Here is a 118,342-nt window from a genome sequence, read left to right as displayed (position 1 = left end):
TTTATAGAGCATTTAAATAGGGAAGGATTGAGTTTCAATACTGAATTAGGTTGCTTTTTAATTTAAAATTAAATTTGTCAAATTGTATTTCTTGTTGTTAATTAAATCATTTAATGATAAAAAGCAAAAGAAGAAGTAGAGAAGAGGCGGATGGAGGGAGGGAGGGAGCGAGAAATGAAATGAAATATATTACATACACACATAAAGTATATTATGAACCGAACAGAGCAACAAACAAAAAAATAACGACTCTGCACGCTTTCTATTTCTTTTAGGCCGAAAAACTCAAGGGGGGAGAAGAGAATTATATAAGAAAGTATATATACATATGTATAAGAGAGGTACGAAAAGAAGAATCGTATATATATATACATAATACTACTCAAGGCCTTTCCACTAAAAAAATAGAGGCAGCCGGCCGTTAAAAGCGGCCTTTTTTTCCATCCATATTTTTTTTTATTCCTTCTTACAGATAGATACTACACAGTGTATAAAACAGCAATCACCACCAAGGATGGCCGAAAAATTCACCCTCACAAATATATTTGCTATTATTATTATTTGTTCGTCAACAACAACAACCACAACGACGACAACAGCAACAACAACTCCTCATAAATAAATGTATTTCATATTTTAGCAACAACAACACCAAAATAAAATAAAACCAAAACTGCTTTCAAAAAATACGAAACAAAAAACTCATCCTTATTGACAATTCCCAAATTTTCAAATAAATTATTTTGTTTTTTGTGAGTGCTCCTTCTTCTTTTTTCTTCTCCTCCTCTGGGTGATCCTTGTTTCTTAATATATCATTTATTAAGAAGTTTTATAGTAACTATTAGTGTGTGAAAATATAGGTGAATAGTGAGTGTTTTAATCTGTGTTAATCCGTGACTCTTTTACATATATATATAAATATGTATATATTCGGTAGGTGTGATTAAGGAAATTGTGTGCTGTTCTACGTATATAAATGGAGCCTTTTCATCACAATATCTCTTTTTTATTTTAGTTGAAAGAACAAATAAGTGAAATTATTGTAGTGACATCCCCGAATTTATATTTCAATCACATCTTTAATTATCAACTTGAACGGAAGATCGAAAAAGAAACATTTTGAAGGATTGTAAGTATATAGATGTTGTTGTTTTTTATTATCTCCTTTTCTCATTTTACATCCCCACAACCTCCACGGGGAGTCCTTGACTTTGTCCTTCCCTCACATTCTTCCGTCCTTTCTTCTTCCCTTCCTCCTGCATCCTCTCCGAAAATTGTTTACATGACGTATTATTCAACAAGTACCATATTTTGTGTTTTTTGTTCACTTATACATAAATGATTATGTTTGTGGGCTCCTGGTGAGCAATATCATAAGGATAGGATCTTTTCTCCCTTCTGATTTGATACAGTTTGCCTGAGCTCTATAGCAAAAATATAAGGGAAATTGATTAATTAGGTTTATTTATGAAAATTATCAGCAATCATTTATATCATATTCGATATACGTCTATTAGAGTGGTCCTTACATTTGAGTTTTTATTTTACCCCTAAATGTTGAGGACATCTCAGTAAAAAAAATAGTGGTTTTTTTTATTTAAAAAAATATAATTTTGAGTAATATTGATCAATGTGTAGTCGTCGTGAACACCGTTTTTAAAGTTGTACATTTCAAAATGATGTATAATTTTTTTTTCTTTTAAACGATTATTTTTTATAAGAAATTATAACCCAATTTTTTTTTTTTGTAATTAAAGCATGATTCAAAGCGTGGAAATAAATGATATTTTTGGACTTTGAATTTGAAAACCAAATTTAAGGACCACTCTAATGTGTATATATATGAAGTATAAACGTAATGTTATTGTTTGTTAATATTTTTATTTAGGTTGATGTAAAAAATAAAACAACGAAATAAACAGGAGAAATTGAGGCTCTGACTCACTAGGGAGTCTTTAATCAGAGTTATTTGTATGTAATGTTAATTTATTAACTTTTTTGTTTGTGTTTTACATCTCCTGATGTAATTTTTATTATGCAGAGGGTTACATTCAAACGTCTGCACACCTTTAATTATCTTTTCTATTTTTAAATGTATTTCAGGGACAGTATCACGGACGAAGAAAAAAAAGGACAGATGAATAGACGTGACGTTGTGTGTTGAGTTGTGAAAAAATATATTAGGAAAAGTGTTATTATATACCAGTGTTGCTGTTCCTTGTGTCTAAAATTGTGTGTTTTAAAGTCAAATCTATATTGATATAAGATTTGTGTTACTTGAGGATTGGGAGGAATAAAGAAATAGTTCATTTGATTTACTTCATCATATTGACCATCTACACTGAATTTCATTCATAAAGGATGAGTCCCGAGGGTTTGAAAAGGAAGAAAACAAGAACGACGATCAAAGAGGAGTTAAAATCAGCTGAGACGTGGATTTTCCTGAAGGAAAGATAGACCAAGGAAAAAAAGAAGAATAAAGAAAGGCTACAGTTCTGCCGTTGGCGATGCGGCTCATTAATCCAAGGAGGGTACCTTATATCAAGTGGATTCCATTCATAGAGGCCGCCGAATCTCTGGTTCGAGAGGAATCGTTATGGCAATCCTCAACGGGACCTCCTTATTTTTCGAACGGTCTTCTAAAGTAGATTTCATTCTCCCATACCGCACTCTGGGTCTTCTTTTCCTCCTGGTGCTCCTTCTCCCCTATTCATCCCAGAAGCTTTCGACCTCCTCTTCAAAATCTTACTCGTCATTATCCAGTGAAACAGAATACTTTACTCAACACAATAATATCTCTTCTCCTCTCGAGTTCCGTCATCATCACTCATTCATTACAGTTCCCAATGCCTCCTCTTCCGCCTCGTCGTATTCCACATCCTGGGAATGGACTCGATTGCAGCGACGTCACTATCGATCATCCTCGTTATCTTCATCGTCGAGGACACTCATTGACGACGGTCAGAGTGATGGGAGTGGGTCTGAAAGGAAGCCCAGTCGACATTCGCAGTGCCTTTACTCGAGGTTTCGTTCAAAGTCTCACTCTCCAGGATACACAACAACATTCATTCACAACAACAACGCATCCTTATCTACGTCCAAAAATCAGCTTTCCAAACTACAGCGCGTGACAAACTGGATCAATCGGTTATGTTCAACTCCAGATCCAAAGGATCGGCTGGAAAAGTTATTATCCAATAGTCCGTGCTCAGAATATAAGTTGGATATCTGCCAGGCTCTCACGCCAAAAGATATACTAGACATCGTTGGCTCAGATCATTTTGCGTGTTTTAAAACAGTGGAAAAATGGTGGAAAACATTTCATCATATTAGAAACCTTCTAGACGACTTTAACCTCTTTTTGCCCAGTTTCGATTCCTCGCCCTACTCCGTTGAGTTTGAACTCGATCAGTGCAAGGTAAGACAATGTAAATTTACTTGTGTGTTTTTTTTTTTTTTTCGATTTTCCTTCACATAATCATCAAGAAACTCAATGACGAACTCCATATTACGATGGAAGCAATCATTTAAAGAAGAATAAAATCATATTTCTTACTAACGACCCTCCAAATCAACAGAGTTTCGTATTCTGTCTTTAAACAATACAAAACTGTGTTGATCTGAAGGGTCTTGGACCTCTCAAGTCCTACAAGAAGAGCCTTTCTGATCCTCAAGATCATTTATATATTCAAGCTTCTTTCATTGAAAAGTCAAAAACATACAAGTCCTCTAAATAAACCTTCGCAATAGAAAAATTTAAATTAAAAAATCTTCAAAAAGGGACAATTAATGTCATCATCTCCTTTTTTGAATCACACCTCTTCTTCCTTCTCCTTTTTTCTTCTTTTTTCCCCCTCTCTTTCTCTCTTACCCATTTTTTATAAAGTTATTTATTTTTCTGTGATTTTCAACTAACGAAGTTAATTTAATTGAGGGAGGTTTATGGAGCCAAATCTTTCCTTCCTTTTGTATCACGATTACTTTTATTACATACTTACATATTATTCACGTTTTCTTTTTTTACTCCTGAAGAGAATCTCTTTTCTCTCCTTTTCATTGCTTAAATACATATTTTATTTTGGCAAAAAAATAAACACGTATTAACTGATCTCAAGTTTTCTTCTCTTTCTCTCCTTTTCTTCCCTTTCCGTTCCTTTTTTCCCTTCTTCCTCCTCTCACTCTCTTCTCTTCCCTCCCCCCTCTCCCTCCAAGTATTGATGAAAAAAAGGAAAAATATCCCAATTTCTTTACACATTTCATTATATATAAATATTAAAATAAGCTATATAATATTTTATTACAACCAAACTTTGTAGGTGTTTTTGGACAATTTGGAATTTGACAACATAATATATTTACATAATAATGTTCTTATGAATGTTTCTTTCTTTCATGCTATGCACTTATACCTATATTTTTGAGGATAGATTAATGTACCTATAATTAGTTACGATAATCATATTATATCGTTCATAATGAATAGTCAATTGGCTCAATTGTAACAGAGCACGAATTATATCTCACTTTTATTAATACTTGAGATATATGATACATTAGGGATTATCACGAAAATTTAAATGAATAAAAATAAGTAGTGGTAAAACGGAAAACACAGATATTTATTCTTATTGGTGAATTTTTTTCTTTAAAAATATTTATTTGATGAAAAAATTCTTAAGGAATCAAACGCATATTGAGTTTTTGGATAGAGGAGATTTGTTCTGGAGATATGTACTTAACTATATAAGATATACGTTTATCTTCCATCTGAAACCTTATGATTTCTGGACTAATGAATTTACCGCTCTTGTTTTTTTCTGGGTTTTTTTTTTTCAGTGAAATACTCTATGTGAAGATCCCAATAAATTTATAAGTCTCCACACTTTACAAAAAAATATATTTTTTAACATGTTATAGCAGTTTTAATTTGTCAGACTTATTTCCACATGAAAATACACGACATTAATTTGCCATTTACTTTAACCCTTTACTTTCTACATTTAAAAAAAAAAAAAAGAGCATACTGAAACAAAAGATAACAATATAGTCTGTTCAGGCAGACAATTAATTTTTTGACATAGTTTGTTTTTTTCTTATATTTCAATAATTTTGTTCTAAATAGGATTAATTTAAATTCCATATAGTTTAAAGTTTATCAAAAAATAATACACAATTCAATCCCAATCTAAAACTGTGTTACCTACAAACTCTAGAAAAGACTACTTTTTATCGTTCCCAAAAAAAAGACAAATGATTATTTAGAAAAAAAAACCTTTACCAGTTTATTCTTAATTACAATAGCAAAAACTACTAAATGTTCATTTTTTTAAAAGATGATCGTATGATGCTCTCGCGTGGCAAAGGCTTGATAAAAAAGACGTTAGCCCAATTATTAATATTCTAAAATATATTTCTTTAAAAATATAAATCTCCTTTATATTTCATTGTATTTCCAATCCCCCCCCCCCAAAAAAAAAAAAAATATATATATATAAAGGCCCAATATTAATTGGTAGTTATCCAATTCTCACAAATTAATTGATTATTTCTTATAAAATAATAGCAAAGAAATGTTCTCTATTAAACAAGACTTAATTTGAACTCAAGAAATCAAGGTTTATTACACTAATTAGGGGGTAGAGGTGGGTTTTTCTCATCCATCATGTGTGTATAATTTTGGAAAGTACCAATACACCAATTATTTTTAAGGACTTTTCATATTACACTCGTAATTCCTGATAAATTGAATTTTGAAAGTACAAAAATTACAATCAGGGTATTTTCTCCCCAATCAAGAACATTTTTAATTCAGACTTTTGGCTTTTTGTTTCACCATTACAAAATGTTACTGTGGCTCGCAACCTTTCAGTGAAAAAGAAGCAGAAAAGTAGTTATTAGATAATTTTTCCAAACTATGGGATTAATATTCAAGAATTGTAAGGAGTTCTTCACAGCTTAACAAGATACTATTCTAATTCCACCAATCAACGTTCAAAAACACTGATTAGAGGAAAAGAGGCAGAAACAACATTCATAGCTAACAATAAAAAGCAATGTAAATTTTTGTATAAGTGAGGCAACACCTTGTTGTAGACAAATATAGTCTTTTGTTTCTGCCTTTTCAGAAATTGACGTTTTCAAGTTGGATGACGTCATGTAAAAACGTTCACATATATATATCAAACATATTCACGTAGAACTTCTTCTCACTTTTCAAAAATCATTTGATTTATTTATCGGTTTTTTTACTTCAATTAAGTACTATAATGCATATTTTATTAAATCATATACAGATCTATTTATGCTGCTTCTCCATTCCTTTCCTTTTTCCCTTTTTTTTTTCATTTCCGTTATTTGATTACGTGCATACCAAAGAATTAAGTGGAAGAAAATTTGTCTGTGTAAATGATGAAAAATGAAGTTGATGAGTGCATTTGTATTAATAAGAAGTATTTATTGCACAGTTATAAGTAGTAATTTAAATCCTATCTACATTCTACCTGGTCCTTTTGTATGGAACTCGTAGTCTGAAGAATGAATTTTCATTTCATTAGCTGATGTTATTATAATTTAACTCCTGAGTATTGAGCTCTGACTACACTTAGTTATATTCAAAACCGGATTGAACATCAGTGTGTTCTCATATGTAAAAGATGGATAGTAATCTATAGGATTTTTTATGGAGTCATAATTGTAAGTCCTTGTTGACTCAGAGTAGAATTAAAGATCGGTATGAGAGTAATTATTCCTGTATTTTCGTTTTTGTTTTTTTCCTCTTCCCTTTTTATAGCTGATTTAATAAAACGTTATGAAAGCCAAGCTGTTCGCCTCCATAAAATTCTTCGAATTCATATTGATTTTCGTTTTTTTTACATGCCCGAAATACACATAATTTTCCTCACTAGTTATGTTATAAGTCCTACGGAGTAGGATTGAGGGTCGTCATGAGTCATTTCAGCTTACATATGTATATATATCCTTAACAGTTATGGAATGAAATTTGTATTTATTTCCTTCATATTGTAGGTGCTCGCAGTATGCACCAGTTAACAAATAAAGTGGAGTTAGACATTAAGAGAACTAGAAATGGCTAAATGCAGAGTTGTATAAATTATGACCGTAACCCGTAAAAGATGTATTTTTAGTAAGTGAAATGAAGTTATTCTGTACAAAAATGTTATTTAATTATGGAAGGGATGATACTCGACGGAGTGAAACAATAAGGGTATGTTCAGAAGTGAAAGGTGTAAATTATTTTTAGATTTAGAGTAAAATTAAGGACAAAGATCGAAGTAATTCCAGCCTAATGTCCTTGACATAAACGGAGTGATATTGGTGTTTATTTTCTTTCCCTTAAAGCTGCTTGTAGGCAATGTAATGAAGCGTTGTGATAGCTAAGCTTCTTTGCATCCAAACAGTCTTCAAATTGTGATGATTTCTATATCACATTCCTTTTCTTTTTAAATACCAGCAGTTTTTACAGCCCTAAATATAATTTTCACATATTGAATCATTCGGAACCATTTTAAGCAAAAACGGATATGAGTTGAACCCACCTTAACTATTGTTTGGCCACAGTATTTGTTCAAATTTGATGAGTGCACGATTTAAAAACTTTAAAAATCATTTGCCCACTGTACATTTGTAACTGTGTATGAACTGTATATGAAAGTGGTTTTTTTTTACTTATTCATTCTAATCTTGGATATTTTCTACTGCTTTTTATATCGTATTATTTTTTTACTTTTTTTTTTAAATATATAAAAAAGATATCTTATTATTATTTTTATTTACTTAAGAAATGCATCATTCATGTTTGTAAAACTATTATCGAAATGTAAAATTATCTGTATTGTAAATGGTAATTGTCTTTTTGTAATAATGTTATTTATTTTCCATGTTTTTTGGTATTTTAATCAATTTCAAAAGTATATTTATTACAAAATATATTAAATTTCCCGATATTTTTATTATTATAGCCCAGTGGTCCCTTCTGGACTATAAATAGGCAGTTAAAATATCGTTACATAGTTCTTCATATAATTATTAAAAAAATTATCAAGAAACTTAATCAACAATTGTGCATTTAGAAACCGGGGGTTACATTCTTATAAAATTTGGTTATTTAAATGTCAAAGATTGCCAACTTTCATAGTTATTTCATAATCTTTCAAAAATATTGTTTTCAATTTAAAATAAGTGGTGATTTTTTGTTTGTTTCTAATAAAACTATTTATAGGTCCCAAATTTAACAGCAAAGGTGGAAATAATAAAGATATCAAAATGATTTTTTTTTCATAAATATTATTTGTAGATATAGTAAAAAAAAGTTTATTTCCAAAATATTTGAATCCCTAATTTGCAGACGTGATGTATTCTTAACTAGTGTTGTATTTGTCAAGTCCAGTATTAAAATCGTCTTTTCGTCCAAAAAACTGTTTGTTCTTGGAATTTTTCATACAAAATATCGATGATTTATTGACCCGAATAAGATATATTAGATATATATTGAAGATCATTGCACATATTTTGCAAAAAATATTCATTTTTTCATTATAATGCAATAAACTAGGAACATATTATATTTTTACTTAGTTTGGACCGACAAAACACTGTTTGTAACCTTCAGTCCTAGATGTCACATCTGGCAGAGAATATAGAATTGTGGCTATAAATTATACTCTCTTTTATAATTTTTTATGGAATAAATATGATATTGAAATGTTGTCCGACATATGCTAGAATAACTTTATAATGATATAATCAAAAATATCCGTTGTAGCGTTTCTCTATAATTGACGACACACAGAAAGTAGGAACGCACAGTAGAGTCTTTGGATCTTTAGAATATATAATATACTCATAAATTTTAAACTTTCATAAAATACAATATACCAAATTTAGATACAATTTAAACGATCTTATATATATATAACATGCTGTAGATCAAGGGTGCATAGGTATTGCCTTTTACAATTATTTAACTTATTTTTCCATATTGACTCATTGTTTCAGGGAATTTTTATTTTATTTTAAATAATAATGATATATATTCAAAACCACTCATTAAATCCTATTCTTTATTTTTCTCCGTCATAAAAAAAGTGATTTATTATTGACTTTGTGTTCCATTTTTTGTGTGTTTGTGTGGCTCAAAAAATAATATATAGATATATAACGTGTGTTCATATTGGAACATCAAAGGAGTTATATTTGCGTAGCTATCTAACTATAAAATGGGTTTTTGTCTTCAAATATGGATTGAGCAACAAAATAAAAACTTTATGAGAATCTTTGTTTTTCAATATATATGTATAAGTTGAAAAAAATAGCTTTTTATAAAACCAAAGATTTATTTGTAAACAGGACCAAACATTCTTTTCTTCTTTTTCTTCTTCAAATAACCATCTTTCCTTTGATATTGTGCTGTTTGTAAGTAAAAGAAGATACGAGTATGAGAAAGCTGGTTTCTTGATTTTTGTATTTACTTTATTTTATATATATTCAGAAAAAAAGGTTTTCAATTCAATTGGAATCCCACTAATTTGGACGATTCCTTCGCATTAATTTTGACTTTTGAAAAATTTTAAATTATTTATTTTGATATAAATGTTAAATTTTTTAAGAGTTTAAAAGAAAAAATATTTTGATAAAATTCACACAACTTAGCATTTTGATATAAAGGTTTTTTGTCTTGGTTTTTCCCTTCTAACAAAACATATTTCTGAGGGTATAAAATACCTTGAATGATGATAATTTAGATATGCATAAGCCTTCAAAAGAATATTAATATATAAAAGTGTTGGAGAAAAGTAACTTCGTATTTTCCGCTTATTTTCAATGATTTATAAGAAGTGTTACAATCATCCAATTTAAGCCAAATATGTCTTATCCTGTTTTTTAACTTGTTGCCAAAAAGATTCCAACTTCATATGCCCTTTTTGTAGAAGCCCTTGTCCCTATTGGCAAAAAATGAAATAACCAATTTTCACATGCCTCTATTGAAGCCAAATTTGTAGCCCCAAGTGCGTTGATCATAGACAGGATTAGGTAGTAGGCACTTGGTTCCAAGTGCAGACTGCAGGGGAAGTTCATAACAACTCCCATCCGAGCTCTCAGAGCTTCTGGAGCTTCATCAAAGATGTTTGCTGTCTTGATCATGTCTTGTTGTCTCCTATTCACGACGAAATGCTACTTCTGTTCCATCTCCAGCTTCAAACAGTCGAGTATTTCATAGTAGATGGTAGAATTAAGTGGGGGGGGCGGGAAATCGATTGTACCTCTGTTGAGCAACACAAACCGAAGGATTATGGGCCCGGACACATCACTAACTTTCTTTCAGGTAGTAAAACCGTGAAATGGTGCAAATTTCTGCCTGTAAGACCTCCACACTTGACGCACGATAATTTATCACTGCACCGGTCAAGGGCAACACTATTCAAAAAGAGATTGTAGGACATACTCCCACCACTATGCACACGATATCGTGGTAATCCGATGTAACTAATAATGAACAAGATATACTTAGTTAACAAAAAGGGGGGGGGGATCAAAATTGCTTTTTCCGAAAATAAGACAAATTTTATTGTTTTTTTATATAAAAACTTTTTGTTTCTTATGGAAGGGGGTCTAGCTTAGAAATTGGGGAGTTATGTAATCGGGGTCTTAATATTTTTATATCATAACTCAGCTGCAAGTACCCCTTCTAATATCGATTTATCGACCACAATACATTTGATCCTCTTCCTTAACGACATCAAGGTGAAAAAAACAAAGTTTCCAGTACAAGTCATAGAAATTTCAATTTCGATTTTTTTTTTTAATTTCCTATGTTATCTAAATGATGGCTTAACCTGACGCGTGGATAGAAGTACAACAAAAACTATGTGATACTTTCTCAAATGACTTTTTTTCCTGAGATGTGCATTGTCTACTTTCAAAGATACTCTACGGAAAGAGAGATGAAATGGAGGTTAAGATAATAATAATTAATTAAAAAATATGTACTTTAATTGTATTTACTGCCCATTCACACACACACGATCAAAAAATGACTGAATTCCAGGGGATATTTATTTTACATTGCATTGTATGTCATCTATTTCCTTAGGGTTAGAGTCTCTTCAGCTACTGAAAGGAAGTCAGAACTAGAACAAAGAGTATAAATAAGCCCTCTTTCTTGGTAACACACATCTCCAGAAATGAAAGAGTGTTTTGACAATTTATTATTCGGATTAAGAAGATATTATACAATGAACAATTGAGGGGAGAAAAATACTGTCTAACATGTCTTGATTTTCAAAGAATTAAACTTATCAAGAATATGTATATTTTTTTAAATCATACATTGTTTTGTTTTTTTGAGTAATCTTCAATGCAAAAGCGAACAATGAGGATTTTTCTGATAAATGAGTCCAGATACAAACACTATTAGTACTCTTTAAATGACTCAATGAAGAAATTACGAGGAGGAAATTTATCATTTTTTGATAAAGGGATTAAATTTAAAACTGGCATCTATTTTTCTCTAATTTATCTTAATATTGTTGGAGTCATTATTAACCACTAACACAGTTTTAAAATTAAAGATATATTAATAAAACTTATGTAAAAGTGTTTAATGATTTCAAGGATATTCTTAGTTTTGTTTTTCAAATCTTAAACTTTTGGATTGTCTTAGAAGAGAAAAATGGTATGGGTATATCCAAATTCAAAATGTTAAAAAACGTGTACCCAATTATAGTCAAATACGCAAGTCAACTAAACTAAACATTTTCTATTTCTAATAGTACTTGATGCGCTTATTACGAGTCTGTTTTTAGTTTAAGTATGAAATCTCGTTTTCAAGAAATTTTTAGTTGGATTGTTTTAAGCATTTTTGTTTCTTTCTTATTAAAGATTTGAAATCAGATTAACATTGAGGGATATTGATTCTAACTCCTCTTCCTAATAATACCTACAGCTAAATAAATTTTGGGCAATTATATAAATTAATCATATTCCTAAAGTAAAAGAACATCTTAAACTACGAATTAATTCAATAATAACTACTAAGTTAGTGTTGAATATAATAAACTCAACAATCTGTGGTGGGGTGTGAAGTTTCTTGAACAGCGAAAACTTGAAAACATTTTTGAAGTGACAGAGCTCATTGCTGAGAAAACGATGCTCTAATGCGTCAAGTTGATTTTTTTAATACAATATTTTCATTCAATAAACTCCTTGAATTGGGAGTCCCAGAAAGCAAATTTGTTGTGATAATTAGTTTCCTGGCCATAGTTAGGGTTTCCTATATTTTTTTTTCTATTTTCTTCCAACAGCTGTTCTAGAAAAGGAGTCTCCACAACTTCATTTTTTTCTTTCTTTCTTTCTTTTTAGCAAGAGAAACTACTACAGAAATGAGTTATTTGATCTTACCTCCATATTTGGACCTCATACTGTCGAAGGAGTTACATAATCCACTACGGTTTCCAGATTATCTGCAAAATTACTCTATAAAAAATATAATATTAGATTAAATTAAATTAATGCTATATTAAATCTTTTTGACGCAAATACTCTTGGTTTGAATGAAAGAGCAATTATTTTCACTTCAAATGAATTCTTTAGACTTGAAATAAATAAAAAATGTACATGTTATTTCTTTTTTTAAATACTGTTTTTTACCTTTAAACTGCATTTCCTCATATTTTTTTTTCTTGGTAGTAGGCGTATCTATATTTCAAATTTTAAAATCGAAGCATTCAAAACAACAAAAATATAAATACTTAATAAGAGTTTGACAGCAAAATAAGTACAACTTTAACTAGAATCCCATAAACAGATATATACTAATAGTAGAATGTTAAAAGAAAAAGGAAATGTAGAAACATAACGTCATAAAAACCGTTTAACAAAAATATAGAAGCTATACACAGGTTAAAAATATCTCTAAGGAAAAATAACTGTTGAAATAAAAGTAGGTAAAAACAGTATATCCTTTTTAAAACTTTTATGTCTAGTTTCACAACAAATATTGCGCCAGAAAGGTGATTGCCCGAGGAGCTCCGCTTTGCGTATAAAATCTGGTGTACCTTTATGATAATGGCGCTTATAAATTTTTCTTCATTTCCACTCTAAAAGGCTACAAAATGGTTTTTCTTCAAATGAGAAAGTCGTAATTTTCGTGCACAGGATTTCCAAAGTCTTTGTACATAGGTATAAGTGTGGTACAATCAAATAAAAAATGGTCGCATGATTCATCACTGATTCGACATAAAGAACACTTTCGTTTTTCTCCGATAAAGAATTGACCTCTTACCTCAAGGATACCAGAAATAATCCGGTACTTCAGCCATTTCTCTGCTGGAGACAAAACCGAACTTTTAAGAACATTCAGTCCTTTGTTGACGGGGAGGTAAATTTTCATTCGATCTAAATAGCATATGGAAGGAGTCAATGTTCGTATCTGATTGTTTTTCCTCGGTGCTGAAGTAGCCGTAGAGGTTAGTTAAAAGCTATAAGGCACCGCAGGTTTTGGAACCTGTACAAACTTCCCGAAAATTACTCCGAAGCGTTTAAAAGACATTATGTTAATTAGGCTTCTTGAGCCATAAGTTTCGGCAGCAAAATCGACACCAATGGTCGCAACTCCAATGTCGTAAATGGAATCTCTGTTTGGAGATTCCATCTTCAGATACTTTTTATATTAAATGAGTATTTTGCAAACACTCTCTGAGAGTGCTCACCCAAATATCGATGCTTGAAAACCGTGATCATAGAGGAGTGGAACGACTTTTCCTTAGACTTCATCAACTCCAGCTGTGTTTCTGTTCGTCCCCGTATTGAAGTCATCATTCAGAATGTAGGGGGACATATTGAATAAAAAGCGTAGAAAATTGCTGAATTACAAACTTTTGTTTTAACAGTTTGCCATAGAAATGCTTCAAAATAAAAATATGTAGAATTGAAAACGGCTTTTAAAATTTTCTAATTTTTGAGTCCTCACCTTGCATATAATAGAACATAGACTTTAAGTTCAAAGTAAAAAAGTACGCTCAAGTGATTAGATGAAGATACTGTTGAAGAAATTTTTTAAAGTGTAAAGCTAAATTCATTTAATACTCTAATTAAGTGTCATATGTTGGTATGTGGCATTCGCTCCTATAGTCATATTTCTAGATATCTTAAATTTCCATAATTGAGCAAAATAATATGTCAACTAAATCTGTTGTCGGTTCGTACAAAAAAAAATATACATTTGCTTTGAATTTTTCCTTTTTTTCTAGATTTTGTTTAGAAAATATAGGTGTATTTGACACACTACAATTGTCTCTATGATCAATTAATTATTAAAAAACAAATAAAATAATTTATTAATAGCATGATATTTTTTATTATTGCTATTAAAAAACATATTACCTTTTGCAAGAAATAAAATAAAATAATAAAACTGGAAAAAGTTGATAACAAAATAAAATAAAAATTAATCCCTTTTGTCAAATATTATAGAGCTTTCCTTCTTTGAATCAAGAAGAAAAAAAAAATGTGTTCTTTTATATTTATTTATTTTTCTGAAAAGATCTCTCGAGACCTTCTATGAAGATGGAGAAATTTACGTGTTGTTGTCTATGTATTATTGTGAGAAGAACAACTAAACAACAAGAAAAAAAACGAAAACTGAAGGATGAAAAAGGGAGTAAGAAACTGTTTCTCCTTTGATGTTTTTTTATTTATTTCAACTTTTCATTCATTCATTTGTCTTCTTTTTTTTTTTTTTTTGGTCAAGAGGTTAAAAAAGTAAAAAAAAAAAAAAAAAAAAAACCTTCTAGATTAATATGATCATTGAAAAGACAGCTCCATAATAATAAAAATATTTGTTCTCTATAGGTTAATTCAGAATTAGAGTTCTTTAATCCTTTAAATTAAGAGTATTGTATGTTATTTGGAGATTTTGTTGCGCAAGTCAAAAATATTGGTTCAACATATTAAAAGACGTGCAAAATGAAGACACTTTTGATGATTCCCCTTTGAAACCTCTAGACTTTGAAATGTAGGTATAATTGAAGAGAGCCCAATGAAGTTTTCAGGCTCACAATGGACTCTTGATGGTAGCCGTGGAGACAAAAGTTCTAGGAGACGTTGTCCTTACTAGTGAAGAGTCCGTGATGAGACAAATCTACTAAGTTGTTCAAAACAAGTGTATTGGTCAATTTTGTTAGCTTTGCCAGATGGCAGTAGGATGGGGCTCCTAGTACACACTGAAAATGATGTACAAGAATGTTCCAAGGACAATTTTGTAGTAACATTCATCATCACCTGTTCTTAACCCCCTTAGCTTTTTAATGGGGGGGGGGGTATGCTCAAAGTAAGTGGGGCCCATGTAGTTTCCAAGCTTACTGAGAGCTCTTGATGACAGCCTCGGAAGCAAAAGTTCAGGTAGATGTTGATTTGACTTACTACAAGTCAATGATGTGGTGTCTCCAAGAAGTTGTTTAGAACTAGGGCAAGCATACTGAATGGGATATTGGTAGTGAATAGGAAATGAGTGCATTCCGTGTTTAAAAATTACTCCTCTTGATAACATCAAAAACGATATGGTAGCTTTGGGAGTCAGCTCATTTGTTAAAAACTTCAGGTTTTGAATGTAAGGACTTTTATACATATCCTTAGGTTTCTAGAAAGAAAAAAAAGGGAAACATGGCGACATCTTTATGGAGGAATATTTGATAATAACTACGCTGGGTGTCAAATTGCATGTGTTTTGAACCGAACGCTTAAAAATGCGCTTGTTTTCTACTTTCGATATTAGTCAATCGTAGGACAATATTACAACTGTAATATAGAGTATTTAATAAATACTTCAACACTCACGATTAACTGTGAATAATAATCTTCGGTATACCTGTATTATAGTGAACCCAGCTACTGATATATTAGAAATAGTATTATACTAATTTCCTATTGTAACCGGTAATATCAGCGCTATTAAAAAGATTTGCTTGTATTTGGCGTAACCTCCAAATTTCTGAGTAGCCCTCCTTCCACCATTAGTTTAGCTTCTATAGCTCAGAGAAAATTAACGAATTTGTAAGCTGGTGCCTATATTCAAGCAAGAATCCTTCAGATGCCCTCCTAAGTAAACGTAAACTGCCACGCATTTTTTGTTTTATGATATTAGTCGAAAAGGTACCAACTTTGGTATCGAAAATATTGATATCCTGACAACACTGTCTGTGAGTAATTAAATTTTTTGTGGTACTATAACTCCCTGTTTATATATGACTAATATTGACTCATGAAAGTGTTGAGGAGTTGGCTCCATCTATTGGTTAAAATTATATTCTACTCAATAGTAATAAAGAACTTAATATATGACTTGTGTGGAGTTAATTAATTCAAAGATGATAGATACAATATTTGGTAAGGTTATTAATATTGCAGGATATCTCAATTACTTATAAAAAAGTAGCAACATATAAGGTTTCACTTACTTCATAATCATTAATGTAATCCAATTGTTTTTCCAAGGTAGATGTCAAAATTAAATGAACTAATCAAATTAATCTTAAAATTATATTTTCACAAGTAATTCATGATATATGTATTTATCGATATGATACAATGAGTAATAAATATGGGTATGATGTACATTTTCCCAGTACGGCATATTTTCTCTTTTTATCACTAAATACCTATAATGTAAGTGGATAGTTGAAATTTAACGATATCAATCTTTTAGTAAAAAGGAAAAACTTTCCTAAGTGCAGCGAACGAGGGTTTCTTAGTCCACAAATTGAACCTACAACATCCCCCCCCCTCCCCCCTAGTACTCAAAAAGAGACAAACACCAACAACTTCCTACACAGAATGAAACATTCAATCTACTTAAGATACATTGCAACCAGGGGTGAGGGGCACATGGAGTATCAGAGACGATGTCACTCGGAATTTCTTATTATTTTATGTAGCTGAAAAAATAGAATTTTCCTTTAATTTGGCATTTAAAAAAATAAAATATATATATTTCCAAAACATAATTAAATACAAATATTTATTATAAATAAAATACATTATTCCAGCCATTTCCCCCCCCCCTTTTTTTCAATCTATATATTAGTTTAACAATATTTTTTCCAAAAAAAGAAAGTATTTTTTATCTCTTTGGAGAAGAAGAAAAAATGGCAAATTATTTCAAGATTAAAGTATTTGTTAAAGAAACTGTTTTTTTATCTATCGTTTCTTTCTACCTTTTTATGGACAAAAGAATCTCATTAAAGTCCAAAGAGCTCTTCGCTTTTGTAAATAAGTCATTCTTCCTCATGGATCTCTGGATATTCAAAAACATTTTTTAGACACATCGAAACATTATTTCTAGATAAATTACTATCCGTAAACAATCCTATAAATACGAAAATCAATACTTCCCTTGGGTGTTTAGCTACCAACAAGACAGTTTCTATAAATAAATAGAACAGGTACTCAGTAGAGTGCAGACCTCCGCCAATGATCATTTAACCTACATTGGATTTTTGAGTATAAAAAAGTATCTCTATCAAGCCTACATAGAGACACCAATTTGAGGTCTGTATTTATATATTTTTTAAATATTGATTAAATATATTTAACATTATGGGCTACCTTGATCTCATCAAATTTAACGGCTTTGTATCAAGTTAAATCAAAATCAGTCTGTAAAATTTACTGTAATCCTGGTGACAAAAAAAAACTACCTTCAAACAAACAGAGGCAAAATATTTATAATTACTTGAACTGGGATCGATAACAAAATTCAAGGGCTCTTTTAATATTTACAAAAACTTGTATTTATCAGCTACAACTGAGCATGAAATATTAGGACTTTTTCCCATCTCTACAAAAAAGTATCTAAATAAATTAATAATTTGCAAAGAAGATGGAATAAAAATATGATATATACAATATATTGCCATGATGTTTCAGTATCTGGGGTGGATAAATACGAAAATCAATACTTCCCTTGGGTGTTTAGCTACCAACAAAACATATTCTATACAGAAATAGACCAGGTACTCAGTAGAGTGCAAACCTCCGCCAATGATCATTTTACCCTCATTGGACTTTTGATTATAAAAAATCATTTTTATCAAGCCTACATAGATACACCAATTTGAGTAATCCAAGAAAGTAACTGTAGGATTTTTAGGAAGAAGGAATATTATTCTACCAAATTTACAACCCTACAAACAATAGAAATCTCCTTTCTGTAATAATAATAATTAATAATATTCGTTTACAATCTTTGTATATGTCATATCAATGAGGTTGATTATATTAGGCTATGATTGTCGTCATAAAAAATCATGGGTCTTCAGTCATATAATTTTATAGTCCAATAAACATTTTCTCAATCCTTTTTTCCTCTTTTTCTCTTTCTTCCTCTCTCAATATATTTTTCATATCCCTTCGCTCTCTTTCTAAACCTTATACTTTCTTAAAGAAGTGTACATCATTTTTTATATTATATTTAATAAGTAAAAACCCCATATCTCATTATTAGACGACATCAAAGATTAAATCTTGATTTTTTTATATACATATATGAAAAGACTGATTTTGAGTTCATATTCTGTCAGATTAATAATGTTTTTTAGAAGAAAAAAACATAAATCAATTTGCTTCCATTTAGAGTACGCAAACTCCACGGTACGTGGAAGTGTAACTAGGGTGTGGCTGTCAGTTAGAGAAGACAAACAGTCCTTGACTAAAACGTCAGAAGTAGTGATATATTTTCAAAAATTTGTCAAAAAATAACTTTCCTAAAAAAAATTGTCATAAAGAATATTTCATATGTCAGCACAAAAAAAAACTAGAAAGTTAATGAAAATTATTTTGTATACCTAATTATTCAGTGGTACTGCAAATTACTCTTAACGATAAAAAAATACATTGTTACAATGAAAAAAATATAAATAGAACAATTTTGTATAAAAAAGCTGTATTGAGATCAAAATAAGTCCTCTAATTGAAATAAAGACTTTAAATTATAAGTAAATAATATTCTGAGGTGTTTCAACTTATCCCAAACATGTGAATACAAATCGTGTAATTGGCCGAAATATATATTTATGGAATATTTGGTTGTATGTGAATATGAGAAAAAAATTATTTTGAGAATTTTGCATTTTCTAGTCTATGTTCAAGATTATTTGTTTTAACGCACCACATTGTATGTCTAATATATATTAAAAAACATATTTGTTTCATTAAAAAAAATATTTGTATACTTTATAATATATAAGTTCATTAATTTATTTTACATCATTTACAGTTTTAAATAATGGTGGGTGTATGCAGATTTTTATATTTTTTCTCAGGTTGTACATTTTGTAAAAAGTTTGAGAACCACTTGAATAAATTCAACAAAACAACAAAATTAAAGGGTTTGACAACAAAACGTGGACTCTCGAGTCTCCTGACTTTCAAGACCTCTGTCAGAATGTGGTGTTGGGTCCTCATATTTGAGGAAGATCCCAAGTCACCCTTCACGGCCTTCCTGATGGTTAAAGCAGCCATGGAGAAGTCGTGGATGAGGCAATTCATTTATTTGGTGTATTCTTTCTTGATCTTCTTCTCCAAGCTCAACAAGAACTACGGATCCCTCTTTAAGTTGTGCTCTCCACTTCTTTCTTTCCGGGAGAGATATTTCCTATCATTCTTAATCTTGTTCACCTTGAAAACCAGGCTCCTAGAGCACTTTCCGATGTACATAATCCTCACTATCTCAACTTCAGCATCTAGGAGTTCTGAAATGACTTTTTGACTTCTTGCTAACTCATAATGTCGAGGTGACGAAATGTTTATGAAAGTTCGCATACGCATAAAGGATGGCGAAACTAGAATGTGAAAAAATAATATTAATCTAAATTAATTAAAAAATTAGCATTAATTTCAAAATGGTTCTATATTATGTAGAACGATTACTAATTATTTATTGAATTGGTAAATATTTTAAATTGGTTAAATTGTATTTAAATATATATATGTATAAGCTATGGATTTTTGTATAAATATATTTGCCACTCAAGTCATAGATACCAAAAGTGAGGCTGTGGGGAGGCAGAGTAGTGATATATTATGTCATCATAAAAAATTCCCAAAATAACTTCTGGAAACGTCATTTTTAATAATGAAAGAGCAACTAAATTGTGGTACATGAAATGATTTTTATTCTTGAATTGGTTTTTATGGTTATAATGGAATGGCTAATTTCTATTATGATGATGTCATGTAAAACATTGAATACTAAGACATTAATTTTAAATCTTGATAGTGTCAAACAATGATTTGGTAGTCTATTAACTGATGTGCACTGTCATTACTTAAACTACTAAATATTTTCACATATTCTGTACTTTATTTTAATTATTACAGTTGTCAACTCTATCCTTTGGATTAATTTAATAGATTCCTGATTGCGTTTACATCAAAAAACATAAAAATGATTAGATATCCAACCTGAAATTTCTGGTGGTGGGGGGGGCTTAGCCAAGTATTTTTTTTTTAAATATTTTTTTATTAAAATGATTTAATTTTATTCTTCGCAATAAAAGATAAAAAAAACAGTATTTAATACAGTTTGTAGGTACATTTTTCCTAATTCAAATATTAATGATTATTCTATCCTTTATTAAATCGGAGAAAATACCTTCTAAATACAAAAAAAGAAGACTACAATGAATCCTTTCTTTAAAATAATATCTTACACTTTTGTCAAAATATCCAAACTTACGATCTAATCATTATTGGTGTAGTCAATAAAATATAACCTGGAACGCGCGTGATATTTTAGTAGTTGGCAATCCATCTCTTCATGATGATTATATTTTCCATAAATTTTATCAAAACAGTTTAATTCCGGAAGAGATAACACAAAATAAAAAAATAATCATTAGTGCAAGTGCTCGTGAATGGCTGGGAATAACATTTCTTGTGGAGTTATAAATGTGATTCTTATTTATACTCAAATTTCAATTGAGAACAGATATTGGAGTAATTCATCCCTATTTTTCCAAAAATATATCTTTTTTTTAAACCTGATTAGTTACGGAAAAATTTAATTGCAGATTTTTAAAGAACCTATATGTTTTTTTAATTCTTTTATTCCGCGTTTTTAAGCATAAAAAGGCCCATAATGAGGACAAATGTAGTCCGTCAGCACAATTTAAAATGATTTTTTTTATTTAAATTGAATCTGGATCATAAATTTTGTCCTATCTGACAAATTGTTGCTAATTTCTATGAATAAATTATTCTTAATAACGCTTTGAACTGCCGCTAATTTCCGTTAAAGTAAAAAAAGTTCATCTTCACAATAAAAGAATTCAAACTATATAGAACATATGTGAAAAACCAGATCCGAGTTACCATTTTCTTTGAATACCTACGATTTACAACTCAGTGCATAATTAAGGAATTGTATTCAAATTAAACTCCACAAAAGTCTTTTAAATGATATGCTCTATTTATTTATTTTAATTTTTTTTTTTTCAATACAAAGAAGATAAAAGAACCCCACGTAAGAAGGGACTGAGGAATGAAGAAGACACAGCAAAAGTATCTAATTACTAAATGTGTACTTCTGTACATATTAGAGTGGTTTGTTTTTCAACTTTGTTAGAACTTCGATAACGGTTAAAAAGAAAAGTTTTCATTTAATAAAGCAATAAATTATGCAAAATTTCATTGCTCTACGTTGACATCTCATAATCAAAGTTTGAAAAGAAAAAATAAGATATTGTGTCAATATATTGATAGGAATAAAGCAAAGTTTGTCTGCCTTTCTGAATGTTGGTCAATGCCACACTTTTTAGTGTGTATTTATATTTTAGAATGGCATGACTATTTTATATAAGAATTAACAATATAGGGAGGAGGATGTTAGCTACAGCTCAGCTCGTCATAATAAAAAGGAAAAAAGTAGTAGATATCTTCATTTTTATATCAAAATTGTCCGTCATTTTGTATGTATATCGACGTCAATAACTCAGAGCAGTGCTGGGTACTCTAGCTAATATTTCAATAAACTATTGTTCGATAACCTTCTACAAAATCATTACATTACATTTTCAAAGAGAAAAGGTCCTAATCTTTGAGTGAAATTCCCTTTCATTACTTTCCCTTTTTGTTCAATAGGGTGACTTTTAAAAAAGATTTATAAATATGTTTTGTAGGTTAGAAAAATGCTCTGTTGACTATAATAAAACTAATAATTTCCGTCTTTTTTCAACCTTTGACCATCGTAGAACAATGTAATTTTACATATTTAATCAAAGTTCGAACAAATTGAGAAACAATCCACCCTAATTTATAAGTAAATATACATTAGAAGTGTAGAGTATCAATTTGATTATGTATGTACACATGTTTGTATCACTGAAGAAAAAGAACGTATAAAGTTATTTCTAGATGAAAAGAAGAAAAAGAAAGCATTCATTATTTTTTTGTTTTGGAGAAAGAGAGAAGTTGAGGGGAAAATCTTATTCAAATCCTTTTAAAAGCATAAAAATATAAGTCTTTTTATGTAGAAATAACATCTTGTAATGACGGCGAGTTATTAGTAGGGATGTAAATCTTAAGCATTTTGGGCGTGTAAAAAAATCAATATTGTAACTTTGACATTTGTATAGAAAGTTTTAGAAAAGAACAGCTGAGGTGTCATTAAGTTTCATTAAATTAGCTGCAATCACTATAAGAGCAGGGAAATAAACAAAAGTCCCACTGCATATCAATCAAAGACATCAATTCTACTCTGTATACAAAAGAGACTTACACTTATAATTCCGCAACAAATAACAATGTTACTCTATCCTTGAGGTCGCACACTTCATACTTAAATGTTTAACTTATATAGCAAAAGAGTAATTATAACTGATTTAGAAAATAAAAACACTTTCAAGTTTGCCAACAATAAACGCTAAAAGGATTCACAATTATAATGAATAATATCCTTTAATACTAAAAGAAAACAATCACTTAAAAGACTAATGAAAAGGTGTTTTTGTTTTTTGTATCTGAACGAAAATTCAGAAAAGAAAAACTGTTTATGTATTTATAACTTGGAGATTTTCAATGCCTTTGTGATTGTGTACTAAAAATTTATGTGAGGAGCGGAAATATCAACGTTTTTAGGTCAGCATCTCCTTAGAACAGATGTCCATGTTATTCTTGAGAAAATTCTTGACTATTTTTGCTGTGTGTGCAGAGCAAAAATATCTTCCTGCTATATCACCACATTTATTTCCATCTGGAAATGTTGTCTTCACCCGTGGAATAAACTTTTCCCCTAGAATATTCATGTAGTGAGGGGGTAGCTGTATTGCAATCAGAGGAGGGGAGCCATGACACTGTTAGATACTACAAAGCCAACCCACATTATGCTGGCTGCTTTGTTGTTGGTAATAAGAATCCCCCTCAATTATCCCTCTTCCTCTCTCTGCCACACTCATCCCCGAATAAAGGAGGGTTGATATCCTTATTATATTGTCTCTTTCCGTGCTCATCTTAAACTGAGAGAAAAATGGAAGTAGTGAAAATGGAAGCTGATTCATCAAAAAATTCTTTGCATTTTAGACATTTTGAAATAAATGTCAGAAAACACCCAAAGAAACACCTTATGTTTTTTGAAGATTGAAAAACCATACAATGTAACTATTCAATTCTATTTTCTTTGCGTTTAAATAATTTCATTTATATTCTTACTAATCTAAAATAATATTATCATTTTGTCATGGATCAATTTGGCCTTTTTTTATACCATTGTTACCTCGAATCCCAAAGGATAAAGGAAAAATTTGCAAAATAATATTCTAACTACTTTTCTGTATTTTTCTTATTGCTAACTGTGAATTATTATAAGAAGATTTATTATTTATATATTATCAAATATAATTAAAATATCACTTGAACTTGACTTATATAAATTAATATAAAAATACAAATCATATATAACAACCTTTTTGAGTTAATTATAGATTAAATTCAGCTACTTTAAATCTTACAAAAGTCAATTTATGAAAATAGTTGAAAGTGAAACTATGATGTATCTTTGTGCGCATTTCACAAAGTTGATTGAGGATAAAGATGAAACGCTACAGCTGATATAGGATTATTAAGAGCTCGCTATCAATTATTATCTTCTTAAATTTATATAGTACTTAATACTCCATCTTCTCTAAAATAAAACAAAATGGAATGCTTACTATATGGATCATTTTTAACGCAGATATGGAAAAGTAAAGGGTTCAGTTACTTATGCATCAAAAAGTTTACGTGAATACTGCTGCATTTCTCTAAATATTGTTCTTCTTATGCAATATTTTTATAGTTTACGAATCATTCAACTAGGACAAATAGAACATTTATATTAAAATTATGGAATTTCCAAGATTAATCTGAGTATGAAAAATTATGTAATACATTAATTTTAAGTGCATTATAGATTCTACAAAACAGCTTCCACTTATCTAAAATATAGTTACGTATCTAATATCAACTTTAGAAGATTGTAAAGATCTGGTTTAGTATAGGCTCATATTTTTTAAATCAAAGTTCATACTTTCAGCTATTCAATGAGGAGATACTTATTAACTTTTTCAATCTATTCGACATGAAGCTATGACCCTCTGAATATATAGTGCATATTTCCACTTTAAACAAAGATACCTTGGGTTATAAGTATGATGCAGACTTTTTAAAAACAGTTTGTAGATTTTTTTTATTTTTCAACTTTAAAATATATTCACATAATGTATCCTTATCTTCAACATTGAGGTCTTAAAACAGCTTTGTACCTTAAAAATAACAAAAAAATGTTTAGCATTTTTCTGAAAGACACTAGGTTTTGAGAGAAAAAATAATGCCATAATTAGAATCAGGGATTCAAACTCTATTAAATTGAACATATACTGTTTTTCTACCCTTTTTGGTCTTGGAAAGTGTAATTTAAAAAAGTGAGACAAAAAAAATATTTCTTGATTAATAAATAACTAGACTTTGTATGTCGTTAAGCTATGAAATTTTAATGTGTTATAGTTCATTGCCCGGAGTTTTCAGGGGTCGACAATAAGATAAAATAGTCTTTAATAATATAAATGATAACTCCCCAATAAATCCTCAGTGTAGCTCACGTTTACACGTATTTACTCAATCCTTAGATGTTCTCTCCTCAATAATAATCATAACAAATTGAGAAAGGGAGGAGGGGGAAGTTAATATGATTTGATGTACAACCAGAGAGTAACTTTAGGTCGTTGCAAACCTCACCTATAGTCACATTCATTTTTTTATTTGTATGAAGTAATTCTTTTATATATATATATATATGAGTTAACCGTAACGCCTTTGATAATTCATTCATTATAACATAAATGTTTATATACAATTCTATATAAACACTCTTTTTCCCCCTTTAATATGACCTGCACGCTCGATCCTATAGTTATTTTCTAGATCAGCTAGTAATTAACCAAATAAGTCAATCATACCAACTACTATTGATCTCTAAAGTACTCCCACGCTATTATTGTAATATTATTTACACCCAATTTTTTGAAATGAGTTATATACATTATATTTTATTATTGTTTAGTAATATTTTATTAAAAGCATGGCTATACATTTATTTTGCTATATTCCAGGCAAATTTTATTCATGGAAATAATAAGCTGACCAATATATATATTATATAAGCGACGAGGGATTAATAACAAGTTGTATTCTTGTTCTATTGGAAACGGAGCATAAATGTAGTATAATTTATAATTTCGATTATTTATCCAAATGAATCAATTATGAAATAGCCATGGCGGCTCAATTCAGACCAGGAAATTGACAGCTGACAACAAAATTTAATTGGTATTGTACTGTTAACGAGGTAATGACGTGTTATAGTCACTTCCTTCTCAGGACCAGGTTTGACTCTATATAATATAGCAACTATGCATGATTTGTTTGTTATTTTTTAACTACTTACCTCAACACTACACAGAAAGAGTGAAAGCATAATTTATTACCAGAAACAACAAACCGTTCTCTTTTTCCATGACCTTCATTCGGTGGGGTGAGAGGGGGGATATAAAGTATTGGAAACGATGTATTCTGCTTCAAATAAAAGTTTTTTTGTGTAAAAGTTTTATTTTTATTCTTACATATGTATAGAATATGTTTATTTTCTATTTAGATCCCGACCTTTATTATGTGGTCCATAGACAGGAGAAGAGCGAAGATATACCAATTTTAAAATTAAGAAAGCTATTATAGTCCTATATTAAAAAAATGAAAATGATATAAAATTCTATCTTTTTGATATTTCCCCTCTTTTTCAATCATTTTAGATTAATATTTAAATCATTTATTGTTCTCATGGGAACTCTACATCTGTGAGAAATAAGTTTTATTGATACCCATGATTTCTTACCAATTATATACATATACCGTTTTATTTCTTTCAAATGGATTTCCCATATTAAATGGCTCTTTCGAAGAATAAGTATATTCAGAGAGGTATTCTTTTAAAAGTATAAGTTGTTTGGTAAAGGAGACTGAAAAAAATGACAGCTTAGTGCAGTTAACCTCTTAACCCAGGCTTGACATAGTGGATAAAATAATACCATAAAAGATAAAATAAACGCCTGGGTAGTAATGCATTAAGATTCATTATTTGTTTTGTACTCAACAGTCTATCTAAGTTATAAAAAGTGACTTTTAAGAGCCAGTTCATCTATAAAAATATTTTGTGACTATGTTATCATTTGTGTAACTACTGGCTTTCTCATATAGCTATTTGTAGCTAATATAATGCATCGGCAAGAAAACTAAGCGGCATTCCTCCTCGCGCCCCAGAAGACCCATACTGAGATTGTCAATGAACTCAGGATGAGGCGTATGGCCGTGTATGAAATTAAATAGCAGTTTGAAATCCGCAGAATAGTTGGCAGAAAGTCTTTACAGTAAAGTGAATAGTGGGACCAAAGGCTATGGTTATGCTTGTGAAAACCCACCTTACTAGAAATACAATGAGGACGATATGCAGTATCGCCAAGAAGATGAATGTGAGCGAAGCTACGCTCCAGAGAATCATTAAAGGTGACTTTGGGAGCAAAATCCAGAGCAAGGAGGAAGACGCATCTCATTATGACGACCACAAAGAAGAAGAGGTAGTCAAGAGCCAAGTTTCTTTTGAGTGTGTCCAAGAAAATGTGGCCACCCATCTCCTCCGATCTTCTTTGGATTATTCCATTTAGGCAAAGATCGAGGGAGCTGCCTGCCAAAAGCCTTACAGGTATTTAAAATCTTTGGAGTCCGCCATCAATGCTGCATGGGCTGACTTGTCAGAAGAATACATGTAAAAATGTGTGGCCTTCATCAAGAGAGTGGAGGCCGTCATTGAAGCTAAGTAAGACCATATTGAATAAAAAAATCGATTTTAGTTATAACTCACTGCAAATTAACTTAATTTTTGCAGTCACTATCTTCACAAAGTATTTTTTAATAAAGATTGACAAACAATCTTCAGAGTAAACTTAAATATGGCACATGGGGTGAGTATCGTTTTTAATTGATCAGGATGATGTTGTATTATAGAAAATTTTATTTTATAATATTTTTTACAATAAAAATGCAGATTGATTATGAATCTGGCCACCCTCAACCTCAATCACAGCCTCCAACCGTCTCCAGAAAGAAGCTCAAAGATATTGTCCATGTTCAGAGATATCAAATGTCCATTAAATTTTTACGCATAAAAGTCTAAACTGAAATGTTCATGTTCAACAAAATTTGTAGAGGCTGTGACACAACTCTAATATTTTATTGATTTACTTTACTATATTCTTCAAATAATTATTTATCTTATAAATTATATAGGAAAAAGTTTTTTTTATTTAAATCTGACTTGACATGTAGCTCTCTCATTGGAAGCTTCTTTTTTTTTCTTTTTCCAAAAAGTTTCTGCTTTCTTTAAATCACATTAGTTTTTGAATAAATGGAAGAACCTCTTTGTCAGATTTAGTTACTTGTTCTACTAAAAATTTCAGTCCTTCCTCAGCATTAGTAAATCAATTAGAAAACCTCTCTTTCAAATTTATTTAATAGTTATGGGGAAAAAAATATGTACCTCCTCAGCTTTAGTAATAAAATGTCTTTAGAGCTCAAAGTTAGGATCAAAAGCTCATGAGCGCGCTCAAAATACGAAAACAAGTTTCAATGAAACGTGTTTTTTAACGGATAAAACAGATTTAGATTTAGTTGTAGCATTTGGCTCATTTTATTTGTGTTGAAAAAACATTTTCCATATTTTATTATGTCAAAAATAAATACAGATGGCAGCTTAAGTTGGAAAATGATCTTCCATTTACTCTGTTCAAAAGTAAACATAGAATAAACCTTAAATCTTTATTTTTGATTAATATACTCAAATGTTATATACTATTTGCTTCTGGGTTGAACTTTATAGGGTGGATATGGCCTTTAAGTTATATATTTGTAATGCAGTCCAAATTTTGTATTCATCTCTCAATAAAAGCTGTAGAGGTTACCAATTATCTAGTAACATATTTTATGGGTCCAACTTTAAAAAGTTTTGGCACCATTCCAATAAAGTAAAAATGAATTTAAAGATACATATCATAAGGGATATATAAAGAATCTTAGATGTATATATAAGTACTGATGTTGGATCGGTCCAAGGACTGATTACCATATCAGTCTTCTTCTTTTTTATTTATTGGTAAGATTTGTTTTACTATTCAATGGTCCTAAGGGCTGATACGTCCAACTTTCAGTCCTAAATATCTTTATAGCTATTCTTCCCTCATAGCCAAGATTGTATAATCTAAAGATGAAGAAAATAATAAATGATAGCTAGAACGTAAAATAATAAGTTATAGTCACACCCCTCCTACTTGAAACATTAGCTTTATTGTCTCTTGAAAGAGGTTATATTGAACCGCTGAAAGAACATAGTGAATAACTACGTCATTTCAGCTGTTGTAATTACCATAAAACCCTGATGAGGACCAATCCTAGTATTTGTAAATTGTAAAAAGAACGTACTGATGGGATTGCCGTCTTCTTAGTTTTTTAGACCGATCCAATACTAAAAAGTACTATAACTTTAAAAGTAAAATATAGAAATACGGAGTTATATTCAAATTGCAATCAATATAATGATTTAATATTATGTCAAATTCACCACAAAAGCAAATTACCTCTGCCAACGATGTTGTACGGGGATTACGCAATTGCCTACGTTTTTTTGTTTGTAAAACGGATTAAGGAAAAATTTAAAACCCAATTTCGATCAAATTTTGGAGGAAGATAAAATATCTAAACAGTAAAAGACCATTAAATTTTGAGAGGTCAAAGAAACACAAAACGTTAAAAATGCATAATAGACCATTCCCTTGGAAAATATAAAGATACATCACTCAAATTAGTCTCAATTTGTAAGTATAATAAAGGCGCTTGTTAGACAGCATAAGGTCAAGACCAAAGTTCAATTGTATGTAAATTTATTTGTTGTTCTTTTGATTTTTTTTTTTTTTTTTAATAAATCCCTAAAGTATTTATGTTTCATATTATGATACAACTTTGCTTCGTGTACCCGACCCCTTTCCATAAAAAGGTTCTTTAAGAGGTTATAGGTATAGAAGATTGCGACACTGAACGCTATAAATTTATAATGCTTGTTTTTTGGGTATGTCAAAAAACTAAAATGAAAATTAACATGGGGACCCTGACCATTGGAAGAATGTTTTGGAGGAGGGCAGCTTAGGGGGCATGACGTTACATTAGATTATCTATAAGCAACTATGGAAGGAAGAAAATAAACACATATCCTACTCTGTATCAAACAAAGATATATAGAGAAGTTACTCAATTTAACATCTTCCATTTTACTCTGAGTCCAACAAGGACTTGCCCTTATAACTCCCAAATAAATCCTTGTCGTTACTCTCTGTCATTCATGAGTACAAACACTAGTTATTATTTTTTATATTTTACATCCGCTTTAGAAAATATTAAAACACGGTTAAGATTTAGAACAACAACTAAACTTACAGGACCTCAAAAATCCTTATTCATTATAACCTTTATAATATCCATCTTATCATATCCTAATAATGGAATTTATTTTTCAACATTATGTAAAGTCTTATAATTATTTATACATCAAAAATATTATCTTGTCTATTTTTTTAAATTTATGATTCTAATTCTTTTTTTTTTTTAGCTATTTCAAACACACCTGTCTACGGGGACAGTTGCAGCAAAAGACAAATTGTATTCAAATGCAATTTTTAGAAAACTATATGTCACATAACCTTAAAAAATACCTAAATAAAACATATGTAAATGTGGATTACCACATCTATTGTGCGTGTAAACATCTAAGTGGATATATAAGTAACTGTATATATATGTCAAAATAAATGATATTTTTGTGCGAACAACTCTTCTCCAGATATCTTTTATATACACTTATATAAATATATTTATATATAAGTGTATATATTTATAATTAGACGTGTACACACACGATAGATGTAGAAACCCGCCTTAAGTATGTCGTATTAATATTCGGCGAGTCTGAATCAAACCAAATAAGAGAAATTGGGCCAAGCCCAAAAAGTGTCGTTGCAACTGCCCCTGCCCCTATATTTATGTATAATGTTCACTTTCCAAAATTACTATATATATGTAGCCTGTTGGACAAATTATAATTTCTTGCTCATTAGTGAGTTCTAATATATCCCTGTTCTTGATGGGTTTCCCTGTTTACGACATAAAGTTTCTAATGTTAATTACGAAGAGAACAACTTTCTCAAAAAAGATACAAGTCTCCTTTTCATATATACAATATACTGGGTTTAATAATGAAATTCTGTGCTTTGGATGTATATACATTAAATTGACATAAAATGGGCATTTGTATGATTGATACAAAAAAAAATGAGCAGCCGATACAACCAGTGAAAGTATACTTCACTCAATCTAGTGTCTGTTGACCTCAGTAACTACTCGATTCTGGCCCTGAACTGCACACCGGCCTTGGAAACTAAAGCACGATTTAAATTCTTGTATTATTATGCATATAAAAATAACTTTTTACTAGTTGTTTTTTTAAGAAGTATAACGTTCCAGGAAACTTTTGGTAGATGTTTTGCTTCATTGTGAAGTCGAAGATTGTACTCTTTCAAAGCTACAACACTTATGCTACATACTAAGCAACTAGATTTCTGGTCCTTTGTTTCCACAGAGAAATACTTTACTCCCCAATCTTCTTTGAAAACACTACACTGGGTGTCCATTTTTCATTTTTTATTGACCATAATGAAGAGTGAAGGAAACGGAATCTAAAAATGAAAGAAAGTTAAGATACATAATTGTGGGATACCCAAACGGAGATGGAGAAAATGAATGTACCTCCTGCTGGTGCTACATGTGCACTGAATATATATTCTTTGAAATGCATAGAGCAAGACAAAAATAATCTATAGTTATTTAAAAGATAATATGCATAAAATCAAAACATCAATAGGTACATAGCAATCAATATCTTTTATTTTTACCAACAACAGATTCAAATTTAAATTTTATCATCAAGTTTCGTGTGCCATACGTTTTATACAGCAAATTCAAGTAACGTCGGTGGGTCAGATGAACTGGCGTGAAGGGCTGGATCTTTCCCACCCGCAGGCCGTAGTTTGGTGACCCCTATTCTAGAGGAATGTTATTGTTTACTCTTTCTTATTCATTGCTCCTGTCACATCATTCCTCAACTAACAACAGATAAGACAACGAAAAAATATTTTTATAAAAAGCAAAGAGGGCTCTAAAGGACTCCCTGTTATGATTGTGAGTACTAAATAATACGCAATATCGATATGAAAAAAAAATTAAGCCATAAACATATATTTTATCTTTATTTTTATACTTGCCATCAGCACTAAGGATTTGAACCTCTTGAGAGAGGGATTAATGCAAATTGCCAACTAGAATTTGTATTATTATTTTACATGCACCGGAAAATTGTTTTTTACGTCTATTTATATGAATCCTCATCTTCTGTTGACTCGAATTGAGTTACAAAATTTCGACTGGACTTAAATTGTAAGTCCACTTTTAAATTTTAATGATCCTAAATCAACTTAATACTTTTGTGGTTGGTTCAATCTTTCAATCACTCCACTTCAACAAGTAATATGAGTCATAGTGCATCAGTAAAAGTTTAAGTCCTAATTTTTTTTATTCAAAATCTTATAGGATACACTTATTCGTATCTTTTATTGTTCCTTTAATATTAAGATCATCCATCAACCCTCACTTCTTTTGTTAAGATTGTTAACATTTTCGGATTTTTAATGCTCAACATGTTTAATGTAAAGTAAATCTTTGGAATCATAACCCAAGCGAATATAAATAAGTTTTATTGGCCATAGTTCATAAGTTACATTGAATATTGTCATTGTTTTCAAATTGGCTATGAGCATGTGTGGTTGCATGATATGGTCCTTTTCTAATTAATTCTCTAGAGTAAATCTTAAACAATTCAGCTCAACTAATCTAAATAACCAGAGGTGAGGACTTGGATTCGAGACTTGACTTAGACTCCAATGCTACGATTTGTGACTCTACTTGGATTTGAAAGTCATATCAATTTTTTCTCTGGATATAAAATGCAGTCAAACTTGGAATAAAGGGCACCTGTTTTAATCATATCATCACACTAAGCGGCCATATCTAGTTTTTTAATTTATAACTATTAAAAAATAGGAAACTTACACTAAGTTGTTGCTTTTGTAGTTTCCCTTTCCTAACTGCTTACGTCATGTTTGATTGCACTTTTTAAAGTATCATTAATTTTGGAGGACTCCAACTAGAATAGACTTTTGTACAAAGACTTGACTTGGACTTTCAGTAACAGGACTTTTTCTTACTTTGCTCTATAAATTACTTGTGATGAGACTCGGCACAAGAATGATTTTTTTTAAATCCTAAACAAGTTAAATCCCTATTGTGTTTTAGAATCAATCTCAGACCTTCTACACAAATTTAATCGTTCTCGAACCCTTTGGCGACAGAACAAGATTTACAAATAAACATAGCACATGAATATAAAAATAGATTAATTAATTATGAAGTATTATTGATGAAGATTATGGGTTCAAAATATACACTATAACGTCATTCAATTCACTTGTGAATCAAGAAATCCATCCTTAGAGAGGGGGAATAAATAATTACATGATATACATTGTTTCTACGAGGATGATCTGAAAAGTTTCCGACCCCAACGTAAAGATGGAAGAACTCGTAAATAAAAGCTTGTCACATCTATTTTGCATCTGTCGACAGTTACTCACCAAAGTTTCTGCCTTTTTGAACGCACAGTTGTTATTTAACAGTTGTTTAAGTGAGTCGAAGTGAGGGTTTTTGTGAAAATGGACTGAATCGAGTAGTGAGCTGTCATTCAATATTTTTTTTTGAAAGTGAAGCCTTAAAATAAATTAAAATAATACCCAAAACAAAAAGGTTTGTTGTGTTAGAATCTGACGAGTCTATTTCAATCCAAGTCGGAGTAATTGGACGAAAAACAAAAAGTGTCAATTTTATAGTGAACAATTATTTTACAAAGAAAAATACGGAGTACTATTTGTACGGGTTAAAGAGATTCGGGAATCACTGGGAGAAGTTTGTAGAGTTACAAGGAGACTATGTTAAAAAATAGATTTAAAAAATGTTTTCTATTTTTGTTAGTAAGAATCATTTCAGACTACCCTCGTATGTAGGTGTTAAAATCTGGAAACTACAACAACTATAATTGTCCATAATTAATACTAAAATCGACACTTTTAGTAAATATAAGTCCTTTAATATCCTACAACATATTTTATTAGTCTTACTATACATTTTTTAAGACTTATTGAGATAGGCTTAATGAGAACCAAGGAGGGGAGAATAGTAATGAAATGGAAGCTCTTACAAAAAATATATTGCAGATACAGCAAATCCTTGGATTACATACAACATTCATGTCAGATAATTAGGTTTATTAGGAAATACTACTTCCATTTTATAGTAACTTTCAACTATATATATTCCGGGTGTTCTATGACAGTTCTCTGTTGCACAATTTTAAGATATTTATTGACAACTTAAAAAGATATTTAAATACAGAATAGTAGAATTGATTGCTTTTTGTTTTTATATAATCAAATTGGTTGAAGTGGAGTGCATAGAGAGGACCTCTGATGATGACAAGAAATGTGTATTTTGTCAATAATCTGTATCCAGAGAACAAAAGTTTTATATCTGCAGCCATAAATTCTTGCAGCGTTTTCATGAATATATACTTATATTATATGAATAATATAAAAGCAACAAAATTATAAAGTTACTCTTAAAAAACGTCAATCTATGAAATATGCACAATTTTTTTTTTAAACCGTAAAAATGCCAGGCCCCACATTTATTTTCTAAAATAGTGAAGTTATGCATTAAAAAAAATGAACCAATGAAAAGTACTCGTCAATGTATCTTTGTACCAGGTACTGCTAATTCTAAAACTACCCCTGAGTGTGGGCCTCAACCCACACTGCAAGTGAAGTAATAACCAAGATAATTTTAAACACTTTTGAAACTTCCATCTTCACATGATTTTAAACACCTTTACTGCACTATTTATAATATGATCCAATGAAGGCCAATGCATTCTCCCGGCTCAACATGAGCTCCCTGATGGTAGCCACAAAAGCTGGATGGGCAGAAAATTTCGGATATCGTTGTGCGTACTAGCTACCACTCAGTAAGCAGATGTTTTCTTTCAATTTGTCCAGAACAAGGGCTAATTTTTTTACTCAAGTCAGATAGCAGCAGGATTGGACCATAGCTCATACTATAAATTAAGTGCAAGAATGGATCAATGATTATTTTGAGGAATCCGTCCTGACCTGATCTTAACCCATTTGACTTTGTAAAGTAAGCTATGATGTAAAATATGGTCAATGCATTTTCCAGGCTGATAAAATACTTCTTGATGACAGTTGTGATATTGTTGACGTTATACGTACTAGTCCAAGCCCCTGATGAGGAATTTCCCGCAAAGTTATTCAGAACAAGTGCAATCATGCACATTAAATGTGATATACATCAATTAAATGACAATATTAAATAATTATTTGTCCATATTCTAAAACTAAAAACCAAATCTATGTATGAGTAATTTAATCATCTTAAGCTAAACCACCCTAAACTGCACGTTTCTTTGGTATTTATATGTATAATAAAATTGAAAAATATTCACATATTAATTCTATATCTTTTAATTGTTTATTTTAGGTAAGCCTCGCGTTTTTATTTTTTGGTCAATGACATAGGAAAGGTAGAGTAATATCACATTTCAATTCTTTTGATTAATTATTATTTTATTATTGTTTGTGTAACATCCTTTCACCCTAAAAAAGGGTATACTACAAAAAAAAAATAAATATGTAGAGCATCAACACAAAAACAATATTGAGCAAGAATAAGAAACTTCCAGTTATTTTAAATGGTACTTTAATACGATCCATCAACCTATTTTAAAGTCAATTTTAGGGTATGTATTTATATTTTGTGGATGAGTTTAAGCAAATGTAACTCATAACAAGTCTTGCACATAAATACTAGAAAGATTCATCCAAATTCTGGGAGAACTCATGAACGTTACTATGATTTTTCTTTGCAGATTGACTAGATTGAGATAAAATTTGTAAAATATTTTTTTTTTTTTATAAAAGCACCAAATTTGAAATTATTAGTCCTCATCATATCGAAAATATAATTTAGTACATAGTTATGTTATTATTACAGCCCAGAGTAGTAGTCACAGGTCTGGAGAGGGGCACATTTAAAAAAGTAAACAGTTGTTATGGACAATAATTTAGAATTTAGTCACAATTCTGTAGAGTTAAATTTAAATTGTGGTCATTGTTATAATTCAGTTGGGGACACAAGCATCATTTTGGGGTTTTACTGCACCTAACTCCCCCGTAGTTACAGCAATTATTTTATATCAGCTTCAATTTAGGACTTTTGTTTGACTCTATTTGGATGCTAAACCTTAAAAAAGGAATAGATTCTTTATTTTTTCCTAATTATTATTATTTTTGGGTCATTAAAGTGTGATTTACGACTCCTACAAAGAATTTAAATATTAACATATCATTATGGAACGTAAGCTACGGAAGTTATATTAATTGGAAATCGACATACAAGCTTCGTCGCATCATTTAAAATGCAGTCTTAATACTCCTTTCATAAATTATTGTTCTTTTGTCATTTTATTTGACCATATGTTCATATGTTTAGAAAGGTCTCAAATATATACAAATGGCGTTATTCAGGGAAACGTTGTGTTAAAAATATACTATGTATGTGTATCAATCGAAATCACAATTTCCATTAATGATATAAAATATCTCTTTAATATAGAAATTAGAGTTTTTTTGTTTTTTTATAAATAAATAAAAACTCCTCCCATCAGTGACGATTTATTTGATAAGTAGAAAAGGCCTCATATACTTATATACGACTAAAACACCCCTTATCAATCTATGTAACAATATCACTGGAAAACATTTTGAAGCAACAATACTTGTTTATTCTTTCATTGATTTACAATAAAACATTGGTAAATATTTTGGTGGCTCAAGAGCTTTAGTAATTTACTTTCATTGATTATTATTCTATATCAATAAACATCAAATTCATTTTAAAATGTCTGAGCTACGGAGAAAAGTATATGTAGATAATCCCACAGGTTTTTCCTGTTCTTGACAGCATCTATGTTGTTGAAAATTGTGGTTGGACTCAAGTTGGTGATCCATAACACACTCCATTCTACTTAAAAATAAAAATAAATGTTCCATGGAACTTTGCCTTCCTTTTTCACTATACCAGGATCGTTTTTAATGCTCTGTAGAGACCCATCGAGAAAAATACTTTTGCTACATACCACCAACATATCACTAGGTTGATGACCCCTTTGGAGGAGCACTGAGCCAAAACGTCAGCGTCGACTGTAAGGTTGACTGTTGCAGTGATATTTTGCTGCAATGGGTATACTTTTTGCAGGAGAATATCTATATATGTGGCGCGTACGCATAAAATTTTTTTTATCAATAAACAAGGAAAGGGGAGCCTGCCAGTTTATTTTTGTATTTCATATATAGATCCAGCCCAATATTTCATAAATATATTTGAGTCAATTTAAAGCTTGTATTCAAAATTGTGGGATAAAGTAATATACCAATTACTCAAGCTATATTTTAGAACCACTTCTATATTCAAGCGACTAAGATGGGCCCGATATGTCCTCTTTCCTATTAAATCTAACCATATCTCTCTTTTTTTTTATGGTGACAATCTATTTTAAATACTTTCAGTGTAATTTACGACACACCCAAAGGCCTTATAAGAATTATTTGTTAATATAAATGGACGATTATTTGTCCTTGAATCATACAAATGTACTCCACGCTTAATTTTGAGAAAAAACAATATAACAAGATTTTGTGTTGACTGCCCACATATTCAAATATTTTCATATTTGAACATGAAGAAATGTTTAAAATCAAAAAATTCTATATATATGAATCATTAACTTGTTAAAGACCTAGATTAATACAGGACCATACTTTATCGGCTGAATTATAGACTTTAAAATTTAGAAATATCCGGACATATATTTTTTTCCCAATTTTGAAAAAAATTAAAAAATCGGAAAGAAAGGGCTAAAATGAGTATTCAAAAGGTTTTGATTTTATTTATATTATATTTGTAATAGTAGCGTCAAGGTAAGGGACATTGAAACATATTCTATAATTATGTAAACTTATCCCACAATTTTTAAAAGGCAGAAAGACGTTAAGACCATTATACATCTATTTATATTGAATTAATCAATATAATTTATGTTTGTATACATTGTACTATATAGGTAATATATTTATACCTCTATCCAACTACTTTCCATGTATTTTCCTATACATTAGAGATAAAGATCCTTGTTTGCTCTATATTTATTTGGATGGGTGTAGCCCATTTTCTCTCTAATTACCCCTCCATTATGTAATATGTGTTTATACATGTATGTAAATAAATAATGAATTCTCGTGGAAACTCAGGGATGGAATCTATATTAATAAAGCAAAATCAACATTTAAAAAAATTACAAGAGCACAAACGTGATTAAAGTTAGCACTATAAACTTGTGAAAAACAAATATATTTTTTTCCCTTAAAATTCAAAACTTCCAGCCTCTACACGAGGTTGGAAGCCCTTGTACACTCTGATGACATACTCATCATACATGACCATCCCCTCCCCCTCAATAGAGGCCTTCAGCACAATAGTATTTCTGTTGGAAATGGCACGGCACAGGTCTTGGGCTCAATGGTAATCCAAATACTATAGTCATATGGGGTTCAGATCCGATGAGAAAAGATGCAAGAAATCCAGTGCAAGAAATCCTCCCAATACGGTCGCCCAAGGCTCTCATGAACTCCTCTGATCACTTCATGTTGTAGACCCCAATCCCCAGCTTCTGTTTATGGCTGCCATCTGCCTTAAACGCCTTAATGATCCTCAAAGTAGAGGATCTGTTCACTTCCACACTCTTGACCATCTCAGAAACAGGTACTCCCACATTTCGCAAATCAAGCACTCTACGCTTCTTATCAAAATGTTATGCTTCTAAAGTCTAGTATCATTATACATCTGATCCTAAAATATATTCAAAATTTGTTTTTAATAGCGTGAACCAATCTTATTTCTATATGGTAGATACCAATTAACGATTGCAATGGAAAGAAAATCATATTTTTTCTCTTATTATCCTTATATTCTCGTCACTAATCGATCAAAAAAAAATACAAATCTTTTCATAATTAGGGATTTTTAGTACATATTACATGGATTTGATTCAAATATCCGTTTTTATCATTGCAAACAAGTAGTATTCAATGCATATGTTAAGTCTGTTTTAGTCTTAAAGCCATTTGATAAACGTTCATCAAGATTTATTTGAGATTTGTTCATTTTAATTTGTTACAAATATTAACTTTGAGCCCTCTAGATAGTGCCTCTGTCAATTAAGAAGAAATTTATGAAAAGGTGAAAATGCTTTATTGGAAAAGTTAAAATATATTTTCTTAATAACAAACAAATATTTTTCAAATATCCTTTACAATTCCTGCCTAATCTTGTAAGTGTGGAATAGGGCCACCTTTTTTAGAGTAACCTTTCTAAAACTAGTCGAGACGAATATAGTGTACTCTTCTAGTAATAAAAAAAATTGTAACAACACCATCGCAGAGTTTTAAAAATTGCCATACAAATTTTCCCCAATATTACACAGCCCTAATCAACATCTTTGACGACACAAAACGAGTTATTTAATAAGGAACGATGGAAAAACTCAGAGGGGGCTATTGCTCTAATCACAGAATGGGAGAGAGAAATTGGCGTTTGACTCCCTTTCAATTACGTAACAAAAGCTATTTCTGCAATATAATGTAATTTATTACAATATGCTGCCTATCTATGAAGGTAAATTATACCTATGACTCTTAAATGAAAAATTATCCGTCCAATAATTTAAGAGTGATAAAAAAATCAATACTCCAATAAATAATAGTAAAAACAATTTCTCATTTCATACTTTTACAAATAAATATTTAGTATATTGAAAATTTTTGTGTGTTATATAGAAAATTAGTTATAATGAACGAGTTCCTTTCTCTTCGTACAATAGCAATCTCTCAAATTTGTCATAAGGGATCCTTTCTACCCATGGTTCTTTTTGGAAAAGGAACGTATTTACATAATATATTGATGCAGTTATGTTGTTTTTTAAAATATTGATAGCACGAGAATTTGTTTCAAGGTATGGGACGAGTGAACACAAAAACAATCCAGATCAAAAATCAATAAAAGGAGAAATCCCAAGTTATATTTATTACATCATTTTGGTTTATTATAGACTTTTTAGTCAACATTCTAGGATGAATTAAGATACTCAACAGTTCATATAATAATATGTATACAAATACATATATCTATGAATTTCTAATATTTCATTGTGATGATAAACTTTTGCTACTGTAGTTTAATCTGCGACGTCTCAAAATTATATCTTGAATTATAAAATGTGATCCAAACTCATTTTTTTAGAAAAGGCTCTTCAACTATATTTTGTGTTGATGACTCACTTTTATTTGTTGTAAAGACGTTACAACAACTAAAGCTTCCTCATTTTGGGGATTTTTTTTTAAAGCTCAAAATATTTCAACAACAACAACAAAATCCAATTAAAGTGACACTTGTTAAGTTACCCTATTAAGAAATATGTTTCCCAACAATCAAAGGTACTTTTTTCGCACATTTGAATAACATTATTTCCTCGGAGACTTTAAAAATATGTAAGATATACACAACAAATGAATAAATAAAGTATCATTTAGTGTTTATAAAATAAGACTAGACAAGATGAATGTATATGTCAATGAAGGTTTAATTGAATGCAGTAAGAAAAAAAAGTAATCTACTCTTATATATTTATAAAAAGTCTAGTAATTCCTTGCCCAGCACTAGCTACAGACGTATACAGTCAGCGTTATAAAATAAGCTTTCTTATTTTTGCACAAAAAAATATCAAAATGGCAATCCCAATTTTGGTACGGGAATTGTGTTGTTCGGTATACCAGTACACTATTGCACTATTTTAACACTACCCCAAACAAAATGGCATCATTACTCCCCCACCACTATGATATGAGAGTAATGACGCATTTATAGCGTTATTATACTAAATTGGCAGTGAAAACGGTACATATAACACCATTTTCAGCCACCAATGATGTAACCCTCCATCCAAAGTTTTCCTTTATGAAAACAAAGTCATCCGAACACTCCGGACAAAAATATCATGCCGAAGTTTTTGGATGTGAGTAGAACCCAACGAAACTTATGCTTTTATATTTTTATAAATCAAAAAGTGCCAAAAAATATTGAAATACCAATTTCAATTTTAGTAGCCCTAAATAACTGAACTAAATGTCCCTCCCAAAAAAAAGCCATATGTCGGTTGTAAAACAAAAATATTGATCGTGACAACAGTATTTTTCAAAATGAAGACAAGAGGAACTGAATTATTTTTAGTTATTAGCACTTTCGACCAAATTCGTAATCTGCAAGGACTAATGAAAAAAGTTATTGAATTAAAACCCTCATATTTAATTGTATTTATTTACGGCATTATGTTTATCATTTAGAAAACACTAAAAAGTGTTTTGGTTATAGCTACAATATATAAATATCTGACAGTCCAAAAAAAACCTTTTTATTTATATTAATATATTTTTCTTTATTTTCACATTGTTTTGGTTGTATGGAGTATCAATATTTTGTTGTTAGTTTATAGTTGGCTTAAAGAAACTCTGTCTCTGGGGTCTTAAAGATTTGAGAAAAACATATAATTTTTTAATGTTTTTAAATAAAAAATAATGTGTAACTAGATGAGAGTAAATTCAAATTTGAATTAATATTTTATAAGTGTTTTTAAAAGCTGTATGGATGAACCCTTTGTGCATTTGTTAACTTTTTGTATCTCAATTATTACTCAATAAAAAAATAGGTTTTTTTTGCCATATTGTGAAATTGAGTAAATATAAATGTCATGCTTACTTCAAATTGATATTATTTCGTCGTTTTAAAGAAATAAGTATATATCTTAAACTTTTGTTTTCATATATATTATTCTTTTGCGTATCAGAAAAGCAAAATTTGATGAACAATTACTATGAATCCCTACATTCATAGTTTATGGAGAAGTTTAGTTGGCTTTACTAGGGCCCCTATAAGGACTTTCTTATCGGAAGGAGGGACTTTTTACTTGATTTTTTTTTTTAACATTTGACGATTTTTTAGAAAAGATTTATTTTTTTTAATTTGCAATAATAATTATTGTTAATTTCACATCATAACAGAAAAAAATCCTTCCTCTTTTAATACATATTTGACAAGAACATTTTAGTGAGGGACTTTAGCCCTCCCATGCCCCCCATGTAGCTTGTGTTGAAACCATAGGGCCAAGGAGCCGATGGCCTTCGACTTTTTAGAATAGGTATAATATTTATATAATGAAATTGTAAGATTGTGTGACTATGATATCACCATTATATGATTTGACCCCCTACTTGCAAGTACATTTTAGTGCTGCTGGTCCAGCAATTACTTCCTCAGTGTATACAACCCATTTTTCCTCTTTGGTTTCTTCATTTTTTTTTTTAATTTGAACATCCATAGTAAGTAATAACTAAATACTCACAATTTCTTTATTAATAATCCTCGATCAAAGAGAGCAAAACAATGAATAATCATTAATAATTATTTTTAAAATAGAATAAAAAATGCAGGAAAAGCAAAATATAGAATAATAAAGATTTTTTTTTTTTAAAGAGCAAAAATACGTGTGAAAAAAAGAAAATACGCACGGTTTTTAAAAAGATTATAAATAACCTGAGAAAGTAATGAAGGTTACAAAAGATTTAGAAAGTTAAATAAAAGAACTTTGGTCTTTTGGTCAGAAACAGTTATCAAAGCAAGTGTAAATAATTAATTACTCAAATACATTTTATAATAGATTACATTACATTTCTAATTAAAATAAAAATATCTACAAAATAAATCCCAATATCCATTTCATACTATCATATCCTGTGGAACACATTCATAGTTAAAAATATAATTCAATTTGTAATATAAAATTGGATCAAAATTGAGATGAAAGGTCATATATAAATTGATGGCTCCAAAAAGAGCTAAAATAAAAAGAGAATCATTTTATTTTTTTTATATTTTCTGTTTTAGGAATACTTTTTGTTTGTTGCATATGATTATTAAGTTCTGTAGATATAACTATTTGAACTTGATATGCAAGGCAATTTTGTATAAAATTGCATGAATATAGGACTTTATATCTCGAGAATCAATCATCTTATTCAAATATATGCAGTTAGCAAACACATCAACAATCTTGAACAAAAATCAAGATAAGGAGAAATGCCTTTTTATAGCATAAGTACATACAGGCATGTAACAGGACTTACACTCAAATTTCTAGGGTAAGTGGAGGTACTCAAGAATGTATACTATAGTTTATAAACTCTACTTGCTATATGCGACTTAATATGGCCTTAATAATATTGCCCTTTTGAAAAGAAATTTAGCAATTTCTAATTATTTAATTGTGACAATGAATTTTTGCTAATTTAATTTGTTCTTAACGTAACTTGCAAAGGATGAATTAAAACAGTTCCTGGTTAGAAAATTACGATAATCAATCCGTCTAATAATAAAAAATACGTCGTTCAGATTCAATTTGGATAAAGTAAGTCTAGCTTGCTTTTCTGTTGACAGGCCACATATAGAGTCGAACTTGGAAGGGAAATGGAAAAAGTAAATGTTCGGTGCACGACAACTCTTAAACCAGGTTGGTCATTTTGGAACAATTCAAAAGTTGAAAATAGTGAATAAGAGAATAAAGTAAGAGTAAAATTTACGTCAGGGCAGTAATGGACTAACATTCATTCAAAGATAGAAAGACCTAAATGTGGGAAAACATTCATTTATGTACATGCAAACAAATTTTATTTATTAAGTCGTCAAGAAAGCGTCAACAAGTCTATAGCCGGTGTCAAATGCATGTTTGAAAAAGTGGTCGTTAAAGGAGATTCATTTATTTAAAGTGATGCATAATATATGTCCTGTCCGTCTTTAAAAATAAAGAAAACAGAAAATGAACGCTGTCATCCTAACAATTTAGAGAATGCTTAGGATATTAAATAACAAATAATAATAAGAATGTGTATTATTTTGTATTCTCCTTATCTCAAAACATGCATGAAATAGAATATTAGTCAAATTTTCTTGGATGAGGATTTTAATGTGTATTTTAGAAATATTATTAGTGATAAGTAATGATTTAATATTTTAACAATATTAATTAATATTTATTTATGTATACAACTCTAATTTATGTATGTATGTAAGTAATAGTAACCTTTCAGTAATAGTTATTCAAATCAAAGAAAGAACTATTATATAAATAACAAATAAATATTTCGGGAAAAACAGCTTAGCTTATGAAATAAACACAAATTTCACTCCGCATAGGCAGGAATTACTTTGTTGTCGATCCTCAATTCTACTCCGAGTCCAACAAAAGCTTAATCCCGAGAAAACCCTCATTGTTATTCTTCGTTTTTTATGAGTACATGACTAGTTGTTACTTTATATTTATGTGTTCTGTCCTCCAGAATTAAATACTAATGACAACAACAACTTTGGAAATTCAAAAAGCCTGTTCGGAAAGCTAGCTAAAAATAGTCTCTCCCGCTCTACAAGACATGTTTGATATACCTTCATCTATGAGCCTATGTAACAATTTGTGTAACCGCTAGACGGGAATTCCAAGGACACGGTTAATACACTTATTAAAATGAAACTCCTGCGGTGGAGCTGGATATGTCCGCTCTGTAGAAAAGTGACGCACTTAAATTATTTAGCCATTAGACCAGGCTTGACTGTATATATTTGAGGATTCCAGATTCAAATCACAACATGTATGTCAATTTTTGTCCAATTTTTGAGATATTAAGATGAACGCATTTGGACTGTTTGATTTGGAATGACTCTTCTACTTGCAACATCATCAGGAGCAAATGTTGATATTTTTTGCAAAATTATAAATTATTATTATTGATTGATACTTTCACAAGTTTTTGGTATAACTCTAAGGAACTTATATGTATGTTGTTTTGTAAAAACATTAGTATATAAATATATACAGAATATTTCTTTGGGATCGGATCAACATATGAAAGCACTTTTATGTACATATAGTCATTACTTTGATCATCATCATTGCCATCCCTTAAAGACTTTTTGTTTTGTTTATATTTATCTTCTCTACATCTTTCATTCATACAAACATTAGGGTGAGGCTGGTGACCAAGAAATTATTTCATTTTGATTGAAAATCTTTCTTGGCACTGTGTATAGGGCACCCATCTAGAGCCGTATCAAATGTCACATAGAAAGCGTGCAATATTATACGTAATTAGTGTTTGATAAAATATGACATGCCGTTCTGTTAAAAGAAAAGAAACCAAAAAGGACAATTCAAAGAAAGTTGTATAGGTGAACAGTCTAGCTACCTTGACGTTTTATTTGAGTAGCTACAAGTAGCTATGAGAAAAAGGAAATACGCACGAATCCCATTCTTTATCTAGCAAGGATATGCATAGGAACTACTCCGATGTCGATTCTCATAGTAATGGTAACAGGATTTTGAAAATAAAGAATATTTCACAGATTGCCAATTAGAAACAAAATTTGCACGCGTTAATGTCATATTTTATACTATCGTCTTATAATCTAAAATATATATTTATCAAAAAAAAAAATATATATATGAGGCCCATTTAATCACTCCAGTTATGTCTGGAGCACTTTTTGAAGGGTTTCATATGTATATATAAAGTCAATATTTACTTCATTATTAATTATTATGTGAAATGGGGTAAATATTGACCTTTTTATGAAGCTCAATTTCCATTTTTTGGTCATAATGTTATTTCTTTGTAAATTTGATATATATATATTCGAATTATTATAACTAATATAAAATATATGATTTCAAAAAAAATTACTGGACCGGTTCAAAAACCTATATATGTAATTTTAATTTATAATTTCGATCACTTTTTCCAAATTTTAATTGGCTTTCTAATTCCAAAGAAAATATTATTATACTTTTATTAAATTTGACAAAAAATTGATCATTAGGTCCATGCACAGTCCAAAAAAGTGTCATCCTTCTAAATTTAGAAATTGGATAGATACTTTGGACCTTCCAGAGGATTATATATATGTTATTTTTTGGGGGGAAGGAGGGCTAGATTTGTATTAAAAAAATTAAAAATCCACAACTATTCCCAACAAAAAAAAAAATTTTGATAAAAAAAAAACATTCAAAGCTGTTCAAAAAAATATACCCTTTTTTGACAAAAAAAATCAAATGATAAAATTTTTAGGGAAAAACTTCAAAAATCTAAAGATATTTTCAAAAAATGAATACTTAATATTAAATGTTTTAGAAAAAAAATTGACAGTTATTCAGAAAAAAACAGTTCAAAAACTCACAACAATTCACAAAAAAATCTAATATTTAAAATTACATTTTAAATATTAGATTTTTAGGAGAAAATTTAAAAAACTTCATAGCTATTTACAGAAAATAAAATGCTTTGGAAAAAAAGTATGAAAATTTAAAATAATTTTCTACTAAAAAGGAAAAATTCCTTAATTGGAGAGGGTCTACACCCCCTCCAGGTCACCCCTGTGGAAGCCCTATACACTAGACTCACCCTATCATACATCCATATGGATAGATGTATGTTGTTGTTTTTTCTTCATTAATCACCCTTGTTGCAAGTTTATTATAATTAGTCTTGTTATTTGCTCCATGAATAGGAACATATTCTACATATGTTCTACTCAGAAGAATTAATGTTTCTTCTTTCAACACCAGTTTTTCTTCTCTTCTCTGCTCCTTCACTCTTTCTCTCTGTAGATACATCTATGTATTGATGAGTTGTATGATAATGATGATTAAGATCCTTATTTGGATTCTTTGATGATGAACCACCACATCCAAAGTAATAATAAAAATAACAATAATTATATTTAGAATCGTCTCTGCATATATGTTAAATATACAAATACTCAGGGTTGACTTCTCCTTTCTCCTTCCTTCTTTCCTTCAGCTTCCTATATTAATACCGTGTGTTTTAGGCAGAAGGGAGTCCTTATACTACATGTCCATGTCAATTGACATGTCATGTCATATTTTGGAAGGGCTTGGTTTTTGGAATTGTTTATAAAATATCAAAAAAAATAATTTTTTGAACAAAATTTCTAAAACGAATTTTTAAATTTTTGGAAAAAATTTGAAATAGTTATTATTTGAAAACCAATTTCAAAAATTCAAACTTATTTCAAAAAAAAAAAATCAAAATTTAAAATTGTTCACAAAAATAAAGCTTTCAAATGTTAAATTTTTTGGAACAAATTATGAAAAATTAATTTTCAAATATTAAATTTTGAAAAAAATATCCAAAAACTCGAAAGTATTCATAAAAACATTAACTTTTTGAGAAAAAAATTCAAAAACTGAATATCAAATATTATATTTTTGGGAGAAAATTTTGAAAAAATTTATTAATATTTACAAAACATTACATTTTTTGAAAAAAATTTGAAAAATTAAATTTCAAATATTAAATTTTTGGAAAGTTTTTTTTTTAATTTCAGTTATCCACAAAAAATTTAAATTTTCAGAAAAATTTTTCAAATATTACATTTTTTTGAAAAAAAATCCAAAAATTCATAGCTATTCATTGGAAATTGAATCTTTTGAGAGAAAAAAATTGATTTTTTTGATTCAAATATAAATTTTCTAGGAAAAAGTTGAAATTTCTTCATGGGGGGGAGGGGCTACAGCCTCTCCAACCCACCCCCAAGCGGACGCCCTTGATAATTATAATTTAACACCCATATTGTTTTGACTTTCTTAATTTCAGTATAAAATATTTTATTCCAGTTTATGAATGCAAAGAAATGAAGGTTTTTTCTTCTTAAAAGGAAATGCTGCGCTTTTGATCTATCTACTTTCATTAACATAAAATGGTCCATTTATAAGATTTAATAAAAAAAACCAAAAAATAAGTAGCAGAATCAAACATTGAGAATATATCTCACTCAATTTAACCTCTGTTGGTTTCAACAACGACCTCGATTCTGGTCCTTAGCCGCGTGCAAGCACTGGAAACTAAAGCTGGATCTAAATTGTTACATTTCAGGAGAATGTAGTTGATCAGAGATCACTACTTGGTGGTATGAAAAGCTAGCTTGACTTTTGGCCCAATGGAGGCAATCCTGAGTTGTTTTGGAGGTGTGTCATCTTTGAGAAATCAGTATTACTAATATCTAGATTATTGTTTACCAACATCAATGCAATAGCATATCTGCGTTCTTCCTCTGAAAATAAAAAATCTTCTGTTCTGGAAATCTGAGGCTCCGGATTTTTTTATTACAACTTGTAGATCCAGTGAAAAAATTGGAATGACTGTGAGGAAATTGATCTTTGAGAAATAACTTCTTAGTATTTACAACTTCAATGAATATTGACACAACCATGAGAAAGTTTGTTAAAAAATGGTTTGAAACTTAATATTAAATCAATGTTAAGTCTCGAGCCTTTGATTGTGATACCTATTGGAGTCCCAAGTCTTCAAGTATCTACCTTTGGTTTTAAGTAAAAAGAGTGCTAGCTTGCAGCAAATTAGGATCTTAAAAGAACTATATTAACATATTTCTCCTGATTCTCTTACTCATTATTACATATGTAAATAATAGTTTTATTTAATCACTCGGCCTCTAAATATGAACAAATGCATCAACAAGAGATTGACGGATGAAGATCTTTGAATAATCTGGATTTTGATCTAAGGAATTGTGGCCACCTTGAAAACCCATTTGAGTTCAAGCACAAATTAACCAGTATTGTCTGCCAATATCAGTCCAAGAACTTGACTAGTATTTCCAAGTCCGCTTATGTACAGGCAACCTGGGATCGCTTTCAGTTCATATGTATTTGAATTTGGGTATCTAATCAGCCAAAATCTGGAGAATCTGATTATTAGATTGAAAAGGAGTAGTCTTTAAGTTAAACTTTAAGCAATGTATAAGTAATAGAATGTGCTGTATCAACATAAAGCAATCTTGAACAAAATCAAGAGAAGGAGAAAATCCCAATTTTTTTTTTTTTACTTTATATAAACAGTCTTATACCTCAATATTTAATCAGGCTATTTGAACTTATTATTCCAATTCGTAGCAATAGTTTAGAACCTTTATTTGATTTAAGAGACTTATATTCTACACGATATGGCCTTTTTTTAAATAGAATATATCAATTTATCATTTTTTTATTGTGACGCTGAACTTTGACTAGTTTAAGTGCAATTTGCCGTGTAACCTAAGGTTTAGTGGGAACAATTTGTTAATAGAAATGATAATAATTTGTCGTTGAAGAATACAAAACCCAATTTTGTAAGAAATATTTCTAGCTTGCTGTTGTGTTCAAATGTATCACAAGTACATAAATATGTAAGTAAATCCAGCTGAGTTTCGGTCAAATTCGATTAAAACGTTGTACATTCTGAAAAGAAGTGTTCATTAAGAAACTCACGGTGTATATATAAGCATACACATATTTTCCTCTTCCAGTCCTTCTGTTGGCTCTTATATGTAAACAAATACATAATACCAACGTCAACTACAACAACAACAAAATAAATCATAATGCAATTAAATATTGTGTCCTTTCTTTGTTCATTTCTAGATATGTAAGTACATATGTATATACAACACTTCTACATACATAAGGAAGAAGATAAATAGAGAGAGGGAAAGAAGGGAATCTATGAAAACATACATACATACATATATGTATCTTGAGTCAGCACAAAAGCAATTTTTTCCAAAAATTTATTAATTTATTTTATGACCAAGTATGTCATTGACATACTTGGCCCGTCAACAAAAAAGTAAACTACTGATTCTTCTCAAAATTGACTATGGATATTATTTGTATTTTTCAACGATGAATTATCATCAATTTTTATCCTAAAATTATTCTTATTGGTCTTTCGGCTGTGTTATAAATTGCACTCTAAGATGCCAAATTGACCTTAACAATAAAAGAATGAGAAATTTACATCATTTATTTGAAAAGGGATCAAATTGGGTCCCTTAAATCAAATAAATGTGTGAAAAAATAGTTAAAATTCTTAGATATCCTAACTCCTCTCACAAATTTGAGCCATAAACCTATAATTGACACCATGTACGCAAAGTTCAGCGCGCTCTTTTCACCCCTAGAAAGTTCCCCTCCCTCTTTTCACCCCAAGTCAAATTCATCCCAGGACGATTTTATCCAGAAGCAAGATTATCGAGAGAAAAGTTCATCCCGAAATAAGTTCATTGGAAAGAAAGTTCATCCCAGAGAAATCCCCAACAAAACACATATTTGGAATATATTTTAATTAAAAAAGTCGACTTTGATGTAGTATTTTATTCTACTTTTAATACAAAGATTTAATAATTCATTAATATAATCATTATCTTAGAAAAGAAGTTCCTACTTGAAATAAGAACTTAAATGTCAAAAGCTTGAAAAATTGAATATGATATATTACTAATACACTCATTTTACCTTCTCTAATAAGTATAATTTAGATTATATTAGAATGTGTTAGTTCCTCGAATTGAAGGGGATGAATTTTCCTCAGGATAAACTTGTCTTGAGAGGAACTTTCTTTGCGATAAACTTGTTTTGGGATGAACTTTCCTAGCGATGAGCTTATCTAGGGATGAAGTTTCTGGGGGTTAAAAGAGCTTGATGAATTTTGCAGTAACAATTGACACAGATATGTCCATTATGTTCTATGTACAGGGTGTACATGCTATCTACGCAGCCAATTTGGTGAACTCTCTTGGGAAAACCAAAGCACTTAGGTGGCTTGTTTTTGTTATGTGAGATAGCTTGTTCAAACTTGTACCAGCTGGAAAAAAAATGGATTCAATTGATGAATTCCCTATGTATTTTATGATTCTAATACTACTTATTATAAGCCATTGAAATAAAACTAAAAATACGAAATTACTTTTTCCCCAATCTATTTAATGGAAATTCAGACATCTTTTCCTTCCCAGATATTATAGATTATATATGAAGTATACTCGACAGTGAATTGTTAAGGACAGGTGATTTTAAACATTAAAAATTTGTAGCTCTATCCCTAAGTAATATTATCACAAATAATTTGTGTTTTTCCTTTTTGTAAAAAAAGAATTAATTTGGGGGAAATGTTTACCAAAAATTTATTAGTGAACGTTTTTCCAAATTTTTGAAAGTTTCCTTCGATCGAAGGTTTCAAACCCTTTTTTCTATTTCTGTAATAATAATTCAATTATCTACCATGTAAATTTATGAAATGTATATTCTCGTTAACTTTAAATTCCAAAATGGCCGATTACACAAGATCCTTGTCTTTCAATTTGTTTAAAATAAAGAGTTGCGGATTTTGTAAATTTTATTCCAAGTCTAGTAGCAATCAAACATCAGACCCTATAGTTAACAAAACAATTTAATATTTTTAGTCCCGTCCAAATATTGGTATTTGTAAGTTCGAGGGGTTTAGCTTGGTTAGAATTTATCTTGAGATTTTGGAATTGGGTAATGTAGACAAAAAAAGTATCAGGATATAAAAATTGTAATTTGTACATCTACTTTTGCAAGCTCCAATTCGTACACAACATGTGCATATAAAGTTATTTTTAAGAACGTTTTTAAAATCTAGAGCTTTCATTTGATTTATAATACTTTATTTGGCTTTAAATATAATCTTCTTATTTCTTCCAAATTTTGTACCGAGATTTTTTTGTCCTTTAAGTGCAATGTGCAACGCATCCGAAGATTAATCAGAATAATGTATTAGTATAATAAGTGAAGATAATTAATTAGTATGTATGTAATTAATACTCTTCTTTTTTTTTTTTGGAGGGGGGAAGGGGATGGAACAACCTGCACTGCTTTCTTACCTTGTTTATCTATGTGTTTTTATTGTTAAATATATATCACAAACATACGTAACATCATAAAAAAAATAAAAAATTAAGAAAGAGTGCAAAATTTTAAATCAATAATAAATATTCGATTTTAAAATTATGCCTCTTAATTAGTATATCCCAACAGGGCATTTGTACAACGTTAAAACATTGATGACAATTAGAAAATAAATACTTCTAAAACGTATTCAAATCATCTTTTGTTTATCATATATGTACACTTATTGTTCAATCCAATGAATACAAATACCTATATTATCTTGAAATTAATAACTTCAGATAAGGAAAATTAACAAATCATACTTATTTAAAAAAAGTAAATACTGTGTCAAAATTATGTAAACCTCTTTATGCCTAGGAGTTGCTGGCTACTAGTCTAGAGCAGTCATTTGATTAAGAAAATATTTCATTTGGCTCAAAGACATTGGCTTTTGAATATGTGAAACCTTTCATATATTTTTTATTTAATTGTGATCGGGGATTTTGCAACCTTCTAGAACAATTTGTGGTAGCTCTAAAGCACTTTTTTACTTTCATTGGCAATTTCTAAACACCAACAAGACCATTCACTTTCTCCCATATTTTTACCTCAGATATTTAATGGTCCACATTTATTCTTTTCATATTTGTGCAGGTTGAGAATAATTTGAAATGAAGAATTGACTTTGCTTAGATAATTGTAACCTACTTCAATCCCTCTCTTTTTCCCTGGGATTTAGATGGTTTGTTCTTCATTGATATTAACTCAAGAAACATAAAGATTGATTTTATAAAGACAAATTCTCGCGGCTTTCGTGGCGTACTGAGTACTTTTTTGAAAATATTTATGTCTAAAATCTACGTTTTGATTATGTATAAGTAAACAATATAGTATTATAATTATTTCATTAGGCCTAGGAATTGTCCATGGAGTCCATATACATTAAGTATTTTTTCCTTCTCTAGGAGCGATAGGGAATTGAAACTACGCATTTAGACTTCAAGAGTATAAAATCTCCCGATTCCTATATCCACTCCGATACATCGCTTCATTTGCCAACGTCTACATGATTTAGGGTAATTTTTCACCTTAAGAGATCTAAATGCAATTTTAAAAAGCATGAAAAATAGTTAGCAGGTGCATATCTCCAAATTTTAATATTTCAATCCACAGGCAAAAATGTGTTGACTATTCTAATAAATTGGTTACAATCAATTTTTGAGAAAAATTGTTTAGGCTTGTTTCTATGTTGACGGATCATACATCTGCATGTAATATAATATGTATCTAAGTTGATGACGCTTTTTTATAAAAAACTTACATTAGTATCTTTTTGATTTCAACCCCCCCCCCTTTTTCCTTATTTATATACGTGCGGCGATAACATAAAACCATGCTGGGATTTTTTTGATGAAACAGAGAAAAACGCATTCAAGTTATTAATATGATTGATATTTGTTTAAATTTTTACATGAACATATTATATATAAGTTCAGTCAATTTGATCGTGCGGTATTTGATTTTTAAATCCAATTTTGATATCATCAATATAATCAATTTCAGTTGGTGAGGCATGCTATTAACGAGCTAATCCCTGTCTTATTTTTGTTTTTCCCGCAACGTGAATACTTATACACTCTTCTTTAATAATAATTTTCATGTCATGACGTCTCAGTACCTTTTATGATCAGTGTTACCAATTATCCCATTTTTATCAGGTTCAATTAACCTTAAAACCGCAGCTCCTAAGGACTTTATCAATTTTTTGAATTTATATAGTACTCATATCAACGGATACATTCATCATACTATTGCAATATTGAGAAAAAGTATCCCAACTTGCTTTTATGTTATCCCCATACATATGTAGTCTGCAATTGGGAAGGATTTTACATATATTCTTACTTTTTGGGAATGACCTTCTGATTTTAAAAGCTATACACAATTTTTGTATTTTTCAATATATTATGTAAGAGTACTGATATCCTGGAAGTTACAACATTTCTTCCATGTTAAAATGTGTATAACACGAAGCTGTTATATAATTTTTCGTATTATTATGACACAAAAACCGCTGAGTCTTGATTTTTTTAATATTTATTTCCTTATTTCTTTTTATATTCTCTTACTTCTTTTCATAAAAGATTTAATTTTTTATAGAGTTTTATTACGACAACCCCTCTCTCTTTTCTTGTCTTTAACTATATTAAAAAAATCATATTTATTTCAAATCCCTAGTATACTTAAAATGCAAGTGTCCTTAATATAATTTATACATTTAGGGGCGGAAAAACCTCCTCAAAGGCCAAACATATTAATAATCGAACCCAAGAGATCTCTAAAATATTCTGTACCTTTAGGGGAGAAGGGATTTAAGTTCTCATTTTAAACTCTGTGGCGACCTATGTATATCTATAGCATATCAGAATGATTAATAGGATTGTAAATCCAGAGCATTTTTAAGCGTACAAGTTGTTTTTATTTTGGGAACCTGAGGAGTGTTTTAGAATTATAAATTTGTTATCCTTACTCTTTGATACTTGAGTAGGGACATCTATATATATAGTACGTACGCGCAATGCTCATTCATGAATGAGAGTAATAGTAATGTAAATCGTGTGTGTTTTTAGTTGGCACGTTTTTTTTTTGTTTTGTTTTTTGAATGGGTAATCTGAAAAGCTGTTGTGATTATTATTTAACTACTGAGAAGCAAACTTCCTTTCCTATCACATTCAATTATACTAAAAAGCTAATTGAATATTCGTGTGTGCACATAAAAGATAGATAGAGCCCTTGACGATTTGTTACGGACTTATAATTGTAAGTCTTTTTTGGACTCAAAGTAGAATGGGGAAGGGCATATGAGTAATTCTATCAAATGTCCTTGCTTATTCCCTTTTCTCATTGCTGCTTTGTCAGAGCTGATTGTAGCTGATCTAATGAAACTTTATGACAGCTAAACGGGTCTCCTCCGAAACCTTCTTCAAATTATCAGGTTACCATGCTGATTTTCGGTATCTTTTGTTTAACATACCCAAAATAAAATTATCTTCATCACCAATTAAAACTGGACCCTATAAATATAAAAATAGATATCGTTAAGCAGAGGCTCAAGCTACAAAAGAGGTAGAAGAACTGAAAAATTATTACAATGACGTAACATAAGCTTAGAAACTCATTTGTCGACTATTTGTTATATTTTATGGAATTATCACAAGTTTGTTTGTTTCAATTTGATTTGAACCATTGATTCTTTCTTAAGACATTTTCAAAGTTTATGGTTATATTTTTAAATTTTTTTGATAATAATCAAGTTGTTTTATTGACTTTGAGTTACTGTTCTACAATTTTTTCGGAGTAAATCTAAAATGTACAGTAAATTTACTCTCATCCTCATACAAAAATTAGAAGAAACCTTTAAAATGACCATGATGAGTTTTGGAAAGAATAGAAGTGAAGCCAAAACTATTCACCCTTAGACATGCCACACTCATATATTAAATTGCATCTTCATATTTCACAAACATAACATACAAATCTTTACCTTTCTTATTTTTCCATAAAATGTAGTCATGTTTGCTATCAAACTAAAGCTCTCGATTTTAATAATACAAATATAAGTATATTGAGAATAGTAAACCTTTGTGGTTATTTAAATTATTTTGTACCCATAGATTTTAACTTGTTCAAAAATGTACTCATGAATTCATTTTTTTTTTTTTTGATATTTTCAAGTAAGTTAATACATTTATTTTTAATTATACTAGTCATAACCATTTCTATGCTGGCAACCATAGTTTTCAAAATTTGATGCAATCATTTTTGATACCAGCAGTCCAGGAAGGGAGGTGATATTCTACCGACATTAAAGTGGTAAGGAAAAAATAAGAAAGTTAAGGGATATTATGTTAAAAGGCCCCGAGTAAATGTAGTTATATAAGCTCTCTGTGGCCACTCAGGACCACCATGGATTTCGTGGATTTTTTGTGTTTGTTTTTTTCATACATATTTAGAGGTTGTAACAAGAAAACCCGACGCTTTTGAGCTATCTACTTTAAACTAACGTAAAACAGTCATTTTTTTAGATTTATTCAAAATCAAAAAATGAGAAGCTGATTCAATAATTTAGAATATATATCATCTAATAATCTCTCTGTTGATGTCAATCAAGGCCTCGATTCGGGTCCTGAACTACGTGCAGGCCCTGAAAAAATATAGGCCGATCTAAATTCTTGCATTGCAGGACGATGGAGTTGCTCAAGGACTTCTTAGTGATGTGAAGACCTTTATTGAACTTAGACTCAAGATCCAGAAAAATAATCAATCAGATTCAGGTTGGGGAGCAAGAAGGCCAAATATCCTTAGAAAGCCAGTCAAAGTATTGCCTCTGAAAATAAACCATGGCTTGAAATCTTCTGTTGTTGACTCCATGGCGGTGTTTTGGCTACTAAGTATAAACGTGTATATACATATACATTTTACTACGAAAAAAAACCATTGTGTAATTTTGTTATCATTTTTGCCACAGAATAATGCGGAAATTTAAAGAGCTATATACCACAAATTGTCACATATGAGAGAATAGGTAAAAAAAAACACCTTTCAAAAATTTAAAAATCATGTGCTGTTAAATTTACCATAATATATGTAAATATTAAGTGATTTCTAATGGACGCTTTTAAAACAAGATGTAGATTCCCCCTCTTGGGGAAAAATCCGACTTTCTCCCTACTTAAGAACCACATATATACACGAATCCTATTATGTGTATTTGAACGTAATATGATACCTTTATGTTTCGTCACCTTCTTTTTAATCATGTCTTAACCGTTAGAGTTACATTAATTTCATATTGCTTTGATATACCTAAAACACACATATATTGTGAATCTATTTTTGGGGCTTATCAATGGTAATATTATTATTATTAATATATTGATTTTTTCTAATAAATAAATTTGATTGTGAGGGATAACTAGGGGTAGAAAGGAATCAATCATTGTCATAATTTCTTTTCTTTTTTAATGTTTTTTTTTCCTTTTAACATCTTGATATATATATATATACAGTAAGTAAGTAATGGGTGAACTAAGGGGGTCAGTCCAAAAAGTGGAATTATCCAATCTTATCACTATATTATGAAGTACAGTTACAAGATTTTTTTTTTTTTTTTTACTCCATTTTTTCAAAGCTGGTTTTTACTTAAAATGTCTTGGAGACTATATATTTAGTACAACACTTATTTAAATTATATTAAAACAATTAGCCAATAATTAATTGCAGAACAGAGTGGAGACTCAAAATTAACAGCATCATCTAATTGCCATTTTATCCCCGTTATTAGATATCCGAAGTTTCATTGTGCAACTTAACGACAGCTGAAACAAAAATTAACAAGTTTTGATTTATTCCATGTCCCTATATGTCGGAGGAACAACAAAAAAAGGGAAGGCGTGTGCAATCTCCACAGCAAGGGTGTCAGTGCCACAGGGCTGTAGAGTCCGTAGACATCTCCATTCGGACTGCCTAAAACATCAAAAAGTCCATTAACGATGGGAATGGTGTTGAAGGATATTTACAGAAAAACTTATGTCAAAACAATTTCGCAGACTTTTGGCCTGCCTCCATGCGGCCCTCCTCCAGCCCTGACCTCAGCCTCCTGGACTTTGCAGTTTAGGGTATCTTGGAGAAGAATGGTTGTACCTCTCCTCCAAATTTGGATTCACTCCGAAATGCCATCTTGACAGCGCGGTACGGCATGGACACAGCCTTCAAGATCAAGAGCTGTCAATCTATTCTCCAGCGTATCGAGTATGTTATTTCTTGTGAAGGAGGACATATAGAATATAAAATATAGATAAATATAATATTCGAAAATATCACAAATAGGCTTTGAGTGGTATTTCCTTTATTCTATCAAAATCAGGTTTTTCATAATTTGTCATGCTACTTCAAGTTTTTGGTCCTCACTCTGTATATTTTCGTAATGTTTATGTATATATCAGTGTATTATAAAAATCAATCAGCTACGTATAAAAAATCTCCAGGCTTCTCGTCCATAAAAATTTTAAGCTTTCAAAAAGAACAAAATAGAAAAAAGATCTGAACCAGTGGCAACCAACTTGATTATAGATCTCATTTAATTATATTTGATTATTAAAATGTATTAAATTTTTTATCTTCAAATAATATGATTCCAATTTATTCCATAGAATTATTATTTTAAAGAGTTCATTTAAGCATTTAATATTTAAAGGGAAAATTCAACGTTCTTATTAACATTGAATTTATTGTTAAATATTAACATTTTATGTGAATTCTGAAGTAAACTGATTAAAGACGCAATTTTTTTTTTTTTTTTTTTTAAACAATTTGAAGTCATGAATCATGAAAAAACAACAACTATCAGTCTTTGCAACAGAATAGAAACATATTAATTAATGTTGTTGATTTTTAGTCTGTCAGCTTTTTCTCTTAAGTTATTTAGTTTGACTTAGGCACACTAAAATTGGGTATATGGTATATCACTTTCCCGGACGTCATACAAAAATCTGAAATTCTATTATTGCAGCCTTTTTGTAAGAAGAAAATAACTTCGCCAAATGAAGCAAAGCGACGCAAAAAAAAAAATATTAATAGTTGGAGAAGGATCTAGACTTTTTCGAGATATTCGGACACTTAGTACTTTGGAAGATCATGAAAGTGAATGGAAGGTATCATTATCTAAAGGAAGTTGTGAGTTCTTCTTTTATGAGGGGGGTACTCGGGGGGAGTCGATCTAAGGACTGAGGATTCAATCCGGAGGAGTTCATAATGGACTCCACTACGACTTTTATTTGCATCTACCACGATTCAAGATAACATCATTATCATTACTTTCCTTCAGGTATACTTTAGATGATGATCCAAGTGGTTAAGATGTAATACAAAAATATATAGATAAAGGTCCTTCAAGCTCAATTGGAACAGAGAAAATGAATTGACAGAGTTATTTTCTTATTATAAAAAGTTTTAATAATTGAATCTCAAATATTTCCTCTAACGCGGTCTCCAAATTCAAGATAGAAAGAGAAAGTATGACGTCCGGGCAAACTTCTAGAACATGACCCCAAAATTTGACACAACATATAACCAACATATGTATCGTATTGTTTGAGTCCATTTGTAAATTATACTAATCAGTAGTTTTTCCACAACTTACATTTATGATCGACGAGTCAAAAGTTCCCATTGTTCCCGTAGTCTGGGATGGTTGAGCTTGAGCTATAAACTAAGAAAATTTGATTAAAATATGGCGTTTAAAATGTGAAATTATTAACTTTCAAAGTATTATAGTAGAGTAGATTATAATCAGATTGATTTTAAAAATCACTTATTAGCAATATAGATCGGATTATTTCACTTTCAATAATCTCTTGTCGTGTCTAAGAAACTTATTCGTATAAAAAACAATAAGGCATGCAAGGAGAGTTGTGGCACTTGTTGTAACTGACCAAGTCGATGCTCAAAGTTACCATATCTAAAATTAATCTTCAATGAGTGAGTTCTGAATTTTAATAAAATTGTATTCTCTGAAAAAAAAAATCTATATCTCAAATCATATAGTTCTTAACAAAAACAATCAAAAATTATCTGCATTATTACAAAAAGAAATTTTATTTTTTCAAAAATTACTTTTATCTATGAAAAATCAGTTTTTATCCCGTATCTTGACGAAAAACTGGCACAAATTATTAATTTGTTCTTTCACAATAATCGGTGTTATATTATACAATTATGGTGTAAGTTTTGTGAGCGTAGCTTTGATGATGCTTCGATAGAATTGGGGACTGTTTGCAACTGTCTCTGCTATCCGTAAGTTCCAAAGAAATCAAACTTTTCAAATTCCATTGCGTCCGTGTGTATGTGTTTTTTTCTTTTACTTTACTTTATATCCAATTAAAAAGTGATTATTACTTCTCTGATGGATCTTGGCAAGGAGCATCGTTCTGTGTACATATATATTTCTATTATTAACAATTAAGACAAAGGATGAAAGGTTATCAAGAACATCATTTAGTCTTCTTTAGGTACGTTATAAAAAGAGACTACTATTGATAGTACGCAAGATTTACTTTGTTGAATATATATATTACCGATTTAAGAGTAAAGCTGTACTTTGGTGTAAGTGACAGTTGATGTACGAGTGAATTGTACAATCAGAGATATTTTTGCACATATAAATAAACACTTTAATTTAAAATTATTTTAATAGAAAAAATGACAACAAATACTACAATGCACTCAGACCCAACGTGTTTCAAAAGAGGACAAAAAGTAAATAACAGCAAGCTTATATAAAAGGAAAAAAGCAAGAATAAATTAACATTAAGAACAAAATATTAGAAGAACGAAAAAATAAACAAAGGACTATTTCGATCTACAAAATTTGAACTTTTGAAAATTGAAAATAATTTAATACAAAATCATCAAGTATCTTGCTGAGATCAAATCATCTACAAACTTTCCAGTTGAAATGTTATCATCTGGAATTTTAATCCTAAAAACAGTATAGTGTGGAGTTGCAGAAGTGAGAATACCTTTTAATTCCTCTACTTTTATAAGTTTCAACTGCGTCAGTTTCTCTGCTATAAGAGTCTCACAATTTCAAATTGCAAAATCTATTAAATTCGTCTTTTTCTATTTTTACCGTGTATTTTTCAGATACTCTGATTGATCGTAATCCAATGTTGTAATATTGTATTTGATCTTTGAAGGAAGTTACATCCTTAGTGGATCCTGTACAAATGGATGGACATAGCTTGTCTAATGGGAACGTCATAAATTAAAAGTTACAACTTATTGTACAATCTCTTTATTTAACCATTTTTACCGTAATAACTTATTTTGAATATATATTCTAAGTCAGTGGTTTTCACATTTTTAAGTATATAACAACTAAGAGAATATCAAAATCTCCATATAGCACCCTTATGACCAAAATAAATAGACAACAACCGATGCTTAACATACGTACCACTAGAAGAAGCTCCTGTGACAGAGGTTCAGAAACAATTAACTAAGGAAAATCGTCCTTATATACTTCGCAGTATATCGTCCCAAAAATATTTAATTATATTGCAATATTGTGTCAATCCATTTTGGAGACAATATAAAATATCCAAGAAATTTTGTCTGGTCAGAAGATACAAGAATATAATCAATTCTACTACTTATAGTATTGTCAGCTCTTAATCTCCTTCAGAAACTTATAATTGACTTTTAAAGTCATGAATGAGATCAAACATTCTCAAGAAGAAACTTTGCAATTACTCGTTCCATATCTCGAGCATTTTTTCAAGTCTCTTCAGCCTTTGTAATTGTATGAATCTCTTTCTGATAGCCTTGTTATGTTAAGATCTCCAAGGAGAATTGCATTTCCATTTACATTTTCAGTTACTATTTTGAGAAAGACGCCATGAATATCCTCATTGACGCCATGGATTGTATGTACTCTTATTTATTCCCTCCAGTATGTTTATATCCACCAACACATTTCCTTACGTATCTGACTGTAATAAAACAGAATTTAGTGACAATTCATCTTCAACTTCCCCATGTTGAAGATTTTGAGACTGGTTCCAGACTGATGGTCCCTGGCCACAAAATATGAAAAAGCAGTCATCATCTGAGTTTCCTTTTCCTAAATAACAGTCAAAAATAGAAATAAAACGTGAACGTGTTGCAGCTCTCTTGGCAAATGGCCGTGGGTGAGACTCAAGTATACATACAAGATTAAAAAACTTTTAGTGTTAGGAGAAGGAATCAGTTGGAATTCTGGATCTGGTTGGACTTCCAATAAATTTTCTGCGTTTTTTTTTTCGCATTGTACATAAGCTATTGATTTGCCCATGCTTGCCTAATTTATAGTATACACATTATTATGTATTTGCTTACTCAGCTGAGAATAGGCCCTCTATCACTAACTTGATTACTTTTCGAAATTAATATGGGAAAAATGATTCTGAAATCTCCTCCCTCCTATTTAGAAGCAACACGGAGAGAGAAAAAGTGTTCTTTTAAAAGTTTTTTTTTTTTTTTTTTTTTTTTCAAAGTATGGACTAATTGAGCCAGTTGACAAATGAATTCCGTCATGCAATGTTGCGTGTTTTTCACGAACGAAAATAAGAAAGAAATAGATTTTTATCCTTGACTATTAATTATTATTTGGAGGGAGAATCCCAACACACATGCACGAAATAACTTCATTCATGATGAAGTTCCTTTTGATTAAGAGTTCTCTATTGAACAACTTTTACTTATCTAAAAGACTTGCCGTGATGGATGTAGTCAAATTGTTTGTCTCTCCATTAGATTTGTTGTAATGCTTCTTATGGGGCATAAAATCGGTACAGTTCCTAATATCATTGTCAGGATATCGTTATGTTTCTACCAGTCCTGTGACCAAAACAGGTATCGGTATTTTCGTACTTTTCAATACTTTTTTAACAAAAAAATATACAACAAAAACGTCATCCAGAGTCATCTATATGTATACATTTACAAGTACAAATTCTGGTTTTTTATATCAATCACAATTTTGTTAGGAGTGAGGCTAGGGTGGGTTTCTTATTTTTCTCAAATGACATTTTTCTAAAAAAGAAATGACAAATTGACTTATCCAATACAGTGAAAGGCTTTAAGCAAGTGCAGTTCATAATCAGGCCTGATTATCCAAAGTATGAAATTAAAATATTAATTTACCATTTGAACTTCTTCAAATAAAGCATCAAGTATCTTTCATGCAATGCAAGAATAAAAATAAAAAATTATTAATTTAGGTTTAAATATAGTATTTCTCCTTATTAAAAACATTATATGTTCATATTTTACTTCCAAATAACCCAAATATTTTGATGATGACGTCACTTGTTCATATTCATGATGCTATCATTTTGCGTTGGATTCATTCACGTATTTACGACAAAGGGTGTGACGTCAAACCTTTGGGACTGTAACTTCCCTACTTCTTATGCATAAATCAATATCTCAAACCTTCTTGGTGATTGGTCTTGCGGATATACCAGACTATTTAAAACACAATTTTTGTGTGTCAGATCTACGAAATAGGATTAAATTCTTCTAAATGGGGAATTTTGTTACTAAAAATCCTCATTTAGAAGAATGGCAAGGATATGAACTAATGTTTCGGAAATTATAAGTGTTGGGTATTGGTCTGAAAATCCTAGACTGGTCTGAGACAATTATAATTTTTTTATGGACACAACTAATTCGGTGCTTTAAAGAAGTTTGCTCTCTATGGCTCTAAAAAAAAAATACAGTTTGGATTAATAATATAGACACATTCGATCTGCATCCATCCCACAAAAAAACAATTGGGTCTAAATCTGTCTTATTCCTAACTTGGTTTAGACCGATTCTATAGATGAATTATTCATAACGTCATGTATGTTTGTTTTAAAATGATTAACATCATTCCAAAAACGTTACATGAAATTGAATAGGTTTCATAAATAATATTTTTACAATTCATAAATTAGTATAGGGGAAATAATCGGTCTATAGATTGAGATCGAAATCGGTCCCCGATTTGAAAACAAATAAACTTCGGGTTACGGTCTAAATTCGTGGTTAGGAACGAAATATCTGCCCAAATCGGTCTAGAAAAAATGACTTAATACCAAATTGGAAAAATAATACTAATTATGCTTTTTTTTTAAATCAACTTTGTTATTACCATGCCTATAAAAAGGAACAGCCTTTCAACTACATATTTATCATGAACCCTTATCATAAACAAATATCCCAACGGAGCATTTCAATGTTCGTTTTTTGAAATAATATGAAAAATGTACATCATGGGAATAAGATATTCAATAAAATACGCTATGCTGGGATAGAAAAGTTATAATTGAAGGGCTCGGTATTTCTCATGCATCGAAGATTTAGATGGATCTTTTCGACAGAACATTTGGATCTGCACCCATACTTTGAATGAATTCATATTTTTTCATATCAATATTTTAGCTAATTTGTTTATTTACGTCATCGATGCACAAAAAAAAATTAGGAAGTAATGTAAGCAAATTTTGAGCCAAAAGAAATTTAGTGATATTGAGTTCTAGCAATAAAAAAATAATATCATGCGGAAAAATTTATAAGAGACGAAATACTAGCGATAAAATGGTATTTTCTTTTATGTATATAGATGGAGAAATATTTAATCAAAGACGGTTCAATCCGGTGTCATAATACGACACTTACACGCAATACATAATATAATCAGATTTCCAAAATACATATACCATATAAATCATCTTATAATAGATTATTGCTATTATTTAACAAGGAAAATCTTTAACTAATATATACATATATTAATATATTTATTTTCACATCATAATTATACCTATATTCAATGCCTATAGTATTGAAATTACAATCGAATCAATAATAAAATTTATTTTAGAAAATGGTATATAAGAACATTAAATATGGTCATGTAACACTTATAAATATCTACTTAAGTATGTTTGTATTCAACCTTCGATTAAATTATGTGTTCTATTACAATCTATTAGTAGAAGTGTACAAAATGTGTACTATAAAGCGGGAGAAACTCTTTGTAGGCGAAGCCTGAACAGGTTTTTTTGGTCTAGAGCTGAAGAATCAGGTGGTACATCAAAGTATATTAAAATTTCTCCAACTTTTGCCGTCTCACAAATAATTGCATTGTAGAACGTGTGCAATATTTTTAACATTTTTAATAAGAAAACATCTAAATATATTTGAATTGTTTGATCAATAGCCACTATGGCACCTTCTGTCTAATAAAATTCATTATAGGATGTAAAATTTAAACACTAAAGGAAGTCGAATTTATGTCGAAAATTTCAAATTACTCCACAACATCATCTCCTTGTCATATAAACTCTGCTTTGAGCTTGGATTGTTCAAATTTCATAATTTTTTCAGTCATGATTAGAATTTAAAATCCAATTTGCCTTGTAGGACGTTAAAAAGTCCCTAAAGTTTGACAGTTTGATCTAAAAGAATAGGCACAAGTGTATAAAACTCTATAAAAGGAGATTATCAACCTTTTTTTTTAGTGGTGTACCACTTGTAAAGTATTTATTTAACCCAAGTACGACGCCCTTATCAGTATCCATAGCGATTTACAGAAAACTTAAATTAAATTTCAAACATTAAATTTAAAAGTTCCTTAATTCGGGACCAGCAACCCACCACGGACGCCCTGAGTTATGTAACACTTGTAAAATATTTTTTCAAACTCTCAAGTACCCCCTGGAGTGCCTCTATGTACCCCAAGGTGTACACGTACCCCCATTTGAGAACCACTGCTCTATTCAACCAAAACCTGACTGGATTTCAAATTTTAAACGCTAAGGGGAAAAAATTCAAATTATTCCGTGGTAACATTTTCTTGTGATATAAAGGTTGTTTTGAGTTAAGATTTTCCTTCAAGTCAATTTTGTCGTTTAAAGTCCGACTGAATTTTGACACTACTAGTCCCATACATCTGCACCTAAGTCGTTCCGGTTGTTAAACATTCCCTATTATTACCAAACTTGATGTACAATATGGATGCTTAAATAATGTATAAATTTCATCCATGTACCATCAGTGGTAGTTGAACTACAGTTTGAGAATCACTGATTTAGTATATATATGTTTTATATTTAACTGGTATCTACATAGATTATATCTGTATACATATATATCTAAATTCATAACTTGAAGATGACGTTATTAACATAATGCCAAGAAAGTGTTGTTATAAACACATTGAAAAGATAATTTCCATATTGTCATTTTTTACAACATCAGAAGATGCTTTACAGTATGTTTATTTGGCTTAAGCAGCATACATGCATGTACATTATACATACATTGAGAGTTTTTCATTAGTTTTTTTGTTAAATAAGAACATTTAAGTCCCAAGACAAAAAAATTGTCTACATGATGAGGAAATAATGGGTAGTTGATTGATTATTCTTCTAAAGTCTACGAGGTAAAACCGAAATTCCGAAATGTAATTTCAAGCTTAGAAGGTTATAGCAGTTATATTCATTTTCATACCCAAAATCATCTAACTTCAGCGGGTATTAACAAAGGTCTTTAGTAATGCTACAAATCTCGCTCCTTCCTACTGTGATACTTCCCTATAATCGCATGCTTTGTCATTCATGAGCACCTGGCCGATGGTAAAAAAGTTTTTGGAGGTGGGGAGGTGAGATATTTTCTCCGACTGATAACCATTTTTGCTCTTTTCTAAAATGAATAGCCCCTCATGTTTCATGAAAATTAGTAACAGAGTAGTGATTAGCATAGTAAATAAGCTCATACGAAATTCCTTTTCGACAAATTGTTTTATTTAGTAGTCATTCCATAATACGGTGTTCTCTCGCGACCACAAAAATATTCGTTATAATTTGTTGTCAGCTGGCGATATTTCAGCTTCTTGTTCTAATAACAATGCTGTGAGCAATTTTCATTGGTTGAATTAGAATTGGCTAACTACCAACAGATTTGGAGCCTTTTTTCTTTTTCGAGGAAAGTTGGAATTTTGGAATTTAGATAAAATTAAAAATTATAAATACTTAATATGTTTAAACCAAGCCTCTGAATCAATCAAAAGATTAATCCACTTCTATTCCTTCAAACCACATTGCCTTCCCCTCCCCCTCTCATAAACCAAGGAAACACCTCTCATTAATAAATAATTATCTATGGGAGGACCAATTAATAAGACTTAGTCAAACAAATATAAAATGTTATATTTATACAAACATTATATGAAGCCTTGGTTTCGGAAAATAATTATTACCTTGATAGACCAGCATTAAAGTACAAACAACTATTAACAACGAAAAAAATAAGGATAAATCCAAAGGTTTAGTATTTAATGATTAACCCAGGATTAATTTTCTATTAACTTCTATTAATTACAGCCATATATTTTTTTTTTTACTGAGAGGAAGGAAAAGTGTGGCGCGTTGAGATGAAAAACATTGAACAAAAATCCTAAAAAGCAAAAAGTTCCAATTTTTTATTCACATATTTGAGTAAATAATAGGCCTTGTATTCAAATTTCTGGGATGAGTTAAATACCCCAGAATTATAGTTATAGTTTAACATCGCCTTATTTGCTTTAAGAGACTTATATTTGCCCCGATATGGCCTTTCAAATATAATTTGTCAATTTCTCATTATTTTATTTTGTCGATCCATTTGGTTACTTTTTGTACAATTTGCAGCGTCTTCAAATGATAAATAAAAATAAATATTTTATAGAAATTGAGGATTATTATTCGTCAAGGAATTCAAATGTAAACAACACTCCATTTGAGAAAACATATAGCAAATTCTTTTTGTATTGACAAAAAGAATTTACTACAGATATATTTGTTAAAAATATGCTATTAGACGAGACCTTTGGTAGTTGCAACCTGAACAGTGTTTTTATTTTCCAAAACTGTTGTAATTCTTCTTGAAGAGATAACATCTAAATATAAAGTAATCAAGATTAAGGTAAATCATACCTATATCCTTCCCAGATACCGAACGAGAATCGTGTTTATTCACTTTATATCATAGCTGCGAGCAGCGAATCTAATGAAACGACATGAACACTAAGGTATTTCCCCTTAAAAAGGCTTCAAATTGTCAGGATTACCATGTTGATGTTCGTTTTCTTTTTTAAGTATACGAGTAGGTCATATGTTCTACAACTCTAGTTGAGACTATCCAATATCTAGCGATATAACTTTGTAGACAATAATACAATTTTGTCATTGAAAAAATAAAAATGGTTGCTCCCTGTATTCTTTTTTGAAATTAGGTTCATTATTTGATATGTATATTATCGTGCCGTTATCTCTCTCTTAAAGAAGAATTATAACTTAACGACGATGTACTTTTTTTAAATGCATAATAAAATTATAATATACTCATATTTAAATATAATTATAATATTATCCTGCACTAATACTATTTTAATTCTTCGTTATTTATCTTCAAATCCTTACTAAAGTACTTTTCTAGTGTGTTTAGCCCAGAATATTGAAACGGATATTGTAGTTGTACATATACCGGAGCCTACCATTATTATTTACTCATCTCTAATATGCACATTTCGAGAGGTTAAGAGTCCTTTTTTTTGCAATGTTCTGATGAGAAATGTTATAGAACACATAAATAGGTGTTGATCGCTTAGAAAAATATTGTCCTAGTCGCCAATATGAGCACACAGAACTAGAAAAGGATTGAGACTGTAGCGCTTCTCCGCTCAAGATTGTCCTAGAAGGTCATCTGGGAGCAGACTGGGGCCTCAAGGAAGACAATTTACAATAAATCCATGTGGTTAAAGGTCTTCAGACACTCTCCGGGAGCAGGGAGTAAACCGTTCATGTCATGTATATGGCCAGGAAGATGAACAAGTATCCATCAGAGGTGTCGATGACTCTAAAAAAGGAAGGTCTTAAGTATCTGAGGCGTATTCCGTGGTCTCTGTTGGCAGAACAGTAGAGAAAAGTTTTTGCTGATGAGAAGACATTGGCTATTGACACTGCCTTCAACAAGCAGAATGATCGAGTAGTGAAATTTGGGGATGTGGCAGAGGAGCACAAATATGTCTCCACCACCAAACATCCTGCATCAGTAATAATGTTAGGACTGGTTGCATTCACTGTGGAGGCCATGAATCCCGTGTGGTTTCCTATAGGATAAAATCAGTGATACATATCAATGACTTCTTACTGAAATATCTGATACCGTGAATACCTAATCGAAAATATAAGTTGGATGATATCATATCTTTCACACCCCATTCTAAGAAATTGCAGAATTTGATACTCCTTATCTGAATTACATTTAACGTCTATCGTGATTCTACAAGTAGCGCCATTATTCTGGAAGTCAGCCATCTTGAAGAAGGCATTAACGACCAGATTTTATAGAGTTAAAAGTTTTGAGTACAAAAGTCATTTTCATTCTTTTATTAATGTATTGCCTTTAAACTACTATATTTAAAGACATTTCACCTGAAAAATATTTAACGTTAATCCTATAATTATTTCGGTATTATTTGTATATGTGATGTTATGATAATGGAAGTGGGAATAAAATACCATCTTCACTTTTAAAAAATTTCGTTTCTATTGTTCCGAAAAAAAATTGTTCTGAAATTTGTTCATTTTGATATTTTTCACATCTCTATCAAGTGTTCTAATTGTAAGCTAATCCATAAGTCTGCATTGAATAAAAAACTTGGGAATTTTGTATTTGTAATAAATTACAAATGAATACAGTAGAGATGTAATGAAAAAGTCGTTTCTGATGACACTTTACAACCGATTATACATAGAATAACCTACACTATTAATGAGCGTATATATGCAAAATTAAAGGGTATAACCTATATATGGAATATGCATCTTTTTTTCTTTTTTTTTTGACCAACTTTGGGAGATTTTTTCATTTTCTTTTATTAGAATAGTTATTAAATTAAGTGGAAAATTGAATTAATGACATGAATTTCTTAAATAATTAAAAGAACATTATTTATTCATTATTTTTAGGATTATGTGAATTTATTGCTAATTTGAAAAAAAAATCATTATACATTTCCTCTTTCACTTCACACCTATTCTACTTATAGAAAAAGAGAAAAAATCGCCTCTAATTAGTCAAAAACAAATCAAGAGAAACAAGAGTGCAAATTTCTTGTATTGAATTTATCGACACTAATCAAGAGCATGTTAAACGAAATAAACGAAAATTAACATGGTAACCCTTACAATTTTAACATTATTTTGGATAAGAGCAGCTTAAGTATTATGACGTTTTCAGCTACAAGCAAATGTGAAGAGAGGGAGGTGGAAGTAAACAGGAACATTAGCAAAAAATACACCAATGTCTTCCCCTAATTCTACTCTGAGTCCAACAAGGACCTACAATTATAACTTATAAATCTTGAGGATTACTCAAAGTCTTTTATAAGCAGACACAAATGTTCAATCCGTTTTTGTATTTCTCCGGAATTAACAATAGCATAGGAAACTTTTCAGTTTACAAACTCAAAAAAACTAAAACAATGGGTGAGCTAAAAAGTGTATCTGATTTGAATCAGCATCCCTCAGAATGGTAGAAATTTCATGAATTTATAAAAAAGTCTCCAGACTCTAAAAAATGCTCCTAGTTTGACCATTTATATGTAAAAAAAATGAAAAAGAATCAAAGAGTGCATGATCCATGTATATTGTATATGTTGGACTAATTGACAGGTAGATAAGTTAGCTACCTGCAATTGTCTATCGACAAGTTGTACTTTAGCACTTTTGTAAAATTATTTTCTAACAATTCCACTTTGGCTGCGACTCTTTCTAGAGGTGTTGTATCTGCTCTTGAGCTGCTAAACATTTCCTTAATTTACAAACTTGGAGTAATTTTTATCATGTTCTTTCATTCTTCTACTGAGATTCATGTATCAGGTTATATTCTTTAATCCTACTTATTTTATGAAAATATAGTTATATGGTTTAATTTAAGAATTATGTAGAGTTAATCTGTCAAGTATTCAATGAGATATTATTGTTTGAAGACAAAGAGTACTTGAGACACGAGGGCACACATTGGTTGGAACAACTTGAGACATATAAGTAATGGAGGAATATTGTTTTTTTCTAATTTTTTATAAGTAAAGAACAGGGTCTCTCTCATCCTTCATTGTTGAAATGAATGCTATGTGTAAGAGGATTAGGAATCAAATAATATTTTTTTCTAGTTCAAATAAAGTTTGTTTCAATTTGACGAATAAATATTACTATTTTCTAATATAGTTAGTATTTGATTATAATTGCTGAACGTATTCTAAGACTATTTAAACTTGTACCATCTAGAAAACAAGTTGAAACAAAGAATTCCTGACATTGAAACTAATATTATAACTAAAATACCACAATCAATGTAAATATATTCTTTACATCGAAGGCCCTTAAAGAATTCGTAAAATCGATTTCATTATTTTGAATACGTGAATATATTAGGTATTAGATTCCGTTTAAAAAAAAAAAAAAAAACATAATTTGATTTAAACTGTCAAGGGCATCAAAAAATTTCAATTATTCACAGCTTTTCACAAAATATTAATTTTTTGTGAAAAGAAATTACAACAATTAGATTTAAATGATTAAGTTTTTTGGAAAAAAAATTCAAAAATCTACATTCATTTCCAAAATATTTAATTTTTTGGAAAATTAAATTTAAAATAAAAAATTTTTTGAAAAAAAAAGTATAGCTATTCACAGAAAATTAAATTTTTGGAAAAATATTTGAAAAATTTAAATATTGAATATTTAATTTCTTTTTAATAAAAACAAAATATTAAATTTTTTAGACAATATTCAATATATTCTTTAATTTTGTGGGGCTACATCCCCTTCAGCCCACCCTTTGTGGATGCCCCTGACTTCAATATTGAAAATTATTTTGGTTTCATTAATTGATCAGCGAAGAAATAAATAATTTTAAAACTAAGATTTTTTGAATAACTATTTTCTATCAAATGAAGGCAAAATTAATACATCTTATTCATTTAGTAAAACAACAATGGTGCCATTTATATTTAACATTAATGGTAAAGAGTCCATTGCTCTCTCAAAAATGACAAGCTCTACGTAAATATATTACGGATTACGTTACTTTGTGATAACATTTGAAAAACTGTACGTGAAATATGTTCATTTGGGACTATGATTACGGACCTCTAATTGAATATTTTGGATTTTGAGTAACATATCCAGTTTTTGCATCAGTGCTCTAGTCTATGATGATTGGGGATGTATGAAAGAGAGATTCTCAATATACGTAAAAACCACCTCTATTAAAGATGTCAAAATATGCGGAATTATAAAAATAAACTGTTATTTTCTTACTCTGAATTTAATTTTTATTCGATTCTCAAATTTATTCTTTTGATTATGCTAATACATTATGTTTATATTGTTCGTCTTTTTTTGGACAGATAAAAAGATTGGACATTTTTAAGGGTGATCTATGATTTTCTACTTCTAAAAAATGGCAAGAAAAAATTAGTTTTGTGAAAGTCATGAAAAGTTTTTGTTCTTCAAAATTTAGCATTTTGTAAAAAATAACTATTTTAGAAGAATAAACAATCATTTATAAGTTATTTAGAAATTTTAACCTATATTGATTATTTCCCCATTTTTATTTTTTTTAATTATAGAAAAGTGTGGAACACTCCATAAGACTAAAAATAAAAATAGCTGATATTTTCATCATAAATTTTAGAGATGTGTACAAACAGAATAAATAAATTCATTTGTCGTTGGAATGAGAATTAAGTTCGGGATTCGAAAATAACGGTTTCCTTTTCATCAAACAAGTTTGTATGATAAATAGAGTTGTGGAACTGCGAGCATTTTAAGCGTGTAAGGAGAATTGGGCAAAAAAAAATTCATTCATCAAGCTGTTTTTTTCCCCCTCATCCTAGTAGCAAATAAATATTCACAACTCATATTGTTACCGCTAGGAGAATGACAGCCCTCACATTCGAAGTGTTACTTTGACAGAAAATAATCTGACTTCCACGACTACCATATTATTTGTGATTCCATCCAGAGGAAAATTTCATTTTTACATCCCAAATACCCTCATTTTCCCTTCCCCATTGATAATGAAAGCCTAATCAATAACTGAAATGGATAGCAAAAGTTGAAGATTTTTTTGAACTTTGCAAAAAAAAATAATTATTTCATTTGTCAAAAAGTAATTTTGTGACGACTAGAACCCTCTCTTTCATTGTGTACAAATGGGGAAGAATATTTAAGATATTAAGAACTCATTATGTTTAATGGAGGAGGATCAGCAATCCCTCCAAATGGCTTTCACACCCGTATCTTTGATCAGCATAATGTCTACCTACATAAGTAAAGTATAGATATAATAAAGAATGATTAAAATTGTTTATTGACATAGTGGGAGATCTGAAAATAGAGAAAGCTGGATCTAAATGTTTTTTTATGATATTTACACCCTAAATATATACGAGTATGTACGTAATAGCTACTCCACAGTGTGGTAGATATCTTTTATTGTTGTTGGTGTATGTTTATGACGAGCTCATATACGTATAAAGAGGCTTATCTTATCAATGAGTTAAGCTTTGCAATCTATGATTTGGATTCCTAGAAAGGGAAATCATGTGAGAGGTCACAAAAAGGTACAATTAATACGCTATTAATATCCTTTGTTTGTTTGATTTTCCATAGTTTTTTCCCTAGATGATTTGAGGGATTCTTAATCTTTCTCTGGAGTATCATCAAAGAACTGATGTAATCCCAATTACATGATATGAAATTACCTATAAGGTATTTTGATTAGATTTGAACTGATCAATTAAACGATCAGTAGTCTGTTTTCATTTACAGACTACATTATCACTATGCTCAAGAATATATAAATCATCGTATACTTCTACATTGATTGAGCGAAGAAAATACCGTATTAGAAGCTTATTTAACAGAGTTAGAGCGAAAAAGTGTTTAAAATTACCCTATTTATTTTTAAAAATCCAAAATATATGGATTATATTTTTTCAAAACATTCGAAATACATATTTTAGTAAAAAATTGTGTTTTAATAATAGTGTTTAAAATACTTTGAGGACCTTTAAAAGTTGTTTGAGAGATAAAAATAACGGATTTAAAGATTTTTTGGCTGAACTTAAGCAAAAAAAGTACTTAAAATGACCTTTTTTTTAAACAAATGCAAAATACATGTTTTTAATTAAAAATTCGTATTTTAATTATCAAATAAAGCACTCTGAGGACATTTAAAGGTGTTTCAGAGAGACAAAATACCAACTAAAAACATGTATTACGGATTTTATAGAAAAAAATGGTCATTTTAAGCACTTTTTCGCTCTAATTCTGCCGAAGAAGCTTCAATTACGGGATTTTTCTAACACATATAGTTATTATTAAATTCAAAGTTATTGTGAAGAAAAGTTTTTTTACATAATGATTTTTTTTATATTAACAGAAATTGCTCTTTAAGGGAAATACTAATTCATGCTTTAGTAAGTGTTAAAAAAATTGTGTTGCACTCGCAATATAGTCGTATATGTAGTAGATATGTTAACATATATATTCTAGGGAGTGCTAAACATTCAACAAGTATCAGGTATCCTACTGTATTTTATTCAACCCTTCTAAAATTGATAATTCATTCAACAGAGCCGCAGCATGTTGACTGATAATTAATTGTTAAAGCAGCATTCATTTAGGAGTAAAGAAATTAAATTATACAATAAAAATGAAAAAATCGAATATCGTATATTTTCAAGGTATGTAGAAAACGATTAGGTTTGTTACAACGGGAGGTTGTCAAGGCGTCATACATATTCACACTAGGGTGGTCCTATTGTGTACTTAAGAAGAAATAAATGTTTCAATTTTTATCTTCTCAATCGGTTGTAATTATGAAAAAACATTTCTATGTCTAAAATCGTAATGTATAAGTGACTTTCAGATGTAGCCCTTGGATCTTAAACTATTGACTTAAATCGTAAATTTACTCAACATTAAACCTAGAGTAAATGTAAAATTCACCTCTAGTAAAAAGAGAAAAGTATACCAAAAAATGGTTCGTTTGGAGATAAAGTACTTTATAACACAATAAAGATTAAATTTCTACTTGAACGGATTGAATATTGAAACTACAATAGTATACAACAAAGGTATTGGTTTTAGACTATTATTTACGAATGTTTAAGGACAAAGTTGGTATTCTAACATTATGTTACTAGAAAAAATTGGTGATCTCCAATTATTTTCCTCTAATTTTTCAATAAAGAGAAAAACTTAAAGAATTAATTTTTGTAAATCTTTATTTAGACAGTAAATAATTAACTAAAATTATAATTATCTAGAATTTTCTGGTGAAGATACAAAAATATAATTAAACATTATAGTTTAAAATTTCTTCGCCAGATTCAGGCTTACAAACATAAAATATTCATATATATAATCTAATAAAATAACAACTATCTCGTTTTTTTGTTTTTTTTATTTGTTTTTGTTCTTTCTAAAAAAATTTGAGTATTTTCTGGAAAATCCAAAAATGTCTTGATGCGTTTGGTGAATGATATCAGTGGCCCATTCCAGAGTACCCTGGAACACACTAGGGATCTTCAATTCCAACTCTCGATATCTTGCCACTGTCGAGATTAAAATAGCACGAATATCCTCCGCAACCACAGGTTCTCTTAGTTATTATTTATTATGTTCTTTGTTAGGTAGTTCTTAACATTTAATAAAGCATTCTCTATCAACCTACCTTTAAGAGTACTTTCTTTATTTTTTGATGACACGCCGAATAAAATTATTACTGTAATTATATTAACGTTATTATCCTTCAGACCTCTACGGTTTAAACTAATAAATGATCTCCGAATATGTAATTATGGGCATTCTAAAAAAGCGTGTCAAATAGTGTTGAATAATTTACAACAAACTTTACATGGAGTGCTTAAAACAAAATTCATGTGGTTATTTGAAATTGAGCTGTTAATTTTATTCCAATTACAGAAAAATTTAATTAAAGATTATTAAGTTTTATAATGAAAAATAACTAAAAGGAAAAATGGGTGTGAGTCAGAAAATTTTGATTATTTATATAACGACTAGGAAAGTTTGAAAAATAAATATCAGCACCCTCCCAAAGAAAAATGTTAGTGACGACCCAAGAAACGATATTCGTCTAATTTGAATGAAACGTTCTTTAATTGGTTTTGAAAAAAATACTATTTTGATGACTTTTTTGGAAAAAAAAATATGTATATTTTACCTATGACCTTCATTTATTTTCTATTCGAAATATTACATTCTATATCTGTGCATCGAATAGAATAAATTTAGAAAAACAAGTTTTCTAAAAGTCTTTAATTTTATTAACATTTCTATTGAAAAGAAAAATTATTTTCGATAAGAAAATTGTATTTTTATCCTTGCAGCTCGTTTTTTTAGTAAAGTCTAGTAATACAAAAGTAAACTAGGCAGAACATTCTAAAGAATGAGTCTAAATTTTATTTGTACAACTTGTCAAATTATTAATAATCTTTAATTTCTGTCAATAAATCCTTATGATTTTTCATTGAAAGTTCTGCGAATTGCACTTATATTTATGTAATGTGCAAAACAGAAAATTTATCACTTAGGGTGAACTAACAATAAATATAATCTCGAACAAAAGTAAAAAAAATATTTTTTTACTTCATCCACTACTCTGGTTGCATAATATGTTGCTAAAAATAACAATTATGCATTGACACATTGTTCAAGAAATATGACGTCATAGTCCTTTTCAAAATGGCGTGACATATGATGAGAATTTAAATTTTTATAAGGGAAAATTCAAGAGGAGAAAACAGGAGAGAGGAATATATTAAACTTGAATTAAGACCTTTGTTAACATCAGCTGGTTTTTAAATGATTTTGGAGGGGGAAGCTATAACGTGCTACATTTAAGATAGCATTAGTGTAGGGAAAATATCAAAATTATATTTAGATACATATTAGTTATTTTATAATGCCCTTTTTAAACAATTTATACCAAAGATAAGCGAGAATGCTTAATTCAGAAGGAGAAAATAACATCACGACAACTGATTAATAATAAACAAAAAATAAGAAAGCTGAACATGTAACAGCCCTTTATCTTTTTCTATTTTTTTAAATTATTTTTTTAATTATAAACTACTGCATAGGATTGTAACATCTCGTCATTATGTTTTTGTATCACGCAACCTTTTCCTTGGTAAGAAGAAGGAAAAAAAAGGCCCAAAATCCATTGGTAGTTAGGCAATTGTTCCCAACTATGAAATTATTGCACAATAATTGTTGAAAATTGTTTAAAGGCTTAGCAATAGTCAATTATAAATCAACGTTCAGAACAATGATTAGGAGTAAAGAAGCAGACAAATTGAGGGCTGACAACAAGATATGTAAAGATATGAAAATTGATGTATTTTTAAGAAGTTGGCAAACTAAAGAGTGAATTTCATTTTCCGAATCTATTGTCATTATTAGTGAGTTAACTTTATTTTCTTTTACACACAAACCGGGATTGAAAACTTGAGTTTGCTCATAAATACGGAGAGTAAGTCCTCGTTGGACTCATAGTCTTGTCCATGTTCTTGCTTATTTCCTTCAACCCTCATCACAGTTGACCGTAGCTGATCTAATGAAACGTCATGTCAGCTAAGCTGCTGTCCTTAAAACATTTTCGAATTGTCAGGGTTACCATGTTGATTTTTGATTCCCTTATTTAACATCCCAAATTGTTCCTTATAGGCATCACTGTATAATTTGTAATAATCAACGATCATAATTATTGCAACTGAAACATTATTATTCAACTACAATCATACTCAATGGATTGATTCCCCCATAAAATCAGTTAGATATTATTGTACATCAGCTTATTTAAATATACATTATTTAGTTTTTTTATTTGTTCTTATTTAAGTAGTATAAATAAAAAAGTTAGAAGTAGGGAATTGAAGAGTAGGATTTTAAGTTATAATTGAGTTTGATATTTAAATTTTTTCAGTATTTATATGTATGTATATACTTTATGTTTATGTTAATTAAATGAGTGAATATTTACAATAACCTTTTAAGAATGTTTCAAGTTTCAAAGGGAAATATGTAGTGCTCTACTTTAGTTTATACATATATACGAGTAAACATAAAGGTATTGGCAAAAGATTGATTTTAAATACGATGAAAGGTTTAGTGATGTACCCTTTACATCAAAATATACCGTCCTATGTTTTTATTACATATATTTACCTATAATAATTAATTATTAGTTTTAATTATACATTTTAAATTCAAATCCATACTCTGATCCTCTTTGAACAAGATTTATTGGAAGATAAATGCAATAAAATTTAAAAAGCTCTCTAGTTCATTAGATAACAGATTTAGAAACAAAAAACTCATTTGATATATGTTTGTTCAATCAGCCAGTAGCAGAATTATCTTCCGCCATATGAGTTAGACTAAATGAAAACTTTAAGCCATTACTATGAATGATATTGGAAAATATTCTTTCAATAATAACAAATATCTATTGAGATATTATGAAAAATACATTTAAGTCAATTTAACCTCAATTGGCATCTACGATTAGTGATGTAAATCTTGGGTATTTTTTACCAGGTACATTTTTTTGGAATTGGTAATCTGAAAAATGAATTTTCTTTTTCCTTAGCTATTGTTATTATTATTTAAATCCTGAGTAGTCATCTATCTTTTCTACTACATTCAATTATATTCAAAACAAGATTGAACATTAAACATTCGTTTGTATAAGACTGAGAGTCACCTCGAGGATTTGTCGTTTTTTGTTGGGCATTGAATTTTGAAAAAAAAAATCTTTTTAAGTATGGCACTATGAGTAAAAAGGGATACTTTATATATTGGTAGTATTTGATGTCCAAGTAAAAAATATTCTACACGATGTTTTTAACTATTTAAGAGAGTCTAAGAGGTGCTCAAAGATTTGCCGTTTTTCTGTTATCAGGGGCTTCTGTAGGATTATATTTTGGAGAAGGCTTGGTTTTTAGAAAAAAAAATTAATTAAATTTAAATATTTTGTGAAAAATAATCAAAAATCCTCAGCTATTCACAAATAATTAAATTTCTAGGAGAAAAATTTGAAAAATTAATTTTTTTCGAACACCCCTGGTTATTATTATGCAACTCCAGGGATAATTGCTCCTGTTCTAAATATGATTGTTCCTAAATAAAGACAAGATATTGAGAAACGAGGGATACATATTTTTCTACTCCAAATCCTTGTTTGTTCCATTAAGGTATTGTATGTTTGAGCTAATAGTCAGCTTTTCAATTAGATTAGCAACGTTTGTTCCTAACTTATATATTACAAATTGATCCAATTACATATTATGAAGAAAATATAAGAAAGAATCAAATGGAGAAAGTAAACTCTTAGAAAAGTATTAATGGACCCATAAATAAACAGATCTATTTTGAGGTACATATCATTTATTATCATGTCTATTAGACATTAATAATAGTACATATTAGCATAATAACTCTATCAATTTAATTGATATAATATTTATTATAAAAAATATTGACGTAATGTTTAGTCCTAACAAATGCGGGCCTTAACATTTTAACAGGGTGGCTCATCGGGGAGACTTGTTGCAACTGTTCCTTTTTATCAAACAACTAAAACCTTAAAATTTACATTACAATTATATAGTGTTTTTTCACATCCGTATAATTATATATATATATATTATTTTTTTTGGTAAGGAGGCTTGATTTTTTGGATTTTTTTCAAAAATCCGTAGCTATTTACAAAAAATTAACTTTTTAAGAAAAAAAATTCCAATATTAATTTTTTTATTTAAAAAAATACAAAAAAAAAACTTATCAAAAAAATTTCAAATATCCATAGCTACTCACAGAAAATTAACCTTTTTGGAGAAAAAATTCTAAAATTAAATTTCAAATATAAAATTTGTATGAAAAAAACTTCAAAAATTAAATTTCAACTATTAAACTTTTTTGAAAAAATTTCAAAATCTACAGCTATTTACAAAAAATTAAATTTTTAGTGCAAAATTTCAAAAGTTACATTTAAAATATTGCGACTTTTGAAAAAATATTTCAAATATTAATTTTTTGCTCTATTGCATTATTTGCCCGAATGACGAAAAAAAATTATAACAAAAAACAAAAATTCCATAATTTGGGGGGAGGCTACAGTCCCTGCAGTCCATCCCCTATGGACACCCTTACACATACGTCATAAATTGCATCATAATTGAAAGAGACGCTTTTTGGGGGGCTCCAAGTTGATATTTTTACTACAGAAAACTCCATCCAATACCTTTATGAATAAAAAAGACTGAAAACTTGCATCGAATAATATCTTATGTCTATAATAAACAGTGATATTTAAATTAAATCCAAGTAATATGTTTTAAGAGCCCCTAATAATGCCCAGATTTGTACAATATTTTTTTTTGATCGATTAAGAACGAGAAAAGTAGTATAATTATAGAAAAATATATTATTCCTTCCATTGTAATAGCTAATTTTTATTAATAATATGGAATTATGATTGTATAACATATTTTTATGGGGTGCGACAAAAAAAATTGTACACTTTGTTTTTGCAACATAAATCAAGGTTTTTGTGAATGGGGTAAAATTGTTCCGGTCAAATACTAAAAAAAAACTAGGGTAGCCAAGACATAACAATAGTTATTTTTAATTTAATGACATACTCTATTATAACTGTACAGATTTCTTTGCTGCACCCGGTATTAGGGTCAAATATAAAATAAAACTGGTCAATAGATGGATAAAACTTAATCAGGCATTAAGGTTTGAGTCCTTTTATTTATTCGCTCCATTTTGAGTTCTAATGCTTCAACATTTTCTTAAATATTAAGGGGAAAAAATCAAAAATTTTGTTTTTTAAAGCCACCAAAACAGCATACGTTACTTGCAAAATGTAATATAACTTAACAGAAGTACCTGGGATTCCTCAGAGTTATGAGGTGCCAAACAGACACAAAACTATAAGCTTTTCTTTCATATGAATAGACATGTACTCCCCTATTATCGTCTAATATAACTTGGGCGTACCAGTATTACGTATATTTTATTTTTAATTTATTTTATTAATGCTTTAAATAACTCCAGAATTTGGTCAAACTTGTGGAATAGACAACATAATAATTAGAAATATGTTCCTCCTTCAAGTATAATGAAGATGCATACTAAGAATAACTCGCTAATCTCCTTCTTAATTTACTTTTTTAGTTCGTTTTCAATATACCTTCTCCCTTTTTCTGTTTGTACAATAATTTGTTTTTTGGATAATTTAATTTTTTGGTGTATTTTCGTATGTACAAACCATACCTTAAAAAACTTTGAGAATCGGGGAATCGATCTTGTTTAAAGAAAAAAATCAAATAGTAGCGACTAAACAAACTTGTCCTCCAGAGACCAGAAATTTGATCTGATCAGAATGAAATATAGCCTTAATTACGTAACTCATAATTTTTAAGAACATTTATAATGTCTAAAGTCTGTATCTGTCTCCGATTTCGAAATAAATATCCAATCGTATACATTTTTATTAGCGGGCATACATATGGTACATACAACTATGATAATATATTAAAGTAGATTTTCTAATATTTTCAAGATTCAAAACTTCAATAGCGATGATGTATTTGAGACATTTTGACGCTTAATATGTAGACAGCTGTTACAAATCTGGAATTGTGAAGTTTTTAAAAATTAATTTAAACCCTAGTCCATAATTTTTCTAAAAGTTTAAGATGATTTACCATATGCTCCAGTTTGAGTAAAGACGTTGATGCAAAGATAACAGATAGTTAATCTGACGGTAGTGCAACGGCCAAATACAGGTCCTCACGTGAAGTCATGTTTTTCCGTCACGTGAAGCAATCAACCCGTGAACCATGACATGAACGTGATGTTTTGTGCGTACAGACAACAACATCACCTGTGGATAATGTCAGATATCTGTCATTACACCTGTTTTATACTTGGTGAATCAAAAAGATATTTTTATATATATTTATAAAAAGTTTACAATTAACTTGCATCGTATGGCCCGTTACTACATAATAATTTGGGTTTTTTTCAACATTTGCCTCAGGACCTATACTAGTTCTATGTCGGCAATCTTACTAGTTGACCGTTACGCTATGACCAACCATCCGTTGTCTTTGTGGTGCCTATAAACCTAAGAAATTCAGTGTTACCAACGGCGTCTATTAATTTTCCTAAATAAGCTTGAATCACCACCCTGTACATGAACTTGAGATTATTTTGTTAGCTACAAGACCTTCATTGACTTTGATCCTGGCCAGATTGGTTTATTCTTAATGTGTATATCAGACCTCTGTTTTTATTTCTACTCTTTTTGTTGTTATTTAATTGAGATAATTGATTAAAGCTCCTATCACGTAGTCTCCAATGAACAAATGAAATTAAAAAAAGAAATAGAAACGTCTCTCTCAAGAGACCACTGCAGTTTTTATTATCCTTTTTTATTCATTTATTACCCCTGTTAAACTAACTCGAAATAAATAAGTTCTCTCAATTCCAAAAGCATATCTCACTGATTGATATTGCTACATACGCAGTCAGTAGAGATGTTGAGAGAACAAATAGTATTCGAATACTGATTTTTCTAAGTTTATTATATTCCATCTGCATATATTGAATTTATCATCTAGAGTGATTTCGAATATCTGGCATAGTGAAAAGAAAAAAATATTATTCTACAGTCATTTCCACGGATTACACAAGAAAAGGATAGGAACAAGAGAAAATATTTTTTGGCGAGCTATACATTAGTCATCATAGCATTCCCAGAAATTATTTTCTATACCTAAATATACTTACTCCCTTGAATGTACTTTTTCATTCTTAAAATTTATTCAACTTTAGAATCTAATTGTTGTGATAATAGCTGATCGTTGTCTTTCCACGATATAAAAACAAGTCATGCAGGTTATGAAAAAACGTGGAATATATTATGTTGACATGAGTTATCATCGAGTATAAAAGAGAGAAGTTAATAGATAAAGGTCATTGAAAAAAGTTGGGTATATTTATTTTTCAAATACCAAGAAACCTCTAATGCTGAATTCCTATAAACACCATCAGAAATGTTAGTTCATACATTTAGTACTTTTATGAATTATAAATTTCACTGATACATTTGGAAAAACGATATCCTCCAAAAATTAATTATGAATTTTGAAAGCAATCAATATTTGTTTACTCTATCCGCTACTCAACAAATGGAGATGGAATACTTAATAGATTTAATATCGTAGAATAATCCAGATTTGGTCATATTTTCCGTAGCAAAGCAAACATTATGCCAGTTCATGATAAATTTTGTTAAAGAAAAGAGGGATTATCTTTTTCAAACTAGTAAGTGGGAAAACTTTGAAAAGAAAAATTATACCACTAATCAAAGAAAAATATCAAAATTGAGTTTGGTTCCTTGTAAATAGTTTATTAAAGATATATCTAATACTATTTTATAAAATCTTTTTTTATTAATGTTGTCTTCCCATTTCCTTAAATAATTTATATCTGTTATAAATCATTATCGATCTTACTTTTGAATTAATTTCCCTAAATATTCAATTTTTTTTGAAAAAAATGATATGACTAAGATTTAGCGCGTGTATATTTTTTATGACGACTAATGTATTTCCTTATTTTCCCTGCTCTATCTCTTATTAGTGATTTCCTACCAATACGTAATCATTTGTCATACTTAAAATCCTCCTTTTTCTTCTGACGATGTCACAAGAATGTCGACAGGTAGAGATCTCTAAGATACCCGTTATTCTTTTTACATTCTATTTCAAAAAAGAAGAATTTTCAAATGTATTATAGACTTTAGACGTTTTGCATTAGATAAATTTGGATCAATAATTAAAAAATGGATTAGTTTGAAAAATTTTGACTGATAAATGTTGATATTTTTTTTTTGTCATAATGTTTACGAAGCTGCGTAAGAGTTTACAGTTCCATTCATTCAACCAATAGATGCCTCCTCCCATACAGTCAAGAAGAGCCAAATTTATGCAGCAACAATATGGCTGACATCTGGCCTGCCTCTATGTGGCCCTCTTCCAGCCCTGACGTCAAAGCCCTAGAATTTGCAGATATATGTGTCTTGGAGAAAATTTTCTGACGCACACCTTATCCAAATATGGATTCGTTCCGAGCTACCATCATAACAGTCACCATAGATACTGCCTTCACTGTCAAGAGCTGCTTATCTGTTGGCCGACGTATCGAGACTGCTTTACTTGTAAATGAGGAGATATTGAATAAAATAGATCACTAAATAAAGTGATTAAGCATGTTTCAAATTGATTTTGAGTTTCCTTTTCTTAATATCTTAAAAATCGCGTTTTTTATCATTTAATCATGCTACTGCAAGTTTTGGTGTCCCCACTTTAAAAACTCATTCATATGAAAAACTGACTTACTTTTCTGCAATATTAGTGAAAACTATATCTTGTAGAGTCGCTTTTAAATTTATGACGTTTTTCAAAGACCGTAAGCATGGACAAGACTGTGTCTATTTTAAGTTCCACATTAAGGACTGATGCAATGCAGACATTTTGTTTTCCCATATTGAATTATGTTGCTTCTAGCTAGCTTATATGCATCTGTTATTTTGTCAAAAAATTGTCATTTGTTACATAACCCAGAAATGTGATATTTCGAGTAAGATTTGTTATATTTCAATATTTTTATTTTATTATGGACATCTTGTAATTTTCATCAGAAATGAGTTGGAACTAGAGATGTTTTGATATCTAGAGATGTTAATATTGCTGGAATTTTAACGAATCTCATAAAAAAAGAAAACCATTTCAGTTTGCAATCGAAAAAGTATTACTTTTTTATAACAGTTGTATCGATCCGTAGTATAGAACTGAAAATCGGAAGTTTTCCAACTTTAACATTCGTTAGGATGTCCATGCCCTATTTAGTCTGTGCAGTAAAACTTTAAGGCATGATAATGTATTGACCCTATTCTTAATGTGCATAGGCTTAATCGTCGTATTTATTATTATTATTATGATAAACATAGGATGTTTATTCTTCAAGATAATTGATATATATTGATAATGACGTCACTGGTTTACATCTGCATCATATGTAGAGAGTTAACATAAAAACAATTATTGGAAAAAACTCAAGAAAATGAGTAATATTCATTTTATTACATAATATATATTATGCTTTATGGACAATTTACGATCTATTATATTCTTGAAATTCTTATTTCAGGGATGAATTGAGAGGTCCGATAATGCCTTCATTTGATTTATGATATTTAATTTTGTCTCAATATGACCTCTCATATAAAATCTGTCATTTTCTAATTCTTTCATTCTGACGATTCATTTTTTGTTATTTTAAGTGCGTTTTTGATTGAAATGAATAATCAGAATACTTTTTTTTTACTATTCGTCAACTCTGGAACAACTGTAATCCAGCATTAATTTTGAGAAAAAATATTATAGAGTGCTTGTGTCTTTACAAGCCACACATGATAATCTAATTAAAAATATTCCATGGGAAGGGTTTTCCGTCAAATTTGGACATCAAATTTTGAAACTGAACAGGTGATACATACATCTATTATTGGGGAAATTACTCATTCCTATTTTGAAAATTCAAATGCTATAAGCAGATATGGTGTCTCTTGTATTAAATCGTAGTATATTTGTCTGTTTATGTTCATTTTTGGATGTAAGGTTGCGAGATACAAAAATTGTAAAGAAGTGCTTAGCTAAAAAAAATTTATATAAACTTCTTTTTTATGCAGGATGAATATTTCATTTTAGTTTTTGAATTCACCCAAATCCTAGGATCATATCGTATGGTCTACTTGTTATATCTTTAAACAGGAAAAATAACATAAATCGTCAATATTTAACCCATTAACGTCTATTTATATCATTTGTAAACCAATTTTGATGAATTTTGGATTCGTGACTCATATCAGGAATTTCAGAAAATAGCATTTGTAATTTTTTTGTTCAACCTATTTTAGGGTTTAAAATAGCTTTTGTTCTAAAACATCCAAAAATATATAATATTTAAATTATATGCAGTAATTTAAGAAATGTTCAAAATAAACTGGAAAAAAATATTTTAAGAAATAGTAATATTAGAGACGTAAATAAAAAATTCCTCCCAGTGTGTAACAAAAATAATAGCAAACAATGTCATAATAATCTCCAACACTCCCACAGACAAGAAGTTTAATCGTTAGTATTATTTCATTTTCATCAGTTCAAAGTTTGCATAAAATGGTGGTAATTGACATGTAAATATTTGTATTAAGCCCAATTCTCTTTCATGAATTCTCTTTGTAACCCAAGGATTTGCTGTATCTAAAATATTTTTTGAATAATAAAAACAATATCATTTTGTATTACTATCCCCCTCCTTGGTTCCCATTAAGCCCATCGAAAAGGCCTCAAAATTGTGTGTAAGACTTATAAAACATATTATTGAATATTAAGTGACTTATAATAACTAGAAATGTCGATAAAATGTATTCTTTTTTTGTGGGTACCACATTTTAACATGTATAAACATGGATATGACGTCATTGTGGTGAGTGCACAAAAATAATCTTATACAAAAATCAAGAAAAAGACAAATTTTAATTTTTTTCCTTATATATATACAGCATTATATATCATTGACATTTTTTGATCAATCATAAGAATTAAAGTCATAAATTAAGATGCCTAAAACTGTTCAATACAATTTGAAAGCTTCGATGGATTTTTGATACTTGATTTGTTCACAATATTGCCTTACAAATAAAATCTATCAATCTCTAATTTTTTGATAATATAAGTGAAATCTGTTGACCCCTTGAAAGGGTTAAAATAAAATAATTTGTTGATATAAATGGGCGATAATTCGTCGAACCCCGGACTCAATTTTGTGAAAAATGAATCAAGCTTGATTTTGTGTTGACAGGCCAAAATTATAAATGGAAATATTTTATATTATTAGTTTATGCGTATTGTATTAGAAGCAAATCTATGACAAAGATGTTCTTCTTAATTCAAGATTTTACTGTGTGAAACATTGAAAGGATATTTTAATTATTTCTTGCACAGATTGTCGAATAGAAAATGTTCACTCTTTAAGAATAAGGATATTATAATTGAATAATGATTATGGATCAAATTTAACTGCTTTATCGGTTTTATTAATTCGTTTTAATGGGAATTTTGGAAAGGATATGTCATGAAAATGAACGATCGTAGCTTTTTCATACCTTAAATGACCATTGTGTCAAAAAATGACATCATCCTTAAAAGCACAATTAAAATTTGAGATTTTTAAATGTGACATGATTTATTTTCTAAGATAATTTGTTTAAATTATTGCAATAATAATCATTTAGCTGTTTTTAAGAAGAATAAAAAAAAAGTTTTAACTTATTTTTTTTTTACTTCTAATTTAAAGATTAAAATTTGTGCATAAAAAATAAATAATTATCGTAAAATAAGAGAGTTTAGCTCCGATTATAACTACAGAATACTTTGTTGTCGAATATGACATCTAAGCAGTTTTAGTGTTAACATATAAATAAAATGACTGCCTCAATTGGGCATGTCTATTCGTTGTAAATTGACTTGCAAAAATTCGTTCCAGCACATGGCATCAATTATCTGTGAGTTGTATCTTGTATTTTTATATGATTACAAACAAAAAGATGAAAAAGAAGGAAGGTTTAAAAAATATGGAACCTAATTTTATTAAACTATCACCATCATCACTAAGAATTAGATCATCATATTCGAAGTGAAAAGGAAAGCCATGTCTTTGAATGGGGCTTCCGACAACAACATTTTTTTCTATAGTTTATACTAATATTTTACGGGAAAGGAGTCCAGTAGACTGTCCAATCATGCTGAATGAGCGTTTATCCTGGTACTGGGTATTTCTCTCATCTTCTTCTTTAAATTCTTCTTCTTTCTACGATTATTTTCCGTTTTGTTTTTTTTAAATACCGTTGACGTATACATATCTCATAGAGTATATTTTCTTCCTTAGGAGCAACTGGGTATCGAACCTATGCCTAGTCATGAAAATCTGGTGTATTTTTTAGCTAGTCCGGTTTTTATTTTTTTAGTTGGCAAGCGGAAGAATAAATGTTCTTATCCTAAGCTGTTGTCTTCATTATTTAACGCCTAAGAAGTAAACTTCCTTTTCTACTACATTCAATTATCTTCAAACCCCGAGCACTTAAAGAGTGGGTACCCAAAATTTTCAGTAGCATGGAATCATGATTTTATACTCGTTATATTTAATTACTAGGTGTCATTACGCTAACAAACGACAGTTGAAACCAAAATTCCAAGATTTGTTTCTATTCCATTTCCAAATAATGTGTAACAATGTCGGAGCAAGAACAAAAAAAGTAACTAGTGTTTGATGTCCTTCGCGCCAGTGTCCGTCTCGAGAAGGTTACAAATACCTATGGCATCTCCATTTGGACTGCCTACAAAGTCCATTTCAGCCCCATACGGTCAAGAAACACCAAATTATTCAGCTACAATATCAAGGGCGTCCGCAGGACTATATTTGGGAGAGAGGCTTGATAATAAAAACAAATTGAAAAATCTATAACTATTCAGAAAATATTTAAAAAAATACACAGATATTCACAAAAAAAGATTAATTTTTATAAAAAAAAATTCCAAAATTAAATTTTTTGAAAAAAAAAATTCCCTATTTTTGTGTCAAATTTTTTCATCCTGAGTAAAAAAGTTTCTAGCAAAAAGGAAACATTCCTTAAGTGATGTCGGCTAAAGCCCCTCTAACACACCCTATTTGGGTGCTCCTGAATATTGGTGGCTTCTAACAAGCCACAATGTAGGCCTCCTCCAGTCCTAACCTCAACTTCGCAGTTTGGAGTGTCTGGAAAAGAATGTCTACCGCATTTAAATTTAGATTCACTCTGAGCTGTCATCATAACAGTGGGGTAGGTCAAGAGTTTCCAGTCTGTTTGTCGACGTGTGGAGGCTGTTATTATTTGTGAAGGAGAACATATTGAATATCATATATAGTATTTAAATACATGAAAAATTGGTATAGACTTGTTTACTTATTCTCGATTTCCTAAAAATCACTTAGTTATGTTATTGCAAGTTTTGGATCTCTACTTTGTATAGTGGAAAAGTAGCTTAAAAATGGCAGCTGACAACAAAAAACAGTTTTAGTTTGTATGTTAGTTAGGTAACCCCGGGATAGATATTTTAAAAGAAGTCGGAATCTCAGGTCAACAAACATAAAATCCGGGAAAATAAACAATATTTTGATAGTTTTATTTTAGTTTGGAAAAATGTATAGAAGGGGCTAGTATATGACTCATTTATTATAAAATAAGCATAATTGATAATCCTTCGGTAAAGAAAAAAAAACATAAATTAAGATTTTTGGAAAGGTAATAACTACAACAACAGAGGAATAGTTATTAATAGTTGCTGTTTGCTTTGACCAAAAATAAAAAATAGGCTGCACTGAGCAATGTGAACTGACTAATAGTCAGACAAAAAAAAACCGTATTCTCATTCAAAGGACAAACTTAAAAAAGTATAAATTTGGACAATAATGGATTATGTTGTCTTTGTTTCATTTTTTTTTTTTCTTCTTTTTAAATGACGAATGAGATCCTGAACATAATATTTTTACTAAAGAATGAATAAACGGGTATAAGCCTGCTCTTACTTTATTCCGATGCTTGATTTGTTGAACTCAAATCTTGTTCAGACTCCCCTAGCAGAGAAATATATGTCACGTAACCATCTATATTTAGAAAAATATTGATCACGTAGTTTTCGTTTTGCTATTTAGTTTTTTGTATTGTGGTTGACTTATAGTTGACTTAAAATTGAATCGTATTTATATTCAAAAGATAAACTCAAAAAGTAATTTAAAATGTTCAAAAGGAGTATGAATGTAATGTCGTTAAAAGAGGATTAGCAAGGGGCATGAATGCTGTTTACTTATTAGTTACTTGTTTAGATACTCGAGGATAGTGGTATCAATTTGCGTTTATTATTGTTTATTAGTAGTTTGTATCATAGAGAAAGAAATATATAGAGACGACCAGTTATTTTTGATAGAATTTTTGGATAGTGAGGCAGATATATTTTTGATTATACAGCTCAGGTAGAAGAAATCAGCTGTTTAAAAAATTATATATTAGGTTTGTCAATAAGAGATTTCTTGCTTTTGTTTACTGGCTATTTTGATGACGTCACAGAGGAGCCAATTTAGGAGGAAATTCGATCAAATGAATTGTAATAATACATGACATAGTATTTTATTTTCGCATCAGATAATTAGATATTAGAGTAAATTTTTACCCTCCGACGATTAGGGTACTGAAATAATTTAAAAATAATTAATTAAAAGTTGTTTTAATGAAAAATATGTCAAAACATAAATTTTCAAAAATAGTATGCATGTGATGGTTTTTTTGTACAGGTTGCCACAGCACAAATACGCTTAGTACCTCTAGAAAAGACATATTTCTTGGAATAATATGAGTTAACACTTAGCACTAGTCAATAACACTGTACTCGGCTTCGTTGTGACGTCATCAAAAAAGTTGTCAGCTAACGTCAACCAGACTGCGTTAAAGTTTCTTATCGAGACACCTTATAATAAATTATAATTCATGAAGGATGGAGTAAAAATAACCTTTTCCTTTTATTCAACTAATCACTTCCTTCATATTATCCTCATGTAGGATGCGTGAGTATTTCAAGTGTCTAGAATTCCATGGAATATCCTTGGTTTGAAGAACAAGTCTAGACTATTCAACTTAAAATATATATTTATTTTTTTATTTTATAATAAATTAATAAAAAAATTAGCCAAAACAATATACACAAATGAAGAAAGAAATTATCTCCCTATCGGGATTATTAATTCGTTAATACTATGACTGCCTGCTCTTTTCCAACTCTTCTCTTTTCTCTTTATCTTCTCTAAGTTGTCGTGTCAGTCCCTATTTATTACGTCCGGTCCACTCTGGGGACCGGTCCTTCGGACTTTTAGAACTAGAACTGATTAAAAAAGAGTAATAAAGTTGAGGTACGTCATCAAAGACCGAACTTTTATAAGTTTTAGGATTGAAATGGACCAAACTGATGCTGAAATGATGGAACTGCAGACTTCAGTAGTAAAAAAATATCGACATAACGCAACTTCTTTACTTTATCAGGGGCGTCCGCAGGATTATAGGGGGGCTTGGTTTTTGGATCTCTTTTTTTTTTTTTTTTTTCCAAAGTTAAATTTCAAGTATTTAATGTTTTGAAAAAAAAAAATCAAAAATTAAATTTTTTTGAGAGAAATTTCAAAAATTCATGGCTATACACGGAAAAATAAATAACTGTTTGGGAAAAATTTTTATAAATTAAATTAAATTTCATATATTAAATTTTTGAAAAAAAATCAAATATTAAATTTTTGAATAAAAAATCAAATATTACATTTTGTAGTAACAGGAAAAATTCCTTACTTTTGGGTGGGGCTACAACCCCACCAGTTCACCTCCAGCAGACACCCCTGTACATCCATGTTTGTTTACAGCTGAAATTAAGATGAAGATATTTCCTAAGTTGTCGCCTCTTTATAATATTTATTTATCTATGGTTTGTCTATTACGACAACTTAATAAAATTGCGCCATCTTGCGGAGATGTATGTTGTTTGTTTTTTGTTGGCTCATGCCCTATTAAGTCCTTACACTATTTTATTATTTTATTTTATTTCACTCAATCAACATTGTCCATATCACATGGCATATCCGCCCACGAAATGTTCTATAAATACTAAGGTAATAATCTTCCTCTCCATATTTCTATACCTAATGCCTCATCAATCAATCAAAGTATTGTATATAATACATAACATATAGGTATATATTTTATAATAACCAAAAGAAAAAATATGTTATAATTGTTGACAGGAAGAGCCCTTCAAAATGGAAGAGAAGAAGGTTTTTACTTCCTTGGATAATTAATCTCTTTGAAAGTCATAATCTCACCGGATAAAAGATACAGCTGAATGAATAGAAAATGTTTGGGTTTATTTTCATTGAATGTATGTCTGCAGGAGCATCCCCATGTTTATATATTTATATTTTTTGACTTAGTTTTCGGAATTTCTTTAAAAAAATCGGCAAAAATTAAAAATTTCAAAAATCCAAAGCTATTCAGAAAAAATTAAATTTTTTGGAAAAAAAATCAAAAATCCATAGCTATAAACAGAAAATTATTTTTTTGGGGAAAAAATTCCAAAATTAAATTTAAAATATTATTTTTTTTTGGTCAAAAACTTCAAGTAAAAATGTGGATGTTCAAATAGGTTTATAAACGAATAAAAGTATTAATGTCACTGATGTGCATTGAGCAAAGCAGATCTATTCTAGGTTTAATTTTGCACACAGCCACTCGAAGATCATTTTGTATAATTGTGAAAAGCAGTAGCCAACTCGTGCATAAAAAATCAAATGGCGAATAACTATAATCTCTTTTTATAAAAATATGAAACTCTGAAACTTCAGATCTCATAATGCTTTATAAATAAATAGTATGATTCAAATACGACCGTATTTACGGATGTGGAACAGTTTACCAGTAATTTATTGACATATGAGTAATGTGTGAGTTTTTGGGGATGATTTTTAGTCCTTATTTCCCTTATTCACGTATCAAACATGCATTATATATATGATGTACTTGCATCAAATTAAATATAGCAAAAATTGTTTGTATGTTTTTCTTCGGAGAGCTCATTTCTGAGTGTGCAAATAATATCTTAGAACTGCTTGACTACTTTGTTGACGATGAAGTCAAACAATTCAGACGAGTTAACATCACACTTAATTGTTCTCCCCACTCACACAAATATTCAAGACAGACTAAAAATATCACACAACGGTTTTCCCTACACATACCACGGTGAAACTGGGTGTGACTCATGTATTCTCCAAATGCATAGATATATAAGGGACGTGTTGTTCCATAATAAGAGAGTATTTAATCAACTGTCATCCTCTTTGCAACTGATGAATCCATATCCAACATCTGGTGGCAGAGGTGGGATTCTCGAGCTTCACGGCCCCCAGAGTATCCAACATACTTAATCCAAGAAATGGCAATGTAACATGAAGCGTGTTTTGCTAAAGCTCAGGGGCCATAAGAAAAAAGAAAAGAAAAGGGTAGTACTTTTGAAAGAAAGGGTTGTTTTTTTGTCTGGTCATCGACGCAAACTAACTCTGGGTAATGCCGAAAAGTCTCTTTCTAGTGTATGAGGGTGTGTATGTTACTGTAAGCAAAATTTGTGTTCTCACATAAGGAAAGGAGTGATTATTCCATGTGTTTAGAACTCCATGGTATGGGGTATAAAAAGTATAAGACCTTTTACATCTATTCCTTTAAATCATACAGAGTCATTGAAAGAAATGTAAAAATTGATATTTGTACATAGAAATTAATATATCAAATATATATTATAGGATTCAGTGATTCTTATCACAAGATTTGTACGTATAACATTAAATAATAAATAATGTTACAACAAAAAATTGTGTACTCAAAATATCTTATTGAATATTATACATTATCACAGAGTAATAATCTCTTTAAAAGAAAAGTTATGGATGCCAATTATTGTAAGCTGTCGATTTTTCTACTAGTTTTCCTACTATCAGTGTTCTGAATGTTAATTGTTTGAATTCAAATTAGGTCTTGTTAAAGTGTTGTGAGGAATTTCCAATAATTATTAAATGATAATTCCGTAATTGGGAACAATTTGGTTCCTTTTTGCTTTATTCTTGATTGAAAGGTTGTGATATATAATAAAGGCACCAACGTGTTATACTTTAAAATGACATAGAGGCACAAAAATATATATGTATGAGTCAATGCGAGGTAAAAAAAAATACACTTAAATTATGAATAGGGACGGGTTTAGGGCTAATACTTCTACTCAGAACATCTGAACTATTTAGTAATCTAACATCAACAACTAAAAACATAATACAAGAGTATATAGATTTAAAAAAGATCATGCGATCGAGTTCTTGCGTTGCGTGTTAAAAATTTATTCAAACTTCCGACCTTATTACTAATACTTAAAACCACATGTCAAGGTAATACTTATATCAGCTTGGTAATTTATTGGTTTTTGAAGCACTGGAACTCGGCTTATCGGTATCGGTTCAATAAATTGGGAAATATCTATTCAGAGAGAAGGGTAACCAAGAAATTTGAAAGAAAGTTCATAAAAATGTTGCCTAAATAATCTTAGTCCCAAATATATATACTTTTTTTACGCCTATGTTAAAGAGAACCGTAAAACCAAAAAGGGACCGGTAAAATGAAATGACTGTAATCACTGGGGATCTTCACAATTAATCATTTCAGTATTTGCAATTATTAGATGATTTTTTTTGCGCTGAAATATTGGTGAAATTTTATTTTAAGTTATCAAATATAATCCTGCCGACACGCCTGATAACCCTGCCACTTTTTTAAATCCATGAGTGCTCTTGATCCTGTGTTTAACCAATTCTAATACTATTTGCAAATTTAAACTATCTATTACTTCTTCAAGACAATTACATATTATATGGCAACTCAAAAAGAATTTACCCAAAAAAAAAAACACTCGAAAAAGAGCATTAAAACAATTCGTTATTTCAAAAGAATTGTTAAACTTATATCATATATATATATATATAAAAAAAGAGGCTAACAATAAAAAATATATATATACAATGATAAAAACAATAGTAATATTTCTATTTTGCAAAAATTTTATATGTGTTAAAAATAAAGTCTAGACATTTTTTTCTCTCATATATCATTGATGGTCTAACCATTTTTGAATCACGTTATGTTTGTATGTTAGGTAATAGATAATATACATAATTGCACATTTCAAAATATTTTTACATGTTGCAAGTAACATAATCTCAACATTCTCCATATTAAATTTGTGTAAACATGTTTCATGCTTCTTAATGGGTCATAAAGAAGGGACACTTTTTTTTATTTTTACAACGAATTAAATATTGAAAATAGCAGATCATAGATAAATATGTGATGAATGTAGAAATTAGAACAAGACAGTTATATATCATAAATGCAAATGGCCCAATGAAAAACGATTTTTTGTTGTGTAAGAATAAAAAGAAGTTAAGTAAATTTGGTTGTAGCGGATGCGGATATTTTTCAAGAACTTACTTAAGCATGAATTAGGTCCAAGACTTACTAGAAATTACATTATTTAGATAAAAAAATTAGATAACATAAATAGCCAATGTTACCTTGAAATGTGGTTTTAAGTATTAATAGTAAGGTCGGAATTTTGAATAATTGTTTAACACACAACGTAAGAACTCGATTGCATGACCTTTTTAAATCTATGTACTTTATTATGTTGTCAGCTGTTAATTGCTCTGCTTATTTTCCCCCATATCATTATTCTGAACTCTGATTGGTTGAATTTGAATTAGTTTTTGTTAAGCAGTGAAACACTCTAAATAATTAATTATTGAATAATTGTACTATAGTTGAGAAAAAATAGCCAACTGCCAACAGGTTTTGGAGCTTTTTTTCTGTTTCTTTGTAAAGGAAGGGTTGCACTTGCAAGATACAATCAAGGTAATGGCGTGTTAAGTGATTAATACTGGTCATTGTAACTCAAACAAATACAATCGTGGATATATCGTTACAAAGATAATTTATATAGATAGTTTAAAATGAACTTTTGAGAAATGATATTCAAAAGTTATTCCATCGTAGGATATAATTAAGAGAGAGATGTCATACATAAAAAATGTATGAATAGGCTCAGAATTACGGAGGTTATAATATCGGAAAACTTGATATAGTAGTCATATATAACCAATTACTTTTTTTAATATTAATAGTATTCTTTAAGTGTGAAATACTCAGAATGACATATTTACAAATATATTAGTCATTTTTCTAAAAAGTTAAAATAGTTTTCAATATTGAAACCCTACTCAAACTTATAATTAGTATTGAATCGGTCTCAAAAAAAAAAAAAAAAATAAAGATTATTCTTTTTTAATTTGTCTCGACTCATATTCTAATAACAAACGAGCGTCCGTCTATAGATTTACTCTGTCTTTTTGAATGATACATGCAAATGCATTTTTAAGTAGATGTGAGCTACATTTAAGAAAATTGTTTTATTATAATTTTTGTCAAAAAAGTATCGAAAAGTACCGAAATGCCAATACCAATTTGACTAATAATTACTCAAATATTTTGAATATATATTATTAGATTTCAAGTAAAGTAAAATTGCCCTAAAAATATTTCCTGCTAGTTCGAGTGATTTTCAGAAAATGGTCAGCGATACTTTAGTCGAGTTTTTTTAGAACTCTAGTCAAATACTTATATTTCATTTGATACAATAAGTTTACGTTGCATCAGCTTGACTTAAGTTTAAGCAGGTCTTACAAACAGTGACTTTATCACACATAGTTCAAATTGAAGTCGATTTGGTGAAACCAGGACTTTGTATCATTAATGATTATAATATTTTACTGTAGAAAAAAATTCAATTGCTATTCCACTTATAATAATATTGTAATCTTTTTCATACAAAAACTACTGAAAGACATAGACTACTTATGGAATTTTTGATAATATATTGGATATCAGTTAAGCTTTTGAGAAAGCTCATTTAGATTCAACAGTGATTGGCTTCATTGCATCTAAAAAGCTTTACATCTTGCCAAGATTGTATGTTATCTATCAAATACTACCTCAATGCTATAATATCTGACACCTGTTATAGCAATGTATTTAAAAAAAAATAGTATAATGGTAATTCTTTAATTTGAAAATTAATTGAGCTCATAATTGATCCACTCCCAATCTCCATATTGCCTCTCCAATATCCATACAGATATCTTTAATTCAATATCGATATTCTTTGCTATTATCATAACAGTATATTAACATTTTTTTGGGAAATTAAATAGCTAATAATTATGTATAATGTTTATAAATTCCATTTACAGAAAATCATCTAAATATACATAATTAATTAATTATATTATGTTTGAAGATACTATGTGCAGTTCATCGTGCACGTAAAACTGCCCTGGAGAAAATTACCCGTGGAAGATTGTCCTGGAAAAAATTTCCAAGGAGGAAAATTGCGAGTTAGGAAAATTGCCCGGGAGAAATTTACCCGTATTTTGTTCAAACTTTATGATGAATAATAACACATAATAAATTTGCTTAATATTATTTATTAAAAATTCGTCATAAACATATTTGTTTGTTCCATTGCATTTCCATAGCAATTTCCTTGAAAATTTATTAAATTCAATCCAATCTTCTATTAAATGGATCGAGGGGATTGGTAAGGAGGAGGGAGGGACTAAATAGCTTAGGGACTCTGAATACCCTCAGCCCTCGGATATTTAAAAACCACCACCAAAGCATCACACACATACAAGCAACCCCTCTAATATCAAAAAATATTCCTATCCCTCGGGTTGTGTGGGCTACTTGAGGGTACCCCTGGATCCTTAAAAACCACCTCCAAAGCATCAAATACACCCAAGGAACCCCTCTAATACCAAAAAAACAATTCAAGCCCTCGGAGAATCTTGGTAGTGTTAAAAACCAAGTGTCATGACCGAACCAACAAGGTTACATGTCTCATATTCGCTATTTTTTTTTTTTTTTTTAATCTTATAGTTTAGTTTATGTTAGTTCAATGTACAGGGTTCGGAAGCAAGTCTCAGCTCTGACTGATGACTCGTAGCTTAAAATTGTTTCTAAATAATAATTTATCAAATTCAGACTGTTCTTCAATCCCTGGGGATGGCACTTTCTTTTGTGAGTCCAATAACTGATATTATTTTTGAGTCACATGTGGAGTTTGGATTTGTCTAGTTAGAAAAGGGATGAACTTTTAGAAGTTTCTAGTATTGTCAATCACAATAGCCTTTGTCTTAAAATATTCATTATAATCTGCAAGAATCGTTAGAATAGTCAGACCGACGATTATGTATTTTTTATTCAAATTATCCCTGATTAGTTTAAAAATGTTCTTGCTGGTTATTTCAAAATTGATCAGAAAAGGCAAAATAAAAGATTTGACACATAAAAATTTATTTTAATACAAAGAAAAAAATATTTCCCAGATAGTATCTTATTACATTTATAAAAACCACAATAGCAATAAACTATTTTTACAAACTGTTCAAAATAACCTGAATTTGAACATGGGAGTAATTGTTTCGTTTTTAAGTTTTAGTAAATATAACTTTTTTACCCTAAAGTAGCGTTATATTATTTAACTTGGCTCGTATTTTTCGGAAATTTTGTATAATGAAAGCAGCGTTATGGTAAAAACATGATGGATGAGAACGAATAAATCATTTCTGAGTTATTTCTTAGAATAGAAATTGATTATGTACTCAACTGCATCCTTTCTCAAGACTCCTTCCAAAGCCAATAAATATCGAATTTCGGGATTCTACTATCTCAATATACCTATACATTAGTGTTGTTCAATATATAAATACTATAGTAGTAACGTAGGACTGAATCATTTAAAAATGTACTTTCGACCGTTTTCACGTTGAGTCTAAACAATAAGGTTTTTAAAGTAATGTAAACCCTTTTTCATTAATATTAAGGAAAATATTGGTTGTCCAAATGGAACCAACAAATAAAAGGACCTAAACCATACTGTCTATCAAAACTATATCCCTTTATTGCCTATCTTTATTTGTTATCTGACTCTAAATTGTAATAAAAATATGTTATTACATCGTTGTACATCCTTATTTTCATTTTGTAAATAAAAAATAACTATTACAATGGAAAGAATTAGATATTTTTCTCTAATTATCCTACTTTTTTCGTCTTTAATCCATCAAACAAACAAAAGTTCTACAAATCAAGCCGTAGCATTGGGATTTTTAATATATATTACTTTGATTATATTCAAATGTCACTGTTTATCTTTGGCAGCAAGTGGTATTTAATGCAAGTGTCAAGTCTTTTTTTATTCATAAAACCATTTGATAGCGGAGTTTAATACAGATTTATTGGAAATTAGTGCATTTTATGTAGTAAAAAGATAAACTTTGATCCCCAAAATTGCACCTACTTTAATTATGATGCAGTTTGTGACGTCAGTTACAATGCTCGATACTAAACTGATATTTGAATGGTACTTACAGCTCCATTACCTCATAAAAAAATTGACCGCCGATAATGTAACCTTCCAAAATCCTGAGGTCAAACCCCAAACAAAATTGTCATTCATACAAAGAATTATAACAATTCCCCTAAATTTATGTCCTAGCAAACACCCTGAGCAAAAACTTTACTATATAATATTATTTAGCTATTGAGTTATTCAACAAAATAATACAGACAAAAAATTTAATTTCTATTATATAAAAAGTATGCTTGACCTTGATCATATTTTTTGACCTTAATTATCACAAACATTTTTCCTTCGATTTTGATAAGGCTTTTTCAATATATTGATTTAGAAAAAAAAATAAGGGGGTAGGTTTTTGGGCTTAAGAGAGGTTTGCTTAATTTGTTTAAATATATAAAATTATGTAATAAAATGTCAAATTAATTTGTATTTAGAAGTGTAATGCCTATAAAGTCTAGTTATTTTAAACCAATTCGCGTGAAATATTCATTCCCATCAATGGTTATTGTTAGAATTTGTTTTATACGCAAAACCAACAGTTTCCTTAAACCATAGGTTGTATTTATAGAACAAAAAAATAAACAATACAACTAAGCTACCATCTTAATAATTTGAAGATTAAAGGTGTTTTATTAACAATATGAGAAGTTTTTTTTGTTGTTTTTTTTTTAAATATATAATAATGGTGTCTAGAGGAGTAATGTTAATATATTATCATCTATCTTCAAACTATAGTATTTAAATTATTTAGTTATTAATGTGATAGCCTGATTTCATTATTTATAAATTTCATAATGTTAATACAACCAATGGTTGAACTAAACCATCCTATCTTTGGGATAATAAATAAATTTTAATAGTAACCATTTATGGCAATAAATATTACACTTGAATATGAACAGATTAAACCTCCCATATCTTTCAAACCCATAGACCTAACACTATAATCCTATTTTCTCAAGTGAGATATTGATTTTATCTTGTTTTGATAAAAGTTTTATCAAAATCAGGAAATATTATGCTGAGATTTTTCATTTCAAATAAATATAATCAATGTCAACCATACTTTTATATAACCCAATTTTTAAAAAATGTTTTAAATATTTTGTTGTATAACTCAATAACTATCAGATGACAGGTTTACGAACCACAATCTAAACTGCAAGGGTCTTGAATACGATTTTTGATCAAACTCATCATTAAGAAGAGCTCAAAACCAGAGCCTGATTGAGTTACGGATCTGAAATTTCATTTTTGAGTTTTCCAATAATAGGTTATTTGACATAACGAATTTTATTCAAATCGGACGAAATAAATAAAAAGTGTAAATTGTCCATGGTAAATGAATTACCCATGTAAATCTATAAGTATTTACTACTCTCCAAAGGAATTTGCTTCATATTTGATGATCGATCTAATCCTAAAAATTCAAGAGAGTTATTCAATGGAACTTAATATTCTTGTTGACAGTTGAACATGATCTAAGCTTCTTTTAAACATAAATAACTAAAATATAAAGGAAAATAAACGCGTTATAATATTACCTTCTTAAAGGTGGAATATATCAATGTCTTATTTCCTTCTATATCTCAACCATTTTTTATAAATGATAAATTATATCATAATCTAAAATGAAGGATATGATATTGGGGTCCCATGGCAACAACACACAAGCTCTTGAAATATTAGAGTACGTTTCTTCTACTACATCTGAACAATTTATTCCATAGATGACATCTTTATTTTATTTTTTCCACTTAATAATAAATCTATCTTCTAATGTTCCATTTTTATATAGTTGTAAATTAAGTGATGATAAGACCAAAATAGGTACTTTCACAGAGGTGGGGCTTGGACTCAAAACTCAGCTGGAGTTCATATTGGCATTGTCGCAATACCGATATTTTTTTAAGAATTCCGGTACCAAAGTTAGTATAGATATTTTGAAACTTATTATGTAGGTATATAATACACAAATGTCTTTAATGAAAATTTATATACACAAACATGAGTATTTATATGTTTTTGTTTGGAATAGACGGAGAGGACTATCTCAGAAATTTGATGGGGTTAATAAAATAAAAACTTCAATCTTGCATTTTTTATAAAGTACAATTTTCTAGGTCGAAAGTCAATAATGTCCTTTAATGTATTATTTTTCTGAAGGCTTAAACTGGACTCGATGAAAATATTCAAGGACTTTAACTTGAATGAGACTTGAGATTCGACTTGATCTTGCAGGCTAAAAACTTTTTCTCCACCTCTGCAGATTCAGTTCAATATGTTTGTATATTTGTAGATTTTTTCTAGTTAATTGGGTTTGAATTATTATACTTTTATACCTATCAACACATACCTCCCTATAAAAGGAACTCAAACAAAATGTTTTAAATATTGGAAAAAAACTACATTAATCTTTTTAAATTCTTTTACATGATTCCTTGACTTCATATAATGTATTTATAAAAAAAAACTTTCTAATATTCGAAAACTATTACAACTACAAGAGTTTCTTCAAAAGTGGAAAGACGTTTTAAAGTCTTTCTTGGCGTGCATTTGTTTAGGCCTGTTTATTTTCTATTCATTGAATCCATATTTTTTTTGGTGAGTTTCATTCCAGCGACTTTTTTATATATAATGTATATTTTATAACCAAAGATTTCATAAACAATATTTTATTATCTTTTATACGTCGTTACCTTCAATTTATCTCTCAACCTATCCCCAAAAATAAACAGAGAAAACAGGCCCAAAATTGGTTAGTAGATAACCAATTCTCCCAGAAGCTAATTGTTGATAATTGTTCACAGCTATAAGATATCATTCGATTTATTTAATCAATACCCCCAAATACTTTCTGTTCAAAGGTTGAGACGTTTTTAAGGGGCTTTAATATAGTTTTAAGCTGTTTTTGATCAAATTAACCATATTATTTGTATAACTATTATATTTTAAATCATGTCAGTAATACTTCAAATCCTAAAATATATTGATATTATGCGCCCTGGCTATCCCTTGAGGAGTAGTAACTGCACTTGGAAAGTAAAGACGGGGAATTATCAGTTTATAAAAAATATTTACATAAGTGTGAATTCTTGTGAAATGCAAATATGCATTAAAAAATGGATTTGTCATAAAAATTAAAGTATCTCATCCTTCCCAACGAAAAAAGAATGTATCATATTTATAGTAATTTTGTGGATCATATTATACGTATTGATAGTATAATATAATAGTACTGAATATAGAAGACGATTTCAAGAAATTGAAAAATAATGATGAAATATTTTCGTCATACTTCTAGGATTTGAGCTTTTAACTTCCTTTCTCTCAACGTCCAAGGATATATATTTACGTTAGTGATACATCCTTTCTCTTCCGAACATTGAGAAAAATAATGATAGTAATTATCAGAGGGACTCCCCCAGCCCCCACCGTGTCCTCCCTTAGCTGTTCTATCTTAGTTAGGTACTTCTCCATTCAGTAGTACTGTATTTAGTTGTTCTACTTCTCTTACTTACTCACCCTCTCTTATCATAAGTCATATACATATTATTATGAAAATCGAGGATATTGAAACGTGTGTGTGTACTGAGTGCTGGCTTTCCAGACACTCTAGAGTGGATGTGATCTTCCGTTCATTCAATGTTTGCAAGATAGCGCATGCGTCAAGAAGAATCAGAGAGCTGATAGAGAAAATATTAAATAAGTAAGAGAGGAATTTACAAGGAGAAAGTTCTTTAAAAATTTGGGAAGAGAAAAAGGGACTTGTTTACAACTTATTTTCTAAAGAGGAGAAAAACACGCTTACATACACAACGACCTTTTATTCCTTACAACCAAGGTCATTAAGTGGCACAACATGTCTTCGACATCATCTCCGACGGGATCTCATCCCAACTACCATAACACATGGCAAAAACCTGCACCATTGAAACGGATGCAATCCATGACTCTGCAGTCCTATCAACCTAAAATTATTTCTGAGACGAGGCGGAAGATTGAGGATTTGTGTCGTGATTTAATCGTCAATAATGATCACATTCATGTGGTTGAGAGAAGGATGCGAAAGGCTATTAATGAAGGTACTCATCATAAGTCCATTCCTATTTTGTAATATTTCACACTCAGTTTGTTAGAGGCTTTTTAAACCACGTGATTTTATAAGAAATTTTGAAAGTAATTCGCTTTTCCTAGAGTATTAAAAAGAAAAAAACTACTATTGCATCAGCGGGTGCTCATGCGCGCTGGAAGCTACATACAATGATGAAATAAAAGTTTATATTTTACCACCTACCTGCTATAAATAATATAAATTCCTACATGCTCAATGAGTGACCTTTTTGGCATGCAGAGAAATGTATAAATTTCATTCAAAAGCTATAGAAAAATACATACTCTTTCTGCAATCAATGCAAATCTTTTAAAATGCAAATTATCATCCTTTAATTAATTTTATACAGGCCTTTCTAAAAAGTATCATGAGACGTCATCTGTCAAATGTTTTCCTACTTATGTTCGACTTCTTCCAACTGGGAAAGAAACAGGGCGTTTCTTGGCATTGGATCTTGGAGGAACGAATTTTCGTGTTCTCGTTGTTGATATTGGAGAAAATCAGCAATTTGAAATGGATTCACAGGTTTTTCCTATCCCTAATAGCATTATGATTGGAACCGGAGAAGGGCTATTTGATCACATTGCTGACTGCTGTAAGAAATTTGTGTATGATCGCAAATTAGAAGACCAGGTTTTGCCAATGGGCTTTACTTTTAGTTTTGCCACACAACAAGAAGGATTAGCTAAGGTGCGTTGTGTTCCCTTCTGCAAAAAGTGTCATTAATAGTACCTAAATACATATACAAAACACTTATGTGTAAAACAGTTCAAAATAATCAAAGGAAATGATTATGTATCTTTATAAAAGTAGATATGAATATTTCCGCTTAGTTCTTCTTAAAAATTATTCTTCTTTTTTTTTCAAGTAACAATTATATTCTGATAAAAGTTTGCTTATTTTCTCTAACAAGGGTCGTCTCTTCAAATGGTCTAAAGGCTTCAAATGTTCTGATGTCGAAGATGAAGATGTTGTGCAGCTCCTTAAAACAGCTCTTGATAAGAAAAAACTCAAAATTGATGTATGTGCCATTTTAAATGATACCACGGGATGTCTCATGTCTTGTGCATGGAAAGAGTCTAATTGTAGAATTGGCCTTATTATCGGTACTGGAACAAATGCTTGTTATCTTGAAGATCTCGAAAATGTTGAAACATTCGATGGCGACCGTGATGAAGGTCCCAAGCATATGATTGTTAATACTGAGTGGGGTAATTTTGGTAGCTGTAGCGAATTGGATTTTATTCGTACTAAATGGGATGAAGCTGTAGATGCGGGCTCTATTAATCCTGGCCAACAAATATTTGAAAAAATGATTTCTGGAATGTATATGGGAGAACTCACTCGTCAGGTACTTGTGGACATGATTTGGGAAGGGCTCATGTTTAAGGAGCAAGCAAACACTGATTTGCTCTTTGAATGGGGTCGTTTCTATACCAGGTATTTATCAGAAATTGAGTCTGATCCAGTGGGTAGCTATCAACGAGCCAAAGAAGTTTGTATTGAATTGGGTCTAGAAAATGTTTGTGAAGAGGACTTATCTGCACTACGATACATTTGTGAATGCGTATCTCGAAGAGCTGGATTTATGGCTTCTGCTGGAATCACTGCCTTGCTCAAAAAAATGGATTATCGTGACGTTGTTGTTGCTATCGATGGCTCTGTCTTCCGATATCATCCTCATTTCTCAAATATTATGAAATCCCGCATTTCTCAGCTAATGGGAGTTGATTATAAATTTGATCTTATGATGTCTACCGATGGATCTGGTAGAGGAGCAGCTCTTGTTGCTGCTGTTCTCACAAATGAATAGTTTATATGATGTAGAGTCCTTGTCTTTTATATACATATGTACATGATCTTTAGGACTTTTCATATTGTTTCACACTTAAAGTCATTATTGAAATTAACTTTCGACTAGGTTTGTCAGAATAACGTAGCAGATACCATGAGGATACTTTACTTGATAACTTCAGTTATTTTTAGCAGAAGAAACTACTTACAAATCTTGACAAATATGTTTACTTTTAGGCTTTTTAAGCCTTTAGGTTAGTTTGAAAGTATCAACTATTTAAACGGATTTTAAAAAATCACATAATTATGAATCAGTAGCTTTTTGTTTTTATCAAAATTTAGTTATTATATTAACATACATTTGTATATCTATAAATTATATTAAGCCCATTGATCACTTTTAATTAGATTTATTTATTTATTGTATATAGTTTTGCTTTATAAATTGTTAATCTGTCTTAAAGACTTTTAATAAATATAAAATGTACGTAAGAACTTGCCTTTGTGTTGTTTGTTCATGATATGAGGCATATGTTTCAATTTATATGAAAAACAAAATTTGCTCTAAGTCCAAGTGATACCTAACAAATGTCCTGCGTATTTTTCGATCTTTTTTTTCTATATATGATCTCTACAAATCAAAATTCCTTATTCTTGATTGATTCCTTTTATGTGTTTAAACCTTCAGATTAGTTTGATTATCTTTGATCTCGAATAATCAAAATTCCTGATTATTAGACAATATATCAATAATATCAAGTTGTAAACTTTATTGCATCACAAATGAAAATGTCTTTGGCTTTAAAAAAAAAAGCAAATTTCAAAATTAAATTGTGAGCATATATTAACTTTAACATATGTGTAAATCGCAACTTAAAGCTTTCTAACAATAAGTAAGAGGAAAAGAGCCAGCAACATCATCTTTCCTGGAAAATGAAGGAAAGACGGGATGTTTCTTGAAGGAATAAAGGTATTATCTTATACATAAGCAACTTAAAAGAATAAGGTCATTGCATTTACAGCATGAGTGATTTTTTTTGGCAAGAATACCCTTGTTTACTTACTCATTTTTATCATCAATGTTGTATTGTATTGTATTGGTAAAGTAATATACATATGCACACTTTAACAAAAAAAAATAATAATAATTCAACGAATAGAATGTATAGGAATGAATGGCTTGCTTTTCTGTTAAATGAAATCAAAATATGGTATTTAATTAGTTATATAGACCTATGTAGTATGGATTCTCATTTTAGACAGTTTTTGTTATCTCGGAAATGTTGGAGTGTTTTCTCGTAACCCCGGAAAATCATTACTTTCTTAACAAATGTGTGTTTCTATTTCAAGAAATGGAATGATGCATGATGTTAATGGCATGTGACATAGGTAGTCATTTTTACGTAGATCAATAATATATTAGTTGTACTATCAAGTATTGCAAAATATATATATAGAAAATATTAGGTATTTTACAACAACTCAAAATAAGCCCTTATAAAGCTTAAACAATCAACACTTTTATTGTTTGAACGAGTTTTCAGTCTTAAGACAAATATACCAACAGCCGAAAAAGTTCTTTCTGTTTCCATTGATGTGGGTGGAATGGATTACAATAAGCTTCTAATCCTACAGATATTTGCTATTCCTATTCAGATAATGTTAAATATTAGTCTTTATATTATCATTACATGGGAATAATTCATAATTATTAATAAGGGATTTCCCGGGGGAAAATAATTTTTCTTACAGATTTTCCCGATAATAAAAACAAACGGATCCCAGGAGACAATCCCTATATCCACAAAGAGAGATCATGTCTTGTAAAAAAAAATTAGGTATTTTAGTACTAATGCAACTAAATAAGTTGTAACAATTTGTTTTTATGAATGACAAATCACATAATCAAAAATGACTCTTTTTGTGTCACAAACACAAATAATTACTTGCTGATTTCTTCATATTCTAAGGAATTGTCCGTTGAGTACAATTTGCATGCAAATAAAAGGAATTCTTTTAACCTCGACGTTTTTATTTCCTACATTTTTAATAAATGAGAGTTGATGATTTCATTTTGCATTTATAGACATACAATGCTAGACATGATATAGTCATTTGAGGACATGCTTAATAATATAAAGTTGTTTATTTGTGCAAAATACTGCATCATCGTAGATACGATCTCTATCTAAGATACCTTTGTTTTGACCTGCAAATAGAGTACATCAATGCATTGTAACAAGTTATATTTGTGTCCCAAATTTTAAGTTTATCCTTCACTGGAAGTAAATTTGTATGTCAGTTCTCATTGATTTCTGTAGCAAGATTTTTTTTTTTTTTTGTTTCCATGTGAACATCGTAAATGAGGCGAATAAGACTTTTTTTTCTCAGTCACTCATTGATACATTATTGTCTATAATGTCAGTTCTTTAAAAAAAAATTCGTTCGGGTTTCATCAAACGACTTCACTGACATTTAAATAAATTTCACATAAGTCATAAATAATATAAGTTATCACAATCCCATGCAATGTATGCGGTATGACACATCCGGTTTCCCCCTTCCCAGTCAATGGAATTGAGTGACAATTGCCAAAAAATTATCCAAATATTTTTGAGATTAACTTCTATTAATAGAAAATATGTACTACATAGATAGTTATTTTTTACTAATGGAGTCATATTATTTACAGATCGCGTATGGATTCTGGATATGTTCGGAGTCTCTTCCATTGTACCTGACGTCGACATTAAACAACAAGACGATGCCCGTTGCTCCTTGTCGCTCTGTTTGTAGAGATGTGGAGAAACGATGTCCTTTTCTCATACGAGGTACTGAGGATGACAAGGCTGCGGGAAATCCTACATTCCTATGTAGAGGTAACTTTTCCTGTAACATTTAATTAATTATTAAATACACTATGCACATTTATTTTACAGATGAAAACGTACCTTCGGTCATACTAGAAGAGTCATCACCCCCCACACAATGTTGTTACGAACAAATAAAGGATCCACCTCCCGGTAGTTGGCGATCAATAAAGAAATCCTCCTTCCTGGATCCAACATCATCATGTTTATCTTTGTTGGAGGTGAGGAGAGAAGGAGAAGTTAGAAAAGAAGAAGAGACAATAGACAAAGATCCAGGCGGGACCTGGGGCTTCTTTCAACATCATCATCGAGAACAAATGCGATTAGATTCGTCGTCGTCAACCACTGCCGAAGAGCTTACTGCCTGTGATAGCTTCTACTTCGTCCCCCCTAATCTGAACGTTTCTTCATCTGTCGAAAAGATGGACTGGGAACGTTGGATGGCTGCCTGGGAGGAGGAAAAGGAGAGTGAAGTACTACAAAATTATCCACTCACGGTTCTTCATTATCAGTTCAATTTAGAAGAATTTTTTCTTACCCTGTTCAATTCATCATCGGGATCATCCATTCATTTACGACTTCCACCCAACGTCTGGGTCCTCTTACTACAACTCTACTATTTATTAATTAGGACATTATGGAATTATTTAACCTCTTAGCCGATGCTTTAATTATAATCAATTCACCTTAACTATAAAAAAAGAAAAAATCAGTTCCTCTCTCTAATTTTAAATAAAAAACACAGAGACACTTTGAACATTTCGAAAAATACTTAATTAATAATATTATTAATAAAACATATTATTTATATTTAAAACAATTATATGTATATATATATATATATACACAACAAAACTAAACTTTTAAAAAAAAATAAAAAAAAATTCGAGTTTACGGGTGTTATTTCAAAAAACATAAAAAAATTAATTAAATAAAATACATATATCTATATATATTATATATGTAATCCATTTTTAAAAAACAATGATGAAAGCATTATCCACATAACATAATAATATAATGAACATCTTCCAACGTCATCATTAAGAAATAGAACGCAATGATAATTACGAACCAAGGAACGGATCCACCACAACGCACAAAATTAATAATGAATAATAAACATTCTATTTAATGATAATAATAATTAATGTAAAAGACAGATTCACAGAACATTATAAAGGAACTCTCTCTTTCCCTCTTTATAAATAATGATAAAATACATAAATCATTAATTTACAGAAATGTTTTATAAGATATGATATATAAGAAGTCCTACGTCTACAGTTTATAAAAAATTTAGATAAAAAATTATTTAAAGTTATATTATTACTCATTTTCCTTTTTAACTACTCTTAATATATTTCTTACTACTACTAAAATATTATTCAATTTTCATCATTGATTTTTTTTTTTAAACGCGGCTTTCGAATTCTTCCAGTACTTTTTTTTTTTTTTTTTTAATAATTAATTAATTTCAAATAAAACTTTAATCATCATCATAGTGTTCATTTTTAAAGTTACATGGTCGGTTGTTAAAATATGAACACTTGTAGCAACCATCTCTTTTCCTCCATTTTCTCTCTCTCTCTCTCTTTTCTTCTCCCTCAAAAGCAAGAGAAGGCCAAATTACGACAAGCACAAAATGGTTGTAATTCTAACAAACATCCCATTCTGAAAAACTGACAAACAACCTCTCTCTTGAATGTTTACCCCCTCCATTTACTTTCTCTCTCTATCTTTCTCCTTCTTTCTCTCTTTCCCCTCTTTGAAATACTATCAACCAATTTTTTTTCTTATTGTCGTCTTCCAATCACGAAATATATATACTACAAATTACAAATACTACACAACCACTACCACCAATCATTAATTAATTATATGAGAAGGATTCACTTTGATGAACTATGACTGACAAATTGAATTCATGATCATTCATTTTTTTTTCAAGTATCTATCGATCTATACATATATATATATTTATATATATTCTGGAGAATTGACGTTTATTATTATTGTAATTCATGTTGTACTTTTCATTACTACTACTACTCATTATAACTTTTTTGTCGATGAAAATTGCCGCGATTTATTATTATATTTAATTAATTTTTTGATATCATTCCGTTCACAAATAAATTATTTATTAAAAACTATATGATCACATAGCGTCCTTCTAAGATGATAATAATAATAATGATTATTAATAAATAAGTTTTAAATGGTTTTATTTTTAGTTAATGAATACAGATTGTTCAATATTATTGGTATTTTTAGTCGTATATAACGGAACATTTCCATAAAATAAAAACCATGCAACCTTGTTCTATTAAACCATTTTCTCGGTCTCCTGTCGGAAAATTAATATCTACTACTTAGATTAAACTTTAACCCATCAATTACTATATTATATTTTGTAATTCATTTTTAAAAAGTCTGACAGAGTGGAATCGGCATTTATTTACGATTTCCCTGTTTAAAAAAAAAAACAGATTAGAATTTTTCTTTTTTTAATTTGATAATATTACAAATTGCTTTTTGTTTATATTTTGAATACAAAATTTCATAGATACTCGATGAAAAAACTATATTATAAAAAAAACTCTTATCTGTCTTTGAAAGAAACTAGAATAGGTAATCAACAAATTTATAACTTTTTGCCTATGATTGAGATGGTGTGTTCCTGACTACTTTTACCTCAAAAATATGAAAAAGATCTTTATAAGGCGAAATTTTTACTTTTGTGACCTACTGACTGTTTTTTTGAAAAAATCGATATACTTGAATTTTTATTATTTTTGCCCGAAATTTCCTAAATAAAAAAAAGATTAAGTTTGAAGTTACATTTTCCATATTTAAAAAATAGTTTTTCTTTTAGTGTGATATGGTATATTAAATAAAAATTTATGTATCTATTTCTGAATTACAGAAAGTACTTTGCAAGTACACAAAAAGGACGAAAAATTGACCCTTTCATTGGATCAAATTCCTCCTTTTTGATCACAATAATTAATGATAAAAAAAGAGCATGTTAGAATTACATTTACAATCGTTCATTTCTGAATTTTTATTTATTATTTTAATATTTATCTAGTATAAAAAAAGTCAACCTAAAAAATACTCATTTTAATATGAAGCCCTTTTTGTTTTGTAATACATAAAAATGAGCCTCAAGGGTGTAGCTTACTAAAAGCAAAACAGGTATTTCCAGGGGTCCTAAAATGATAATCTCAATTAATATAAAATGGTGACCAATTTCTTCAAATTGTTTTTGTTTTTTTAATATCCTCAACATAGAGGTAGTACTTTAATTCAAAGCAACCTCCAATTGATTTTCAACAGCCTCCCTCTTTAAAAAATAGCTGAACCAACATGTTTTTAATGTATTGATTATTAGTTAATGATATAATATAATATAGTTGCGTAAATAAGATAATAATCAGTCGTCATCATTATTGGATCGTTCTAAACATAACATGGCACAGTGGAAAGGATTTTGAAGATCAATTTAACGGAAAGATTCAAGAATGCCCCCGAAATGTGGATTAGAAGAAGAAAATTGAGGTTTGATAGAGAAAGTAAAAATGTTAGAAGGAAATCTAACACCAGTCGAGGAAAATAAGAAGAATGATCTGACAATGAGAATGATGATGATATTGATGGAAGAGCAAAAGCGAGCTTATGAAGAGTCCATCAGAAGAGATTAACAGTACCGTGAAACGGTGGAAAGAATGTTTAAAGCATTTAATTGTAAAAATTCTGACAAAATAGAAGAACAACCTTTGGAGGTAGAAAGTGTCACAAAAATAAATCAAGAAATGATAATTCATTCTGCAAGACCCATACCAATTCCCTCTAGAGGTGAAGTAAAGAAAGAAATTGATCACATGAAGAAAATGGGAGTGATAGGTAAAGTAAGGGACAAGGCTATTGAATGGTGTTGCCCATTAGCAGTAGTTCCAAAACCAAATGGAAAGTTAGACTTTGCATCGATTTAAAAAAACTCAATGATCAAGTGTATCGATCAATTCATCCAATGAGGACACCAAGAGATGTTGTTTTGAGTTTACCAACAAAGTGTAGATTTTGGCAAATGGAATTAGCAGAAAAATCAAGACTTATGACTCCTTGGATAGACATGTTTTTAATAGAGCGCCAATGGGTTTTGTTGCGACTGGAGATGTATATTGCTTACGTGGAGATGAAATTTTGGATAATTTACCAGACACATTTAGAGTGGTCGATGATGTTTTAACAGTATCAAGGGATTTGGAAGATCATGTTTGTAAAGTCAGAAGGATTTTGGAGAAATATCGAGACAAGAAAATTACCCTAAATCCTGATAAATTAATATTTGCTCAACCAAAAGTAAAATTTTGGTAATAATAAATTTTGCGCAATAAGTAAATTTCCGAATCCCAAAATAGGAGGAATCTTAGGCTTAGTCAATCAACTGAGTCAAATTTCATCAAAGATAAGTGAAGCAGCGGAACCTATAAGGGAATTATTATCATCAAAAGTTGAATTTAAATGGACTACTGACCATACATAATCCATGTATAAATTGAAAGAAATGTTGACCTCACCACCCGTATGAACACCATTCGATCCGAAATTAGAAGCATGCGTTGAGACAGATGCATCAAAAATTAATGGTTTAGGATATGTGTTACGTCACAACCATAAAGAGAGATGGAAGTTAATACAATGTGGATCTTTATTTTTGTCTAGTGCAGAGACAAGGTATGCCATGATCGAATTGGAGTGCTTGGGAATTTTGTGGGCAATTAAGAAGTGCCATATATTTTTGGCTGGATTACCTACATTTACAGTTATAACTGATCATACCTTCTTATCCCTATTTTGAATAGTTACACTATAGATGTGGTTGAAAATGCGAGATTGATCCGGTACAAACTTAAGTTGTCCATGTATCATCAATTTAGGCAGAATGGAGGAAAGGAAAAAATTATTAGATGTGTCATCTCCAGAAATTAATGAAAACATTGAAGAAGAAGTTGTTTATCATTGAGACGTAGTAATGCGGATTCCAATTATTAGAATGATCAGAAAAAGAAGAGAAAATAGATGATCCATTAGTAGAAGATATTCGTGAGGAGTCTTTAAGAGATCAAGAGTATGTATATCGACCTAGTAAATGCTATTGAAAATGATGTAATTAGTGATGGAGTGAAACTTTACATGAAAATTTTACCTGAATTGAGCACTAAAGGAGGCCTTGTTTTTATGTAAAAATCGGCTGATAATTCCAAAAGGTAAACGGAAATAGATTTTGGAAAAGCTTCACATTATTCCCATCAAGACATAGAAAGGACAAAGAGAAGAGCCAGACAAACGGTTTATTGGCCGAGAATGAATATGGAAATTCAAGAAATGGTACAGTTATGTGGGAAATATATAGAAAGGTTAACATGTTTACAAAAGGAATCACTTTTGTGTGGTCTGACTCCAATAAGACCGTTCGAAATTGCATCTGCTGACCTGTTTGATAGTAAAGGGAAACATTATATTGTTTATAGTGATAGACTATCGGGTTACCCATACATAGAAGAATTTAAGGGAGTTTCTAATTCTAAGAATGTAATTGTAGTGTTGAGTAAGATATTTTCGGAGACTGGAATTCCTACAAAGTTGAGGACGGATCAAGGTTCACAGTTTAATTCTAAAGAATTTAAGGAGTTTTTGAAGATATGGAACATAATATGGGGACCATCATCTCCTCATTATCCTCAAAGTAACGGTCACCTAATGAAAGGTTATTTGGTCATCAAGTACGATCTAGCATAACAAAACATTGGAGAAGTCAACGGTCCGGACTCAATCAGTGGATGAGGAGAGACGTCGAGAAAAGGAAATGAATTATTACAATTTAAATACAAGAGACTTACCTGAGTTAGATGTGGGAACTAATATAATAGTACAAAATTATAGAACTCGAAGATGGTCAGTTGTAAGTGAAGTTCTAGAAAAAGGAGTCAATAAAAGCTACCGCGTCCGATTAGAGTCTGGGAAAGTATTGTGGAGAACCGAGATTCTTGAGATTGAAATATGGAGTTAGTAAACCTAAGAAGATGATCGACATTCTTAAATGCAAGGAATACGAAGATCGCTGAGAGTTCAAAAGAATTTGAACTAAGATGGGATATGTTGGGGTTCTAGTAGTTTACTAAACAGGTTAGAACGTCGCTCTCTCTAGCACTAGGTACAGGGAGAGGAGAATCATTAATCATTATTAATAGGGGATTAACCATGACGTATTTATAATGTAATGATTACTAGTTAATGATATAATATAGTTGTGTAAATGAGATAATTATCAGTCATCATCATTATTGGATCGTTCTAAACATAACTTGCCATGTGAGAGGATAAAATTAGTCCCGAATCACTTGTCTATATTTTTGGATTCAATCCAACCTGAATTAACTGTTCCGACCAGTTATTAACTGCATTTCTTAGTATGGAAATAATAAGGACACATCAACAGTATACACTATACATATTTTCGTGCAGTTTTAATATTTTTATTTTGTAATACTTGTCTACAGTTTCCTTTTTATACATAGTTCAATTTTATATTTTGCATTGGCAATTAATGTATTCAGCTTTGTTTAACAGAGTAATATTGTATATACATTAGGGCGGATCATTATAGGGGGGTAAAACCACCTTTTTAAGAAATTGATAAATGGTTAGTGATAAAATGTAGCCATCCGTACTGTTGAAAAAAAGAATGCAAAATTTCAGCCCTGAAAATAATTTTGTTAGCTCTCGATCTCAATTGAAATTTTGCTAAAATGTTGACTTTTATTATTTCAAAAAATATTTAATTTAAAAAGCTCAATAATTGGTTTTCATGTCTTATTTCTAGTCATATTGATAAGTAGTTTTATATCAAATAATATATTTGTATAACAAATAGAATTGAGTACGATTTTATGTTTTAGGCCCCAATAAATGTATTCGAATTGAGGAGTAGATTTTTAGTGTGTTATTTTTACTAAAATTACTAGAGCGAGTGCTGGTATTAAGGAACACTTTCCCTAAGTCTCGAGCTTTTAAGTAAAATATAGGAGCCCCTCATTTTATCTTTATTTAAGGTCCCACTCAATGTAAAACCAGGCCTGACGACAGCACTTTTCATAATAATCAATCAAAGTAAGCTTATAATTCGTACATCTTTCCCAATATGAAGAATAACAATAACTTATCAGTATAAGTGACACTAATATTTTGAATTTTCTTTTATTCCATTTCATTTCTGTCCTTTCCACAGCTTGAGTATGATATGGATATTTTTCTGGAATGAACAGCTCTTCCTTATTGATATTTTCTTCAATTTGAACTTCGTATAAATATTTTGTAAGGGGGGTCACTTATATTTTGGTCCAGTCAATAATTTCATAATATTTAATGCAATTAAAATTTAACAAAGCTATTTTAAAGACTCTAAGGCAAGATTTTGAAGGACTACATCGTTATATTGGGGTTCTAGCTTGTTAAATTATATTTATTCATAATTATTTGTACTAGCATTTTGTTTCATTTATTAATTAATTACACTGTCCAACAGGTACAAAAACATTATATGATCTATTTGATAAAATTTGATACCCTGATTCCAAATATGGCCTTACTTTTTTCTTTCATAGCTTCATGACCTTCAGAAAAAGGCCATACATTCTTTTGTTATTTTTAAGGTTCAAAGCTGTTTTAAGCCCTCGGTGTTGAAGATGGGGATAAATTATGTTAATATATTTTAAAGTTGACTGTTAAAAAATTCTAAAAACCTTTCTAAAATGTCTACATCATACTTTTAACTCGAGTTATATTTGTTTAAAGTGGAGAATAAGTGTTTTTTATTCAGAGGCTCATAGCTTTGAGACGAATAAATTAAAGAAGCTTAAAAGTATTGCATTTGATAGCTGAAAGTATGAACTTTAATTTTTTTAAAAGAGCCTCTCCAAAAACGCCCTATATCGTTGTCAATTTAAGATAAGGCCACGACAATATTTCAAGGAAAATACTCCTTTTTGAATTGATCTCATAATAAAAGTAAATAAGTATTCGTATGCCCCAGCTAGAAGAGATAGAAACAAAGACAGAGAAGAAAAAAAGAGACAGAAACAAAAAGAGAGAAAAGAAAAAGCATTTACTCATACGACTCCCTTGAATATCCGTTTTTTGGAATTCCTTACTCACTACGTGTATGCAGTGAGTCCTGTTTTTTTCCATGAAGCTTTATTTATACAGTTTGAGCCTTAATGTTATAACAAATTGTATAATATGTCTTTTTCATTTTCTCTCTCATTGTTTCTATCACTTTTCTTTTTGAATCTATTCGTCTTGAAGCTATGAGCCCCTGATTTGGAATCAGGGGATAAAATTGTACAAAGTTAAGCATATGATGTTCTTGTGCTTAAAAGAAAGGTGTGATTTTGTTGGATAGTGTTATTTACATACCTATAAGATAATTTATAGGATTTTAAGGATAATTGTGAAGTCAGAGCTTGGGATTTCAATTTAACTTTTTATGCGTATAATTTGGGGTTGGATGAATTGCTCGGATGGCAGTGTTTCTCTACTGTTTTGGAACAAAAAATATATTGTCACAGTCAATATCCAATGACATTACAGTGTGGAGCCTAGGATTGCATTTTTCATATTCACATATCCAGTATGTTTTTTGGCCGTATTTTCGGCTAACTCTGTAGATATAATTATCCTCTAATTTAATTCCACCTCTTTGACTTTTTATTAAAATTTTCAGGAAAAAACAACAAAAACAAAATTGACATTCTTTTTAAATATTATCTTATAGGAATATATGTATGTAAATAATTAATTATTAAATTAAAAAAAATGCTAGTACAAATAATTTGAATTAAATCTAATTTAAATGTGTCTTCAATGACATATATTAATTGATTATTTATGGAGGCATGTTACTATATCATGTGACATTATTTCCAAATATTTAGAAAATAGTTTTTTAGTATCATCAAGATTTATGGGAATTATTTCTAAAAAATATAGTAGGATTAGAATTAAGACAATTTAAAATATAATGCAATTAAGATAAATATAAGACCCCTGATATGTTGGCGGGACTAGAACCTTCCCCAACCATACGCACCACAATTAATCAAATATGATAATTAAAGGAAGTGTCGAATAAATAAAGAATTAGAGCCGTTTCTTTAGTGTTTAAATGTATATTTACATTTATTAAAACAAATAAGTTAATTTATGGAATTAAACATTGACAAAGGAATGGACATTAATATTAGTTATACACATGAATAAAGTTGGAGTCGAATTCTCCTTCTGAATTGGAATGAATGAATATATATAAAGTTGTATTATTTATATTCTTTGATAAATATTACTTAAGTCTCATTACTACAAACGAAGTTACATATTCAAATATAATTGTATCATATTATAAAAATACAGTCAAAAATTCGTTGAAAGAGTCTATAAGTCACTTGTTAAAGTTATCATAACATGGTTTGAGATCCATTGGATGTATTAATTCCAGGTTTTAGATACATAACTCGGATGATTCAAGTCCCTTGAGTGTCTACGTAGTGCAGCCTGCTTCCTACTATAAGAAAAAAGAACATCGTTCTCATCTCTCTATTTCAATTCAAGGTTCCTCCAAATGTACTGAGCTGTACATTTTTCCTCCCTTACATCTCTCATTTCCTCGTGCTCTCATACGATCCGACCTTTTAGTGCCTCCACGAATCCTCTCAGTGATTTGCCTCACCACATCCAACCAACTCTTCTACTGAGATATCCTGGCTCATAACGAAGAGGAAATCACTGCTCTTGCCTAATCTGATATTATGCTTGTTTGTTCCTCCATGAGTATTTTCCAATATCAATAATCCATCATGTCTAAAGTCTAATGATAATTGATAACGGATAATTAAATTATTAGTACTTCTTCCATTCGAATTGATGTCGTGTTTGTTTATTTTTTCTTAATCTTTTATTCTTTAATAACTTATTTTGTCTCTCGTTCGAATACATTAGTCATTACATAAGAGAGATTAGTATTTAGATTAAATCAAAGCCCGAATGCGAGTCTTCCGTCTGGCGAGCATTATCTTATACAAATTTTCCCAGTCCAAGTAATTCCAGGACTGAGGACAAACTTTCCCAATACAAATTTTCCGTTGGCAAGATTTCCTAGATCCAATTTTTTTTGCCGGCTAGCCAGAAATGTTTGGCGTCCCTTTAAAAAAAAGGGCATCGATCAACGAAGTATTTATTCCACAATAATAGAATGAAAACCTTTTCAAATTGTAGAATCAAGATTGTAAATTGTTGAGACATACCCGGATAAGAGGGATTCGGTACTGTCATTCTTTGAAATAAAGGAGCATTGATGGAGTTGTTAGATGAGAGCCTAACCCAGGAGACGAATGTACTCCCCTTTAATAACGGAAATGTCCCAAAACACGGAGTAGATAAGGTGGATAGATGAGTTTGTCACCAGTACGAGAGCGACAACATCCATATACTTTCCTCCTGCAGACTTGATCATGAAAGCGAGGACTGTTTTAGTTGCCTGATTGTTTTCCTGTTCAAAAAAAAAATCCCCTTACAAATTCAATCTTTTGGGCCGAATAAATTTCATCAATGATGAGGGTTACGTGTTTCTCACGACTTTCCAAGCTTTTAATACTTGATTTGATATACTTGACAGTAGAACTGGGATGCCCCGTTTTAATTGTCAAAGCACTGGATATTGACTTAAGATATATTGCTGATGGAATGGAAATAAT

The 118,342-nt window shown here is 29.9% G+C and overlaps 2 protein-coding genes and 1 long non-coding RNA gene across 4 annotated transcripts; 2 read left to right on the top strand and 1 right to left on the bottom strand.

Moving 5' to 3' along the window:
* Window positions 1-474: 474 nt before the first annotated feature.
* On the top strand, window positions 475-108,282 carry Mid1 (calcium-permeable channel component Mid1). The gene is made up of 5 exons (XM_071887666.1): window positions 475-933; window positions 1,016-1,129; window positions 2,104-3,418; window positions 107,348-107,534; window positions 107,595-108,282. The coding sequence occupies exons 3-5, from the start codon at window positions 2,597-2,599 to the stop codon at window positions 108,182-108,184; spliced, it is 1,599 nt and encodes a 532-aa protein (XP_071743767.1). The 5' UTR covers window positions 475-933; window positions 1,016-1,129; window positions 2,104-2,596; the 3' UTR covers window positions 108,185-108,282.
* On the top strand, window positions 102,230-105,147 carry LOC121116916 (hexokinase type 2). Its single transcript, XM_040711227.2, has 3 exons — window positions 102,230-102,832; window positions 103,211-103,551; window positions 103,775-105,147. Exons 1-3 carry the CDS (start codon window positions 102,610-102,612, stop codon window positions 104,672-104,674), a joined length of 1,464 nt encoding a protein of 487 aa, XP_040567161.1. The 5' UTR covers window positions 102,230-102,609; the 3' UTR covers window positions 104,675-105,147.
* Window positions 108,283-110,895: 2,613 nt separating the features above from the next.
* On the bottom strand, window positions 110,896-113,718 carry LOC121116915 (uncharacterized). 2 transcript variants are annotated; one of them, XR_011779678.1, is made up of 5 exons: window positions 113,091-113,718; window positions 112,741-113,027; window positions 112,401-112,686; window positions 112,069-112,345; window positions 110,896-112,018 (listed from the first exon to the last, which is right to left on the bottom strand). It is a non-coding gene; the product is annotated as an uncharacterized lncRNA (long non-coding RNA). The 2 variants fall into 2 exon arrangements; XR_005863979.2 differs by having other exon boundaries at window positions 112,074-112,345; window positions 113,091-113,711.
* Window positions 113,719-118,342: the final 4,624 nt, after the last annotated feature.

This window comes from Lepeophtheirus salmonis, chromosome 4 (assembly GCF_016086655.4).
Source record: "Lepeophtheirus salmonis chromosome 4, UVic_Lsal_1.4, whole genome shotgun sequence".
Taxonomy (NCBI): Eukaryota; Metazoa; Arthropoda; class Copepoda; order Siphonostomatoida; family Caligidae; genus Lepeophtheirus; species Lepeophtheirus salmonis.
Note: the sequence above shows the minus strand (reverse complement) of the source record. Positions and strands in the feature narration are given on the sequence as shown.

What these genes read in the sequence shown, in the direction of transcription:
- Mid1 (XM_071887666.1), top strand. Translation starts at nt 2,597, where the DNA reads ATGGCAATCCTCAACGGGACCTCCTTATTTTTCGAACGGTCTTCTAAA. An exon ending in TTGAACTCGATCAGTGCAAG is followed by an intron (nt 3,419 to 107,347) that starts GTAAGACAATGT and finishes TATTATTTACAG; the next exon opens with ATCGCGTATGGATTCTGGAT. An exon ending in TCCTACATTCCTATGTAGAG is followed by an intron (nt 107,535 to 107,594) that starts GTAACTTTTCCT and finishes TTTATTTTACAG; the next exon opens with ATGAAAACGTACCTTCGGTC.
- LOC121116916 (XM_040711227.2), top strand. Translation starts at nt 102,610, where the DNA reads ATGTCTTCGACATCATCTCCGACGGGATCTCATCCCAACTACCATAAC. An exon ending in GCGAAAGGCTATTAATGAAG is followed by an intron (nt 102,833 to 103,210) that starts GTACTCATCATA and finishes AATTTTATACAG; the next exon opens with GCCTTTCTAAAAAGTATCAT. An exon ending in AACAAGAAGGATTAGCTAAG is followed by an intron (nt 103,552 to 103,774) that starts GTGCGTTGTGTT and finishes TTCTCTAACAAG; the next exon opens with GGTCGTCTCTTCAAATGGTC.